The sequence below is a fragment of the Narcine bancroftii genome, chromosome 6 (genome assembly GCF_036971445.1).
Source record: "Narcine bancroftii isolate sNarBan1 chromosome 6, sNarBan1.hap1, whole genome shotgun sequence".
NCBI classification, from domain to species: Eukaryota; Metazoa; Chordata; class Chondrichthyes; order Torpediniformes; family Narcinidae; genus Narcine; species Narcine bancroftii.
The window spans coordinates 234997002-235126951 of NC_091474.1; the positions used below are offsets into that span (position 1 = coordinate 234997002).

Sequence of the window (129950 nt, forward strand, 5' to 3'; positions counted from 1 at the left end):
AAAACGGTCAACCAGTTTACCTATCTCGGCTGCACCATTTCATCAGATGCAAGGATCGACAATGAGATAGACAACAGACTCGCCAAGGCAAATAGCGCCTTTGGAAGACTACACAAAAGAGTCTGGAAAAACAACCAACTGAAAAACCTCACAAAGATAAGCGTATACAGAGCCGTTGTCATACCCACACTCCTGTTCGGCTCCGAATCATGGGTCCTCTACCGGCATCACCTACGGCTCCTAGAACGCTTCCACCAGCGTTGTCTCCGCTCAATCCTCAACATCCATTGGAGCGCTTTCATCCCTAATGTCGAATTACTCGAGATGACAGAGGTCGACAGCATCGAGTCCACGCTGCTGAAGATCCAGCTGCGCTGGGTGGGTCACGTCTCCAGAATGGAGGACCATCGCCTTCCCAAGATCGTGTTATATGGCGAGCTCTCCACTGGCCACCGTGACAGAGGTGCACCAAAGAAAAGGTACAAGGACTGCCTAAAGAAATCTCTTGGTGCCTGCCACATTGACCACCGCCAGTGGGCTGATATCGCCTCAAACCGTACATCTTGGCGCCTCACAGTTTGGCGGGCAGCAACCTCCTTTGAAGAAGACTGCAGAGCCCACCTCACTGACAAAAGGCAAAGGAGGAAAAACCCAACACCCAACCCCAACCAACCAATTTTCCCCTGCAGCCGCTGCAACCGTGTCTGCCTGTCCCGCATCGGACTTGTCAGCCACAAACGAGCCTGCAGCTGACGTGGACTTTTACCCCCTCCATAAATCTTCGTCCGCGAAGCCAAGCCAAAGATAGAAGGACAAGACCCTCTTCGTTTCTTTAAAGACTGGATTCCGCAAATATTAGGGCAAGAATTTTTCTCTGGGAGATTGGCACTGGAAAGAGCCCATAGAGCTTTAAGAAGAATACCCTCAGCTGGTCAACCCCCGAGACCAGTAATAATTCGATGTCTGAGTTATTTGGATAGAGAAGTAATACTACGACTTGCAGTACAAAATGTGAGACAATGACAAACCCTATTATTGATTCAGAATAGTCGAGTCTTTTTTTAAATCCTGATCTGAGTCAAGAGGTCACTCAACATCGACGTCGATTTAATCCAGTTAAAGAAGTTTTGTGGTGTAAAGGTTATAAGTCTACTTTTCGTTACCCTGCAGTGTTGAAGGTGTTTTATGGAGACTATCAATTTCGGTTTTTTGAAACTGATCGTGAAGCAATGATTTTTGCTGATTCATTGCCAGATATGAGGACAAAGACGTAGTCCACCATTATCTCCTAAAGAAAAATTTGGTAGTTCTGGAAACGGAAGAAATGTGAAAAATGGGAATGGAAAGAGTCCACCTCCTTCTGAAATGGGATCTTCGAGACTGGAGTCCTTTGGATGAAAAGAAGAATTTTCTTATTTTATTTTTTCTTTTGTTATTATGATACTTGGATGTTACTGATTGTTTGGCTGGGGAGGGGGAGATTTGCACTAAGTTCTTTACTAGTGTTAGGTCTGCTTTGTTCATGAATGAGTGAGACAAACACCAGACTGAGTCGAAATCAGGGTTCTTTGTTCTTTATTACCGGATTGTAACACTTGCGACTAACGATGTTAGTCGGAGAATGCATTCTGCCGTTATCAGCAAAATGGTGATTTTTTATACCCTTGGATACGTGCTTAGAACATCATCATATCATTACTTGTCCAATGACTAAAACTGTTGCTATCCTTTCCCTGCTAGCTTCCTGCCTCTCAATCCATCAATGTCTCTCTTATCTTTTAAGTACAAGGATGCATTCACATCTTGTTACAGCCCTGTACAGGGTAACTCCTTACACATTCCCATCTCATGATGTTTTACCTTACACTAGTCATCAGCCACTGGTGGGTGATCCACACCCAATTTTTGTTTAGGGGATTACTACTTTTTGGTAGTTTTTTTGGGGGGGTGAGATTTTTTAATTGTTTTTTTTTACTTTTTTTCTTAGTTTTTAATTTGTGATTTTTTTTATTGGAGGGCCTATATACATTGATTTGAGTTTTTATATAACGATATTATTGGTATTTAGTAATAATAGTAGATATGTCAAAGTTGAGGTTTGCTACTTTTAATGTTCGAGGATTAAATAGTACGATTAAACGTAAGCGAGTCTTGGCGTATATTAAGAAAATGAAAATTGATATTGCCTTTTTACAAGAAACACATTTGAATGTGAAGGAAAGTGTGAAATTAAAAAGGGACTGGGTTAGACATGTATATTTTTCTTCATTTAATTCTAGAGCTAAAGGTGTAGCAATTTTGATACATAAAAATTTATCTTTTGAATTACAATCAATGGAGGAAAAAGCAGGATGTATTCTTAAATTGAATTGTAAGATTTTTAGTGAATTTTGGACTTTACTTAATATTTATGCTCCAAATGCAGATGATGAAGTATTTATTTTGGATGCATTTTTATGTTTGGGTCAGGCTAATGATAATGTTTTAATTGGTGGTGATTTTTATTGTGTTTTGGAACCTTTATTAGATAAATCTCTGAAGAAAGTTAAAAAATCCAAGATGGCAGTTCAGGTTCAAGTGTTGATGAAAGATCTTAATTTAGTAGATATTTAGAGACATCTTAATCTGACAGAGAAAGATGTTTTCCTTTTATTCATTTAGACATGAATCGTTTTCAAGGATTGATTTCTTTTTAGTATTGGCACATTTACAAGGGAAAATACTACAAGTGGAATATAAAAGTAGGATGATTTCAGATCATTCTCTGTTATATTTTACATACGAAACTTCTGAGAAAATTTAATTAGCTTATTTTAACAATGTTGTTAAAAAATATGGAATTTATTGATTTTTTGAAAAAACAAAAGAAAATTCTAATTCTGTTCAAAGTAAGTTTGTATTATGGGATACTATGAAAGCCTATATGAGAGGACAAATAATTAGTTATACTTCTAAAATAAAAAAGAATCGATTAAATCAGAATCTTGAATTAGAGAAACAGATCGATGAGTTAGAAAAGGAATTTCAGAAAGATGCTACAGAAGATCAGAAAATAAAATTATCTAGGTTGAAATTGAAATATAATACCTTTCAATCTTATCAATTTGAATGTGTGATTAATAGGACTAAACAACGGTATTACAAATGGGGAGAGAAAGCACACAATGTATTGGTGTGGCAATTAAAGAAAGAACAAATATCGAGGACTATTAATGCTGTTAGACAGAATTCTCTTATTACTTATAAGCCTCATGAGATTAATGATGAATTTTATTCATTTTATAAAAAGTTATAAACATCTGAAGGAAAACAGGAAACTGGATCGATTGATTTTTTTTATCACAGTTGAATTTACCGATATTAGAGGATGGAGATATACAGGAGTTAGAAGAACCATTTAATGATTTGTAAATTAAAATGGCTATGCTGGAAATGCCGAACGGTAAATCTCCTGGTGATGATGGATTTTCGGTTGAATTTTATAAAATTTTTTATGATGATTTATCTACAATGTTTGGGGATGTATTACATCAAGTTGGAGAATATTATGATTTACCTGAGTCTTGTTCTAGTACTTTAATTACAGTAATTCCTAAAAAAGATAGAGATCCTTTGAAGGTATCTTCAGATAGACCAATTTCGTTGTTAAATGTAGATTATAAAATAATAGCTAAAGTATTAGCGAATAGATTGGCTAAATTTTTACCAAAGTTGATTCATATTGATCAAACAGGTTTTATAAAGAATAGATATACTTCAGATAATATTTTGTGAGTGATTAGTTTGATTAATAGATTTCAACAATCTTTAGATCATCCGATGGTGATATCTTTGGATGCAAAAAAAGCATTTGATAGAGTTGAATGGAATTTTTTGTTTATATTTTTGGAGAAATTTAAATTTGGTCCTTATTTTATTGGTTGGATTAGGGCTCTATATAGTAAACCGGTAGCTAGAGTATTGACGAATGGTTTGATTTCGGAATCTTTTAAGTTAACTCGATCAACTCATCAAGATTGTCCTTTATCACCAGTTTTGTTTGTGTTAGTGATTGAACCATTAGCACAGTTGATAAGACAAAATACACAGATACAAGGTATGAAAGTTTTAGATGAGGAATATAAAATTAATTTATTTGCTGATTACGTATTGGTGTATTTAACAAATCCAGCTCAGTCACTTTTGCATTTGAAGGAATGTTTAATACAATATGGATGTCTTTCTGGATATAAAGTTAATTGGGAAAAAAGTGAAATATTACCGGTAAATGAAGGAGATTATTCAGTTTATAAGAATATTATTAATTTAAAGTGGACTGATCGAATTAAATATCTGGGTATAATTTTGAATGTTAATTATCAATCTTTATATAAATTAAATTATGTTCTGTTAATGAAAAAAATTAAAACTGATTTGATTAAATGGAAAGATTTACCTATTAATTTAAAGGGTAGGATAAATACAATTAAGATGAATATCTTTTTTTGAAACTTTATTTATTAATTTTAACATATGAAGAAAGTAAGTAATTCACATACAGAAAAAATACAAAATAAAGTAATACAAGTACAAAGTAACATAGTTAATACAATACCAATCTCGGCATCTCCCCCTAACAACTAAAAACTAAGACTAAAAAAAAACTATTTTTAACCCCTAAACCCCCCCCTCCCCACCCCCACGATAAAAAGTGAAGAATTAATACTATTAGTATAATTTTTTAAAATTAAAAATATATATCTTAAAAAAAAGATCGATATATATAAAAAAATTTAAAAAATATTAATTAAGTATTAATTATTAATCCAAAAAATTTTTATTATATAAGAATATATATGAAAAATAACTAAAAAAAAGAAAACATATATAGAAAAAATATATAATAAAAAAGTTTTTTTTAAAGAAAAAAATGATTAATTCAAACTTATTTAAATTGTATATAATCAATAAATGGGGTCCACTTTAACTCACAAAAAGACATCTGATCTTGTATAGAAAAAGATATTAAGATGAATATTTTTCCACGTATACAATATTTGTTTCAATCTATTCTGTATTTACTTGATAAAATTTTTTTTCGAGATTTAAATAAAATGGTTAGGGAGTTTTTATGGAGGGGTAAATTTTCGAGAGTAGCTTTGAATAAATTAACTTGGAAATATGAGTTAGGGGGAATTACGTTTACCACATTTTCAAAATTATTATGAGGCAGCCCAACTTAAATTTATTAGTTCATTGATGGATTTGGTATGGCCTTCTAGTTGGGCTAAAATTGAGATGGCAAATATTTCTTAATACTTGAAAATTCAATCATTTTTAGAGTATCTGTATAAGATTAATGTAGTTTTAGATCCGACAGTATTTTTATTGGGTAGTTTGCAACCTCTGAAAGGCTTGGGATTAGATAAGTTTCAGCTTGCTTTTGTATATTTAGCGGAAAAATGTATTGCTAATACATGGAAAGATACAAATATGATTGATATTAATAGATGGCATAATGAGATGAAATATTGTTTAATAATGGAAAAAATTATGTATGTTTCACGTAATAATTATAATTTTTTTATTAATAAGTGGTTGTTATACTCAGAATATTTACATTTCAATTTATATTGATTAAATTTTAATATGTATATTTAACTTTTTTTAAATATTTTGTTTTTTTCTTTTTTATGGCTCTCCTTAGGAGAGTTGGCTGAAGGAGGGAGGGATCTTTTCTTTTCTTTTTTATATATATAAAAAAAATGTTCATGTTCATGTTTAATTGCTGTATATGTCATATATTATTTGTTTTTTGAACGAATAAATAAAATTTTAAAAAAAAGAAATTTTCCAGTGTTTCTGAGCAACACTGAGCAAATTAGTGTGTCAGGTCCAGAAAGATCCTCCGAAATAGTGAATCCCAAAAACTTAAATTTGCTCTCCACCTCTGATCCCCCACTGATCGTTCCCCTGTTTTTCCCTTCCCGAAGTCAACAATCAGCTCCTTGGCTTCGGTGACATTGAACGTGAGGTTATTGATGGTGTATTATTCAGCCAAGTTTTCAATCTGCCTCCTGTAGCTGACATCACTCCTTTTTATACAACCCACTACCGTGCTATCATCAGTGAAGTCGTAGACGGTGTTATTGTCGTGCTGTGCCACAAAGTCATAGGTGTAAAGTGAGTAGAGCAGGCGGCTAAGAACACTGACGTGAGGTGAGATGCAAACCAGAAAGCATTGGTTATGGATGAAAGGGGAGAGGAGTAGGGGAAATTTCTTCACACAGAGAGCAGTGGGAGTATGGAATGAGCTGCCAGCTGAAGTGATGAATGCGGGCTCAATTTGATATTGATGAGAAATTTGTACACGTACATGGATTGGATATAGAATAGGTGCAGGCCAGTGGGATTAGGCTGAGTAGTTGTTCGGCACAGACTAGACAGGCTGAAGGGCCTGTTTTCTGTGTTGTAATGTTCTGTAGTTCTGTGGTTCATCCTTGCTTAATCCTTTAGACTCTCTGTCCCGATTTCCATACTGTAAAGGTTTACCCATGGACCCAGTCTGGAATATATATTATGAAGGGTTAAAAATGGCTGGAGTCCAAAGGATTAATCCCGCCCTTCTTAAATAAAGTATCACATTCAAGTGTATTGTCAGATGTAGCAAGATGCAGTGATGGAGGTGGTTTTGTGAGCAGACCATACCTAACATAATATAATAAGTAAGAAAGTTACTGAGAAAGATCGGGTGGTGCAGAGCAAAGGCAGCAAGGCTTTACTTTTTGAGGTTCATTCAGGAATCTGATAATAGCAGGAAAGGAACTATCCTTGAACTTGTGAACCTTCTTCCTGACTGGAGTGAGATGAAGAGTGTGTGGCTGGGATGGGACGCATCCTTTAATGTGCAGGGTGCTTCTCTGAGACAACAGGAATTTTAAGTGGAGTCGATGGAGGGGGAGGAGTGAGAGAGAGAGTGTGTGTGTGTGTGTGTGTGTGTGTGTGTGTGTGTGTGAGAGAGAGAGAGAGAGAGAGAGAGAGATGGTCTAAGCCATGTCCACAACCTTCTGCAGTTTCTTACAGTCTTGTGCAGAACCGTTACCGTACCACACTGTGATGCACCATGACAGGATGTTTTCAATGGCAGCCTATTGAGATGTTGATGTTAACCCTGATCTACTGTCCATAATTACTGCCTAAACTGCTGAGTGCTTCCTGCACTCACTATTTTGTCTTAGTCTTCCAGCATCTGCATTATTTGTTTGATTTACACAATCTATTGGTCCTTTTCTTTACACTTTCAGCACCCTCACATTCACAGATTTCTGCTGCCCTTTGGTAGGGAAAAGCATCGACTCATTCCCCCCCCCCCCCCCACCCCCCCTCCCCACCACTTTATGCTCTCTTCTCGATTTCTCCAACACATTAATCCTGCTACAGCCTGCGCCAAACAGAGAAGCTCATTCACAGGACCAACCGAAATGTGTGTCATTTGGGGAAGGATTTCAGTGCAAAATCACCAGGGGGCACCAATGCATCACTGACGTGAACCAAAGTGAGCTGGAATTGGCGGCAGCCCATGTTCCAGCCAATATAGCCCAGCCCATGTTCCGGCCAATATAGCCAGCCCATGTTCCAGCCAATATAGCCCAGCCCATGTTCTGGCCAATATAGCCAGCCCATGTTCCGGCCAATATAGCCCAGCCCATGTTCCAGCCAATGTAGCCAGAGTAAGTGCAGTCATGCTATCCAAAGATAGGCATTGAATGCAGGTAGTCATGGCAAAAGCGTACAACAAGGAAAACTGGAGCCCCAGTTGGAACAACCTGCAGTTTTGGGGAGTAACCAGGGAGGTTCAATGGTAACCAATGAGTAACCAGTGGTAACTAATAAACTTCACTGTATTACCGATGATGGACAATGAGCTGTCACAGAGTAATCAGTGAGGTTACAATGGTAACCAATGGAGTGGTACATAGTGACCAGTGAGGTGCTGGAAAATGGCCAATGAGGGATGGCTGTGATTAAAGAGGTACGTTGACCAATAGGATGCTACTGGAAGGGCTAGTGAAGAACTGAAGGGCGAACCAACCGCTAAAAAGACTGTAGGTCCTGGAAATACAGAAAATGTTAACAGGGGCAGAGAGATGGCAGATGCTGATCCATTGGCGAAGGGAGCCGGGCCTGAAACGTTGATTAGCCTTTACTCCCTCTGGCTGCTGCATGACCTGCTGAGTTTCTCCAACATGTTTGTCTGTTGAGCCCAATCCACTGTGTTCCTCCAGCAGTTTGCTCTCTTTTGCAAAAAGGGTTGATATTTCAGGCTCGTGACCAGACATTCCTGATTTATATTTTATGTCGAAGCTATGGAGAAGGGGCCAGAGGACATTTATCAGGATTGGAGAATGTGTCTTAGGAGGCAAGGTTAGCAGAACTGGGGCTTTTCTCCTGAGCACAAAGAAGGATGAGAGGTGACTTAATAGAGCTCTACAAGATTCTCAGAGGTGTGGATAAGGTAAATGGCCAGCACCTTTTTCCCAGGCGGGAATAGCAAACACCAGAGGACATCTGCATGAAGTGAAGGGAGGAAGGTTTAGGGGAGACATCAGGGGTAAGTCTTTTTACACAGAGTAGTGGGTGCCTGGAATGCAAGGTGGACATGGTGGTGGACGCTGAAACATTAACGGCATTTAAGAGACTCAGACAGGCACTTGGACCAAAAAAATGGTTGAGGTAGAGAGGGTTTCGTTTTTTTAGTAGGTATATCGGAGATAAATGAACGGGTTAATTTATGACGTACGATTGTCAGCTTTTGGTCTGTACTTTTGGAGTATAGAAGGATGAGGGGGACTTCATAGAGGCATTTTAAATACTTAAAGGCATGGACAGAGTACGTGTGGCAAGGATGTTTCCCATGATAGGGATTATAGGACAAGAGGGCATCCTTTCAGGATAAAATGGCATTAATTTAAAACAGAGATGTAGAAAATTTTCTTTAGGATCGGGAGTCTGTGGAACTTGTTGCCATGGAAGCAAGGTTGTTGGGTGTATTCAAGGCAGAGATTGACAGGCATTTGATTACTCAGGGCATCGAAGGTTGCGGGGAGAAAGCTGGCAGGTGGGACTGAGTGGGTGGATGGATCAGCTCATCATTTGAATGGAGGAGCAGCCTCGATTGGTCAATGGACCTACTACTGCTCCTCTACCTTGCAATATTGAGGTCAACACCACATCGTGGGCTGAAGGATCTCTGCTGTGCTGTAGTGTTCTATGTTCTACCAATGAAAATGATTGAGAAACAGCAGTGAAAAATGGGAGGGATGTTGGTCCTCCTCAGCACTTCAGCTACGGCATCCCTGGGAAAGGAGAAAGGCCTCCCCCAAGAGGTGGTGAAGGGAAAGGGAGAGAGATGTTTACACCGTGCATTTGGGTGACATTGATGGAACACATTCCACGTGAGTGAAGAAACATTGCTGGGCAGTGGCAGGGGGTGGGGGTGGGGGGGGGGGGGCGAGAGATAATCCTTGGCAGATGTTTGAAAGCTGCTGCCTCTGGAATTTCTCGTCTGCTGGTCCAGACCCTTCTCCAGACACCGCGATCAGCAAATTCCTGATGCAATATTGTCAAGACACTTGGTGATGAGGACGGCACAGGAGCCACCCACAAGGCTCTCAGACAGCTTCCCAGTCAAATGGCTTGAGATTTTGGGTTGTTTTCTTCTCGCCCCTAACAAAGATTGTCATAGCCTGATTGTAAATCCTTTCCGATTTAATCTTGAGTCATAACATCTCCAAAATATCACAGAGAGACATGCCCTGGGGCTTGGTGGACTATGCTCTTAGTTGATCTCACCAGGATTTGAGAGCTGTGGTATGCAGCTGCACACTTGCTTAGAGGAGGGCTTGGATTTCCCACCCGTTCCCCAAATATCTGACACTTCTACTCCCTTGCATTCCCTTCCCCCTCCAAAACCCTGCCCTAATCCCCACACTCCTCCCCAATACCACAAACACTGAAGAGGAATGGAAAAGGGTGTGGATGTGGGAGTGCGTGTGTGCTGACTGGGGGGCTACTGGGCTGTTATTTGTCTAATGGGTCTAATCACTGTTTGGACAAGATATAAAATAGCAGGACACTTGAACAGAGAGCATTCTTTAAGAGTAAAGAAGGAAGAGGGAGGATCGCAACAGGAGACAAACAGGGATCAGAAAAGGTTAGCATCTGATGAGAGTTAAACAAGAACGTCTGCAGATGCTGGGGTTGAGTGCAATACACACACATGCTGGAGAAATTCAGCAGGTCATGCAGCATCTAGAGAAAAGGCCCAGGCCTGAAAAGTTGGTTACCGCATCATGATAAACCACTATTATGCTGTGATTAGCTGATGCCGGCTGGACACGCCTCCTGAGACCTATCCTACCCATTGTCTTTTGCATGCTCCCCGTTCCTCTCTGCCTCGATCAGTCAATGAGGTTGATGGCTTTTCCAGTCTATAGTTAATAAAAGCCTGTCAGTTTCATCAGTCATTTATGATTATTGATGGTGCATCAATTTTATTAACTATAATTTTTCAAAAAAAAAAGCATGGAACAGTACCTGAAACCTGAAAAGCTCAACATCGACCCTCGATCGCCTGACACCCCAAACACGTTTGAACTCTGGTGTGCTGTTTTGAAGACTTCCTGGTGGTGGTCGCAGACGTTATCACCACAGGTACTAACCAACTGAGATTACTCTTCTCACGAGTAGGACCCAATTCCCAATGATCAGTGATGCTAGATCGTACCTGGCAGCCATGGAGACACTGAAGGCCCAATATCGCAAGAAAGTAAATGAGGTCTTTGCAGGCACCTCCTGGCCACCAGAAAGCAGTGACCAGGTGAGTCAAGCACCAAGTACCTGCAGGCCCTCTGGAACCCATACAGAGCATGTGACTGCTGCCCAGAATGCTGAGGACCTCATCTGGAATGAGTACGTGGCCAGTACCCACTCCAGGTACGTAAGACAGAAACTCCTAGAACAAAAGGTATTTGATCTACAGAGGGCGATTGAGCTGACAGAGACACTGGAGATGGCCCTCCAAAATTCGGATGATAATTCAGCCGCCTCTTGGTCACTGGGGGTGCCATTATCTTGGGACGGGGGATCGTCCCATGCCGTGAGCGACTGGTTGCTCACACCGTCCCACTCCTCTTGTGACCTGACCTCGACTGCCATTGCAGGTGATTTCCCCAATTGCTACTTTTGCAGGCAACGTAAGCACCCGAGGAAACGCTGCCCTTCCAAGGAGGCGGTATGCACTAGGTGCAAGAAAAAGGGGCATTTATGCCAAAATTTGCCATTCCAAACCATCTGCAAAGCCTAGCAGTGTTGCGTGGACAGTCGGCATGCCAGACAGCGTGATCAGCACCATCTCCTCTACAAACCATTAACCTATGTGTGAGTCATGAGGGCTCCCATCTTGGACTGTGCGGCAAAAGCCATCTTCTCGGGCATAAGACACCACAGTGAGGATGGCCATGGATCATGAGCACCCATCGGAGTCAGACAGCAAATCTATACTGGCCTCCATCACCCTGAACTGAGAGGCATCATACAAACTTGCCAGGTCCATGATGGACATCCAGGTAAATGGGCGCGTTACCTTAACTGTTTATTCGATAGCAGGAGTACAGAAAAGTTTATTCACCTCGATATGGCTAAGCACCTATCCCTTGATAGGTGCCTGCCAAAAACATGATACCACTCGGCAGCCTTCTATGGGTCCTGCGTAATGACCCTGACCATTGGAGGTATGTTTACAAACATTTCAGGCTACTCGTCATGCCACAACTCTGTGCCCCCTTGCTACTGGGGCTGGACTTCCAGGGAGTGCTCCATTCCCCCCCACCTCCCCCACCTCACCGTTTGCAATGAACAATTCATAGACAGCCCTCTGTGTGCAACCTGTTGCCTCTTGACCCTTAAGGTTAACCACCACCTCCCCCCCCAATTCACCAACCTCACTCCCGACTGCAAGTCAGTGGCCACCAGGAGTAGATGGTACTGTGCAGCAGACAAGGCGTTCATTAAGTCGGAGGTTCAGTGCTTATTGGGCGAGGGCATCATCAAGGCCAACAATAGCCCTTGGAGGACCCAGGTGGTTGTGGTAAATAACAGGCAAAAGAATAAGATGGTCATAGATTACAGCTAGACCAACTGCTCCTCGCAGCTCGATGCGTAATCCTTTCCCCGCATATCCAATATGGTCAACCAGATCGCATACTATCGGGTATTCTCCACGAATGACCTGAAGTTGATGCATCACCAGCTCCTGATCCACCCAGAGGACTCTCAGTATACTGCATTTGAGGCGGATGGCTGTCTCTACCACTTCCTATGGGTCCCTTTCTGAGTCACCAACGGGATCTCCGTCTTCTAGCGGGAGATGGACCATATAGTGGAACACTATAATCTGCAGGCCACCTTCCAATACCTTGTTAACGTGACCATTTGCAGCCACAACCTGCAAGATCACAATGCAAATCTCTGCAAGTTCATCCGCGCAGCAAAATGCCTGAACCTTACTTATAACAAGGACAAATTTGTGTTCCAGGCATCACGACTAGCTATCCTCGGCTGTGTGGTCAAGAATGGTGTCGTTGGCTCCGACCCCGACCGCATGTGTCCGTTTCTGGAGCTACCTCTCCCACGTATCCTCAAAGCATTGAAAAGATGCCTCGGGTTTTTCTCATATTACGCTCAATGGGTCCCCAACTATGTGGACAAGATTCCCCAATAATCAAAGCCACCATGTTTCCTCTGCCAGCAGAGGCCCAAGTTACATTCAACTGTTTCAAGGAAGACATTGCCAAGGCAACCATGCATGCCGTAGACAAGTCCACACCATTCCAAATGGAGAGAGATGCATCGACTTTACACTGGCTGCCACACTCAACCAAGCGGGCAGACCCATCACCTTTTTTCTCATGCATCCTCTAGGGCCCTGAAATTTGCCACTCCTCCGTCAAAAAGGAGGCCCAGGCCACTGGAGGCACTACCTTGCCAGAAAACTATTCCCTCTCCTCACGGATCAGTGAGCAGTTGCATTCATGTTTAATAACAAGCAAAGGGGCAAAATCAAGAACGACAAGATCCTCAAGAAGAGAATTGAACCATTCCACTTACAACTACGACATCCTCTACCAGTATGGAACACTTAATGAGCCCCCAGACACTCTATCCTGTGGGACTTGTGCCAGTGTCCAAATGGACACAGACCCTCCATAATAATCTTTGTCAACCTGGAGTAACTAGGTTTTTCCATTTCATCAAAGCTTGAAACCTACATAATCTGTTGAGGAAGTCCAGACAATGACTAAAAACTGCCAGGTCTGCGCCGAATGCAAACCGCAATTCTACTGACCGGACAAGGTGCACCTGATCAAAGCCACCCACTCCTTTGAGTGCCTAAGCATTGATTTCAAGGGACCCCTCCCCTCCTTCATCCGGAATCTCTACTTCCTTACAATCATCGATGAATACTCCCATTTCCCTATCGTCTTCCCCTGCCCAGACATGACCACGACCACAGTTGTCAAGGCCCTCTGCAATATCCACGCTCTTTGGGTACCCCAGCTTCATCCACAGCAACTGGGGGACCTCATTCATGAGTGATGAGCTGCAGCGGTACTTGTTGGCCAGGGGCATCACCAGGAGCAGGACCACCAGCTACAACCCTAGAGGAAACAGGCAAGTGGAGAGAGAGAATACCACAGTCTGGAAAACCATCCTCTCGGCACTGAATTCACGGGGTCTCCCTGTCTCTCAATGGCAAGAAGTCCTCCCAGATGCACTCTACTCCGTATGTATGGCCACTAACCACATGCAAGATGAACGGATGTTTGCTTTCCCTAGGAAGTCTGTGTCAAAGACTTCACTCCCCACCTGGCTTACCTGGTTTACCTCCCCTGGACCGGTCCTCCACACTATGCCTACATTATCTTCCCTGATGGGCATGAGGACACAGTCTTGATCTGGGACCATCAAGCACCCCACTGGCCCCTACTGACTACCAACAGACACTCCCACCCCCCACCCACCGCCTCTGCTACCTTATGGATCCATGAGCCTGCGGCTGACCACTCTCCACATCCCCTTACCCCCTCACCTGCCTCCCCCCCGATGAACTGTAACCAACGATGACAGGCCAACTCTACAAGCTACTCAGGATGCTATGGCAGTGCCCCAACCATTACCACATTGTTCGCTACAGCAGAAGAGACCCCCTGACAGACTTAATCTGTAAAATGTATATTTGTACAGTTGCTTCATCTTTTTTTTCTCACCCCCCAGGATTCTTCTTAAAAAGGAGGGGTGAATGTGGTAAACCACTGTTAGGCTATTATTGACTGCTGCCGGCTAGACGCACCTCCAGAGACTGATCCTACCCATTGCCCTTTGCATGCCCCCCCACTCTGCCTCAATTAGTCAATGAGGTTGACAACTGTTCCAGTCTATAGTTAATAAAAGCCTGTTAGAATGGTTCTCAACCTTTTTCTTTCCACTCACATACCATTTAAGTATTCTCTATGCCACCTCACTGACAAAAGGCAAAGGAGGAAAAACCCAACACCCAACCCCAACCAACCAATTTTCCCTTGCAACCGCTGCAATCGTGTCTGCCTGTCCCGCATCGGACTGGTCAGCCACAAACGAGCCTGCAGCTGACGTGGACTTTTTACCCCCTCCATAAATCTTCGTCCGCGAAGCCAAGCCAAAGAAAGAAAGATGCCATCGGTACTCTGTGATTAGTAAGGCATTGTTTAAGATGGTAGGTGAGTGGAAAGGGAAGGTTGAGAATCACTGTTCTAGACCCAATTGTTACTGAAATATTTTGCTTGAGAAAAATGGTAATTGCCCTATTTCCTTTGGAGTTCTGAAACCGTGCACATTATAAGTCACTTAGGGACGATTAAAACAGTGGTTTTAAACATTTTCTTTCCACGCACATATACCCTGAAGCAATCCCTTACTAATCACAAAGCACCTATTACATAGGGAATACTTAAAGTGTTATGTGAGTGGAAAGAAAAAGGTTGAGAACCACTGGCCTATCAGTTTCACAACTTTAGTCTTTTGTGATTATTGATGGCACATCACGCTTATTTCCAATAGGCGCTGTGTGTCCTGCTGAGTTTCTCCAGCACATTTGTGTATTTGAACATATGATTGAAATAGCTTTTCTTCTCTGGCTACCTTCCTGCAGAAGTCCAGCAGTTCTAGGTTCAAGAACAAAGTTTTTTACCAATAGCTTTTATGTCTAAAGATCTATCTGCGAAGAAGTCCATCTTTTTTCCCTGATTGCAACTGTAAATATTTGCCAATTTCATATCTATTATCTTTTCCCCTTCCCATTAATCGCCCCCTCTGTGACTGCAACCACATCTACACCTCCTCCTTCACCACCATTTGGGGCCTAAAAAGTTCTTCCAAGTGAGGTAGTGCTTCATTAATTTTGAGAGGGATAGAATATAAAAGCCGGGAAGTGATGTTGAGACTTTATAAGTCAGACACAGTTGGAATATTGTGAGCAGATTTTGCCTCATATCCAAGGAAGGATGTGTTGGAATTGGAGAGGGTCCAGAGGAGACTTACATGGATGATCCCCGGAGTGAGAAGGTTTTCATATGAGGAGCGTTTGAACACTCTGGGTCTGTACTCGTTGGACTTTAGAGGAATGAGGGGTGATCTGATTGAAACCTATTGAATACTGAGAGGTCTGGAGGATGTTTCCTGTGGAGTGGGAATCTGGGATCAGAGGTCACATCCTCAGATGACAAAAATGTCTCACTGGACAGAGATGAGGAGGAATTTCTTTACCAGAGGGTGGTGAGCACCCAATCTCCCACTTTTATCATCTTTCCTTCCCACCATGACTGTAGCTTTCCCCATCTCTCAGTCATTTGTCAATAAAGAATCAAGAAGGCAAAGAGTGAGGCAATGCACAAACGTCTTGGAGAAACTCAGCAGATCACGCAGGATCGAGAGGAAGTAAAAGGGTAAGCTACACTTTGGGACTGGGCCCTTCATCAGGTATAATCAGAAATGAGGAGGCACCTGACGAACAAGGTGGGGCAGGCCGAAGGAGGTGAGTAGAGGAGGGAGGAAGGGGGAAGAGGGAGTAGCGGAGACTAACAGGTAAGAGGTGGATGTGGGTGGGTGGGTAGAAGAGAAGAAAAGCTGAGATAATTGGGGAGAAGGTAGCTTTCTGATCGAAGAGGGAAGGAAAGGGAGCAGGGAGCAGGAGGAAAGCACATCGAGGGATGAGGGAAAGAAATAAGGACCTCAAGTACTTGACTGTTGGTCTCTGAGTCTCTCCTGCTCTTGCTTCTTCCTTCCTCCCACCTCTCCTCCCCTCCTCATTGGTTAACTGAACATAATACTCCAGGTGGGGTCTAACCAGAGTGTTGCATCATTACCTCACCTTTGATCCTTGGTCTGTCCTTCCACTCTTTCATCATTGCTTTTTCTTCAACTGTATCATAGATAGGAAAGGCTAACACCAGCGGATCTCAACCTTTCTCATTCTATTCTCATCCCACTTCAAGTATTCTCTATGCCATAGGTGCTCTGTGATTAGTAAGGGATTGCTTAAAGTGGTATGTGGGTAGGAATAAAACGATTGAAAACCACTATTTTAATCATCCCTAATTGGTTTCAGAACTCCGAAGAAAATGGGCCAATGGCAATTTTTCTCAAGCAAAATATTTCAGTAACAATTGGGTCTGGAGCAGTGGTTCTCAGCCTTCCCTTCCCACTCACATACCTCCTTAGGCAATCCCTTACCAATCACAGAGCCCCGATGGAATATTTAAAGTGGTATGTGAGTGGAAAGAAAAAGATTGAGAACCACTGGCTTAGAGCATCGTGGGACTAGCTGAGGAAGACAACTTGGTCAACATGAACAAATTGGGGCTAAGGGCCTGTTTCTGGGCCAATAAAACTCTGACTGGTCAGTTCTGATCAGTTCTGGTTGTCTCATGACAGAAAGGATGTAGAAGCTGTGGAGAATGTGCAGAGATTTACTAGGATGACGTCTAGATTAGAGAATGCCTCTTGTGAGGCAAGGTTGACAGTCTTGGGGTTTTTTACTTTGCAATGAAGAAGGATGAGAGGTGACTTAATAGAAGTCAACGAGATTATGAGATGCTTCGATTGGGTGATCGGCCAGCACCTTTTTCCCAGGGCAACTATCAAATACCAGAGGACATCTGTATAAGGTGAGGGAAGGAAAGTTTAAGGGAGACATCAGGGGTAAGTTTTTTTTTTAACACAGAAATTGATGGGTACCTGGAATGTATTGCCATGGATGGTGGTGGAGGCTGGTACAATAGAGACATCCAAATTCAAGCTATTACAGTCATTCGTAAGAAGTAAAATTTTGCAGTCACTGAGGGTGAAGTAAGAACATAATGCTGGAGGAACTTAGCTGATCAAAGTGTACTAACATTTCAGGCTTAAACCCTTGGTTATGTTTCTTTATCTCTGCTACAAAAAGTACACTGTCAAACCAGCTGAGTTTTCCAGTATTGTGTTTTTCAAGCTATCAATTCACAGTTATCCAATGCCTCAGCACCCATCTGCATCAAAGAAGTGAGATCAGATGGAAAGTTTGGCAGGGTATGGGCAGGTGGAACCTAATCCTGATGAAATTAGATGATTCATTTTTGGAAATCACAATGGGATAGGACATCTAGTAGGTTGCCAAGGATTGTTGATATTTCCCTGAGAGTGGCAAGGCGGGTTGCTGAAGAAGAATATGGCCAAGCTTACCTTCATAGGTCAGGGTATGAAATATGAAAGGTGAGATGTCTTGGTGTATCTTTACAGAACACTGGCTAGACAGCACTTGGAGTATTGTCAGTAGGTCTGGTCGCCACACCATAGAAACAATATGTTTGTGCTAGAGAGAGTTCAGAGGGGATTCATCGGCATTCACTGGGGAAGTTTAGTTGTGGTTGGGTTTGTTTTCCCTGGAGTGAAGGAAACTGATGGGTGACAAAAAGGCATACATAAATAAACTAAATAATCATAACCTTTTATCTCCATGGTAGGTGTATAGATTAGGGACAAGGCAGGCATACTGTTAGTATAATGATTGGAACAACGCTGTTACAGGACCAATGACCCAGGTTTGAATCCGGCACAGTCTGTAAGGAGTTCATACTTTCTCCCCGTGTCTGCGGGTGCTCCAGTTTCCTCCCACCCTTCAAAAAACGCACAGGATTTGTAGGTTCATTGGTGTAATTGGGCGGCATGGGCTCGTGGGCCGGAAGGGCCTGTTACCGTGCTGTACGTCTGAAAAAACAAGACTGAAGTAAGTTTTAAAGATGATCTGAGCTGAAATTTTACACAGAGAGTGGCTGATTTCTGGAACTCGGTGCCAGAGGAGGTGGCAGTTTCATAAACAATCATTACCTTTACAGGCATTTACACAGACACTTAAATCTGCTAAGCATATGATACAGGGTTAATGCAGGCAAATGGGATTAGTGTAGATGGGCCTAAAGGTCAACATGGATGAACTGTTTCATTGGTTTACAAATCTATGCTGCTATGAACAGATCAGCATGTTCCATAACTATTGCAATTATAACAGGCGTTTACAGCAAATTAAATGCACTGGGTGTTTCCACAATCGGCTATAACAACTTTTGTGATTGTGAAACAGCCCAGGGCATTTCACAGCACCAGAAATCAAATAAATCAAAGTGGTGACCAAACATTTGTTAAAGCAGGCAAGTTCAAGCAACAGCGCAACATCTTAAAAAGCAAGGAAGATGGGGGGAAGGGAGGGAAGGAGGGAACTCTTTGTTGAAGTTATGAGCAGCAAATGTCCTGCAAAACTGTTGCTTCCTCTCCCATGAAGGACTGGAGAGAAAGGTTTAAGGGTGAAAGGGGGAACGTTTAAAGGGAACATGAGGGAGAACTTCTTCAAGCTGGGAGTGGTGAGAGTGTAGAACGAGCTGCCAGCTGAGGTGATGAAAGTGGGCTCCATTTAAACATTTAAGGGGTATGGAGAGATATGGACTGGGTGCAGGTCAGTGGAACCAGGCAGCATAACAGACCAGAAGGGCATGCTTCCTGTGCTGTCATGTTCTATGGTTCCATCAATTCTTATAAGGTCTCTGCCTTATAATATAAGCAGGATTTTTCCATTGAGGTTGGGTGACATAAGAACTGGAGGACATGGGTTAAGGGAGAAAGGTGAAAATGCCAAGATGACATCACTGCCGGAGCTGCTGTGGACCTGGAGAGAGCAGAGACACAGTGCTCCTGCGGGGTCCATCCATCTGGCCAGTCCGATTACCGTCAGCTCCATACAGCCTTTAAGTTGCCTGTAAAAATACTGTGACCGCAGAGTCCAGCCCCAAGATGGCGGCATCCCTGATCGGCAGCAGCCACGAGGGGTTGCAGAATCCAGGGAAGCCGAGAACAGGTACAGGGCACCAGAAAATGGGGAGTCCACCTCCCGTTTGAGAAGGAGAAGAAGAGGAGACAGCCCATGGACCACGGCAATGGATCAGAGAGAGGTTCTGCGATTAAAGAAGCCACAGAAGCAGCGGGCGGGCTGTTGGCGCCTCGAGGCGAGGAACCCATGCGGGCTGTGGGCTGTGGGAGACTGCGGCCTGGGGATTCAAACTAGGCGGCAAGCTGCTGGAGACTGGCTCAAGACTAGCTGAAGGGGCACCAGGTATCAGAACTGGGATGTGAGAGGGTGCCAATGGGGCATCTATTTGTCACTCATGGTTGCCAATTGCAGGGGAGAATGTTAATTTTCAAAACTGAACAGGATTAAAAATGAACTAAGGAGCACCATAGATCTAAACAGATTGAACAACCTCACTCTAATGAGCATTGAACGTGAACTTCTGGGTGAAATAGACTGTGGTGATATGTAATGACACCACTAGGTCACCAGGGGTCATCCCAGTGACCTTGTATATAAAGCAGTCCAGAGCTACAGTCTAGCCTTCCAGGTTCATCTTGCAGAGAGACAAGACCTCTTAGTGTACATATTAGTTTATTAAAGCTGTCTTATACTTGCACTGCTGGTGTCATTATTATCAATACAATTTAATAAACTAATATCATAGCTATAAGGATGGAAGCTGCTTCTACTCCAATGTGCATTCCCGACCACCTGGAGACTCTTCCTGAGGAATGGAATCCAGGGATGACCAGCACGCATGTGCATCCAAGGACAGAGACGAGGAGGGACTGCTGTACTGGAATTGTGGTGGAATGTGAGGAAGACCACAGAAGTACAATAGGGCAGGTAAGAAATGGCCAAGAGCCCTGCCTGCCTGTGGGTTTGCCGGTACAGGAGCCGCTGACCCTAAACCCCGGTCCGATCAGAAAGAGGCCACTACAAGCGCAGGTGGAAGGATCTCCACAAGCCGTGCTCCCGATCGCCACGTATGCGCAGAATTCCCAACCTCCAGAGGCAGGGAAAGCAGAAACCGCTACCGTCACTCCCCCAGCAGCAGTTTCCCCAGTACCATAGAGACCTGACGCTACCGCTGAGATCCTCCCTAAGCCCGCTGCAAACGTCCCAAAGCCAGAGACTCAGCCAACAGCCCCAAGCACCCAGATTACTCCTCCAGCAGACACAAGCCCCACAGAGGCTCTACCAGCAGCTCCCAGTACCCCAGAGTCTACCCTTGTTACACGTAGACCCAGAGATCACGTGGAGACTGGGAATGACCCCCAGGGTGCCCCCACATTACCTAAAGGATCAGAGACTGTGGCTTAGCCATGTGCTGCGACCAGACAGGCTCAACCCCAGAAATCCCGGAGTCGGCACGCACTTCGGCCGCTGTTAGAGATTCTTTCTGAATTAAATGGAGGGTGCTGAGGCATTGGATAAAGAGATATTAATGCTGCTGTTAGTCCAGCTGGGAGACCACCCTTACTCCCTTATACAGGATGCCAGGTCCTACCAAGAGGCAATGAGCACTTTGCAGAGGCATTACAGTGAGGGGCATCGGGAACTCCACTCCCGGTACAGGCTCATGACCAGGTCACAACAAGGAGGGAAGTCTGCCAGAGACTTTATACTCTCTCTGAAAGACCCGGCAAGAGGCTGCAACTTCAAAGCAGTATCAGCTCAAGAGTATGCGGAGGACCTTATTAGGGGCAGAATTGTTGCGGGCCACTGAGATGAGACATCGATTGCCAGAGAAAGGAATGGTGGGACTAGATGAGGCAGAGACTATTGCAGAAGTTTTAGAAAGCACCAGGAAAGAATTGGAGGAGTACTCACAGGAGCCTGGGGCTGGGACAAATGTCACACTGCTGGACTTTCTAGCCCCACGAAAAAAAAAGTATGCTGCCTCACAGGAATTCACAGCAGTAGCAGCACCTTGAGGGTCCCCAGTGCTTTTTCTGTGAACAAAGAAAGCATCCCAGAGCCCTCTGTCCTGCCAGAGAAAATGTCTGTTCCAACTGTGGAAAACGTGGGCATTATGCAAAAGTCTTCAGAAGCCCCAAGGCCACAGCCAAGACCCATTCTCATGCTAATGAGAGGGGGGAAAGCTCTTGTTTCTCCACAGACATGTGCAGCCAGTCATCTTAGACAAATGCTACAGAGCAGAGGACACAGTCTTCAGGAGATGAATATGACGCCAAGTGCTATCGGATGGAAGGACTTTATCTGATGCCACCTTGTGCATCAAAATTAATGATGTGAGGGTAAATTGCTTAATAGATAGTGGAAGCACTGAAAGTTTTATTGACCAGGGGTTAGTCAACCTTGCCCTCCCCACATGCCCGAGTGAGCACCAGATCCTGTTAGCAGCCAGCAGTCTTGCGGCTGAGGTAAAACAGTTTTGCAGGGTTACTCTAGAAATCCAGGGCACAAAATACGAAGGGTTCAAATTACTAGTACTCCCTCACCTCTGTGCCCCGGTACTATTGGGGTTAGATTTTCAGTGCCAGTTAGAAAGCATTACAATAGTGCACAACGGGCCTCACCACCCACTACGCCTGACAAAGAAACAACACTGCAGCCTGTCTGTCCTGAACATAGAACCCCCTCCGCTGTTCACACACCTGACCCCAGATTTCACACCAATAGCGACAAAGAGCAGGAGGTACAGCCCGAGGGACAGAGCCTTCATTAGGACAGAGGTCCGCAGGCTACTACAGGAGGGCATCAGAGAACAGAGCACCAGGCCCTGGAGAGCCCAGGTGGTTGTAGTAAAGTCAGGAGAAAAACTGTTCATAGTAGTGGATTACAGCCAGACAATCAACAAATTTACACAACTAGATGCCTACCCCCTGCCACGCATTGCAGACATGGTCAACAACATTGCACAGTATAAGGTGTTCTCCACCATAGACCTGAAGGCAGCATACCACCAACTGCCCATTAGAAACAGCGATCACATTTACACGGCATTTGAGGCAGACGGCAGGCTGTATCTATTTCTGCAAATCCCCTTCAGTGTCACCAATGGAGTCTCCCTGTTTCAGAGAGAAATGGACCGAATAGTAGATGAGTTCCAACTGAAAGCTGTGTTCCCCTACTTAGACAACGTGACAATCTGTGGCCACACTCAGGAGGATCATGACACGAATTTAAAATGCTTCTTCCAGGCAGCCAAGGAAAGGAACCTAACATACAACAGGGACAAATGCGTCTTTAGCGCCAGGAAGTTGCCAATCCTGAGCTACATAGTGCGGGACGGGGAAATCAGCCCAGACCCAGCCCGTATGTGCCCTCTCCTAGATCTCCCAGTACCACACACGCTGAAAGCACTAAAAAGGTGTTTGGGGCTGTTCGATTACTATGCCCAATGGGTCCCCAACTACGCTGACAGGGCCCACCCACTTATAAAAGCCTCAGTTTTCCCACTGTGCCCATCAGCCACCAGAGCATTCAGGGACATCAGGGACCATATCGTTAAAGCTACCATGGGGTCCATAGATGAGCGAATCCCGTTTCATGTAGAAACAGATGCATCCGATGTGGCTCTGGCAGCCACCCTAAGCCAAGACAGACTTCTTCTCACGAACCCTACAGGGTCAGAGGTAAGACACTCAGCTGTAGAGAAGGAGGCCCTAGCCATTGTGGAAGCAGTAAGGCACGGCGACATTATCTGGTGTGCAAACACTTCACCCTCATCACGTACCAACGGTCTGTGGCTTTTATGTTCAATAACCAGAACAGGGGGAGAATTAAGAATGACAAAATCCTGTGCTGGCAGATAAAATTGTCTACATTTAACTACGACATTCTATACCGCCCCAGGAGACTCAATGAGCCCCCGGACGCGCTGTCCAGAGGCACTTGTGCCATCCTTAACCACACATCCCAGTTGCAGAACTTGCACAATGAACTGGGCCACCCGGGGGTCGCTAGACTGTTTCACTTCATTAAAACCCAAAACCTCCCATTTTTGATAGAGGAAGTGAGGTCAGTGAACAAGTGCTGCCCTATCTGTGCGGAAAGCAACTGGCCAGACAAAGCCACCCTGATAAAAGCTACCAAAACTTTTGAACACCTCAGCCTCGATTTTAAGGCCCACTCCCGTCCAATAATAGAAATGTCTATTTCCTAAACGTAATAAATGAATATTCCCGTTTCCCCTTCACAATCCCGTGTTCTGATGTATCAGTAGCCACTGTTATAAAATGCCTCCAACCCATCTTCAGCATATTTGGGTACCCGAACTACATACACACAGACAGGGGGGCTGCATTCATGAGCGCAGAAGTACAGCAGTACCTGCACGAGAGAGGGATTGCTACCAGCCGCACTACAAGTTACAATCCCAGGGGGAATGGACAAGTCGATAGGGAAAATTCCACTTTCTGGAAAATAGTCCTCTCGAGTTGAAAAGCAAAAGACCTGCCTGTTACTAGATGGCAAGAAGTGTTGCCAGAAGCCCTACACTCTATACGTTCTTTGTTGTGTACTGCCACTAACATGACCCTACATGACCGTATCTTTTCTTTCACAAGGAAAGCCATGACAGGCACAATGCTGTCTAAATGGCTGATGACAACGTGACTTGTTCTCCTCTGGAAGCACTGCAGACCCCACAAAGTGGACCCGCTGGTGGATCAAGTGGAGTTGAGGCATGCGAACCCTCAGTACACCTTCGTCACATTCCCAGATGGAAGAGAAGACTCGATGGCCACCAGGGATCTCGTGCCGGCCGGATGTGTGAACAACGCGGAGGAAACACAGATGTCTATGGATCAACAAGGAGCGCAGCGGCAGTCACTTGAACAGTCGTCCATCGAGTCACCCCAGAGGACTAGACCACCCACCCCGGAAATCAGGACCCTGGGTACATCCACCCCACAAAATATCATCACCCTAGACTTGATGGCAGGACCTAATCCCATACAAGAGGATCCCCAGCCCACACGGCCACATGACCATCTAGTACTTCCCACTCTAACACCTCCACCAAGAAAGGCCGAAAGGCAGACCGCACTCCCCACCCTATACCCCTACTGAGGAGGTCCAGAAGGCAACGGAAGCCACGAAAAATTTTGGACTTATGAACTTACAAACAAGGGAAGGAGGATGGGTGGGGGGAGGGGTGGGCAGGGAATAATTTTTTATGGGGGGTTGAATGTGGTGATATGTAATTACACCACTAGGTCACCAGGAGACATCCCGGTGACCTTGTCTATAAAGCAGTCCAGAGCTACAGTCTAGCCTTCCAGGTTCGTCTTGCAGAGAGACAAGACCTCTTAGTCGACATATTAGTTTATTAAAGCTGTCTTATACTAAATTTGGTCTTAGTAAGTTGGATTCTTGTTTTTGATGTGATCAGATGGCCAATACATTTTTGCATACTGTTTGGCTTTGTGATCGATTGCAACAGTTTTGGAAAGGTATTCAATCTATTTTTAACAGTTTATATAATATCCATCTTGTATTAGATCCCGATATATTTTTATTAGGGAACATGCAATCTTTAATTGATTTAGGTTTAGAGGATTATCAGATTTCCTTTATCTATTTAGCTTTAGTCGTGGCTAAGAAATGTATAGCACTTACTTGGAAAGATAAAAATATACTAACTTTAGTTAAGTGGTATTTGGAGATGAAATTTTGTTTGACAATGGAAAGGATATCTTTTTCAATTCAGGATAAGATGTCTTTTTATAAGTTAAAGTGGACTCTGTTTGCTAATTATATGCATTTAAGTTTGATTTAAATATATGTTTAAGCGTGATATTTTAGTATTGATAAAAAAAAAAATTTTGTTGTTAGAATTTTTTTTTAGGTTAAGTTTTATCTCTTTTTTTGTAAGTGGGTATTTTTTTTTCCATATATAATATTGTTAATTTTATTAACTCTTCACTCTTTATTTTTTGGGGGGGAGGGTTGGACTAATTTTAAGTTAGATTACTAATATTGTGTTACAATTAACAGGGGGGGGGGTTATTTTGTGTAGTTTTCCGATGTAATATTGTAATCATACCATTTTAATTTTAAAAAATTTTTCTTTAAATGTAATTCTCTATTGTATTCATGTTATAAAATTTTAAATAAAGTCTTCAAAAAAAAAGCTGTCTTATACTCGCACCGCTGGTGTGGTTATTGTCAGTATATAGACATCTCCAGTATCATCAAAAAATGCACTTATGCTAAATCTAGAAAATGTATCTTTTAAATTGTAGTTTTGATACTTTATACATGAAATTGATACTTGGATGTAAGTAATACTATTACTGAAATGTCAGACATATTTTTCACATTACTGGCTGTATAGCAAATGAAAAAAATTAATGAATTTACTATGCAAGTTTAAAAAAAGATGTTTTAATATTTATGTGTATTTTTCAAAAATTTAGGTCCCCGAATCAGCTTAATCCAGCCCTGCGCAGGGCGCTGAAGGGTTCCTAACTGTATTGGAGGTTTGGATCTAGAGCTCAGGCTGGTGATGGTTCGCCTGGACTCTGTGCAGCTGCGGGAACGCTGGAGGCAAATCCACGGATGCTTGGTGACTCCGAGGGGACTCTCTTTTGTTTCTCTTTCTCTGACTGCAAGAGGCACTTTAGGCAGTTCCTGCCGGTGGCAGATCAGCCTGTCTTACGGCAGACTAATGCGAATTTTGTGTAATATTGCAATATTTTTATTACATGGCAATAAATTGAATCTTGAAAAGTTTAAAGGGATCATCAGAGGGGACCACACAGAGAGTGGGGGGGTGGGGGGGGGGCTGGAACGAGCTGCCAGCCAAAGTGGTCAATTTAGACCTTTAAGAAAAATTTGGACAGGTTCATGGATGGGATGGATATGAAGGGCCGATGTGACTGAGCAGAATATTAGTTTGGCACAGATGAGCAGAAGGGCCTTAATCTGTGCCATTGAGTTCTATGAAGATTTTGATCATCTCTAGAAGGGAATTAGAACAGGAGTCCACACCCCCCCACCGCCCCCCAATAAAATAAAACTGCTGGAAGTCTGAAATAAATAAGGTCAGAAACAGTCAGCAAGCCTGGCAGGATCTGTGGAGAGAGGAGCAGAGTTACCATTTCATTAAATCTGCTGCCTGATCTGCTGGCTGCTTCCAGCTTTCTTTGTTTGCAATCACATGTTGTGGTGAGTCGGGGAGTTGTCTTATGTGAGAGCTTGGAAGTGAACAAGTTGAACCTGTTTCAGCTGGATTGCTGGAAATAAGTGTCTTTTGTCTAATCTGGGGCCAAAAGAGACTGTAGCTTCATGCATGGGTTTACCCAGATTGGTGTTCATTTCATTAACCCTTTCTTTCAAACCCAACAGCAAATTTAGACAAACAGCATGGTAACAGACCCTTCAACCCACGAATCCGAGCCACTTAAATACACTGGATTAACCTACTAACCCCTACATCTTTGGAACATGGGAGGAAACCAAAGCAGACATGGGGAGAATATGCAAACATCTTACAGAGAGTGCCAGATTTGAACTAACAGGAACCTAAGGGGTCATTTTTTTTAGACAGTGAGTGGAATGGGCTGCCAGAGGTGGTTGAGGCAGGTACTATTGCAATGTTCAAGAAAAAATGGATTAAGAGGGTTATGGGCTAAACTTTGGCAGGTGGGAATAGTGTGGGTGGAACATTTTGATTGGCATGGGCAAGTCAGACGAAGGGCCACCTATATCTACCAACAGGACTTGAACCCACAACCTGACTCAAGAAGCATGATAGCTACACACTGAACAAGGGCTGGCCTGGGCACCACTGTGGAAAAGGTTTCCTAATCCTGGTGGACACAGAAGGCAGTGTTCTTACACTTCTTGCTATTCTTTCCTATTTCTATTTCAAAGTATCTGTGTTCATTCACAAGCATCAAAACCATATAACACAGCACATTGAAGTCTGCAGATGCTGTGGTTGAGAAGAGGGAGGAAGGGGCATGAGGAGGAGGCTAACAGGTTAGAGACAATAGGTGGCCCTTCATCTGACTTGCCCATGCCAATCAAAATGTTCCACCCACACTATTCCCACCTGCCAAAGTTTAGCCCATAACCCTCTTAATCCATTTTTTCTTGAACATTGCAATAGTGCCTGCCTCAACCACCTCTGGCAGCTCATTCCACTCACTGTCTAAAAAAAATGACCCCTTAGGTTCCTGTTAGTTCAAATCTGGCACTCTCTGTAAGATGTTTGAATATTCTCCCCATGTCTGCTTTGGTTTCCTCCCATGTTCCAAAGATGTAGGGGTTAGTAGGTTAATCCAGTGTATTTAATTGGCGGACTAGTAGGGACAAACTGGCCAGTTCTGTGCTGTAAGTGGTTATATGGATTCGTGGGTTGAAGGGTCTGTTACCATGCTGTATGTCTAAATTAAAAAGAAAATAAATTAAATCTCCCCCCCTTCACCTTAAACCTATGTCCTCTGGTTGGTGATTTCTGTTCTCCGGAAAAAAAGACTCTCTGCGCTCACCCGATCTGTTCCTCTCAACGGAAGTACTTTGAAATGTTCAGGGATGTCACTCCTGGCTGACATTTCTGGCACCCTTTCCTGCCTTTCCAAAAAACAGCAGGTGACTGAGCAGGACAACTCGTTAATCTTGGCTGCCTTCCACCTCGGGGCGTTGAATCCAAGCTTGGCCAGATGGAAGATCCACCAGCTGACAAGAGAGACTGCAGATGTTGGAATCCTGGAGCCACGCACAAAAGGCTGGAGGAACTGGGACGCGTCGATGTGGAGAAGATGGGATCCAAGGGATGGGAGGAACTGGTGTTCAAAGAAAATGGGCCAGAATCAATCCTGTCAGGAGCAGGAGTTTAAGCCAATGGATTCAATGGAAAAGTTAGGAAATTTCAGTGTTTTCAAACAAGAACAGTGTTTGGCACATTTTTTGACTTCAGGACGTGCTAATCTTAAATAACATTTTGTAAAAATGTTTACTTCAATGTGCTGTGTAATGCTATTATAATTTTTGCATGAATGCAGTATTGTTTTGAAATAGGAAAAAGAATACATAACCTATGGGGAAGAGTGATAACACCAACTTTTGCTTTTCTGTGCAGGTCAGGGTTAGGAAGCATTTTCAAAGTGCTTTATAGCCACTTTCGATTGTCATGTTACATGTGCTGGTTGGTCATTTGGCCACAATTAATTCCCACTTAGTACAGTTTAATGACAAAGGAATAAAAGGAGAGTGGACAGGCATGTGTTGCATGGGGAAAGGGTAATGAGAAGGGAAAAATGGACTCCTCCTCTGGAAGCTAGCATGGATCTGATGGACTGAAGAGCCTGCTATTACTGTATAATACTGCAAAAGCTCATTGGCACTCAATAACCACAAACAGCGGCACAGTTTGCGTAAGGTTTAGTGCAAAGCTATTGCAGCCCCAGCGACCCGGGGTTCGAATCCTACACTGTCTGTCAAGAGTTTGTACGTTCTCCTCGTGACCTGCATGGGTTTTCTCCGAGTGCTCCGGTTTCCTCCCACTTCCAAAGACTTATGGGGTTAGTAGGTAAATCGGTTCACATGGGTTCATTTGGGTAGCACGGGCTCGTGGGCTGGAAGGGTGGCATCTCTGTGTTTAAAAATAAAAGCACCATGAGATTTCATTCTGACCAGCTGGAAATCCAGACTCTGCGTACGAGGATCAGGAGCTTGGAGTTGTGGCACTGAAGCAAGTCCCTGCCTTTTGTATGCAAGTCCTTGGTCTCTAAGCTTCCTGGCGCCAGGTCAGGCCAAGTCACCAAGTGAGCCTCTCCAAACGCCACAGGAGTTGCCCGCCACCAAATATTCAGTAAGGTTCAAAAGCTCAAGTGTTTTCTGTTGGATCCCTCTTCTCGGTAAGAGCTGAGACCTTAAGAGTGGCAAAATGGTAGGAATGGAGTTGTAGTAAGATGATTCCTTAATGGTGTCAGGAACTTCCTCGGTCTTGCTCCTTCCCTTTTACAACAATAGTCTCGAGTCACTTTGGGTGCATTAACCAGAATAAACAAATCCTGGGTGGCTGAGTAAAGAACACCTGCAGAACTTGGGAACAAATGTGTTGACCGCTAATCACGCAAACGGGCTGGAGCTTCAGATTTTTATTGCCTTTGACAGGGTGTTAATCAGTCTCGGAGCAAACATCTGCAGGATAGTTCCTTATGCTTTGCACCGCAATCACATCCTGTGCTCGTCTGGGTCTATGCCAAGAAGCACAGTGTTGATTCACCACTCCCATATCTCCAGGCATTTCAACAAAAGACATTGAAACACGTTAATCTGTTCAGAGCCATGAGAATGAAGAGCAGGAACCCAGGAAAATGGTTGAGATGCAATTCCAATCCTTCCACTGCTACTTAATAGCAAACTGCACCACCCCCACACCTCTGACCCTCGGAGTCAGAGGGAGATACAACAAGGAAACAGGCCCTTCGCCCCATCGAGCACCACTGACCCGGTGCTAATTTTTACACTATCTCACAGTGACCCATCTCCAGAGCTCCCAGGGCCAGTGAGAATGCTGAATGACCAAAGGAACTGCTCGCACTAACCATCTGAGACTCTCATATTCATGAAACAAAATATTTGTTTATTTATTTCTACCCATGAATACTTCTTTACGCGTTTTGAGACGAAAAATGACATTGTGGCAAAGAAGACCACCCCTCCTCCAAACGATCAGGTGCTGACACAAGGAGTGAGCTGAGGTCAACCCGCAGAAAGCTGCTGGACCGGATAACATCCCCGGAATGAGCAGTTCAGCTAGCAGATGTTATCAACGGCATCTTGAACATCTCCCTGAGAAGCGCCATGGTCCCAATGTGCCTCAAAGCCGTCACCATTGTCCCCATGCCGAAGAAGTTGTCTGTGTCCTGCCTCAATGACGACTGCCCTGTCGCATTCATGTCTACCGTTATGATGTGCTTCGAGAGTCTCGTCGTGAGCCACATCAAACTCCTGCTCCCCATGGCACTAGACCTCCTGCAGTTTGCATACAGACCCAACCACTCCATGGGCGATGCCATTTGCCACCTCCCTCCATCTAGCCCTCACCCACCTGAAAAACAAAGACTCGTATGTTCGAATGCTGTTTATTGACTTCAGTTCAGCATTCAATACAATCATTCCATAGTACCTGATAAGGAAGTTCAACCTACTGGGTCTAAACACTTCCCTCTGCCATTGGATTCTTGACTTCCTGTCAGGGAGACCTCAGGCAGTCCGGATTGGAAACTGCACCTCCAAGACCATCACATTGACCATGGAGGCTCCCTAGGGCTGCGTGCACAGTCCACTGTGGTTCACTCTGCTGATCCACGACTGTGAAGCTAAATACAGCTCGAATCACATCATCAAGTTTACTGACAACAATACCTAGTAAGAAAGACACCAGTGTACAGAGATGAGGTGCAGACTTCTTCTATTACAATAAAGAAGCTTGGGTTCTTTTTAAAACAATTAGATGTATTAACTAAGCAAACAGCCCTAAGGTCAGAACATGCCAGACCTCATGTGAAGACATCCATCTTGAACCTACCCAAGATGCAGCAGCATTCTCAAGATGCGACATTCCCCAGATGCTACACACTCCGTCTCCAACTTGGATTTATTTCTCCCAGAACAGTAGCCTTTTTGTCCCAAGTGTTCGAATCTCTGGCTCTCACTGTGTCACGTTGTGTCAGTAGCCCTAAGCTTCTCACTGACTTGTCATAGTTTGCCTTTTATCTCCCTTGCATACACTTTTGTTTCCGTTTGACATCTCTGTTCTTGTTTGGGTCTGCAGAGTAGGGAAGTGTGGTGCGTAATCTATATCCCATCAGAACCTCAGCGGGTGACATGCCATGTTCAAGTGGCGAAGATCTGTAACTCAGTAGAGCTAGATATGGATCTGAGCCACTATCTAGTGCTTTCATGAACAACTGTTTAACTATGTTAACTCCTTTCTCTGCTTTGACGTTTGACAGTGGATGCAGAGGACTTGGTCACATGCCAGAAATCTCCTCTTCTGCAAAGTTCTGGAATTCTCTACAACTGTAGCATGGTCCATTGCCATTGTAGACAATTTGAGGAATTCTGTGCCTTGCAAAGATCGATTTCATATATTGGATTACACAAGCAGTAGTTAAGAAGCAGCACAATCTCCAGATAGTTTGATAGATAATTGATAACCAGCAAGTATTTCTTTCCATCCATGTGGAGCAGATCATTCCCAGCTTTCTGGCATGGTTCTGCTGGTGCATCAGTTATGATCATGGGTTCCTTTGCCTGCTTTGTGTGATGTTTCAAAGAGGTCTCACAGCGGGAAACCAGCCTGTCAATGTTAGCATTAATCCCTGGCCAATAAACAGCAGTTCTTGCCCTCTTCTTGCATTTTTCCATTTCAAGGTGCCCCTCATACACCCTTTTCAGCATCTCTTGTCACAGTCATTGAGAAATGATAATTCTGCTCTGTCTGAGTTGAATCCCATTGACAACACTCAGCTCTGCTCTGATGTTACAGCATGGCTGACATTCACTTCTAGCCCAGCCTTCATTCAGATTCTTGATGACCTTCTGTAGAACTGTGTCCTTTTCTGTTTCAGCTGTGATCTGCTTGGATTTCATGTCAGGAAGAGATTCAGTGATCAGATTCACATTTTCTCTGTGGAACTCTCATTGTGTGCTGAACTCTGCGTCGTTGCCCTGGATAACGCATCAGCCAACACAATAAGTTTCCCTTGCATATTCAAAGTCATAATGTTGTCGCTTCATCATCAATCTTTAGATTCCTGGCGACATTTCACTGAGATTTTTCTTGATTATTGCTATTAATGGCTTGTGGTCTGTCTCTGCCACATTTATTGGTGGATAATACACATAACTGTGGAATTTCTCGAGTCCATAGACCAGACCCGGACACTCTTTCTCGATCTGTGCATATCGACATTCAGATGTGGTCATTGTCCTTGATGTGTATTCGACTGGCCTCCGATCTTCTCCCACAGCCTGAAGTAGGACGGCACCTATTCCATCTTTTGAAGAGTCTGTAGTTATTTCTGTCCTTCTGGATGCATCAAAGAACGTCAAAAGTACTGGTTCTGTAGTTAGAGTGGTCTTCAGTCGTCCACATTCTTCCTTGTGATTGGCTGTCCACTTGAATTCACATTTGTCCTGTAACAACTTCCTTACATACATTGTTTTGGAAGACAGATTTGGAATGAATTTACCAATAAAATAGGCCATTCCCAGCACTTTCAATATGCCTTTTATGTCAGTGGGTCTGGGCATCGCTAGAATTGCTTTCACCTTGCTCTTGTCTGGCTCCACACCTTTCACTGACAGTTTATCTCCTAGAAGGTGTTTTCCTTCACACCAAACTGACATTTTTCTCTTTATAACTTTAATCCATACTTCTGGATGTGTTGTAGCACTTTGCTGAGCCTCTTGTGTTGTTCCTGTTGTGGATCCCCAGAGGATCATGTCATCCATGTAGACACGTATCCCATTTAAGCCTTCTATTATGTGCTCCATAGTCCTGTGGAACACATATGGAGCTGAGGAAATTCTAAAAGGCATCCTCAGACAGGAACATCGGCCAAATGGTGTATTAAATGTCCAGTATTTTGTGCTATCTTCATGCAGTTTTATTTGCCAGAAGCCCAGGGATGTCTCCAATTTAGTGAAAAACTTTGCACCGGCCATCTCACTTGCAATTTCATCCCTGGTTGGAATCTGATAATATTCCCTCTTTATATTGGCATTCACGTCTTTTGGATCCATGCACATGCGTTCTTCTTTCTGACCATTGAATTCACCCATTCTGTGGGCTCCTCCACTTTCTTTATGACCCTTAGTGCCATCACTCAGTCGAGTTCCTGCTTGAGCTTGTCTTTTGTGGTGCTGGAGCCCGCCTCGGGCCATGCACTACTGCTGTGCATCCTCCTTTAACTGTATCTTATAGGTGAATGGTAGAACCCCAAACCCCTTGAAGATGTCAGGAAATTGATCCAGTATTTCCTCTACGCTGTTCTGTGCATTGGTGCTGTTAATGTGTATCACATTAATACACCCTCATGACTAGGCTTGTTTTCACATGCTTTGTCACCAAGCAGTGAATAATCTTCATCTGGGACGACTGTGAACCTGAGGTGGTGATCTTTATCTTTAACTTTCACGTTGAGTTTACATGTACCTTTCTTGTCGATGCGCTTGTAGTGGGCTGAGCGACCACATGGTTAGATAGGCCAAATCACCACCTCAGACATCTGACACAAGATGGCGTAGGTCCCCCTTCCCTTCCAAGGAGAAGCCCACGGTTGGCGAAACACGTTGCCCGGGGGACAGCATCGCTTTCGTGTTAGGTGCTGCTGGATGCGGAGTGACACCTTGTGCTGGCGTCACTTCTTAAAGTCAGCGCGACTCTCACAGGAAGTGGGCGGTGTCCTTGAAGAGCCCAAGGAATTCAAAAATAAAGTTCAGTTACTGGTTCGCCTGGTGCTGTGTGGACGTCTCTCATTTCGATAGCACTGCCATTAGCAGACGCTACAGCGGTGACCCCGATGATTCCAACATCTTTGGAACTCACCTCGAACGTGTCAAAATGTAGGATGCTGCTACCACTATAGTTGCAACGGCTGCGACCAACGTGGTGGGCATGCATTTGCCGTCCTTCTGGGCAAATCAGCCCAGGAATTGGTTACATCTGGCCAAGTCACAGTTCCACATCAGAGGTATTGTGTCAGAGGGCACCAAGTTCTGGCACGTCGTCAGTGCTCTGGACGCCACCATTGCAGCCAAATTAAGCTCATTCGTGGAAAATCCTCCTATGGAGTGCAAGTATGAGCAATTCCGGCGTTTCCTCCTCGATTCCTTGGAACTCAGCTGGCACGAGCGTGCTGTCCGCATTCTGAATATGAAAGGCCTGGGTGATAGGAGCCCCTCCAAGCTCATGCTCGAAATGGTGGCCTTAGCGGATGGACACATGAACTGTTCTTGTTCGAGGCCCTGTTCCTCTCCAAGCTACCGGTGCATGTTTCCTCGGAAGTTTCTGACATGGATTTCCGTCCCCCACACCTGGTAGCCAAAGAAGTAGACAGACTTTTCCACACCCCACATGTAAAATTGACCTATGCCGTCGGTGCCGCGGGTTCAACCCCCTGCTGGACCCCCCAGAAGTAGCCGCAGCCCAATCTCAACATAACGAGCACTCAGAGAGAGCGATTAATGTTTCTACCACCGCAGATGGGGCCTTAACACCTGAGGGGTGCGTCCCTCCATGCTCGTACCCTCAACGCCAAGTTAAGCATGGCAGTGGGCAAACAGACAGGCTGGTTGCCGATAGTTGCCTTGGAAGTGTACAATCGCGTTAATGGGACAAGCCCTACACAAAGCAGATTTCCTCCAGATTTCCTCCAGGCACAAGAGCTCCTGGTGGACATGAACAGATGTCATTTGGTCAATGCGACCACGTTCTAGTCATACCCCCTCACTCTACAGCAACGTTCCTTTCTGCCATTAGGAATCACGTTTTTGACCACAATGAATATACCCTCCTATTGGCCAAGTACCCATCTTTGTTGGCACCCAACTTCCACGATACTAAACCAGCAAATGACGTGGAGCACCACATCGAGACCACCGGGCCCCCGGTGTACGCTCAGGCATGGCGCCTCCCGCATGACAAACTCCTTCAAGCCAAGACCAAGTTCGCTGCCATTGGAGGAGTTGGGTATTATTCGCCACTCAAACAGCCCCTGGGTTTCCCCGCTGCACATGGTCGAGAAGAACTCCAGCGGTTGGTGCCTGTGTGGCGACTACAGACGACTCAACGATGCCGCCATCCCAGATAGGTATCCCATCCCACTTGTCAAGGATTTCGTTATGAGGCTCCAGGGGTGCCGGATCTTTTCCAAGGTGGGCCTTGTCAAAGAGTACCATCAGATTCTGGTGCATCCTAACGACGTCCCCAAAATGGCCATTATTACACCTTTCGGCATTTTTTTGAGTTTCTTTGGATGTCTTTTGGTCTAAAGAATGCAGCCCAGACATTTCAGCGTCTCATGGACGTGGTTAGGAGGGACCTCAATTTCATCTTCGTCTACCTGGATGACATTCTCACCGCCAGCCCTGACGGCGGCACACAAAAGGTGCACCTGACTCACCTTTTTGTCAGGTTGCAAGAGTTCAGACTGACGGTGAACCCGGCTAAGTGCCAGTTGACCTGGAAATTATTAATTTCCTGGGACACCGTATTACCCGAGAGGGTAAGGTGGAAGATATCCAATGTTTCCCAGGTAAAGCACAATCAAAGGCCTACAAGAATTCCTAGGGATGGTGAACTTCTGTTATCATCTCCTCCCGGGAGCAGCTACCCTCATGCAACCTCTATTCAACCTCATGAAACTCGACGACAAGGCCCTCTATTGGACACACCAAACCATTGAAGCATTATAGGCAACCAAAGTGGCACTGGTGGAGGGCGCATCTTTGGCCCATCCAGACTCTTTCTCCCCCCCGGCCCTTACAACAGATGCATCAGACAGAGTGGTCGGTGCAGTGCTGGAGCAGTGAGTTGATGAAGAGTGGGGCCCCCTGGCTTTCTTCAGCAAACAACTCCGGACACCAGAACTCAAGTACAGCGCGTTTGACCACGAACTGTTGGGCCTATACCTGGCAATATGAGATTTCCGGTACATGTTAGAAGGAAGGGTTTTCGTTGCCTACACTGACCACAAACCACTCACCCATGCACTCATCAAGGTCTCGGACCCATAGTCGGCGAGGCAACAACGACACTTCTCCTACGTTTCCGAGTATACAACGGATATTTGCCACATTGTAGGCAAATCCGACGTGGTGGTCGATGCGCTGTCCAGACCGGCCATTGCCATTACCTCAGGAGGGCTCGATGATGCTCATTTAGCGAAAGACCAAGCAAAGGATGCGGACGTCCATGCCTACTGGACTGTCATAACCAGCCTGAAGGTTAGCGATTTCTGTCCTTCACTGGGGAGCCCGAATTTACTGTGCGACATGTCCACAGTTTCCCCAGAACCATCCTACCCGCGACCTGGCGACAGTGGGTGTTTGACCAAATACACGGTCTGTCACATCCTTCCATAAGATCCATGGTCCACCTGCTGTCTGACAAGTTCATGTGGCATGGTCTCCACCATGATGTAACACTTGTTTGGACTGCCAATGCACCAAAGTGCACAGACACACTAAGGACCCACTCTAGAGTTTTGACCTGGTGCAGCACCATTTTGACCATGTACACGTGGACATCATCGACCCGCTCCCCATGATTATGCAGTATTTATTCACAGTAATCTATCATTTTACCCGCTGGCCAGAAGCGATACCCCTGCCCACATGCATCACAGAGACTTGCGCCAGAGCCTTCTTGTCCATTTGGGTCACCCTAACTACAAGGCCCTAATTGGATGGACGAACTCTCAAGGGTGCTGTTAGGAATTCACACAACATCAAAAGAAGACCTGCCAGCATTGTCAGCCGAGATGGTGTACAACTTCCTGCTTACCATCCCAGGGGACATTCACTTCAATCCTCTCAGCCCAGTGCTCTAGACATCCTCCAGCAATTAAGGGAACAAACGGGTAGACAGAAACCCCTGCAACCTTCCCGACATGGCTCTCCACCCTGCCACATCCCGGCAAACTTGCAGTCCACCGAATTCATTTTCGGGTTGAGAGGACAGCAAGGGACACCCCTATAATGCCCCTATGAAGGCCCATTCAAGGTGTTGCTCCACGACGGTATCGTTTTCACCTTGGACATTGTGGACGCAGGACAGGTTTACCATTGATCACCTCAAGGCAGCACATCTGGACTCAAACCAGTCCGCCCCGGATCCCCAGGTCAGGCACAGAGGCCGCCCGCTCAATGACAGTATGGGTAACTTGCTTAAAGGGTGGCAGCGATTCTGGGGGGGCTGATATAGCGGGCCGAGCGACCACGCGGTTGGACGAACCGAATTGCCGCCCCAGTCATCCAACACAAGATGGTGTGGGCCCCCCTTCCCTTCCGAGGAGAAACCACGGTTGGCGACACACATTGCCTGGGGAACAGCGCCGCTTCCGTGCTATATGCCACTGGATGAGGAGTGATGCCGCAACGCACTGACATCACTTCCTAATGCCAGCGCGACCCTCACAGGAAGTGGACAGTCTCCTCGAGGTGCGCGAGGAATTCAAAATAAAGTTCAGTAACGGGTTCACCTCATGCTGTTTGGACGTCACACATTTCGGTAGCGCTGCGCCAAAGTAACGTCCAGCTTATGGAAAAGTCTAAGAAGACGCTCATTGCCCTGATGTTGCACTCAGAGATCAAATTGCGCCTGTGTCTCACTTGAAAGGATGATTTGTTCCATTTGTATGCAGTGACACAGTCCATTTATCCTGCTCAACACTGTTCACTTCCTGCTCCACCATGCCCACAAAAACTGTATCACTGAGGGCAGTTTCTTCAATAGTGTGTACATTTTTACTTTTGTTTAGGTTCCCTTTGGAAAAACATTACTTTGTACAGTGATTCTGGCGTTTGCACTTGTTAGACTTCTCCATAAGCTGGACATTACTTTCGCGCATGTTTAGTGCTGCATCATTTGCAATTGAAAGTCTCTCCATCTTTTTGTTGGTCCCTGAATCTCATTTTTTTGTTTATGTGTGCATCCAGACCCTGTGCCTTCATTTTCCTCTATTTCCAAATGGTTTTATCAATTTGTTTTGCTCCTCTTCTTGCAATTTTGGTAGTTCAATTTTAGCTAAAAACTCATCTATTTTGTCTTCTTTCCCCTCGTTCTCAGTTCAGAATAATTGTTCATAGAATTCCTTAAAGTTTTCATTGATCTCTGTTGGGTTATATGTAATTTGTTGTCTTTCCCTGATGCTAATACAATTCTTTTAGCTTGTTCTGTTTTAAGTGGCCAGGCTAGTATTTTGTGCGTTTTTTCTCCTAGCTCGTAATACTTCTGCTTTATTTTCATTATGTTCTTCTCCACCTTATATGTTTGTAATGTTTCGTATTTTATTTTTTTGTCCGCCAATTCTCTTCTTTTTGTTGTATCTTCCCTTGTTGTGAGTTTTTTTTCTGTATTTACTATCTCCCTTTCCAGCTGTTCTATTTCCCAATTGTAGTCCTTTTTCATCTTAGTCACATAACTTATTATCTGCCCTCTAATGAAGGCTTTCATTGCATCCCATAATATAAATTTGTCTTTCACTGATTCTGTATTTATTTCAAAGTGCATTTTAATTTGGCGTTCAATAAATTCTCTAAAATCCTGTCTTTTAAGTAGCATGGAGTTTAACCTCCATCTATATGTTCTTGGTGGGATGTCCTCCAGGTCTATTGCTAATAACAGGGGTGAATGATCAGATAGCAATCTAGCTTTATATTCCATTTTCCTAACTCTCCCTTGGATATGGGCCGACAACAGGAACAAATAAATCCTTGAGTATGTTTTATGTCTGCTCGAATAATATGAGTATTCCTTCTCCTTTGGGTGTTGCCTCCTTCATATATCCAAAAGTTGCATTTCCTGCATTGATTTAACCATAAATTTGGCCACTTTATTCTTTTTGCTAGTCTTTTGTGCAGTTTTATCCACTTTTGGGTCCAAATTAATCCTCTCCTATCACTATATTCCCCTGTGTATCTACAAAAAAAACATGTATAAACTTTTGATCCTCTTCATTAGGTGCCTATATATTGACCAAATTCCAGAATTCTGAATATATCTGACACTTTATCATTACATACCTCCCTGCTGAATCTATTATTTCCTCCTCTATTTTGATTCGTACAATTTTATTGATTAATATAGCTACACCTCTGGCTTTTGAGTTATATGATGCTGCCATTACGTGCCCTACCCAGTCTCTCCTCAATTTATTATGTTCCACTTCAGTTAGATGCGTTTCCTGCACGAATGCTATATCAAATTTTTTTCTTTTTTCAGTAAATTTAATAGCCTCTTCCTTTTGATTTGGTTATGTATTCCATTAATATTTATAGTCATATAGTTCAACATGGCCATCTCATACTCTGTAATGGCAGAAAGGAACGTTGCTGTAGGGTGAGGGGATATGACTAGAACGTGGTCCCATTGACCAAATGACCTCATTTCCGCTTCCTCACCACCACCTTTCCCCTTTTCCCCATTTTCATGACTGTTATTCTCTCCCACCCAACCCCCTCCAGAAAAGACTTTTATCTTCACATTTAACAACACTCACCCTCTTTTCTTTTTTTCCTCTCCTTGTTTTTTTCCCTGTGCCTTTATTTTCACTGACTTAAGTTTTCGCTGAATTTTTTCACATGCTGCAGAGTTAATTCACTGGCATGGCATATCTTCACAGCTCTGCCTAAGTAAGCGTTGTCTCTCACAGCAACCTCTCTCTCATTTTCTTATCAATAATCGCAAACACAATTTGATCACGGATCATTGAATCTTGCAGCAATCCAAAATTTCATGTTCTTGCTTTCAATTTTAAGTCTGTTTAAAAAGTATCAAAGTGTGCGAGTGAAGGTTTCATTTTGTTTTGATGAACAGTGTTCATCAAACATGTTGATAGCCTTGTCAAATTTGCTCTGGTCTTCTGCTTCGGCAAAAATAAATGTGTTGAAAACCTCTAGTGTTCGAGGTCCCAGCACGGTAAGTAGCAGTGCAATCTTCTGTGTATCTGGTTCACTATCGATTCCAATGGGTTGCAGGTACAGCAGAAAGCTTTTTTTTTAAACAGCCTCCATTCATGGTTAACATTTCCAGTCCATTTTACAGCATTAGGAATTTTTAAACTCTCCATATTTTCACTGCTGATATTGATTGTTACTCACTATGCACTTTTTTTCTTGTTTTTCTTTCACAGCAGAACTTGACTGTTTCTTCCACTTCTGGTACCATGTGATGTTTCTTCTTTTACCACAAAGAAACTTGGGTTATTTTTAAAACAACTAGATTTATGAACTAAGCAAACAGCCCTAAGGCCAGAACATACACATGCCAGACCTCATGTGGAGGCATCCATCTTGAATATACCCAAGATACAAGAGCATTCCCAAGATCCAACCTTCTCCAGACTCTACACACTCCATCTCTGACTCCTCCTGTTGGTAGCACTCTATCACTACACATACACTAACAGACTGGTACAGAGCCAACAACCTGAATCTGAATGTTAAAAAAAGCTAAAGAGATGGACATCAATTTCAGGAGTGCCCAGAGGGACCTCGCTCTGCTGACCATCGACGGTCATCAAGAGTATCAAGGAGTGCATGGCAGAGAATCTCACCTGGACCCTTAACACAAGCTCCAGAGCCAAGAAAGCCCAGCAGCACCTCTACTTCCTGCAAAGGCTGAGGAAAGTTCATCTATCACCCTCCATCCTCACTACATTCTACAGAGGATGCATCGAGAGCATCCTGTACAACTGCATCACCGCCTGGTTTGGAAGCTGTGTCTCCTCAGACTGCAAGACCCTACAAAGAATAGTGAAGTCAGCGGAAAAGATCATTGGGGGGTTCTCTTCCTACGATGATGGACATCTGCAACACTCGATGAAGGTAAAAGGCAATAAACATTGCGAAAGACTCCACACACCCCTCATGCAAACCGTTCTCCCTTCTGCCATCTAGAAGAAAGTGTGATGTAACACTATTGGTGGGATATCGAGCAGGCCGATGATGTCACGGGGCAGGGTTTCCTCATCTGGGAAAGAGAGGCTCTGGACTAGCAGGGAAAGCCTGTGCATGTAGATGTTCACTAAGAGTATGGTAAAATAAAGCAAGCTAGGTATGGGCCTCCAGGCTTAAGGTTGTTTTTATTATGAGCATGTTTGAACCCAACACGACATAGTGTCCTCACTAACTTTACAGAGAGAAGGTCAGGCTGAAGAAGAGTAAAAGTAAAAGAGATGAGCTCAGTGTTTAAAAATTTGGCCCACGTATCTCCTTTGAACTTCCCCCCTCTCACCTTAAATTGTAGGTACTCTAGTATTTGGGGAAAGAATCCATTCAATGCTTCTCATAATTTAAAAATAAATTCTATCGAATCTCTTCTCAGCCTCCGAAACTCTAGAGAAAACTACCCAGGTCTGTCCAATTCCTCCTTATAGTTTGTACCCTCTAATCCAGGCAGCATCCTGGTAAATCTCTTCTGTACCCTTTCAAAAGCTTCCACCTCCTTCCTGCAATGGAGCAACCAGAGTTGTACACAGTATCGGTAAAAGATCTCCACTTGCTTGAGCCTGGTATCAGTGAAACAATTTTGTTAATAGTTTATAATGCGTCAACTGGCAATGTGCGTGTATCGTACATCCCATCTTGTCTCCCAGCTGTGGGTTTGAGATACTGCATTAGCAGAGCTGGAACTCTCATTGCCAGTCCAGTTAAGAATAGTGGTGACACGGAAGATAGCAGATGCTGGATTCTGGAGCAATGGACACTCTGCCGGGGGAACTCAGTGGGTTGAGCAGCCTGAGAGTGCAGAGAGAAGATGTCCAGTAGAATGAGGACAGGGTGGGTGAAGATGGACAGGGACCACTGGGAAATGGCGATGGTGAATTGGAGAATGGCAGATTGTTTGCTCTGGATAAACCAGATCGTTTTATTTATTACCATCTGGCAGTTTTGGTAGAGAATCATGAACATGTGATGAACACGTCACGGAATCCATTGTTTTCAGCAATTTCACAATGAAAATTTTATATCAACCACCTTACCAAATAAAATTAGTTCAAGCTCCTGTACCTTTTTCCCCCGATGGTAGCAAAGTGAAGAGGCTATGGCCTGGGTGGTGGGGGTCCTTGAGGATAGAGGCTGCCTTCTTAAGGCACCACCCCTTGAAAATGTCCTCGTTGGAGTGAAGACGGGCGCCCTTGATGTCGCAGGCCGAGTTAATGACCCTCTGGAGTTCATTCTTGTCCTGAGCATTGGCACCTCCGTGCCAGGCAGTGATGTAACCAGCCAGAATGCTCTCCACAGTCCACCTGTAGAGGTTTTTCAGTGGCATTCCGAATCTTGTCAAACACCTCACAAAGTATAGCCGCTGGTGAGCTTCCTGAGATCAGCTTTTCTCTGATAAATAATCTCTGAATGGATTTAATTTAAATTACCCAGCACTATAGAAGAATTGAATTAATACATAGAATTTGGATCAATAGTCCAGCTCATCTGAAACGTCAGACACAAACCCACATTAAAGGTCAACGGTCTCATCCATCCTCTCTTGATGACCAGACTATGCCTTCATATGTCTTCAGGCACCCACTTTGCATGAACCCTATCCAACAGGCTGTTTGGCATCAACCGGTTCAATCCAATAAAGTCAAACCTACTTCTCTCTGGGTTCTGAAACATTCCAAATTAAACCTTCCCTGAGCAGATTGACTGCATAAGCAGAAATGAAGGGGAAGAATTGTGACTGCTTATCTCAGTTTGCATCCTCAGGATATCCTGCACAGGGTTTTTTTTTTTGTTTTCACACCACTTTTTAAAAAAAGCACACATATTTGAGTCCTTCAATAGACAATAGACACTAGATGCAGGAGTAGGCCATTCGGCCATTTCGAGCCAGGACCACCATTCACTGCGATCCAGGCTGATCATCTGAAGCGATTACGCATCTGCCACAGATTTGGACCAGAGTGGAGGAGACACTGCAGGGCAGGATCTAGTTGCAACACACAGACGGCCGGAGAAACTCAGCAGGTCCCGCAGTATCCATAGGAAGTAAAGGGTGGCCAAAGCTTCAGGCCTGGGCCCTTCGTCGGATATCATCAAAGAAGCAGACAGGTGTCTGAATAAAATGGTGCGGGGAGGAGAAGCGGAGAGAGGAAGGGGCGGGGGAGTGGAGCACAGGCTAACAAGTAAGAGGTCATAGGTGGATACAAAGGGAGGGTAGAAGAGAAAATAGCTGAGAAGAGATGGGTATGAGGGTAGCTTTCTGATAGGGAAAACAGTGCTGGAGAAACTCAGCTGGTCAAACAAGGTACTTTATACAGCAAAGATAAAGACACATAACCAACGTTTTAGGCTTGAGTTCTTCATCAAGGTATGAAAATTTATAGGCAAGCAGACTCCTTTGTCAGAATCCTCACTGCCCCCATCAACCAGAACTTAGCCACAGAGCGAACCCAGATCATGTCCTACCACAGCTATTTCCTTTGTTCTAAGCATGACTCCCAGGTCTTCTTTGCAACTTTAAACCAAATTATATTTCTCTCGTTGACTGTTATGAAAGTCCCAGGTCTGAAAAGTTTTTTTTTTCTCTGTCTCCACAGCTACTGCCTAATCCTGCTGAGTATTTCCATTTTTTTTAAATTTCCAATTTCCAGCATCTGTGGTATTATTTTTAAATTTCCAAATTGTTTAGCTACCAAACTGTCCACTCCCATGAACAGCAATGAGATGATGAAAACTTTGCTGCTGACATGCCTCTCAATTCAATTAGATCAATTAGTCTTGTGATGTGTTATATTATATGTTATATAAATATGTTTTTAGAGGAGATAGATTCTGGGGGCAATGTAGGTCACCACAAACACAAAGCAGATCTCATTCAAAATGCAAGAGTTTTTCTCAAAAAGCAGACACTCCGGGGCCTGGTTCCTTTGTAAAGACAATAAAAACTCCTTTGCTAGAGGTTTTCACAATGAGGTGCAAATAGAAGAGCCTGGGCTCAAAAGACTTCACAAGTAGGTGTTAATTGGACATGCTGTGGAGTAAGTTTCTTACTCCAAGTTTCTTCGGCAAGACACTGATTGGAGGGAATCAGTTTGAGTGTGTCCAATGAGCAACAAATCCCTCTCTGAAAACAACATGAACCTTCCTGAGCGGTAACCAATTCCCTTTATGCACCAGAGCTTGGTGAAGATTCATAAAAGTTAAATTCTGTGCACAGTATAAGAGTTACCTGATTCCAGTGAACTTGGAGGAGTGAGAAGTGAGATTGGACTGTGACTCAAAGAACTTTCCTGAACTTATACACATTACATATACATGCTCTTAGAATTAGAAGGGGGCTAAGTTAAGTTAATAGTAGTAAGTTAAAGTTTGATCCTGTTTTCATGTTTAAAGAAAATTAAAAATAACCTTCGTTTCAGTAACCATTTGTCTTGATGAATTTCTATTGCTGATGGGTTTTGGGGTCCTCTGGGCCCATAGCAGTCTTGATGATGGCATCTGACCTGAAACTTTGACCATTTTTTCTCTCCCACTGATGCTGCTTGACCTATTGAATGGGTCCAGGAGATGCTGCTCTGCTGAAGGCTTTGCTGTGGCTGCTTGAGGTACAATGAGGTATGCTTCATTTTTCTATGGCTACCCAGCACCACCACTTAGAGAACCAGAGAACATTACAGCACAGAAAACAGGCCCTTCCTGTCTGTGGAAAACTATTATACTGCCTCGTCCCTCTGACCTGCACCCAGTCCATCGTCCTCCATACCCCTACCATCATGGACCTGTCCAAATTTTTCTCAAATGTGAACATTGAGCCTGGCACTTCAGCTGGCAGGGAAACTTAATTAAGCTCAATCCTACATTCCTCTCTACCCTTCAAGGGTGCATCTGGGGAACTAATTTTAACGTGAATGAATACACTCAGAGACAAGTCAGAAGTACATACACACTTTTAATAGTTTACAATCAATGGCCGATAGATACAATAGTCCTCGGGTGAATCTGAGGTAAGGTGGGAAAGCCAGGGTTTATATTGGGGTAAGTGAGGGTGGAGCCAGGGGAGGAGCCGGCCATCTGAACAACACATAGACAGTGAATTCCAGTTCATTGCACTAATCATGAAAAATAGAGACACCATGGTGATTTAGAATATAGAACATTACAGCACAGTACAGGCCCTTCAGCTCACCACAATCTAAACCTCCTTCAAAACAATCTGAAACTACTCCACAACAATCATATCCTTCCCCACCTCACACCCATAACCTTCTATCATCATTACATCTGGGAGTCTTTTGAATGTCCCTATTTTCTTTTGGAATACTTCATTTACATTTTTTAAAGCCAAACGTACAATCAACGAGAAAAAAAAAGAAAATACTTCAAATACAGAAAAGAGCTAGTGATCTATGATACATGATGACCGTAATCGCTCATCTCACCCACCCCAACACTCCCAAAAAAGGAAAAGAGAGAATTAGTAAAGAAAGAAATCCCAATGAAAATAAAAAAGAAAGAAAGAGGAATTGTCGGGGATCTGTCATCTTCTCCACAGGCTTCAAACTTACATAGATCTCGAGGGGACGTTGACGTAGGTCTCGAGGGCATGGGGGGCAACACAGCGAATGATTCCCCGTCCTCTCCCTCATAGATCCACCAATCCTTTTTTCCTCTGGGGAAAAACGCACGGTCTCCAACAATCCCAATTAAAGAAAGAAAAGAAGAAGCAAGGTGGAAATCCCCCATTATAGCGTCGATAATAGAATTTGCCTCCATTTTACACATGATGTGAAGAAATCAGGTCTCCACCATCCCTAACCCCACCCCGGAGTATTCCCAAAATAAAAATAATTCATTCTTTATATACAAGAGAAAAAAAAAATTCTTAAAGTAAATACTTTAATGTTAGTAAGTCTGTTGCATGTTGAAGATCCACCCCCCCCCAAAAAAAAATCTTTTTTCACCACTCTGTATTGTGATCTTCAAAGTTCAGCATGAAGTTATATCCTTTCTGCCAAAGGGACTTTTTTGATGGATTGGATCCCCGTCTGCCTTTTAGAAATGCCGCACTTACATCTGGGTAAAACAGTACTTTGCCTCCCTCGGCTTCAAGCGGTCCTCCTCTTGCATTTTGCTCCCTTCACTGCCTCATTCAGTATTTTTTCCCCTCTCTTGGTATCTTAAACATTTAATCAATGCAGAAAGCTGAAAGACAGGAACGCTAGGGTGGTGATCTCGGGATTACTACCTGTTCCAAATGCCAGTGATGAAAAGAATGTAAGGATAAGGAAAATGAACGTGTGGCTGAGGTGCTGGTGTACAAGGCAAGGATTTGGCTCCTTGGATCATTGGGATCTCTTTTGGGGAAGGCATGATCTTTACAAGAGGGACGGGTTGCACCAAAATCCAAAAGGTGTCAACATTTTGGCAAGTATGTTTGGTACAGCAGTGGGGCAAGGTTTAAACTAATTTGGCAGGGGTATGGGAACCAGAGTGATAGGGAAAAGGGTAGGGACGATAAAGTAATGGCCAGGAAAAGTAAAATAGGAAAAGTAATGTTGGGAGGAGAAAGTAAAAAATCAGATGGTGCAGTGAGTTTTCGGGTCAATGATGGTGTTAAGAAAATTACAAAGAAAAATAGTGGGCAGAAAAATCAAAAGAAAAGGTAACAGAAGTCACTAGATATTAAAAGGACAAAGAGCATAAGGGCACTTTATCTGAATGCCCACAGTATTAGAAATAAGGTTAGTGAACTTGAGGAGGAAATCGGTACCCATGCCTATCATTGGGTCACCATCACGGAAACATGGCTACAAGGTGACCCTAAATGGAAATTAAACTTTCAAGGGTTTCAGGTGGTGCAAAGAGATAGACAGGATGGTAAGGGAGGTGGAGTTGCACTCTTAATCAAAGAGGAGCTCCAGGCAGTAGTGAGGGATGATATAAGATCTAAAGAGCATAATGTTGAGTCCATTTGGGTAGAGATAAAGAATAACAAAGGGAAAAAAATTATTGGTGGGTGTTATCTATCGTCCACCAAATAACAATAGTTTAGTGGCACAGGAAATAAATAGAGAGATAAGTGAGGCATATAATAATGATACCGCAGTCGTCATGGGGGACTTTAACTTCCACATAGATTGGGAAAATCAAGTTGGTCGTGGGAGTCTGGAAGAGGACTTCATAGAATGCATTCGCGATAGCTTTCTTGAGCAGCACGTTAAGGAACCCACAAGAGAAAATGCTCTCCTGGATCTAGTGTTGTACAATGAGATAGGTAGAGTAAATGATGTAATAGTCAGAGACCATCTGGGAAATAGCGATCACAGTACGATTGAATTTCTCATTCAGATGGAAGGGGAAATAGATCTAAAACTCATATATTATGCTTAAACAGGGGTGACTACCATAGGATGAGGGAGGAATTGGGCAGAGTGGGCTGGGAGCACAGGCTCATTGATGAAACAGTTGAGGAACAGTGGAAGATTTTCAAATAAATATTTTGTAATGCTCAACAAAAATATATTCCGGTCAGGAAAAAGGGCAGCAAGGGAGGGAAAAATCAACCGTGGTTAACAAAGGAAATAAAGGAGAGTATAAAATTGAAGGCGCAGGTGTACAAAGCTGCAAAGAGCAGTGGGAAACTGGAAAATTGGGAAAACTTTAAGAGACAACAAGGGGTTACAAAGCGGGTAATAAGAAATGGGAAAAAGGATTATGAAAGTAAATTGGCACAAAATATAAAAACAGAAAGCAAAAAATTTTATAAATATATCAAATGGAAGAGGGTGGCCAGAGTTAACATAGGACCCTTGGAGGATGAGAAAGGAAAACTGGTAGCAAAAATGAGGAAATGGCCGAGGCATTAAACAAATATTTGGTGTCAGTCTTCACAGTGAAAGACATGTCCAGCATGCCCAAGTGCGGAGTGAAGGATGCGAATGTTGGGGAGGGCCTTGATAAAATAGTTGTTACAAAGGAAGTAGTGATAGAGAAACTAATGGGACTAAAGCCAGACAAATCACCTGGTCCTGATGATATGCATCCAAGGGTTCTGAAGGAAATGGCAGAAGTTATAGTTGATGCATTGGTGGTCATAGACCAAAATTCCTTGGATTCTGGGCAGGTCCCGGCAAACTGGAAGACAGCAAATGTCACGCCACTTTTTAAGAAGGGATGTAGGCAGAAGACTGGAAATTATCGGCCAATTAGCTTGACGTCTGTGGTTGGAAAAATGCTTGAAGCCATCATTAAAGATGAAATAGTGAAACTTTTGGAACGTAAGAGTTCAATCAGGCAGACGCAGCATGGTTTTAGAAAGGGAAGATCTTGTTTGACAAACTTGTTAGGATTCTTTGAGGATATAATGGGTGCGGTGGATAGAGGGGAACAGGTTGATGTTGTCTATTTGGATTTCCAGAAAGCGTTTGATAAGGTGCCGCACAAGAGACTTCTCAGTTAGTTACAGGAAAGTGGAGTCTGGGGAAGTCTATTGGCCTGGATTGAAAATTGGTTGTCTGACAGGAGGCAGAGAGTTGGGATAAATGGGAGTTTTTCAGGTTGGCAGAGTGTGGTAAGTGGGGTGCCACAGGGGTCAGTGTTAGGCCCACAACTGTTCATCATTTACATTGATGACTTGGAGGAAGGGACAAAATGTGGTGTAGCCAAGTTTGCGGATGACACCAAATTGAGTGGAAGAGCAAATTGTAATGAGGATGTGGAGAGTCTGCAGAGGGATATAGTTAAGCTGGATGAGTGGGCAAAGGTCTGGCAGATGGAGTACAATGTTAGTAAGTGTGAGGTTATCCACTTTGGCAAGAAAAAAAAGAGCTGAATATTATTTAAAGGGTGAAAAACTACAACATGATGTTGTGCAGAGGGACTTGGGAGGGCTTGTGCATGAATCGCAAAAAGTTAGGTTGCAGGTGCAGCAGGTTATTAAGAAGGCAAATGGAATGTTGGCCTTCATCGCTAGAGGAATTGAATTCAGGAGTAGGGAGGTAATGTTGCAACTGTATAAGGTACTGGTGAGACCGCACCTGGAGTACTGTGTCCAGTTCTGGTCTCCATATTTGAGAAAGGATATACTGGCTTTGGAGACGGTCCAGAGGACGTTTACTAGGTTGATCCCTGGGATGAAGGGGTTGATTTATAATGAAAGATTAAATCATCTAGGATTGTATTTGCTCAAGTTCAGAAGAATGAGAGGAGATCTTATAGAAACATATAGGATTATGAAGGGTATGGATGGGAGAGATGTAGGAAGATTTTTTGAGCTGGCCGGGGAAACTAAAACCAGAGGACACAGTCTCAAGATTCGGGGGAGTAGATCTAGGACAGAGATGAGGAAAAATAGTTTTTCCCAGAGAGTAGTGAATGTTTGGAATTCTCTAATCAGGGAAGTGGTTGAGGCTGCCTCATTATACATATTTAAAATTCGGTTAAATAAATTTTTACATGATAGAGGAATTAGGGGATATGGGGAGAAGGCAGGTAGGTGGAGTTAGGTCATAAATTAGATCAGCCATGATCGTATTGAATGGCGGAGCAGGCTCGATGGGCCATTTTTGGCCTACTTCCTATGATCCTATGTTCCTATGTACCGCGGCTTTTGGTCCGATGTAGAGCTAGGTATGTGCCTTCTCAATTTCACTATGTGCTCCAGCATTCTCCTCGCCCAAAATTGTGGGTAACCATTCCTGGAAGAAGCGAATAGGCTTCACTCCTTCCACTTTTTAACACCAACAATTTTAATATTATTCCTTCTGCTGAAGTTTTCTAATATATGCAGTTTTTCTCAGATTTTGTTTCTTTCTGCAGAGCATCCATCTATTTCGTTCTTTAATTTTTCCACTCCATCCATTACATCCTCCATTTTCTCCTTCACACCCTTTACTCTTTCGTTCAGGCTTCCAATAATTCCTTTCAGCTTGGTCATGACAGTTAAAATATTATTAAGTCTTTTATTTGTATGCTTTTCTTTATTATCCAAAGCCTTCAGCGCATCCTCAGTGGCATATTTAACTTGCTTTTGTCTTTTCACCCTTACCAGACACTGGAACAGTCTCTTGTTCATCTTCTTCGTCCATGCTGGTGTCGTTCACTTCACTGTTGGTGTTCCCATTATCGGATTCCTCTTCTTCCTCCTCTGGGTAGAGTCGCTGCCACTGCTCTCCTCTAGTAATGCTGGCAGTGCCGGCAACATCGGCACCTTCGGCCGAATTGCACATGCGCATGCATTCAAACTCTTTTTTGGCAGTGTCTCCTCATCCCAGCAACAGAGATGTGCCACCGCTCACTCCAATGGGCAAGCCAGTTGTGTGAGGGGTGGGGGGGGGGGGGGCGGGCTGAGCCTCAGCCCCAGGCTTCTTCATCCAAGCAGGCCTTTGCTTCCGACTGCCGTCTCCAGCTCATTGGAACCCGGAGGTTGTCGCTGCAGGTTTATTTTCCTTTGGTGACATTCTGATAGATTTTAAGTATAATTTTTTTTCTTCCAAAATAGGTTATTCAATGTTGTTTTTCTTTCTCCTTTTTATTGATTCTCCAGGAGAGTCAGGACTCTGCTTCCTGTCTCTACCACATCACGTGACACCCCTTGAATTTCCCTATTGTATCAGCCTCCACCACCACTCCCGGAAATGCATTCCAGGCACCCACCACTCTCTGTGTAAATATAACTTGCCTCTAATGTCTCCACTACACTTTCCTCCACTCACCTTAAACAGGTGCCCTCTGGTATTTGCTATTGTTTCCCCAGGAAAAAAGGAGCTGGCTGTCCACCCTAATCGAAGCCCCTCATAATCTTATTAAGTAGCTTTGCTTCTTTATTCCAGGCAACCTCCTCTGCACCGTCTCCAAAACTTCCACGTCCTTCTTGTAATGAGATGACCAAAACTGAAAGCACTACTCTAAGTGTGGTCTAACCAGAGTTTTATAGAGTTGTAACATCATCTCACGGCTCTTGAATTCAATTCTCTGACTAATGAAGGCCAGCACAACATATGCCTTCTTAACCATCCTATCAACTTAGGCGGCAACCTTGAGAGATCCATGGACCTGGACCCCAAGATCTCCCTGTTCTCCCATACTGTTAAGAATCCTGCCATTGCCCATGTACTCTCTTTCAAGTTCAACCTCCCAAAATGCATCGCTTCACACTTAGGCAGATTGAACTCCATCCGTGCCCAACTCTTCATCCTGTCAAGACCTTGTTGTAACCTACAATTTTCTACACTATCCACGACACCTCCAATCTTTGTGTCATCTGCAAACTAATTATCTTGATTGGTTTTCACAGGATGGGACAATAGTTAGAACAACCCAAGTTTGAATCTATAAGAAATTTGTACATCTCCCCGTATTCCTCCATGTGGTCCATTTTCCTCCCACATTCCAAAGACGCACAGGGTTAAAAACTTAAATGGTCACATGTTTTGTACAGCATGGGCTCATGGGCCAGAAGGGCCTGTTACTGTGCTGTTTCTCTAAATTTAAATCAGATTGGATTATACAAAAAAAATCCCAAAATAATAGCAGTTAAGGCTTGTGTGGAGAAAGGAATTCAAAGCAATCCTGTTCACCAAATAAAAATATTAGGTAAACCTATTGGGATAATGTTCCCTGAATCTGATCACCCGCTTCCCAGGTCCTCAAAGGATATAGCTACAGAAAGAGTGGGAGAGGGGGGTCTCCCTCCCCCCCCCCCACCCACCCCCACTGATGTGATCTACCGGGATCATTGTCTGAAAAGTGTGCACAAAATCATTGAAGAGACCTCCCACCCCGTACACGGCATCGTTCAGCTGCTCCCGTCGGGGAACAGATACAGAAGGATCAGAGCCAGCACCTCCAGGCTGAGGAACAGCTTCTTCCCACGGGCAGTGAAATTGCTGAACTGCTCACACGAACCATCCGAGACTCTACTATATACTGAAGTATATTTATTTATGCATATTTGTCCAGCATTTGTACTATTTCTCTGTATGTGTGTTACATCAGGTTGTGTGTCTGCATGTTTTGCACCGAGGACTGGAGAACACTGTTTCGTCGGGTTGTTCCTGTGTAATCGGATGGCAATGAACTTGAACTTGGATTCTGGAGTGGTGACAAAGACCAGCAGTCAAGAAAGCAGGGAATTGTCAGCCATCTGTCATTGGAAAAATGCTGGAATCCATGAATAAGGAGGGAAGAGCAGCACATTGAAGGGGTAGGGCAGAGAAGGTTGATCTCTTGGATGAAGGGGTTGATTGAAGGGGCAGAATGAGCCTCTCACTGCTAAAATAATATCGCCCTTTCCCTATTCTACACTGATCTTTCTCTCCAACTCTGTCATTTCAGATGCACAGTGGTTGATGAGCTGGGCTGCCCACAAAACAAAATTTCTCACTATCTCAGTGCACTTTACAATAAACTTGAACTTGATTTTAATGTGAAGAGGAGGAATCTCTTTTCTGATGATTGTGAACATTTGGAGAATGGTGGACTTTCTTATTTGGAGACTTTGAATATTTTCAAGTCAGAGACGGACAAAAACGTAAACTACAATGGAATCCAGGGGTACAGGAGAGACCGGGAATGAGGTACTGAGGCTATGAGTGGGTCAACAAGGATACTCCATGACAGTAGCTCAGGAGGCCGAGAGACCCACTCCTGCTCCTGTTTTTTGCATTCTTTTAAGGAAAATAAATTCGTCATAGAGTTCTGCAGCACGGAATCAGACCTTTCGGCCCAGCTGATCAAACTAATCCCATTTGCCTACTTTTGGCCCATATCCCTCTAAATCCTTCCTGTTCATGTACCCACCTAAACATCTCTTTAATGCTGTGATTGTACTCGCCTCTAATCCATCCTCTGGCAGCTCGTTCCTTACACCCACCACCCTCTGTGTGAAGAAGGGGATCCTCAGGTCCTTTTTAAATTTCTCCCCCCTCAATTTAAATCTATGCCCTCCCTGGTGGGGGGGGGGAGGGGGAAAAAACACGATGACTTCACAAGATACAGGAGCAGGAGTAGACCCACTGGCCCATTGAGTCTGCTCTGCCATTCCAATCATGGGTTGATCCATCTCTGCATTCAGCCCTGCTCCCCGGCCTTCTCCCCGTAGCCCTCACTTACACAGCCGCCTGTGGCAACAAGTTCCATAGATTCACGACTCTCTGACTAAATGAACTTTTCAAGATCAAGATCAAGATTCAATCTATTGTCATAGTAATAAAACAGTGTCAAATTACATGAAATTCCCTTTTGCCTGCTGCAAGGCAGACAGTTTCGCCACTGGCACAAATTGCCGAAGCTCCTCTTAGAGTTAGACGTACAGTCAGAGAGAGAGAAGCAAAGGAGAGTCCCCCCAGAGTCACCGAGTGTCCTCAGATTCTCCTCCAGCGCTTCCGCAGCCCCTGCAACCTCACAGAGTCCAGTCCAAACCATTGGCAACCCAAGCTCCAGATCCGAACCCCCAACACAGGAACCCTTCAGTGACCTCGGCACCTCCTTGCATCCTGGTTCTTATACCTGGCACCCCCTCCAGCAAGTTCGAGCCAGTTTTCAGCATTCTCCTAAAGTTGTGCCCTCTTGCCCTAGACTCCCCTGCCATGAGAAACATCCGTGGTGGGCCTGATCAGTAAGACTGAGGAGGCAGCGTACGGAGATGAGGTGCAGTCGCTAACATGCTGGTGCAGAGCCAACAACCTGGATCTGAACGTTAATAAAACAAAAAAGATGGTGGTCGACTTCAGGAGGGCCTGCGGGGACCACGCTCCACTCTCCATTGGTGCCTCCACCATTGAGGCTATCAAGAGCATCAAGTTCCTTGGTGTGCACTTGGTGGAAAATTTCACTTGGCCCCTTAACACCAGCTCCATAGCTAAGACATCTCAGCAGCGCCTCTACTTCCTGCGAAGGCACAGGAAAGTTCATCTCTCACCCACCCCCCACCCCCCCCCCCCCCTCCATCCTCACTCCATTCTATAGAGGATGTATTGAGAGCATCCTGTGCAAATGCATCACCATCTGGTTTGGAAGCTGGACCACCTCGGAACGCAAAACCCTGCAGAGGATAATGAAGTCAGCAGAAAAGATCACTGGGGGCTCTCTTGCTCTCTTCCTACCATGAAGGACATCTATAACACTCAATGCAGGCGAAAGGCAATAAACATTGTGAAGGACTCCACACACCCCTCAAGTAAACTGTTCTCCCATCTGGTAGGAGGGAGATGCAGCACTCAGGTCCTTACGTCCAGATTGGGCAACAATTTTTACCCCCAAGCCATCAGGCTCTTGAATTTCCAGAACATATGTGGGCATTTACTGTATACGTCTTAATATTTAAAAACTTCAATATGTTTAACTTCTATTTTAACTTCTATTTATGTAAATATGCTCCGTGGCGCTGGAGAAATGTTATCTCGTCTTTACTGTGCGGGCATGCTATGAACGCTAAATAAAGGCGACTTGACTAATATATTTCTGTTTTATCACATGACAATAGATAGTATCTGATCTGATCATCCACAAACTTGTTCACCATGCTTACTAAATTCTCATCCAAGTTGTTGATAGAGATGTCAAATGAAAAACAAATCCTGAGAGAGTGAAATAGGAAAGTCTGCAGACACTGTGATTGTATTAAATGCACAAACATGCAGGAGAAACTCAGCAGGTCCCGCAGCGTCCAGAGGAGGCAAAGATATACCTTGACGAAGGCCTCAGACCCAATACATTGGTGTGTTGATATGACCACCTGCCTACTGCAGGGTTTCAACCTCTGAATCTGCAGGAAGACCACCTAAGGGGGCTGATTCCACCTGGCCAGCTGTCAATCAACTGACCTGGATATAAACCTGAACCAGGCCCTCCTGAGCCAGTCACTTGTGGAGTCATCAGGACAGAAACTGGTGTACAAACTTTCAATGGATAGTCTTTGCTGAGTTTTGTGCTTGCTTTCTACACCACAGTTGGTTATAGCTCTTTACCTCCAATGGAAGCTACAGGGCCTGCTGAGTTCCTTCAGCACCTTTGTGTATTTATTAAAAAAGACCCTGACTTATCTTTTCTACCCTTTCACCTGTAATCCATCAATACTTACCTGTAAACCTATGCTCCTCTCCCTGCCCCTTCCCCCTCCCGCCACCTGCTCGCTTTTTACTCATACCTTGGCAAAGGCCTCAGGCCTGACCTGATGCAGCGTGACCTTCTGAGCTTCTCCAGCACCTTTGCATACTGTGCTGGTCTATTAGATGGAAGTCCGTGAGGTGACTTTACACCTGAATGGTGTAAAGCTGAGACCCCAGGCTGGAGAGTGTGTGGTCCCTTAGCTCATCAAATGCTCTGTTCCAGCGAAGCAAGACATCTGACATGGTCTCCACTTGAATGCACACTCCCATCCTCTACAGATTCCAAGGGCCAGAAATCAACCAATCCAACCATGTGCTTCAGCTCAATGGCCTTCCATCAGACCTAGTAGTTTTGATGAATGTCCACTCTGCAGCAAGCTACATCATCCCAAAATGTCAATCATGGTCAGAGACACCCAGCATAAAACAGACCCTTTGGTACAACTTGTCCATGCTGACCAAGTTGGCATTCTGGGCCAAGCCTATTTGATCTACATCCTTCTAAATGCAGATGTAGGTCCAAATATAGGTGGCATACTTAGTGTAGCAGTCAATATGCGCCATTACAGTGCCAAAGACCCGGGTTCGAATCTGGCACTATCCATAAGGAGTTTGTATGTTCTCCCCGTGTCTGCGTGGGTTTCCTCAAGGGGCTCTGGTTTTCTTCCACCCTCCAAAAACATGCAAGATTTTTAAGTTTCTTGGTCTATTAGGGTGGCTCGGGCTCATGGGCTGAAAGGGCATTCAACCGGGTTGCGTCTCTAAAATAAAATTAGATCTGGACTGACTGCGATCTGGAGCCGATCCTGAACTCCACTGCCGTCTGTGTGGACCTTTCACCTTCTCCTTGTGATCTCGTCAGACTCTAGGATATTAACTGTAGATTGACAACCACTGTAAATGGACCCCAGTGTGAGGGAGAGTTGCGGAATTGGGTGAGTGAGGAATTGGGTGAGTGAGGAATTGGGTAATTGTGGATGATAGAGAAAGTAGAATTAAAGCTTTTGCCATCTTGGCCTTCATAAATCAAAGTATCGAGTTGAGTATAGGAGTTGAGAAGTTATGGCAAAGTTGTATAAGATATTGGTGAGGCCAGATTTGGAATATTGTGTGCATTTCTGGTTACCTAACTACAGGAAGGATATCAACAAGATTGAAAGAGTGCGGAGAAGATTTACTAGGATGTGGCCGGGTCTTCAGGAGTTGAATTACAGGAAAAGATTAAACAGGTTAGGACTTTATTCTTTGGAGCGTAGAAGAATGAGGTATGATAGAGGTTTACAAATGTATGAGGGGTATAGACAGAGTAAATGCAAGTAGACTCTTTCCACAGATTAGGAGATAACTACGAGGAGACATGGCTTGAACGTGAAAGGGGAAAGCTTTAGACTAGCAGAATGATGTTTCAGCACAGACTAGAGGGGCCAAACAGCCTGTTTTCCTGTGTTGTAGTGTTCTATGGCTCTATGTAGTTAGTGTAAGTGGGTGCTTTGTGTCAGCATGGACTCAGTGGGATGAAGGGTCCACTCTTGCGTCGTATGACTTTGTGACTTTCAGAACACTGAGTCAAAATTTCTGTTCTAAAGTTTTGAATCATTGGAATTTTCTGCCCCTGAGGAGGGTAGAGGACAAACTATGAAATATAGTTTCCTTTTGTGACACGTAATAATACATAAAAATGTAATATACGTGATCTAATTCAAGTTTTGTCTGCCGCAAGGCAAACAAAGAGTCACCATGAGTGTTGGCTGGCCAACAAAGAGAGGCAAAAGTGAGTCACTTCAGAGACGCTGAGTGTCTGTGGATTTGACTCTTGCATTCTCACAGTTCTATAGACCCCTATTTGGTCCATCGGCAACCTCAGCTCCAGGTCTAAGCTTCCAATCTGATCAGGTAGCCTTCAGGGTCCAAGGCCCTTCAGGGAGCCCTCCTTGCCCTCGTAAATCCCAGTTCTGATACCTGGTTACCCCGAGCCACTTCCCAGCAGCCCATAGCCTGTGTGAGTCCTTCAACCGCAAGTCACCAACTGCTTACATCCTGTGTAGGTTCTTCAGCTGCTGAGCCCCTTGCCGGACGGCTGCTGTGGTCACCTTCCCTGTAGGGTCATCTCCTATGCCACTCCTTCACAATGGGAGGACATTTCTCCCAATTTCTGGCTCCTCCCCCAGAATCTACAATGGTTCTTGGAACATTACCCAGCATGGGGCATCCCCATCTTGGAGACAGATCCACGTGGTTGCAGAATTTAAAAAAAACACCACCGGGCTCCTTCAACAGACTCTTTAAAGCCTGTACGGAGCTATCGGCATCAGGACCGGGCAGCAGGACCCTGCAGAGCAGTGCTTTGTCTCTGGTGCCCTCTCTCCCAGTTCTGTACCAGTGGCAGCACCACTGTTACACAGCAGCTCCACCAGTGATGCCATTCTTCATATCCTTAGGCAGACGTGGAAAAATGTTCCAAGGAACTGGAGCAATGGGAGGAGCTGAAGTCTGTGTCTGTCGGCCACGATCCCACTGAAAGGCAGGGAAGACGAGGGGCCGAGAGGCCTACTGCTGTTCCTGGAGACACAAGAGACTGTAGTTACGGGAATCTGGAGCAAGAAACCAAGTGCTGAAGGAATGTAGCAGGTCAAACAGCATCTGAGTGAAAGGAATAGTTGTAGGTGCTCAACCCACTGCATCACCAGCTCCTTTTCCACCACAGATTCTGCTCAACCGTTCCTGCAGCAGTTTGCTTCCTCACTCTTGCACCTACTCGGTCATATTTTCTGTTCTAGTTCATTTGTCCGGCATCTGGCTTAGCTACTGAACTTTCCGTTACTTACCATCACTGGGAGGGCATTCCAGTTCAGCCATTCTCAACAGGGGCCCTTTGGTACAACTTGACAATGCTGACCAACTTGGCATTCTGGGCCAGGCCCATTTGATCCACACCCATCCAAAAGTAGATGTCCATCCAAATCTAGGCGGCACGGCTGGCTTAGTGGTTAGCGCCACGACACACTTAAATTTTCTTTTCATTTCATGTTAACATTTTTTTTTACCTAGTCGATATAAGTACAGAAGAAACCAAAATTTGGCCGCTTCAAGGTGAAGGGGGCCCATATGAGCAGACATATGGGGCGGGGGGGGGGGGAGGGAGAGCCCTCCGTAGCGATCTGGCGTCTCGCCCAGTGTTTAGGATCCTCCGAGTTGAAACAATGGAGGGGAAATCTGCAAATGCCCGAGCGAATTCACCGTCGGCAGTACTCACCGAGTGGAGGTGGGGGTCAGTAAGTTCAATGCCCTTGAGCGAGAGGGTTTGAAAGGTCCGGGTGTGTACCAGCTGACGCCCCTTAATGTCCACCAGTAATGAGAAAAGGTTGAGAATGGCTATGATAAAGCATGAGTTTGGTCCCAGGCTGAGTTCTGGTCAACATTGGGGGAGGTGATTGAAGTGGAGCAGTTGCTCCACATGCTTCTGACTTGTCAGGAAGGTGCAACAGTGACTGCTCTTCCTGAGAAGACTGAAGCGGGTGGTCACATCAACCTCCTGTAGGAGCTCTATCAGAATCAAAATTTATTGTCATGAACAAGTCACGAAATTCAGTGTTTTGCGGCAGGATCGTAGTGCAAACATTCATATTATAACCATCTTACATTACTATTAAAAAAATTTAAATTATAGTGCACAAGAAGTCAGGCAGTGCCTTTGGTTCATTGATTATTCAGGAATCTGAAGGCAGTGGGGAAGAAGTTGTCCTTGTGCCGCTGAGTGCCTGTCTTTAGGCTCCATACCTTTTCCTGATGGTAGCAGAGTGAAGAGGGCATGGCCTGGATGGTGGGGGTCTTTGAGGATAGAATCTGCTTTTTTTGAAATACACTCCCTCATGTAGATGTCCTCGATGGAGTGAAGTCTGGTGCCTGTGATATCACAGGCCCAGTTAACAACCCTCTGGAGTTTATTCCTGTCCTGAGAGTTGGTGCTTCCAGTGATGCAACCAGCGATACACACGTACACGTTTACGAGATTCTTCGGTGACATACCAAATCGCCTCAGACATCTCACAAAGTATAACTGCTGGCGAGCCTTCTTTGTGCGGTACGGTTGCTGCAGAGAAATGGATTAGAGGTCAATCCACAGGACCAAAAGAGTGGCAGAGAGGATCAATGGAGTCTCCCTCCACCCCCCTCCCCCCCACCGCCTATTGACGTGATCTACCTGGATCGTTGTCTGAAGAGAGGACTCCCTTCCACCCTGCACACAGCATCTTTCAGCTGCTCCCATCAGGGAAGAGATACAGGAGGATCAGAGCCAGCACCTCCAGGCTGAGGAACAGCTTCATCCCACAGGCCGTGAGAATGGTGAACGACCAAAGGAACTGCTCACACTGACCATCTGAGACTCTCGTATTCATGAAACAATATTTATCCTTAAATTTGTATTTAGGAATATTTATCCTGCATTTGTAGTTTGTCCGTCAGTGTATTATGAAGTAAATCATGAAAATCTGTAGATACCGGATGTGGATGAAGTAAAAACACCAAATGCTGGAGAAACTCAGCTGTTCAAACAATGTCCTTTACGTAGCAAAGGTAAAGATCCATAACCGACGTTTCGGGCTTGAGCCCTTCATCAAGGTACAGAAAAATGTCAGCAGACATCCGAGCAAAAGCCTGGGGGGAGGGAGGGGTGGTTGCAAAGCCAGGAGGTGATAGGTAGAGAAAGGAGGGGACAGCAGTAATCAAGGGGAGGAGGGATGGCTGGGTGAGTGTCCCAGCTAGATGGCATTGACTTCTCTGGTTTCTGCTAACCTGTTCACCCTTTTCCCCCTCCACTCACCCAGCCATTCCTTCTCCCCCTGATCACTGCTGTCCACTCCCTCATCTCCTGCCTTTGCCCTCCCCTTCCTTCCTGCACCCTTTTGTTTGAACACCTGTCGACATTGAAGGGCTTGATGAAGGGCTCAAGTCCAAAACATCAGCTACTTATTTTTTACCATTGCTACAAAAAGGACATTATTTGACCAGCTGAGTTTCTCCAGCATTTCGTTGTTTTACTGTCAGTGTATTATGTCTGGTTGTTCGTCTGTGTGTTTTGCACCAAGAACCGAAGAATCCTGTTTCATCAGGTTGAACTTGTCCAATCAGATGACAATTAACTTGACTTGCTCAGATTTACCGAGAAGACTGGAGATATGTAACCTTGAAGAGATATTGGGAACAAAAGAGACTGAAAAGAGATGCAATTAGGTGAATAAAATAGACTTTGACAATGTTAACAACACAAATCTATCTTTCTTTGCAGGGAGATTGGTAACAAAAGTTTGTGAATAGGTAGGAGTGCAGGAATGTGGAGGGAAGTACTATTTTACTACGGTCTGAAAGAGTAAGGACAGATACCTCACCTTATTCAACATGACATGACTTCAAGAGCTGTAACCTGTCAACTGTGATCCAAGAGTCGGGAGGTGGGAATTATCTACAGATAATCTTTAGTGGGTGTGAACATTTGGTCTCTGTGGAGTTTACATGTGCTCTTATGGGCTTCATCCGGGAGCTCTGATTTCCTCTCACATCCTGAAGATGTGCAGGTTGGTGGGTAAATCAACCACTGAGATGTTCCTGATGTACAAATGAATCCGGGGGAGTCGATAATACTCTGGGGATCAATGTAGGATAATACATTTCTAAACAAAATTATAAATTTATTTCCAACATGGTAGTACTCAACTCCAGCCATTAAAACCCACTCTGCCCAATTAACCTTCCAACATTTTGGAGGGTGGGAGGAAATCGGATCCCCCCAGGGGAAAACCTACACAGGTCACAGGGAGAATGTCCAGACAGCTTCAAACCCGGGCAGCTGGAACTGAACTATGCGCTATGTGAACCGTGCCACCCTGAATTGGGGTAAATGGGCAGTTGATGGCAGTCATGAACTCAGTGGGCTGTGGGGCCCATTTCTGTGCTGTCTCTTCCTCCGTCTGCGTTGGAAACCTGATTCTCCAGCTCTACACCCCGTGCTCTACCAAAACATACTCTCTGCCTCTTTAAGCTGCATTTGCAGATCTCAATAGCTTTCAGAAGACATGGCTCCAGTTGACGGTCTCTTGTGGAAATGTTACCTGAAGTGAGCCAATGAATGGATGAGTGGATGGTACTGTGAATAGCGGGTTGTGTGAGTGGTGTTCTCCCAAGTCATACTAGCCCATGAGTATGATGGTCAAATTAAGTCTCTGCTTTTTGTTCACTTCCATGATATGGTGATTAACCAGGGAATACCTCCCCCAGCCCTGGCTCTGATGGAACCTAGTTATGTGGGTGTGTGCAAAACTGAAACTGTAGCACAAAACCCACTTCCTGCACACAGGAGAAAGGCTTGGTGCTACCTCACAATGAACTACAAAAGAAATATTTTAACAGGGTGAGATCAGTATGATTGAAAAGGCGCCAATCGTGTAAAATATCAATTTGGTGTTTAATAAATACGAACACATACAATTTTGTAAAGGAAAAGACCCGACTTACTTTTCTTTCAATAATTCTTCTCATATTTTCTTTTTAAAAAAAACACAACAGTTTATTTTTACAGATTTACAACTCCTTCTCAAGGTTCCTGTGAGATGTCGTCACAATGCTTTTGATCCATTCATCAGAATACCTCTTGAACGTCCGTCCCAACAGGACAAGGAGGGAAGTCGTTTAGTTCGGGCTTCAGGCTTAATTATGGTCTCTTTCCTTTATCTGCTAATGTTGTACACCCATCCTCTCTCTCCACCTCCCGCCCCCCCCCCACACCAACCCTAACACCCTCCTCTCATGAAGATTATTGAGTCCCGTGGAGTTAACCAATATGAAGATCAAAAATCCCCCCTGCAGCACACTTGCCACCTCAAGATATCAAATCCGAAAAAGTTCCCTTTCTTCAACCCGTGAACTTTCACATCCTCAAACACCATCTGAATTCCAACCCCTTACAGGCTTGGTGGTGTCCTGCGCTGGAGTAATTTTCCGTGCAACCTGGTTGAATACTCCAAAAAGTGGTCCAGACAACCCAGATAAGGAAAAGAGCATTTCCGTGAAATCCCAAAACCCACGCTGAAGTCGGATGCTTCCCGACTGAAATACTACAAATGATACTGCGGTTCTGAAGTCCACTGACATTTGGCATTCCTTTGGCACAGTTCATGCTTTGACCACTCAGAGATGTCCAGGGCTCCCTCCTCACTCTTTCAAACTACAAGTACTAAATTAACCCTGCTAACGAATCCCAAGATCAGGCAGAACGGAGTTATGCTGCCGATTCCATTTGCACGCTTACTGATGATACAAGTTTTGAGATGGCACGACTATCTTTCTGAGGTTCTGAGCAACAGTCCTTCAAACCAGGTTAATATATATATATTTATATCTTGATGAAGGACCCGGGCTTGAAACATTGGTTACCATTTCCTCCCTATGGATGCCGCGTGACCTGCTGAGTTTCTTCAGCACATTTGTGCATGGCCCTTGACCAGGATACCTCCATACCTTCTTGTTTGTCTCTCTGCCCAGTAATGATGGGGGGGGGGGGGGGGGGTGGGGGGTGCTGTCGATCTCAGAATCCATCCACACCCTTCTTCATCTTCACCTTCATCCACTTGCTTCTTCATCTTCTCCTCTCTCCTGAAGCCACGCTCCGTGCATATATTCAAGGGCGGGGTGGTGGTGGGTGGGGTTGAGTTGACCCATAAAAGCCCGACAGGCTGGAGGTCAGGGAAGGTGAATAGGATTGTTCGGTTTGGAAAGCCGAACGGGGGAGGCCTCCATTGGGTTTAGGTACCTGCAAGGGTGAATTCAACACGCCGCCCTGTGTAACTTCCTCCAGTAGATTTCAAAATGACTCAGTTTCTAACAGATGCAAGCTCTGCCAAAGCCTCTGCCCAGATGTACAAGAGGAGCAGACTCTGATCTCCCTCTCTCACTTCCTTCTCCATTTTGTTCCATGCTATTACGGCCCTTGTTCCTGTGCATTCTTCTTGCTTACAGAACATCTCCTGCTGCGGATCCACCCCCTTGTCCCACAAATCCCTGCAAAGTACTTCCTCCTCCTTTTCGCTGAGTCATTTCGGCTGAAACCAAGGCTTCTTGCATCATCTCTTAGCTTAGCCTCCCTCAAGGTCACAAAAAGGAACAATGCTTCTTTTTTTTTTACTCTTTCTTCTTCCAAATGTAAGCATGAAGTCACCCAGTGGCCAATATCCTGACATCCCCTTCCTATCTACTTCTGCCCATGTCAGTGGTGAATTCTACCAAAGACCCTGGCTCATTATCTCAAGGACAAAAATATATTAAAAACTTAAACTTAGAAAGCTGGATGGAGGAAATAACGCTATCATAACAACCTGGATAAATTTGAGCCTCTTTTCCTGAGGCCCGAAACATTGGCTACCCTTTACTTCCTATGGATGGTATGTGATCTTCTGCCCCACGAGTCCGTACCATCCAATTCCACCCAATGAATCTAAACCCAAGCAAACACAGGGAGAACATAGAAATTCTTCGCAGACAACGCTGGATCCGAACCCAGGTAGCTGGCACTGTGTAACAGCGTTGCACTGACCACTACTCTAACCATGCCACCCAGCACATTTGTGCATTGCCTTTTCTCCAAACTCAGTTCTTTCCTGCTGGAAATGGTGTCAGAGAATGGCTGTGACATCGTACTCCCACCAGAGAGACCGCAGCAGTTCAAGATAATGTTTCAACTACCCTTTGTCATGGTGCCATTAAAACTGGCCTTGAACTGAGATGTCCTTAGCCCCACATCCAAATCAAAAGAAACGCAGGTGAAGGAGTTTTAAACTGTAGACCAGTGGTTCTCAACCTTTTTCTTTCCACTCACATCCCACTTAAAGTAATCCCTATACCAGTGGTGCTCTATGATTAGCAAGGGATTACTTAAGGTGGTAGGTGAGTGGGAAGGGAAGATCGAGAATCATTGCTTTAGACCCAATTGTTACTGAAATATTTTGCTTGAGTAAAATTGTCATTGGGCCCATTTCCATTGGAGTTATGAAACTGTCTGCATAAGGAGTCAATTAGGTATGATTAAAACAGTGGTTTTCAAACTTTTTCTTTCCACCCACATCCCACCTTAAGCAATCCCTTACTAATCACAGAGCACCAATGGCATATGGATTGCTTAAGGTGGGATGTGAGTGGAAAGAAAAAGGTCGAGAACCACAGCCATCGGTGTTCTGTGATTACTAAGGGATTACTTAAGGTGGAATAGGAGTGGGAAAAAGGTTGAGAACCTCTGCTGTTGACCATCTTCGCCTGGGAACATGTAAAAGCAGACCCGACAATCAGGAACCATTCATACCCGATGACTTTGGCCTGGGAAATCTTGGTCGAGTTCGACCTCTCGTCCCACCGCCCACTCACTTTGTGCCGCCTTCGCCAAGAGATCCCTGACCTCTCCTCCCGATTGCTGGGAGGCCACATCAAAGGGAGCACAAATCGAGAAAAACTCGGCCTGGTGCCTTTGGTCAAAATTAGCAATTCATTGGAGACCTGCTCTAACAATAAACATTTATATCCATGTTATTTTAATTAAGAAAGCTATAAATATAATTGCACAAGAGGTGGAAAGGACCTGTTCTGGTTCTTGCTGGTGTCTGCAGTGGGTTTAGTTGAGTTTCCATGTGCAGGGTGAGGGCAAACCCAGGACTTTCCTGTCCCTCTTTTGCCCCTTCATTTCTTCCCAGCAGCAAGGTATAAAGCAAAATAAAACATCAAACTTGTTTTCCACCACTTGCTCACACAAGGAAAAACATTTGTACCTTTGTAAAAAATTACCTCCCTTATCTTGCATTACTTTGCCCTGGTTCTGAAGACCAGGAAGGAAACACAATGGTCTATTTACTTCCTTGTTCAACCCAAGTACTTGGGTGGGGGATGGAAAAGATAATGCCAGACCAGAAAACAGAAATTCTCGCCTGCCTATCCATCCAGGCAGTGAGGGAGAGGACATGAAATGGGAGCTCAATAGATGAAGCAGAGCTTATTCTTTACTGTCAGGCAGCGTGGAGCCCTGGCTGGTTTTGTATATCATACTTTGAAAGATCAAGCAGACAAAAGGAAGCCTAACAATACATCCATTTCAGAAATAGGTTCTCAGGATGTTGAGTGACCTCAACAAATTGATCCTGTGGTGGAATGGGTGGGATGGAAGTTTTTTTAATTGTCTCCATGACACTTCTGATAGGCTATTCCACACCATTGATGAATTTGAAGACGCCCTGTGGAATATCCTGCCTGCTTGGTCTGTGTTACATCTGAATAAAGTTTAGATGCACGCACATGTACACTTGCAAAGGTTCACATACATGCATGCACACAAAGATGTCAACACTCACAAGAGTATACATATAAGTAGACACACAGACACACCACACACATATGTATACACATGCACAGACACGCCACACACAGACATACTCACACGTATGCATACACATACACACACACTCACGAAAGTATCAACACTCACACATCCACTCACAAGAGTGCACACACACACACACACCACACACATATACATACAGAGACAATCACACACATTCACAAAAGTACGCATGCATATACACACACATATCAACACACACTCACCAAGATATCAACACTCACTCATCCACTCACACACACAGACACACCACATACATGTATGCGTACACACACACATTCACAAAAGTATATGAACACACGCACACACAGATGCACATGCACACCCATTTAATATTCAAAGATAGTTGATGCACCAGTCTTGCTGGAGTCAGCAGGTAAGGAAATTTAAAAAACCCACAGCCCCATCTCCAGTCTAAAATTGATCTGTCCAACAACTAATTATCTGCCCCCCCCCCCCCAATTACAGTACATTTTCATTAACCTTTTGATTTTTTTTGTAAAAAAACTTTATAAATACTAAAATTAAGGTCAGAAGGCTAAAGGCAGAGGGTGCTTGTTTTATGACGTAGGAGAGGTCCAATACAAGCATCCTACAATGTGATACAAATCCCTCCTGCTCTAATAAATGCTGAAATCAAATGGCCATTCCAGTCTTGCAGCAATACTCATTAAATTACCAAGTCATACAATAAACATCAAAAAAATGAGTTGCTTTAAACAGTACGTTAGTGAGATTTCCCAGCCTACAGTTCTTTGGAAATGAAAGAATTTGCAGATATGGAGTTAGGGAAATCATAAAACTAAAATTACTCGATGGTCCATAAAAAGAAAATTATACATCACATGGGTCAGCAGAATGTTCGAGTGGAGTAAATATTCAAGGAAAATAAAACAAGAAACAAAAATGTTTTAAAATCGAGTTCAAAATGCAGGGTTGGTGTTGGCAGCCTTTAAACTGTCCACTGTTGAGAACAAGGTGCTTTAGCTCCTGAGGGTGACCACCAGCTCTGGAGACATTACTTCCTTCTTGCCTCTGTTTACTTGACTCTAGTGCAAAAAAAACACCAGCCACTCTGCATGATCACGTTCCTCGAGTGTCTTCACCCCCACCTCCCCCTCTCCCCAACCCACCCCCCCTGCCCGACCCTTCCCTGTCTCATGAGTGTGAAATGTTTGGATGTAACACAACCCCGTGAGCTCCAGTCGATGACAGGTGCCCCAGTTCCATTGAGAAGCTGACCTTCCCCCTCCCTGTCTCCCCCTTGCTGCCACCCACCCTCCGCCCACCTCCGAGGGTTTTTGGTGGGAGGGGGGGAGTGCCTCAGAGGGCCAGCAAGGTAGGGGAGTTCAAAGAGTCTGAGGACTGGTCCCCACTGCTGCTGCTCCTGCGGTGAGCGCTGGAGCAGGATTCTGACGCCGACTCCTGTTCCAGGCTGGGCACACTTGGGTAGGTGAAGACCAAGCTGGGGGCGCAGGGAGTGACATTGGGTGCCGGGGTGGAGGTGGCCACCACAGGCGTGTTGAGAGGCTCGGCCTCTGAGAAGAAGGCGTTGGCAATGCTGATCTCGGTGACCGGCTTGATGACGGACCTCTGCGACTTGCTCGGGTCCAACCCACCCAGCTTGGTCTCCTCCTCTGGCTCCTGCTTCACCACCACCGCGTTCGCTGTCGGCTCGGGTGGCACTGACCGCCTCCGTGACTCGCCCACGGCCGCCATTTTGCAGATGGGCTTGTGGGCGACGAGCATGAATTCCAGCTTCTCTTTCTCCTTCTGCAACACCGCAATCTCCTTCTGCAGCCCAGACTTCTGCTCCTCCAGTTCCTCTGTTTCCTGAGAGAAAGAAAAGATGGAGATCAGTTTCCCATTTCCACACAAGTAAACAGAGCCTCGTCGACACGTTTATCCATGGCCTCGTGCACTGCCAAACCCAGGCCACCAGCAAATTGGAGAAAAAACACCTAATATTCAGTACAAGCACCCTCCAACCAGAGATCATTAACATTGGCCTGTTAAACCCCACCCCCGTCCCTCCCTTTCTCTATCCTTTTGTCTTATTTCCTCCAGCTCCTCACGCCTTTCCCTTCCCTCTCCTCTCAGTGAGCTACGGCCTTCCCATCATTTTTTTTTTCTCTTCCACCCTCCAACTTCTGTCTGCCTATGACCTCTTGCCTATTAGCCTGCGCTCCTCACCCTGTCATTTCCTCCCTCCCCTCCACCCCACCCCCGATCTTTCCACTCAGGCATCGGTTTTGATCATGCTTTGACAAAGAGCTTAGGCCCAAAACAGTGGATATCCTTTACTTCTGACCTGCTGAGATCCTCCGGGACATTTGTGTATTTGAAAGCAATCAAAGTTAGGCTGTAGTTCATCAAGAAGGCAAAGTTCACTGGGATGATCTCATAAACATGTACAAAATCACAAGAGGAAGAGATCGGATGAACGCACGGAGCCATTTGCCCAGAATAGGTGAAGTTGCCTCCCAGAGGACATAGGTTTAAGGTGAGGGAGGTGGGGGGCAGGGGGAGAAATTTCCTCTTTTGTTATGAGTACACTCATAACAAGAATCTATATCCAACAAAGTAAACGTATAGTAACAAATAGCTGTAAACAACCTATGAAAGAGACAATAAAAAACCCAAAATAACAAAACAAAAACTACTCTATTAATCTAACCCTTCCCTTGGAAAGTTATAATTAAACATGTATGTTCCATTGAAGAAAGGGCAACCAAACCATAAAATGGGATCCAATAATCATTTCTTTTAAAATTACTTTTCTTGAGTTTTATCATACATAATTTCCATAGAAATTAAATATAACATATATTTGGATTGGTATCATATATAGATATAATAATACCTGGACTTATATTCTAATCCACACATATAATGAAAAGTAAAAAGAGAAAAAGAGAAAAAAAGAGTAAAAAGGTTGATTATAACGATCTAACCCCGTCCACCAAACAAGGTTGAAATTGGTTTTTCAAGCGGACTTGAAATCGAGAAACGGCCTCCAGAGATCTGACGAAACGACCATTTACCGATCCTCGCACCTTGATCATTTCAATTATGAAAGTAAGCTCTAAGTCTTAGCGATAGAGATCTTAATCTTCCTAACATTATTTCTGATTTTTTTCCATACTCACAAAGGACATAATATCCAGTAACCATTGCCTATGGGTGGGTGGAAAGTCCTCTTTCCATTTCAGCAATATTCTTCTTCTAGCCAGTAATGCAGAAAATGCTAAGACCCGTTTTTGATTGGACAATAAATGTGCGTTTACATCACTGGAGAAGCCAAACATTGCAATCAATGGACCTGGTTCTAGATCGATCCCAAAAATGGCCGAAAATGTTCTGAAAATAGCTGTCCAATATTCTGCTAAATTGGAACAAAACCAAAACGTATGCATCAAAGAGGCTTCAAAGCTTTTACATTTGTCACACTATGACTTGATATCTGGGTAGATTAGAGAGAGCTTAACTTTCAAAAAGTCCCCTCTAAGCACCACTTTAAATTGAATCAAACTGTTCCAAGCACATAGAGGTGAGTTATGGATAAGAGCCAAAACTGAAATCCAATCTTCTTCTGAAATAGACATATTAAGGTCATTCTCCAATTCCGTTTTGATCCTATTTAAAGAGACAGTTTTTAAATTCAATATTTTAAAAGTGGATATTGTACCTTTATTTGTAATTCAGAAAATTACAATATTGGATCCAATAATCTTATAAATTCTGAAAATAATTAAGAACGGTACACCATAAATTTAGAAAATTAAAGTTCGTTACATTAGTAGAGCATCTAACTTTTTCCAGAGTCGAGCATGCCATCACATCAGATAAGCATTGAGTGTGTTGGAGGGACAGCATCCGTCCATCCCATCAGTACAGCTCTTCTGGCAATAAGAAGAGCAAAGGCAGCTACATGGGATTGTAGCCCAGACACATTTAAATTCAGCAGACTTACTTACTCCAAACTGGGCAAGAAATGGATTAGGAGCCAAATTAACATTAAGAGCTAACATTATTCTCTAAGGAACATGAGGGGATAACATTTTTACATAGAGGCTGGCGGGTATATGGAACCGGCTGCCGGAGGAGCTAGTTGAGACAGGTACTATTGTAATATTTAAGAAAAATGGATAGAATTGGTTTAAAGTGGTTCTCAAACCTTTTTCAGTCTGTGGCCCACCCGGCTTCTGGCCTAACATGCCATGGCTCACTAGTGGCAATGACTGAGCAGCGTTTTCAAGTCAAAGGCAGCTCTGTAAGAAACATATCTTTATCTCGTTTAAAGTATTTTATTTAACATTTTTAAAGACCCACATGAAAACATGTTGTGGCCCATCAGTGGCCACTGGATGAGAAACAACGGTTTCGAGGGATATGGGCCAAACACTTGGAGGTGGGACATTTTGGATGGTGTGAGCAAGTTGGGCCAAAGGGCCTGTTTCTATGCTGTATGAATCTATGACCAGACAGGTTGAATTCAAGAGGAGGTAGGTTCTGCTGCAACCATACAGGATACTGGTAAGGCCACTCCTGGAGTACTGCATTAATCCTGGTCTCCTTACTTGTGAAAGGACAGAGGAGGCGCAGAGGAGATTCACCAGACTGATTTTGGACATGGGAGGTGGGTGTCAGCTGTTGAGGAGAGATTTAGCAGCTTCTCTACTCATTTGGAGTTTAGAAGGATGAGGGGCATATAAAGTTCTGAAAGGAATAAATAAAATAGAAGCAGTGAGGTTGATTCCACTCACAGCTGAGACCAGAACTAGGGGACATCACTTCAAGATTGTAGTTATAAGAGAGAGAGATGAGGAGGAACAGCTTCTCCCAGAGAGCAGTGAATCTGTGGAATTCTCTGCCCAATGATCCAATGGAGGCTGCCTCTTTAAATATATTTAAGACGGATAGATTTTTGAAGAATAGGTACTTAAGGGTTAATGGGGGACAGGCGGGTAAGTGGAGCTGAACCCGTAAACCTGATCAGCCATGATCTTATTAAATGACAGAGCAGGCTCCTGTTTATATCCTTATGTTCAAGAGAATTATTCTTGGTACAGCATTTCCTATCCACGAAACAAGAACAGAGCATGCTGGAAATACTCAGCTGGTCGGACAGCATCAGTGGGGAGAGAAACAGTTACTTTTTCAGATCGTCGACCCGGGACATGGGCAGACCTAGGAGTGCTGCTGCCCCAGTTCCAGCGACCTACGTTCAGACCGCACCTCTGCCTCTGTCTGCGGGAAGTTTGCACCTTCTCCCCGTGTCTACATTTCTCCTGCATCCTGAAGATGTGCGGGTTGGCAGGTTAATGGGTCACTGAAAGTTGGCCCTTGCTTGTAGACGAGTGGCGGAATCTGTGGGGGGGGGAGGGGGTTGCTGTGAATGTGGTGCAAATTGAGTCAAGTGGACACCAGGTGGTCAAGTGAGGACTCAGTTGGCTGAAGGATGTGAATAGAGTAAAATTCCTGCTATTCAGAATTCAAGCAACCAGCAAAAAAAATCATGGAAAGTAAATAGGTAAAAAATACTAACGTTTAAAATTGGTGCTCCCTAGCAGCTAGTTCACCTATCACGCAACGTGCAATCTCAAGCAACCAGAAAATTCACTTATCCGGCAGCTACTAATCCCTATAGCTGGTGCATACCAGGGGCTTTACTGTACGTTTCATTTTATTTCTGATGCGAGGTCGTTGAACTGAAACGTTAACTCTATCTTTCTCTCCCCACCCACACATGCTGCCTAGCCTGCCGAACGTTTTCTGGATACTGTACCACCAGTACTTTTTATCGATTTTGCATTGCCAGCAGCTGCAGGATTTTGCTTCTCAACCCTGCAGCGAGGAGCCTCCCAGTCGACTGGTTCAACTCACAGACAATAAGAAAAAAAACCAACACGTTGGGTTGGCAGGGAATCGTATGACATCACCCTCATGCAGGAAGACTAGATGAACTAGATTAGTTACTAAGGAGTGAAGTCTCCAGATGCTGTTATTGTAGTAAAAGCACTCAGAAATGTTGGAAGAACTCAGCCAATCTTGCAGCGCCCATACTTGTCTCCTTTCCTCTACTTCCCGGTCTCTCTCTCTCTCTCTCTCTCTCTCTCTCTCTCTGTCTCTTCACAGAGCCAAAATCAATTCTCACCTCATCATATCCAATTGAAACTTTTCTCTGTTAGCCTGGACTTCTCCCCTTCCCATTCTTCTCCCTTTCTCTCCCTGTCTTTATTCAGAGGCCTGCCTCCTGTGGACGCTGCAAGACCAGTGAGTTCCTCCAACATTTCTGAGTTCCAGCTGTGTGGTTTTATTAGGTTCGTTACTAATGCCCGCTCCCCATTCTCCTGAAGCTAGCTCCTTATCCTGCCCTGCCTTCTAAAAGGGCTGTTCTATTCCGCCAGAGAGAAACGCGAATGTCTGCAGGTGCTGTGATCGCAGTAAAAACACCAAAATGCTGGAGGTACCACTGCTGAGCTCCCCAGCATTTCTGTGTTCTTATTCTGCCAGGTCCCTTGTCACCGTCATACGTGCCTCGATGATGGAATAAGACGCGAGATCAGAGTTTATTGTCAGCTACACAAGAAGAACGTGCAGATACACCAAATTTCTTACTTGCTGCAGCCATGCACCAATAGTTTAAATTATCACAATATGTCAAGGCACTAAAAGAGATAATAAATATAAAAGAATAGGTCAATAAATATTCACATTTACAGTTAGTATCAGAGAAGAGAGGCATTTTGTGTTGACTCCTGTTCCAATCCAGACAGGCACACATTATCAATGAAGACATAATTTGAATGGTCATCGAAAGTCTTGGGATAATGATCCATCTCTGACCACTGCATTCATTGGGCAGAGAATTCCACAGATTCACTGCTCTCTGGGAGAAGCAGTTCCTCCTCATCTCTGTCTTATACCTACAATCTTGAAGCGATGTCCCCTAGTTCTGGTCTCAGCTGCGAGTGGAAACAACCTCTTTGCTTCTATTTTATTTATTCCTTTCAGAATTTTATATGTGTCTATAAGATATGCGCCTCATCCTTCTAAACTCCAAATAAGTAGAGAAGCTACTAAATCTCTCCTCATCGGCTGATAAAGCTCGGAATAACAAACTGCAAACTTGACGTATTTGGAATACCATAATTCTTCTCACATTTGTTCATGAGGCTGGTCACCGTTACATGGCCTGACCTGTGATGAGGTTCACTGCCCTGAGCTTTGAACCTTTCCAATCAGCTGTGCCAGAATATAAACTGGAGAGTTTGGGGTCAAGTATCTGCACCTGGTGAAAGGCGCAGGCCTGAAATGTTGGTTATCCTTTACTCTCTCTAGATGCTGCGTGACCTGTTGAGTTTCACCAGCACATTTATGTTTTGCAGCTGTACCCAGAAGATTGTTCTCCAGTGCAATTTGGAATTGGAGAGTAAATGATGGCCACACCCTCACAGGACAAACATGAAGCATAAATCTCTAGTTCTTGTCCTCACTGTGGTCACAGTCTACAGGATAATCATATTCATGTCTACTTCCTCCACACCTTTCTTTCCCATACTTCACATTCCATCCGTGTACCAGGCTCCAGTCCTTCAAACCACATTCCATGTGTAATACAGTCCACACCATCACACGCCATCCATGTAACGAGCACCACAAACCCTCTGTGAAACACATGCCACACACTGTCTGTGTAACGCCCACCACATGGCCACCACGCAAGATGCCCCATATCTCCACATTCCATCCACGCGACACACTCTAGTCCTCTGTGCAAAGCCCTACAGCCCTGCACACCCTCCGTGTAACCATAGAACACTACATCACAGAAACAGGCCCTTTGGCCCTTCTAGACTGTGCCAAACCATTTTTTTTGTCTAGACCCACTGACCTGCACCCACTCCGTAGGGCGTCATACCTCTCCCATCCATGTACCTGCATAACCCCCACATTTTAAAATTAATAAAACAAAATATTGCCTGTCATTTGATGGCTGAGGTACTAGGTGTGGTGACGTTCTTTTTTTAAAATTGGCCCATGGATCTTAGAGGTGAGAGACTCAGACAGTTTGAGGCTGCTGGCAAGGATAAGAAATGGATTGCTCAACTGTTGACAAGCTTCCGCTTGTTAGTTCCAGACAATAAAGGCATCTGTTTCTCAACACTCTTCATTGCAAGCTGACCTGTTGCCAGTACAGAGTGTCTCAATGCAAGACCTTACATGTTACCTTTCAAGGTATGATAAATACTTTTTCATTTTCTCATTGCATGCACCCATTGATCCCTATCTCAGCCAGACCTGCTTTCACAGATATATTCCGAACTCACTGCCTGGTATAGGCAGGGGAACATCCATTCTGGGGCTTGATGTGAACAGGTAATCACCTATTCCTAACAGGAGCAGGACAATCCGTTGCAACCTGATTTTTCCATTCATAAGTTCTCAAACAGATCAGTACACCTGGTCAAGGACACCCACTGCACAATATTCCCAACTGGATCGTACACTTTAGATAGCAAATCCCCATTGCATCAGTATAGGATCAGTACACCTGTACAGAACATTCCCAATTGGATCTGAGATAAGAACATAAGAAATAGGAGCAGGAGTACACCATTCTGCCCATCAAGCCTGCTCTTCCATTCAATAAGGTGATGGCTGATTTGATGATAGGCTCTTCTTCCAGTACCTGTCTTTTCCCCATATCCCTCAATTCCCCTGCTATGCAATCTATCCAACCTTGTCTTAAATATATTTACTGAGGTCATCTCCATTGCTTCAATGGGCAGAAAATTCCACAGATTCACCACACTCTGAGGAAAAACATTTCCTCTCCATCCTCATCCTAAATTTACTACAGGAATCTTGAGGCCTCCTAATTTTTATCTCACCTACCAGTGTGAAAAAAACATACCTACCTCTATTCCTTTCATAATTCTATCCCCTCTCATTCTTCTGAATTCCAGTCTCAGATGATTCAATCTTTCCTCATAGGCTAAACACCTACCCTTTCTGGAGTTAATCTAGTGAACAGCCTCTGCAATGCATCCAGTATTTCCTTCCTCAGGTAAGGAGTCCAGAACTGCACACAGCACTCCAAATACGGCCTCGCCAGTACCTTGCACAGTTGCAGCATTACCTCCTTGCTCCTGAAGTCAATCCCTCGAACAATGAAGGCCATCATTCCATTTGCCTTCCTGGTGCACCTGCAAACCAATCTTTTGTGATTCATGCACCCACACTCCCAAGTACTTCAGCACATCAACATACTGCAATTACTTGCCATTTAAGTAATAATCTGATCTTCCATTTTTTTCTTCCTCACTGAGGAATCTCACATTTATCAACATTATATTCCATTTGCCAGACCTTTTCCCCCTCAATTTAGTACGATCAGCAAACTTAAATATACTGCACAGTCCCCTCTTCCAGATCATTAATGTATATTGAGAATAGTTGCAGGCCCAGTACTGACCGCTGTGGCACACAACTCACTACTAATCCCCAACTGGATCAGAATACCCAGATAGAACATTCCCAAATAGATCGGAACACCCAGAAATTCCATCCTCAACTGGATCGGAACACCCAGATAGTCCATTCCCAAGTGGATCGGTACATCCAGAAATTCCATCCTCAACTGGATCGGTACACCCAGATAGTTCATTCCCAACTGGATCGGTACACCCAGATAGTTCATTCCCAACTGGATCGGTACACCCAGATAATCCGTTCCAACAGGATCGGTACACCCAGATAGTCCGTTCCCAAGTGGATCGGTACATCCAGATAGTCCGTTCCCAACTGGATCGGTACATCCAGATAATCCGTTCCAACTGGATCGGTACACCCAGATAGTTCATTCCCAACTGCATCGGTACACCCAGATAATCCGTTCCAACTGGATCGGTACACCCAGATAATCCGTTCCCAACTGGATCAGTACATCCAGATAGTCCGTTCCCAACTGGATCAGTACATCCAGATAATCTGTTCCAACTGGATCGGTACACCCAGATAGTTCATTCCCAACTGGATCGGTACACCCAGATTAATGCATTTCCAATTACATCAGGACATCTAGCATTGCACATTCTCGCAAAGATCAAGATGCCCAGAATCGCATCCAGAGATAACCACATTCCCAAATGGATCAACATGTCTGGTTTTTTAAAATTTTCCCCTATCAGTATACATTATCCATCGGATCAATACACCTGCATTAAAATTTTCCCCTATCAATACACATTATCAATCGGATCAGCATTCTTACAGTCCTAAATTAGTCCGTACACCTCGATTATAGGTCCCAGTGGTGTCCTCAAGCCCCCAGCTCTACACTCCAGACAGGGTACATTCCTAGCCAGATCATTATTCCTGGTTTTGTACATTCCCAACCTGGACATGTTTTTTTTTTCAATCTTTTTATTATTATTATAATTTATAAACACATACAGTTCAAAGAGATATAAAAAAAATACATAGTAAATAATGAATTAATACAGAGATATTAAACAATAATATTACAGAATAAAAATATATCATAAAAAATTTTTTTGATCAGTTTAGGGTATGAACTATCTCTAAAAAAAAGATATAATTAATAACAATATATGAAAAAAGAGAAAAAAAAACCCAAAAAAGAAGAAAAAACAAATTTGAATTAAAAAAAACTTAAAAAAAACTTTAAAAAACCTGGACATGTTAATTCTCAACTACATGTGCATATTCCCATTAGAATTAATATGCACAGATTAATGTATTTCCAACTTTGTTAACACCTGCAGAGCACTTGCAGCAAAACCTGTACATCAGGATTCACACTACCCCAACCAATTCAGAATAGCGCATCCCAAACAATTTAATTTGCCAATTTATAACCTAGTCCAGTGATTCTCAACCTTTTTCATTCAACTCACATACCAATTTAAGTAATCCCTTACTAACCACAGGTACTCTGTGGCTAGTAAGGGATTTCTTCAGGTGGTATGTGAGTGGGTTAAAAAAAAAGGATGAGAATCACTGCCCGAACATAAATTATTGGATCAATCAGAATCTGAATTTATTGTCACGAACAAGTCATGAAATTCGGTGTTTTGCGGCAGCGTCACAGTGTAAACATTCATATTATGACCATCTTGCAACATGACTATATTTAAAAATTAAAGTAATAGCACCCGAAAAGTAAGGCCGTGTCTTTGGTTCATTGATCATTCAGGAATCTGATGGCAGCGGGAAGAAGCTGTCCTTGTGCCACTGAGGGCTCGTCTTTAGGCTCGTGTACCTTTTCCCCTGATGGTACCAGAGTGAAGAGGGCATGGCCTGGGTGTTGAGGTTCTTTGAGGGTAGAGGCTGCTTTTTTAAGGCACCCCCTCATATAGATGTCCTCGATGGAGTGAAAGTTAGAGAGGCTTCCCACCTCAATCAGAACACTCCCAACCAGATCATTCAACTTGGATCTACATTCTGTAAATCTAGATTAGTATATCCCATCAGCATTACCCATCTCCAAATTTTGATGATTGACAGCACATGCTCCAGCGGAGACTTGCAGGACTGATTATTTGTTGGACTGCTTTGAAGAAATCTCCAACAACTTGCTAATTTAGATTTATTCATATCTATGTTCGTGTGTTTGTTTCAAGTGCATGTGGGTATAGGTGTATATATTTTTTTTACTGTATATATTGTCTTGGGCACATGCAGAGTTGCTTTTGACTAATTTTGACAGTGGTGGCTGAGCCTAGGGGAGCACAGGTTAACCAGATCTCAGGTTTTTCTTTCACGAGCTGAGGGGCTGGCTCCCCTCGGACTCTTTGCTTGAAGTGCCAGTCCTCCGACAGAACTGTCCCAGTGGGTTTCCTCAAGAACCTAGCTCGACACAATGGCTTTACCGCTATTCTACCAACCTTTACCCGACCCTAGGTCCTAAAGAACAGGCCTGCACAGTTAATGCATCACAGTCCCAGCAACCAGGTTCAATCCTGGCCTTGGGTGCTCCCTGTGTGGAGTTTGAACGTTCTCTCTGGAAGTGGATGGGGTATTCTCTGGGTGCCAGACTTTCCTCCTGCAACCAGAAATCATACCCCTGGTGTGTAGATGAGTGGTGGAACGTGGGGGGGGGGGGGGGGAGTTGGTGAGAATATGGGACTATTAAGAAAAAAATGGCATTAACCTAGTTAAACAATAAAGTCTGCAGATGCTGGGGTCACCTGCAACACACAAAAGTCCTGGGGAAAGTATCACACAGGGAAATAAAAATTAACCAACGTTTTAGTCTGTCCCCTTCATCAGGTATATTAACGTCAGATCAGTGTAAATGGATGGTTGAAGGTCAACCTCCTGGTCTCTTTCCATTCCTTTTGTGACGAATCTCGGCAGCATTGCATACAGCCCTGATTTATTCCGACTTAAGCAAACCCCACTGTACTTACACCTTGAAGCCTCTCCGTTAGCTCCCGACGTCTGTTCCGGCATTTAGCAGCAGCCAGTTTGTTTCTTTCTCGCCGTATTCTCCTCTTCTCCTCTTCCTCTGGAGTTAGCTGTCGAGGAATCAGAAAACACAGCATCAGTAAAAGAGCAGCATTTCTGAATGGGCATGGAAACGAGGGGAGCACAAGGGGAAAACAAGCTCAATGTCAAAGGCAATGCACATCCTTGCACTGATCAGAATTAGAAGCAGGGGTAAAACCAATGGTCCCTCAAACCTGTTCCACCATTCCATAAGATCCCTGGCTGATGCACTAGAATATCCACTTTCTCTCCGAAATAAAAAAATACCGCAGACACCAAAAGCCCGAAACGAAAACTGAAACTTCTAGATGAACGGCCTGGAAGAACAGAGGGACCATGGGGGTCCAGATCCATAGCTCTCTCAAGGTCGCTGTGCAGGTTGATAGGGTAGTTAAGAAGATTTATGGGATGCTGGCCTTCATTAGTCAGGGGATTGAGTTCAAGAGCTGGAAGTAATGCTGCAGCTCTATAAACCTCTGGTTCGACCACACGTGGAATATTGCGTTTAGTTCTGGTCGCACCATTGCACGAAGAACGTGGAAGCCTTGGAGAGGGTACAGAGGAGATTTACCAGGATGTTGCCTAGATTGGAGAGTGTGTCTTGTGAGGCAAGATTAACAGAGTTAGGGCTTTTCTCTTTGGATCGAAGGAGGCTGAGAGGTAACTTAATAAAGGTCTACAAGATTATGAGGCAGAGATAAGGTGGACAACCAGCACTCTTTTCCTGGGGTGACAGCAGCAAATACAAAAGGACATCAGTACATGGTGAGTGGAGGAAAGTTTAGAGGAGATGTCAGAGGTAAGTGTTTTACACAGAGAGTGGTGGATGTCTGGATTGCATTGGCAGGGTGGTGGTGGAACAATAGGGGAATTTAAAAGAAACACGAAAAATAGAGGGTTATGGGTGTGAGGTAAAGAAGGTTTAGATTGTTGGGTAGCTTTTTGTAGGTTGGCACAACTTTGGTGGCTCTAGGGCCTGTGATGTGTTGCATTGTTCTCTGAACACTCGGTAGGTCAGTATCCGCAGACAAGAGAAACAAAGTGAACATTTTAGGTAGAACTCAAATTCTCTTTTCATGATAATGGCCAACCTGCAGAGGATCTGCTACTTTTTTCCCCTTTACCACAGATACCTTTATTCCAGAAACATGAAAAAAATCTATGAAATTTATCGATGGCAATTGGAATAGCATTCTGCTTTGAGCTAACCCCTTATTCTTGTCTTGGCTCTCAAGCCAAGGGGAAGAGGTGTCCTTGGCATTCACCTTGCCAATCCATCTCCGAATCTCTCATCCTTCAAAATTCCAGTGGATTTTTTTTTTTTTTTTTTATAAATCGGAGTCAAACCTCCCCATTCGGGAATTAATCTAGTCATTTAAATTTAAACCCTGAAGGAAATATAGAGGTACAGATACTGTACACCTGCACAATTCATCCATGCTGGCCAAGTTGGCATTCTGGGCTAGTTCCATTTTGCCTGAATTCTAAACCTACCCATACAGTATATCATAAGACCATAGGAGTGGATTGAGGTCACTTGGCTCCTCGAGTCCATCCCACCATTCCAACATGGCTGTTTTACTATCCTTTTCAATCCCATTCTCCTGCCTTCTCCCTTTCTAATCAAGAATCTATCTATCTCATCTTAAATACAGCCATGCAAAGGTCCTTAGAATATCATAATTGTAACCACCTCCATCGTTACCATTGAAGAGGTTGCTCCTCAACTCCTTCTTACATCTTTTCGCTTTTACCTTAAACCTGCTTTAAGGTAAAAGGGAAAAGATTAAATGAGGTCACTCCTCAAGACTCCTTTTCTCCAGCCTCTAGTCTACAACCTCTCCTTGTAACTCAGGACCTGCAGTCCCAGCCACATCCTGGTGAATCTCCTCTCCAATTTATTGAAGGCCTTCCTCTCACTGGAGGACCAGAACTGCATACTGTACTCACCAAGGTGTGGTCTCGCCAACGCCTTGCACAGCTGAATGATGAGCTTCTGGATTTGGTTCTCAATGCCCTGCCCAATGACGGCCAGCGTGCCAAATGCCTTCTTTGCCACTTTGTCCACCAGAGATGGCATTTTAAGAAAATTATGTGCCTGTGCGCCGATGTCTCTCTGCTCTACAACATTTTGCAGGGCCCTACCATTCACCGTGCAAGACCTATCCCAGTTTGTCACATACCTGTCAGAGTTAAATTTAAGGGTGATATGATCAGCGCAGCAGTTAGCTATTTTAGCACCGGTGACCCGGGTTGCAATCCAGCACTGTCTGTAAAGAGCATGTCTACGTGGGTTTCCTCCGTACACTCCCGTTTCTTCCCACCCTTTAAAACGTGGGTCAACTGGAGTATTTGGCGCTCGTGGGCTGGAAGAGCCTGACACCAAGCTGTATGTCTATATATTTTTTTTAATTTAATTCCATTTACCACTCTTTGCCCCCCCCCCCCTCCCCCTTTCCCAATTGATCAAGTTGTAGGCTTAGATATTGTGAAGATACTTTGGCACGGTTAAATTCTTCCACATAATTCAAGATCTGATCTTGATTCCATTGTCCTTCCTCGCTGTCCACTCTAATTTTGGGGTCATTTGCAAATCTTCTAACTATATATTGTCATCCAAGCCATTAACAAGGGATAACAATCAAGAGAGGACCCAGCTCTGACCCACACAGCACATCAGTGGTCACAGGCCTCCACTACGACCCTCTGCTTTCTAGTTTCTCTACAGGTTTTACCGCCTGTACCCCAAGTACAGTAAAATATCAATTATCCTGAATTCAAGCAACCGCTCCCCTCAAGCAATCAGCAAAAAAAATTGCAAAAAAAATCCGGGTTTAAAATTGATGCACCTTTCCATTCACGCAACACAGTCTGAGGCAACCAGAAAATTCACTTATCCAGCATCTACCAATCCCCTTAGGTGCTAGATTCTGGGGGTTTTACTGTATTTACGTCTCTCTTTCACTTCAATGGATGTTGAGTGTTTAATCGCATTTTCTGCTTTTATCCTGTACATGCATAAAAGAATCGTTTACATGACAAACCCAGGATCACAACTTGATCTCCATGGAAATTTGAAAGACTCACAAGGAAGAAGAAGCCAAGGGGTGTCAGGTAAACATCCAGAGTTTGATATGCTTGCATTGCATTTCCAAACACTTGTGTTTTTTCTGTCACCTGCATGACCCACATACAAAAAACAGATGAAATCCTTGGGCCTCTGTGACCCTCCTTTGCAACAGCTGGCCCTCTACCCAAGACTCAGCAAGGAGAGAGAGAGAGAGAGAGAGAGAGAGAGAGAGGGAGAGGGAGAGAGAGAGAGAGAGAGAGAGAGAATGAAAAAAGAAATCAGCATTTGTCATAGAAAGAGCATTTTAGATATGGCAGACAAACAACATGAAAATGAGGCAGTCAGAACATACAGCATGGAAACAGGCTCTTCAGCCCATCTAGTCTGTGCTGAATATCCCATCCCTTTTCCTTTATTTTCCCCACATTCACATTCCCAGATTCTGCCACTCATCTAGACATTGAGGGTAATTTACAGCATCCAATTCATCTTCCCACCTGCAGGTTTTCTGAAGCATTGGAGGGATTTTTAACTTTAGACCTACCAGGCTGAATATCTCAATTTTTTTTAATTTAAAAAAATATTAAACATACAGCACAGTAACAGGCCCTTTTGGCCCACAAGGCTGTGCTGTCCAATTACACCCAATTAACCTACAATCCCTGGTGCATTTTTTTTGAATGATGGGAGGAAACTGGAGCACCCAAAGGAAACCCACTCAGACTCGGAAAGAACGTACAAACTCCTTACAGAGGGCGTGGGATCTGTATGCTGTAGGTCAATTGGGTGTAATCGGCCAGCACAGGTTTGTGGGCTGGAAAGGCCTGTCACAGTGCTGTATGTCTATAAATTTAAATATCAAAGTAGTGGATGAAGCCTGGGCGATCATAGAAGGAATGAGCAAACTCCTCACACTTCGCAACCCAAGTTTAGGGTTCCACAACTTGGGTCTTTGGCCTTGTCAGGTAGCAGCTCTACTGGGTGAGCCCTGCCCTCTTTCAGGGAGGACTGTTGCCCAGAACACAAGGTCACTCTTTAGACCTCAACTTAATCCACAAAACTAGCCCAAAATATCAAAACTTGGGCTTGCAGGACATGCAGCGACTGGCATCTCCTATATCGTGGAGCTCCCTCCTTACTGCACTAGGACATGTGCATACCAGACAAAGGGACCAGGCCCAAAATGGTCACTGCGTGACCTGCTCGTATCTTCAGCACATTTATGTCCCGCACTAGAGTGCCCTTTCCATTTACACGTACTCAATCTTTGTTTTTAATATTTTATTTAAGTTTGAAGAAAATACAGAATAAAGAACTCGATTAATATCACAATACGTTAAATATGAAAATCATAGGAAAACATTTGTAAGGTCCAAAAAAAAAAGGAGAGTCCCTCTTCTCCCAGCGACCCCTCCCCAGATTGGAAAGTAAAGGGGACAGACGGTAGGGAATAGAGGGAGATAAAAAGAAAGAAAATAGAAAGGAAAAAGTAACAGGAACAAGGTTCAACATCTCACAGTCCCATCATTTAAAAAGTATTAAATGACGGTAGGGAATAGAGGGAGATAAAAAGAAAGAAAATAGAAAGGAAAAATCAACAGGAACAAGGTTTGACATCTTAGAGTCCCATCATTTAAAAAGTATTAAATTTCTAATAAGGACTATGCTAATTAATGAATAACAAAATAAAATATAAAATCTGGGCATTTAAGTCATCTAAATACGGTTGCCAAATTTCGACGAACAAACTTTTCCTAAAACTATAAGTCACCTTCTCAAGGGCAATACAGCTTTACACTTCCATGTTCCAATGATCAATGTGAAGTAGGGAATTGGATTTCCATGTTACTGCTATACAGTTCCTGGCTATTGACAAGGCAATTTTAATAAATTTAGATTTACTTCTGGTGAAGTTAACTTTTATAACTGCCAAATTGACCAGAGGAAACAATTTTAAGTCTGGAGGGAAGTTCGCCCCCACAATTTCCATGTACTCAATCTAACAATCTACTCCCTCACTGATGCAAATGAATAGTCAAAAGAACAAATGGTGGGGAATCTGAAGGGGTTCTTTCATGAGGATATGCTTGTTGGAGTTTAGAAGGATGAGGGGGAGCTTATAGACATGTAAAATGATGAAAGAAAAAGATAAGATAGAAGGAGGGCAGTGAGACTAGAACTGGGGACACAGCCTCAAGATTCGGGGGATTCAAGATGGCGAGGAGAAGGAACTGCTTCCCTCAGAGAAGTGTAGTGTGGAATTCTCACAAGATCTAGGAGCAGAGGTAGGCTAATCGCCCCATTGAGTCTGTTCCACCATTCTATCATGAGCTGGCCAACTTAGCCCCACTCCCCGGTCTTCTCCCTGTAACCCTTGATACCTGTCAATCTCTGCCTTAATGGTCTCGCTTCCACAGGCGCCTGCCTGCCTGTGGCAACAATTTCCACAGGTCCTCTGGCTAAAGAAATATTTCCGCATCGCTGCTTTAAATCAACTCTTGTTTTAAAATGAGTTCTCTGCCCAAGGAAGCAGCAGACGCTTCCTCATTAATTGTATTGAAGGCATGAATAGATGGATTTTTGAAGAGTCATTGAGGGTTGGGGCGGGGGGGGGGGGGGATCAGTCGAGTAAGTGGAGCAGATTCCAGGGCCAGAGCAGCCATGAGGGCAGTCGACTCGGCGAACCAGATGGCCGACTCTGACTCCAATTTCTTAGCTTCTTACGAAACAGAAATAGGTGATCAGAAATGCTTGAAAACTCGTTCAAGAACTGGCCTCAGTGATAATAGTCAGTGGTTATAAAGAAATAAGCAGTACTCTCCTCACCACACCCTACAATTACACAATGTGTCTTATCTGCATAGTACGGTGGATTCCAGCCTGGAGATTTCACCATATTTCCTTGGGAAATCTTTCCAGACCTCTTCACTGCAGAATGACGTGGGTGTGAAGAACTACTCCAACCTTCCAATGTAGCAGAGCTCCAAGAATGGCTTGGCTGAGCTTTTCCAATTGAGTTGATCCAGTGACTGGCTTTCTCCCAATGAACTAGGAATTGCCGGAGGAACTCAGCAGGTCGGTCAGGCAGCATATCGATGGGTAGAAATGGCCAGTCAGTCTGCCGGGTTGGGAAAGGCCACAGACCCGAAACATTGACTGGCCATTTCAGCCCAGGCCCGTCTGACCTGCTGAGTTCCTCCAGCAATTTTTTTGTCTGCTCGACACGTCAAAATCTGCAGTCATTCCATTTTTTAATTACCACTCCCAGTTTTTAACCTTTGCACTGACTGCAGCAGGTACCACCATGGGTTTTTTTTTAAACAGTGCCCCACCCACACATATTGTCCTTTCCAGTGAATCCCATTGGCCTACTGAACCGTGGTGGTAAGATGCCCCAACCCAACATCCACCTTGTCTTTCTGACAGGAACCATTGAAGGTTCACCCTTTAAAAACGTACAGGGGTTGTAGGTGTATTTGGGAAGCATGGGCTCGTGGGCTGCAAGAGCCTGTTACCGTGCTGTATATCAAAATTTAAAATTTAAGATTGAGTGGCGGACATGAGAGATTGCAGATGCTAGAATCTGAACCAAAAAAAAAAGCAATCTACTGGAGGCAGATCGGTGGGGGAAAGAATTCCCAGCATTTCATTTCAAAACATCTCATCAGAACTGATCGTGGACAGGAGGAAGTTTTCATTATTAATGAAGCAGCAGATTGGTGAATGAGCAATAACCCGGCTTAAGAGTACATTTATTAAATTTAGACAAACAGCACGGTAACAGGCCCTTCTGTCCCACGAGCCCATGCTACCCAAATGCCCCCAATTAACCTACAACCCCAGTATGTTTATGAAGGGTGGGAAGAAACGAGAGAATCTGGAGGAAACCCACGCACGTCATGGGGAGAATGAACAAGCTCCTTATAGACAGTGCCAGATTCGAACCCTGGTCATTGGCGCTGTAATATCACTGCACTAACCACTTCGCTAACCATAACACAGCCCCAGTGATCCAGGCATGATCTCCACCTTGGTGCACAACTCTCCCTGCAAGGACTTACCCCAGGTTCCTCCCATATGTGCAGGTTGGTAAGTGAACTGGTTATTCTAAGTCAGTGGTTTTCATAGTTTCTTTCCACTCATGTCCCACCTTAAGCCATCCCTATGACCTTGGTGCTCTGTGATTAGTAAGGGATGGCTTAAGGTGGTATGGTAGTGGGAAGGGAAGGTTTTTTTAAATATTTTATTTAATCAATATACAGAGCAACAGGCCGTAACTATAATATAATGTTAACCAATATACGCTGAAAATATAGAAAAAGACTAAAAAAACCCCTAAAATCCCTCCCTGCTCCTCCTCCCCCCGCACCTATTCTAATCCCATAACTAAAATACGTAATATCATTATTACATAGCAATTAATTCGGATTGCATCAGATAACACTCAAGGACCCCAGGAATATCATAAAATTATTTATTTCAGGGAAAAACTTAGCTTGACAGGAACATTTTCTTAAAAAAACAAATAAATTATAATTCTAGCGTTCGGGCTCCAAATTTGTAAGAATAAAGAATATTCACACCTCAAATTATAAGTTTTTTTCTTCTAAAGGAATACAACTTTGAATCTCGACGTGCCATCTATCTAATGTTAATGAAACGTTACAGCGATAGATTTCCTTGCTATTACTAAAACTCATTTGAACTGAGAATCTGACAACAATAATTTAAGACTAACACGCTCAAAATTTCGTAACAACAATAATTCAGGATTTAATGGAAAAATCACTCTAGTGATTCAATGAAAAATTTGCTAACAGAAACCCAAAATGAATTAACCTTCGAACAAAACCATGTGGAACGAAAAAAAAGTTCCAATTTCAGTTCCACATCTAAAATATTGCTTCAATAAATTCAATCTCCATCTATTCAATTTCTGAGGTGTGGATATACAATTGATGTAAAACATTATAATGAAGGAATCTACAAATTTTGCCAATCCTGCCGATCTATTATCGTGTCTAAATCTTGTTCCCACCTTTCTTTTGAATTTATGTGTTTGTTATTGTAACAGTATTGAAATAAATTTTTTAGTCACTCCATCAACTACAATTTGAAAGACCTTTTAAAACCATTTCTGATCCAAATTTCTCCCTTAAAGAGGCCCTCAACTGAAAATAACTCAGAATAACATATTATGAGGAATATCATATTTAATTACTAAATGATCAAAAGACATCAATCATTATCATAGGACTTTCCCAGTTTTAAAATTCCTTTATTATTCCATACATTTTTTAAGTTACCTTTTGAAAAAAGATTAATTAATAGCATTTTTAACAAAAGAAAATTACCATCGATTTCTAACTTAACTTTATTCAAAATATTAAACAGATATTTTAATGTCTATTGTTATAGATTTTGGCTCCCATTTATAAATAAACTCTTCTGGTACAATTTCTTCTTTAACATATATATAACAATTACAGCACATAAACAGGCCATTAGGCCCTTCTAGTCTGCACCGAACCAAACACTCCTCTCTAGTCCCACCTACCTGCACAATGACCATAACCCTCTACCTTCTTCTCATCCATATACCTGTCCAACTTTTTCTTAAATAATAAAATTGACTCTGCCGCCACTATTTCTCCCGGAAGCTCATTCCACACCGCTACCACTCTCTGAGTAAAGAAGTTCCCCCTCATGTTACCTCTAAACCTCTGCCCCTTAACTCTTAACTCATGTCCTCTTGTTTCAATCTCTCCTACTCTTAACGGAAATAGTCTATCCACATCCACTCTGTCTATCCCTTTCATAATCTTAAATACCTCTATCAAATCCCCTCTCAACCTTCTACGCTCCAAAGAATAAAGACCTAATCTGTCCAATCTCTCCCTATACTCTAGATGCTTAAACCCAGGTAACATTCTGGTAAGTCTTCTCTGCACTCTCTCCACTCTGTTTATATCCTTCCTATAATTAGGCGACCAGAACTGCACACAGAACTCTAAATTAGGCCGCACCAACGCCTTATACAATCTCAACATCACTTCCCAACTCCTATATTCCATGCAATGATTGATAAAGGCCAGCATACTAAAAGCCTTCTTCACCACCCTATTCACGTGAGTTTCTACCTTCAGGGAACGATGTACCGTTACTCCTAAATCTTTCTGCTCTTCTGTATTCCTCAATGCTCTCCCATTTACCACGTATGTCCTATTCTGATTCTTCTTACCAAAATGAAGCACCTCACACTTATCAGCATTAAATTCCATCAGCCCACTTTTCTAAGCAGCCCAAATCCCTCTGCAATCCTTGAAAACCTTCTTCATTATCCACTATTCCACCTATCTTAGTATCGTCTGCATATTTACTAATCCAATTCACCACCCCATCATCTAGATCATTAATGTATATAACGAACAACAATGGGCCCAATACAGATCCCTGAGGCACACCACTGGTCCCCTCCAACCTGACACACAATTATCCACTACCACTCTCTGGCCTCTCTCCTTCAGCCAATGCTCAATCCATTTGACTATCTCAAAATTTATACCTAAAGACTGCACCTTCCTAACTAACCTTCCATGTGGTACTTTATCGAAGGCCTTACTGAAGTCCATATAGACAACATCCACCACGCTACCCTCATCCACATTCCTAGTCACCTCTTCAAAAAATTCAATCAGATTTGTCAAACAGGACCTTCCGCCCACAAATCCGTGTTGAGTGCTCCTGATCAGACCCTGTCTATCCAGATATTTATAAGTACTATCTCTAAGAACTTTTTCCATTAATTTACCTACCACAGACGTCAAATTTACAGGCCGATAATTGCCAGGCTTCCTCCTTGAACCCTTTTTAAATAACGGAACCACATGTGCAATACACCAATCCTCCGGCACTATCCCCATCTCTAATGACATCTGCTATTTCCTCCTTTACTTCTCTCAATGTCCTGGGGAAGATCCCGTCTGGTCCCGGAGATTTATCCACCTTTATATTCCTCAAAAGCCCTAACACTACATCTTTCGTAATCACTCTTCTTTCTTCTTTGGCTTGGCTTCGCGGACGAAGATTTATGGAGGGGGTAAAAAGTCCACGTCAGCTGCAGACTCGTTTGTGGCTGACAAGTCCGATGCGGGACAGGCAGACACGATTGCAGCGGTTGCAGGGGAAAATTGGTTGGTTGGGGATGGGTGTTGGGTTTTTCCTCCTTTGCCTTTTGTCAGTGAGGTGGGCTCTGCGGTCTTCTTCAAAGGAGGTTGCTGCCCGCCAAACTGTGAGGCGCCAAGATGCACGGTTTGAGGCGATATCAGCCCACTGGCGGTGGTCAATGTGGCAGGCACCAAGAGATTTCTTTAGGCAGTCCTTGTACCTTTTCTTTGGTGCACCTCTGTCACGGTGGCCAGTGGAGAGCTCGCCATATAACACGATCTTGGGAAGGCGATGGTCCTCCATTCTGGAGACGTGACCCATCCAGCGCAGCTGGATCTTCAGCAGCGTGGACTCGATGCTGTCGACCTCTGCCATCTCGAGTACTTCGACGTTAGGGATGAAAGCGCTCCAATGGATGCTGAGGATGGAGCGGAGACAACGCTGGTGGAAGCGTTCTAGGAGCCGTAGGTGGTGCCGGTAGAGGACCCATGATTCGGAGCCGAACAGGAGTGTGGGTATGACAACGGCTCTGTATATGCTTATCTTTGTGAGGTTTTTCAGTTGGTTGTTTTTCCAGACTCTTTTGTGTAGTCTTCCAAAGGCGCTATTTGCCTTGGCGAGTCTGTTGTCTATCTCATTGTCGATCCTTGCATCTGATGAAATGGTGCAGCCGAGATAGGTAAACTGGTTGACCGTTTTGAGTTTGGTAGTCATGGTGGGGAGCTGGCTGATGGAGGACCTCAGTTTTCTTCAGGCTGACTTCCAGGCCAAACATTTTGGCAGTTTCCGCAAAGCAGGACGTCAAGCGCTGAAGAGCTGGCTCTGAATGGGCAACTAAAGCGGCATCGTCTGCAAAGAGTAGTTCACGGACAAGTTTCTCTTGTGTCTTGGTGTGAGCTTGCAGGCGCCTCAGATTGAAGAGACTGCCATCCGTGCGGTACCGGATGTAAACAGCGTCTTCATTGTTGGGGTCTTTCGTAATCACTATATTCTCCATATTTACCCAATTTACTTTTTTTTATCTCACATATCCCAATATCCTTCTCCTTGGTGAATACCGAAGAAAAGAAACTGTTCAATATCTCCCCCATTTCTCTAGGCTCCACACACAGTTTTCCGCTCTGATTCTCTAAGGGACCAGTTTTGTCTCTCGCTTTCCTTTTACCATTAACATATTTGTAGAACACTTTTGGATTAATTTTCACCCTGCTTGCTATAGTCTCTTCGTACCTTCTTTTAGCTTTCCTAATTCCTCTCTTAAGATTCCTCTTACATTCAATGTATTTTTCAAACATCTCCTTAATTCCATGCTTCTGATACCTAATGTACGCCTCCCTTTTTCTTCGAACCAAGTTTCCAATATTCCTTGAAAACTACGGCTCTCTCAAACCTTTTGCCCCTCCTTTTAACCTAACAGGAACATAAAGCTTTTGCACTCTCAAAATCTGATCTTTAAAAGACTTCCATCTCTCTACTACATGCTGCCTATAAAACAAATTGTCCCAATGCACACCCTGTAAGTCCTTTCGCATCTCCTCAAATCTAGCTTTTCCCCAATCAAAAACCCCAACCCTTGGCCCTGACTTATCTCTTTCCATAATGACATTGAAGCTAATGGCATTATGATCACTGGACCCGAAGTGCTCGCCAACACTAACCTCCGTCACTTGACCCATCCCATTTGCCAACAGTAGATCTAACACTGCTCCTTCTCTGGTCGGCACCTCTACATATTGTTGTAAAAAACTATCTTGCACACATTTCACAAACTCTAACCCATCCAGCCCTTTCACAGAATGTGTTTCCCAATCTATATGTGGAAAATTAAAATCTCCCATAATTACAACCCTGTGCTTATCACAAATATCCACTATCTCCCTACAGATTTGCTCCTCTAGGTCTCGGTCCCCTCCGGGTGGTTTATAATACACCCCTACAAGTGTAACCTCTCCTTTCCCACTCCTCAGTTCCACCCAAATAGCCTCCGTGGACGAGCCCTCTAATCTATCCTGCCTAAGCACCGCTGTAATATTCTCCCTGACAAGCAATCCAACACCACCTCCTCTTGCCCCTCCGACTCTATCACACCTAAAGCAACGAAACCCAGGGATATTCAGCTGCCAATCACATCCCTCCTGCAACCATGTCTCACTAATCACTACCACATCATACTTCCAAGTATCAATCCACACCTTCAGCTCATCCACCTTTTTTACAATACTCCTGGGATTAAAATATATGAATTTCAGAGATTTCCCAATTCTTAATCCCTGTTTTCCCTCATCTTTAATAACAACATTATTTACTTTTCCTGCCAATTGCCCTTCATCTTCTTCCAGAGCATTTCCTTTCTCTATCACCTGCCCATCCATATTCAAATACTTACTACAAACTTTCTTTGTTTGCATTCTAACCTTCTCCTTACTGCTCTGTACTATTTTGCTCCCTCCCCCCAAACATTCTAGTTTCTTATTTATTAATTCAATATCCACCCAAGATGGATTCATTTTAACAAAACAGAAGCTAAAAATCTTAATTGTGCTGCCTTATAATAATATTTAAAATAAAGAAGTTGTAGTCCCCCTGTTCATAGTTCCATGTTAATTTTTCTAATGACTTTCTTACCATTTTCACCTTCCAAAGAAATTTCCTAATTTGTTTATTCAGATCTTGAAAAATTTTGGATGTATATTTATTGGTAAGGTTTAAAATAAATATTGAATGTTTGGATAAATATTCATTTTAATACAATTAACTCTTTCAATTAATGTAATAAGTACATTTACCCATTTCTTTAAGTCTTCATCTATCTTTTTAACTATTGGAATATAATTTAATTTATATAACTTTTTGCAAATTGTTATCAATGCGTTTACCTAGATATTTAAACTCGTCTGTCCATTTAAATTGAACTTCTTCTCAACATTGTGAATAGTCTCCTTTTACCAATTCCATTTCTTCACTTTTATCCCAATCTATTTTATACCTTGAAATTTCCCCATATTATCCCCAATTGTCTATAAAATCTTGGTAATGATAATTGCGGTTGAGTTAAATAAACTAATACATTGACAGCAAATAAACTGATTTTATATTCTGTCTGATTTATCTCAAACCCTTTCAACTGTCAGTCATCTTGAACGTTTTGTGCAAGAGACTAAAGCAAACAAAGGTGGTGACAAAGGACATCCCTATCTACTAGATCTAGTATCTAGATCCATATCTTTCGATTTGGTATTACCTTAGCTTTAGGATTCCTATATAAAACCTTAATCCAATTAATAAAATTTACTCTAAAGCCAAATTTAATTAGAACCTAAAATAAAAAATCCCATTCTAACCTGTCAAAAGCTTTTTCTGCATCTAAAGCTACTATAATACTCAAATCTTCTTCCTTCTGCGCTAATTGAATTATACTTAATAACTTAACAAAACTCACATTTATCAATTCAGGAAGATACTCATTAATCCATTCACTAATACCTTTGCTATAATTTTACAATCAACATTCAGTAAAGATATAGGTCTATGTGAAGCTGGTTTTAATGGCTCTCTTTTTTTAGGAATAACCATAATTATCACCATGGAAAAGGTTTCTGGAAGACAATGTTGTTCAAATGCTTGTTCTATTACTTTCATGAATAACGGAATCAATAAATCTTTCAATTCTTTATAATATTCAACTGGAGATTTGTTATTTTGTAGACTACTAAGTGCATCATGAACCTCGTTCAATAAAAGGACTAACTAAATCATCTTCACCTTCTTGTTAATAACAATTGTGATAAATATTCATCTACAGCCTCCTCATCGTGTAATGATTCAGATATATTCCTTAAAAACATCATTGATTCTTTGCGGTTTATATGTCACTTCATTGTTATTCTGTTGTATTGCATAATTGTTCTAGAAGATTGCTCCACTTTTAATTGCCATTCTTTCCCCCTAATTCATAATATTTCTGGTTAGACCACAATATAATTTTCTCTGTTCTATATGTTAACATTCTACTATATTGCAATTCGTTATTAACTAAACTTCTATATTTATCCTCAGAAGATGATTTTTGAATTTCCTTTTCCAATAATGTTACTTGCTTTTCCAATTTATCTATATTCTTCATATATTCCTTTTTTCAGTTTTGAAGAGTAGCTTATACATTGTCCCCTTTAAATAAACTTCCAACGCATCCCAAACTATAAACATAAGTTCTATTGAATGTAAATTAGTTTCACAAAACAATTTTGTATATGTTGTCTTATATAAAAAAAATTTGGCCTTTGCAAAAATAAAGACTTTAATCTCCACCTGAGTGTTGTTTTTCAACAAATTCCAATTCAATCAAACAGCAGAGAATGATCAGATAATATTCTTGTTTTAAAATCAATGTTCAGAACTCTTGATTGATTTTGAGACCCACTGCTCTAGACCCAAATGTTACTGAAATATTTTGCTTAAGAAAAATTGTCATTGACCCATTTCCTTTTGAGTTCTGAAACGGTGCACATAACGAGTCAATTAGGGATGATTAAAACAGTGTTTTTTTCTTTCCACCCACATCCCACCTTGAGCAATCCCTTACTAATCGCAGAGCACCGATGGCAGAGGGAATACTTAAAGTGGGATGTGAGTGGAAAGAAAAAGGTCGAGAACCACTGCTCTATGACATTGGCAGGTGCTGAGTGACACATAGCTCGGAATAGGCAAAGATGGCATCTTCTTTCCCGGGGGTGGGGGGTGCGGCATGAACCAGGTGTGTTTTGGTGCCAATCTTGCAGTTTAGTGCTTAAACGTTATTTTTGATAGACACTTATCAACATTTACTGTCACGTACACAAGTATAATGCCCAGGTACTCCGAAATTCCTACTCACTGCAGCCACAGAGGTATGCAAGGTTCAACAGCAGCATAAATTAAATTGCCATGAGACAGAAAGAGATAATAAAAATAAAAATATAATAAATAAATATTCAAAACATTTCACCAGAATTCAAACATTGTATTATTTGAATTTAAGTTAGCCAGGCAGTGATTGAACTTCATGCCTATGGTTGAATGGTCTGACTCTTGGTTCACCATGATGCTACCGTAACCTGCCCTGGGAGAGTACAGGGAAGGAGAAAGTAACCTCAACAGAACAAGTGGAGACCAGTAGTTTTTATTCTCCTTATTTTTATTTATTTCCTGATCAGATCTGGGTGACATTAACAAATCCAGAATTGATTGCCCATCCCAACTGCTCCTGCCAACCGCAGATGGAGTGGGACGAGTTGCAAATGAGAGGCCAGAGGCCCGTGAGATGAGAGGCCAGAGGCCTGCGAGGTGACCATGACACTCAGGAGGGTGTGGAGGCGAGGAAACAGAAAAACAACATGGCTGGGTGGGGGTTAACTCCCATTGTCCACACTACCAGGATGTTTTAATTAGAATTGTTTATTGTAATCTGTACCAAGGTACCAACTTCGCCTTGCATGCTATCCAGGCAAGTCAACCCATATTTAGGTACACCAGGTAGTGCTTTAATAAAACAAAGAGTTCAGGGTATCATGTTACAGTAAGTTAATGAGTGCTGGATATAGTGTTACAGCAAGTCACTGTGTGCAGGGTATAAAGTTACAAAGTGCAGGGTATAGTGTTTCAGTGAATCACAGAGGGAAGAGTGTCGTGTTCCAGTAAGTCAGAGTGTAGAGTTTACTGTTCCAGCGAGTAAGTGTAGGGTGTAGTGCTACAGTGAGTCACAGCAGAGTAAAGAGTGTAGCTTTCCAGTGAGAGACACAGAGAGTAGGGGGTAGTGTTCCAGTGAGTCACAGAGTGTAGGGTGCAGTGTTTTAAAGACACAGTGCAGGTCACCTTTAGAAAAGTGTATGTGCATCTTTTTTTTTCCATTTAGGAGCCTAATAACAGCAGGGGAGAAACTACTTGAACATGTTTCCAAGCTCATGCATCATCTGTCTGGCATGGGTGGGGGGAGCCGTGGAAGAGTGAAGAGTGCGTGAGTGGAGGTTGGTCCTTTAATATGTTGGCAGCTTTCCTGAGGCAGTGGGGGTTGAAGATAGAGTTGAAGGAGGGGAGGTTGGTTAGTGTGACTGTCTAAGCTGCATCTTGTGACGATCTGTAAAATTGCAATTTTGGGGGCACTTTATTGTACAGGCTTGTAATCCTGAGCTCCGAGTCAATGGGCAGAATGTGACGGACAGAGTGGGCTCTCACTGCTTCCAGATAAAGGAGGGCATTCAGCTCATTATGATCACAGTGAGCAGTCCTATTAGCCCATGGCCCTCTGCCTTCTGTAACAGACAGCCCTATCCAGTCCTCTTTCGAATCTGCCTCACCACCAAACATGGCAGTGAACTGCTCCAACCACTCATGTGCGCAAAACCATTCTCAGAACAATGTTGGCCCTTTTCCAGTACTGTCATGCCCCTTCTCCACACCACCCCCCACCCCCTGCCCTCCCTCCCCCCCCCCCGCCCCGCCCGCAACATCTCCTTCACCGAGTGAAGCACTTTCTTTCTGCTCTATTGGGACTTCAATCCATCTGCCAGGTCCACTCTCAATCTCATTAGTCGATGAAAAACAATCTCTGGCGCTTTGCCAAGTCTCTCCAAAGCCGTCACGGTGCCCCCCCTCAATAGGCCCTCAACCCCAACCGTGCCGACCATCACAAGAGATGCAACTTCCAGGGGCAATAGACCAAGTAATTGGTCTACAAGCTCATGCCACCCAATATAACCTGTACATCCCATGCATTTCAGAACGGTGGAAACCAGAGCAGCCAGAGGAAACTCACTCAGACACAGAGAGACCGTACCAGCTCCTTGTGGTGGATTGAGTTGAGTTTTTTTAAATCAACGTGGATATAATGGACTGAGTGGGGAAGACTAGGAACAGAGGGCACAACTTTAGAATTAAAGGACATCCCCTTAGAAAGGAGGTGAGGATAAATCTCTTCAGCCAGAGGGTGGTGAAGCTGTGAAATTTGCTTGCACAGAATGCTGTGGAGGCCAAGCATTTAAAACAGAGGTTGATAGGTTCTTTATTAGCAAGGGTATCAAAGGTTACAGGGAGAAGGGAGGATTCAAATGGTAGAGCCAACTCAATGGGCAGAATTGTCTAATTCTGCTTCTCTGTGCTGCGGCCTCTTTCCACATGTAGTTCCTTGTACTCGATTCCTATATTTTTTCTAAACATTTTCTCAACCCCGCCCAGACATTTTCAACAACTATTCCCCCCCCCCCCCCCCCAAAACTATCCGTCACTGGTTAATTCATTATAATTTTTTTTTGCACCAATTATACTCAATGCATCAGAAATTAAAGAAATATAATTTTAGTTCTTTAGATTTATGTTTTAGATGTTGTAAAGAAGTGGGCTCTTTTTTACATCTGGTTATGTGATAAGGTAAAACGTTTTTGGAGACTGCTTAAGGAATTTTTAGAGAGTTTTAAAGATTCAATTACTAGCGTTGTTTTTATTAGGTAATGTTAAAAGGTTGAGTTTGATTGTGAGGTCGACTAAGTATCAAATTAGGTTGGCAAAGGCAGTAGCAAGGAAATGTATAGCTATTACTTGGAAAAGCGAGATTGATTTGGGTTTGCAGAGATGGCAAACGGAACTGTGGTCATGAATTCCTTTGGAAAAAAAATAATGTATAAATTACGTGATAATTAATTTTTTCTAAAATTGTGGAGCCCCTATTTGGATTCTATGGGTTCAAAATGTTAAATTCCCCGAAGCTCTTCGTGGAAGTGTGGCTTTGATCTATGGAGGTTTACTGTATTTTTGATGTTAAGTCTCCATTTTCTTTCTCTGGGGGCTTTGGGAAAGGGATGTGGATGGGTATAGTGGTTGAGGGGAGGGGGGGTTATACATTGTACATTAAAAAATTTAAATAAAGTATTAAAAAAACTATCCATCACTGTGCTCCTTTCGAGTTCTACCCTCTAGTAAATACACCGCTCCTCATGAAGACCCTTCAGCAGTGTTTTGATAGTCCAGTTCGAACGAAGGGTGTCCGAAGTGAAATACCAACTGTTTGTCTATCGACTGGAGTCACCCAATTTTGCTTAATTTTCCCCCACATTTTATGGTTTTATTTCAGATTTCCACCATCCACGGTTTTTAAATTTTAAATTTAGACATACAGCCCGGTAACAGGCCCTTTTGGCCCCCGAGCCCATGTCACCCAATTAACCTACAAGCCAGAATGCTTTGAAGGGTGGGAGGAAGCTGGAGCACCCTGAGGTGCAGCCAAGGGGAGGACGTGCAAACTCCTTCCAGTCAGCGCTGGATTTGAACTGTGCTATCCGCTTCGCTAACTGTGCTGCCCTTTTCCTTTTATGGAAACAAAAATCAACTTGAATTTGTGCGCTAAAACTACAGGCCGCTCACGCCCGAGGAGTTAGTCGTAGCGGTAAAAACACTATACTGGAGAAACTCAGCAGGTCAAATAGTGTCCTTTATGTAACCCTTCAAGGTATGGGCTTGTTGATGAAGGGCTCAAGCCTGAAACATTGGTTATGTATCTTTATCTTTGCCACCTAAAGGATACTGTTTGACCTGCCAAGTTTCTCCAATGTGGTGTTTGTCCTTCAACCACGGTCTCTGCAGATTTTTGCAATTTCCCTCAGGAGTTGGTGGTCGCACTAATCTCAGTGGATGGGGCAGAGGGTTTGGGAGGGGGGGTGGGATGGGGTGTGGGGAAAAGTTCACCGGCAGATGTTATAGACAAATGCTTCCTCCTCCAGCCCACCAGATGGAGCAGTCCCATCTTTTGGCTTGAGAAAGTGGCGCGACCAGACCTACCCTGCAGAAGCACGTCTGCTCTTGGTCGCTCCCGGGGCAGCACTGATGGTGGTCATTGGGAAGTCCACAACTCAGGCCATGGTGCCCTGCCTGATAGAGAAAGGGCAGTGGCAGATGGCACTGGAAAATCTAGACAGGTACAGGGTGGAGGGATGGGGAGTAAACAATTAAAAAAAGAGGAGAAACAAAAGGAGAGATTAAAAATATTGAATGGTGTGAATAACGTAAATTAACCCACCCCTCCTGAAAGATGGAGTCCTTCATCACTTCATCATATCCCAGTCCACAAAATATTCTTGGAATGGAGCTACACAGTCAAGTTGGGCATTTACATGGGATTATTATCTTGGGACACCAGAGATGACCCACCCCAGAGATGAACACAAGATATAGGAGCAGATGTAGGTCATTCAACACATCGAGTCCACTCCACCATTCCACCATGAGCCGATCCATTCCTCCACTCCATGACCTTTGATTCTCTGACTATTCTGATAGCTAACAATCTCCGCCTTAAATACGCCCAATGACCTGGCCTCTGCAGCTGCCCATAGCAGCAAATCCCAGAGATTCACCGGTCTCTGGCTAAAGAAATTCCTCAGCATCTCTGTTTTAAATGGCCGCCATTCAATCCTGAGGTTGTGCCCTCTTGTCCTAGACTCCCCTACCATGGGAAACAGCTACCCTGACCACGCCTTATGAAAACAGGTTGAGCGAACTCGGCCTTTTCTCCTTGGAGTGGCAGAGGGAGGAGAGGTGACCTGATAGAGTTGTTTAAGTCTATGAGAGGCATTGATCGTGTAGATAGCCAGAGGCTGAAATGGTTGCCACAAGAGGACATGGGTTTAGGGTGCTGGGAGTAGGTACAAAGGATGTCAGGAGTAAGTTTTTTTTTATATATAGAGTGGTGGGTGCATGGAATGGGCTGCCGGCAACGGTAGTGGAGACGGATACGATAGGGTCCTTTAAGAGACTTTTGGATGGATACGTAGAGCTTAGGAAAATAGAGGGCTGTGGGAAAGCCCAGTAATTTCGGCACAACTTTGTGGGCAAGGGCCTGTATTGTGCTATAAGTTTTCTATGGCCTCCCCACTGTCCTTCCAAAGTATGGAGGGAATTTTACAGAAGGCAGTTGGTTTGATGTCCCATCCAAACGACACCATTTCTGACAGTGCAGCACAAGACATAGGAGCAGAATTTAGGTTATTTGGCCCCATTGAGTCTGCTCCACCATTTCGAAACAGGGCTTTTTTTTTTAAAAAACATTTTATTTTACACATGGCTTGCACCATGTTCAACCCTCCACCAGACTTTTGCAATAACAAAACAACTTTGTTTTGAAATGCCTAATAGTAAAACTGACCTTTAGAACATTCCCAGTCTCCTTGAAGCATTTTTATGCCTCAGGCAAGCACAAGATTATCAGTAATTACTTTGTCACTTAGAAATAGGCCTTACACCCTTCCCCAAATAAACATCCAATCTCTAATTAGAATAATTCTCTTGTTAATATTTCTTTTGCAATTGGCTGGGAAACACCGGCAGTGGTCGAGTTACCTGACATATAAAATCGAAGTCTGATCTACATGCGGCAAAGAGTTCAACAGGTTTGAGTCCAAGTGTAGCATCCCTTCCTTCCTCATTGACGCTGCTCGGCCTACTGAGATCCTCCAGCATTTGGAGCTGTGCTCAACAATTTCAAGATACCATAAATCCACAGTAGGCCATTTGGCCCTTCATGCTGAGTCAATCTATTCCCTCAGTAATTTTACCCTTTATCTCCACTCTCCTCAATCCTATTTGGAGTGATTTACAGTGGCTTTGAATACCCCATCCGGTTACTCTACCGAATCCGGATGTTGAAGTAATTGGAACACCCAGAGCAAATATTCATCGCAGGGAAAAGTTACTAATGCCACACAGTCACAACACCAGATGTCAGGATTGAACCCAGATCTCTGGAGCTCTGAAACAGCTCCTCTGTCCGCTCCACCAGTGTGCCATCCCGAAATGATCAATCATTCCAGTGTTACATGGATCGCACAAACGTAACACGGTTTTGTGCTTCTGATAGCGCCAGAGTTTATTCATTTTCTCCCGTTCACACCTCCTCCAAACTGACCAATTGCTCCTCTGGTATTCAAGCTCTCCAGTTCCAGCCTACAATTAGTACAACACCTTTACAGCGCAAGCGTTGATCAGGACCGCGGTTCAAATCCCGCGCTATCAGTAAGGAGTTTTATACATTCTTCCCGCGTCTGCGTGGGTATTGCCCAGGGGCTCCGGCTTCATCTCACCGTTCGAAACTTACCAGGGGTGTAGGTTAATTGGTTGTAAATTAGGTGGCATGGACTCGTGGGCCAAAATGACCTGTTACCGTGCTGGATGACTTAGAGATATCTCCTGATGTTTACTATTCCTGGCTGGGAAACAGGTGCTGGCTGTCCACCCTATCTATGCCTCTCAGAATTTTGTCGACGTCCATTAAGTCTCCTCTCATCCTTTTACGCTCCAAAGAGAAAACAGATAGAAGATGAACTACAATGCCAAAAGGGAAGTTGGCCAAATTCATTACATCAGGGTTACTGGGGACTATCATCCATGTAGTTTACTGTAGTAATGTAGTTTACATTACTAAAAATCTGCAGAGGCTGGAATTCTGAAACAAAAACAGAAAAATGCAGGAAACGTTCAGCAGGACAGGCAGCATCTGGGGGAAGAGAAACAGAGCGAATGGTTTTGGTTGTAGATCCTTGATCAGAAGTGGAAAACATAAAACAAGTTAGTTTTAAATTTCACAAAGGCCAAGAAAATGTCTCAGACATGATAAGGCTATGGCTGCCATGGTGTTTCTCCGCAGAGTTTTCTGTTTGGTGGATAAAAGAGGGAGAGAAAAGAAGCAAAGGGAAAAAAATATATATTAATGCTATGAAAGTCAGAGATATTCGAAAACTGTAAGAAAACGGCAGGAAATACCCAAAAGATCAAATGGAATCTGCGGAGAGGTGAAAACTGAGTTAACATTATACCCTGTAATTCTGTTTTATTTTGTACTACCTGTCGTGCTTAAGTATGGTTTGACTTGCCTGGATAGCGAATTTTAAACCATACCTCAGTACATGTGAAAATGAAAAAAACTCAATTGTATTACAGATAGACAACCTTGCAGTAGGTCTGACCTGCTCCAACACAAACAGGTTTAAGGAAGATATTGAGCTCAGAGCCCTGAAACATGCCCCAGTTGGAAAAATGCCATTCCTCGTGATTACATTGGGCTCCAGGGGAGAGTGCAGCAGGCCATAGAGTGGAAAGAGTGCAGGGAATTTTGCGGCTTCTGAAATGGCCCATGGGAGTACAGGTTGTACCTCTCTTATCTGGTGCTCTGTGGTCCGGAGCATTTAAATCTGTCGCCGTTTGTAAAAACACCTTACAGACAGCGCGGGACTCGAACCCCAGTTGCGATCGCTGGCGTTGTAAAGGTGTGGCGCTAACTACTACGCCAACTGTACTGCCCCACAGTATTATTTCCTACTTTAAGCTTTGTTCTATTTTTGACATGTTTACATAGGGGGATTCCCTTAGTGGTCAATTTATGTTTTACTGCATTTTCTGTGGTCCAGCAATGGCCAGGTCCCATCGTTGTCGACTTAAAGAGGAACAAACTGTACCATCTCCCCGAGGATTCGCAACGACGTTGTTGGGACTTGAGGAGCTAAATTCCAGGGAAAGGTTATGCAGGATAGGACTTTGTTCTCTGGAGCATTGGAGAATGAGGGGAGATTTTACAGAGGTACACAAAATTACGAAGGTATACCTCCATAAATCTTCGTCCGCGAAGCCAAGCCAAAGACATCGAGTAAGTGTAAGGCAGGCTTTTTCCACTGAGGTTAGGTTGAGCCCAGAACTACAGGACATGAGGTAAAGGGTGAAAGATTAAATATTTAAAGGGAACATTTGGAGGAAACTTCTTCATGCGGTCAGTGGTGAGAGTGTGTGTCTGCTAAAATGGTAAATGCTGGCAGTTTCGACATTCAAAAATAATTTGAGTTGGTACATGGATGGGAAGGTTATGGGGGCGGATTATGGTCCGGGCGCAGGTCAATGAGAATAACAGTTCAGTACAGACTAGATGGGGTGAAGGGCCTGTATCTGTGCTGTAGTGTTCAATGGTTCGATGATTGCAAGAGTCCAGGAAGAAATCACACACCACCTCCTCAGGATTGAGCAGCAAATGCTGACCTTGCTAACCACACCCCAGCCTACAATGAGGAAATAGTTACAAATGCTACAAAGCACAGGTAGTGGTTGAGGCCAGAAGGATTAGGAAAGGTTTATGTCACTGATCAACACCAGTAAAGTCCCTTATTAATTGAATATATGCCTGTTAATTACCAGGCAAGTTAAATGTTGAGGTATTCACTGACAAATAATCACATCTCAACCACAAATTGTCCCATGGACCATGCTTTCAACAGGTTTAGGGGACGGTACCTGTACTTATTCAGTACTTGCACAGACATATAGATGCTTTTGCTCCTGTACTTCCCTGCCATAATATACATGGTGTCAAGTGTTAAAACATTCGGGGTTTGGCGTTAATTCTGTTGGCACATGCATGGTGGGATTGCATATTGGGAGTTTGGTTGGCGCACGCACATATATTGGAATTCGGTTGGTGCACGTGCAGCGGGATCGCATACTGGAGTTCGGTTGATGCATGCGCTGTGGGATCGCATATTGGACTTCGGTTGGCATATGTGTGGTGGGTTCATGTATTGGAGTTCGGTTGGCCCATGCGCGGTGGGCTTGCGTATTGGAGTTCAGTTGGCCTATGCGTGCAAATTCAATATTGTCAGGGCATTCAACTCTCGCACATGGGCCAACTGAACTCCAATACGCAAACCCACCGCACACGCACCAACTGAACTCCAATACGCAAGCCCATTGCACGTGTCAACCAAAGACTCGTGTATGCAGACAGGAATTAAGATGGCCACGCCCAGCCTACGAACCCCAGAGTGCCGACTGACAAGGTAAGCATGCACATTTTGGCTCTTCTGTGCCCTGTTTCCCTGTTATAGTTTGTCAAATATGACATAAACCACGTAAAAACAAATTTGGTCGTATGTGCGAATGGGTGTAAGTCGAATAGGTCGCAAGTCGGGGTGTACCTGTATATATTGTAATCGCACATTTGCATACACACATGTACTTTCAAAGTCTCCTTAATGAACACACGATGTCAGTCACCAGTGCTCATAGGTAGTTAGTAATTATAACAGTATACAAAGCAGTACTATATTGCTGTACCATACTGTAAAGAGAGTAAATTGTGCATGCTATCGCTCAACAGATACAAGCAGCATTCTCTGCAATATAGTTATTCTTAATCTCATAATGAGGTTAACTATTTTTGCATAAACATCTTGGAACATGGAACATTTCTGCACAGTACAGGCTCTTCGGCCTACAATGTTGTGCCAACCAAGATAAACCAACTCAACAGACTAAACCTTCCTGCCTCACACAACCTTCCTGTAATGAGGCGACCAGAACTGAATACAATATTCCAAGTAAAAATGCAATGCGAGAGAAGCTCAGCAGGTCAAACAGTGTTCTTTATATAGCAACGGTAAACATACATAACTGACGTTTCAGGCTTGAGCCCTTCATCAAAGTATGGAAGAATGTCGGCAGGCATCCAAACAAAAAAGTTGGGGGGCGGGGGAGGAAGGTGTGGTCGCAAAGGCAGGAGGTGATGGTGGAGAAGGGAGGGAGGGGGGACAGCAGCGATCAAGAGGAGGAGGGCTGGCTTGGGTGAAGGGAGGGAAGGAGAACTGGAGAGGGGAAGGGAAGGTGGAAGGGGAAAGACAAGAGCAGGTTAGCAGAAACTGGAAGAGTCGGTGTTAATGCCATCTTGCTGGAGAGGGCCTAAATGGAAAATCAAGTGTTGTTTCTCCAATTTACAGGTAGTCTTGGTGGAACAGTACACAAGGCCATGGACAGACATGTGAGTGTGACACAGAACTGAAATGGTTGGCTACTGGGAGGTTTCTGTTGCTACAGTGGACAGAGCAAAGGTGCTGAGCAAAGTGATCTCCCAAACTGCGCCCAGTCGTGGTCTAACCAGAGTTTTATAGAGCTGCATCATTACCCGACTCCTGAACTCAATCCCCAGACTAATGAAGGCCAGCACACCACGACCTCTTAACTAGCCTATCAACCTGTGCAGCAACTTTCAGAGATTTATATTTATACCTGCCCCTCCCATTCCTCCTGACTTACACCCCTCCCCTGTTTTACACCCATTTCTCTGTACTACACCTCTCCCTCTCTCTCCCCCTGTATTACACCCCTCCCTTTCTCTCCCCCATATTACACCCCTCCCTCTCTCTCCCCCCTGTATTACACCCTTCCCTCTCTCTCCCCTGCATTACCACCTCCCTTTCTCTCCCCCCTGTATTACACCCTTCCTTCCTTCCTTTATTTCTCTGCACAAGAGCCAACAAATGTCAGTAACCTCACATTAGACACTGGGTTCCATTGCTGGGGTCTCCTCATTCTTAGCAACTTGGTACAACACAGAAGCCTGTCATCCAGCTCAATGAATCCATGCTGGTTTTAAACAACCCCATCAGTCCCTGCCTACCTAGTTACTGACAGTGACTAGAGACCGCTTTGACCAGTCCCCAATTCCCTCATCAGCCCAGTCCCCATTCCCAAACCGCCAGGAGGCCAACTTTTCTCGCACAGCTGCTTCATCCAAACATCCATTTCCATTATTCCAGCATCACTACACCTTCAACTGACAGGCAGCTGTCCCAGATCTGGAACGCACTTGCTAAATCTGTCGGTACCTCCATTTCCTTGGCCAAGATCCTACCGCTTTGGGGCAAGCCATTCCCTACACCAGGTCACGTGGCACACGCTCAACACAGCCTGTGTTGTATTTGCTATGCTTCGTGAAATGGTTAATATTGATGGGATGGCGATTTCAATGGCAAACCCAGCTTTTACTACCCTTAAAAGCCCCAGAAAAAGCAGCCATGAGTCTTAATCTCCAACATTTGGTGGGAATGCAGCAAGAATAAAATGAAATCAGTGGAAGTGGGTGGTTGACGGTCAGTCAGGAGTCAGGGGGCCGAAAGGCCTCTTTCCAAGTCATGTGGTCCATGGGTGGGTGTAGCGGTTAGCACAATGCCTTTACTGCACCAGTGATCGGGACTGGACCAGGTTCGAATCCCGCGCTATCTGTAAGGAGTTTGTACGCTCACCCAGTGTTTTTTCCAGGGGCTCCCGTTTCCTCCCACCCTTCAAAAAAGTACCGGGGTGTAGGTTAATGGGATATAAATGAGGACGGCACAGACTCGCAGGGCCAGATTGCCCATTTACTGCGCCGTAGGTCTAAATTTAAATTTTTTAAAAATCCACATGGCAAGAATAGATTGGGTACAAGACAGCATGGGGAGAGGTAATTTAACCGTATGTATTTAACCGTGCAATTACACCCAAGTAGCCTACCAACCCCGTCCATTTTGAAGGGTAAAAGGAAACTGGAGTACCCAGGGGAAACCTACGCAGGTCAGAAGGAGCACATACACATTGACGGATAAGAACGTGGATCACTGGCTCTGTGACATTAACCGCTGCACTGCGTCACCCCATGAACGAAGATCAGATCATAAAACCTCCAAGCTGATGGCCATTTCAATGGGGAAAAAAAAATGCATTCTCACCTGTTCATCCCTTTTCCTTCGTCCTCCTGTCTCTCCGATGGTTTTGATTACTCCGGGTCGGTGTAAGGTGGTTGAGGACGGCGAGGAGATGCTGGTCCCTGGTAGGTTATAGGGGTGCGATCTGGGGTAGGGGCTGGACATGGAGGTGATGACGGTGGGCTGCACCATCCACTGCAGGTCTTGGCTGGTGGTGATGGCGGTGATCGTCGGGACAAAGGCACTGCTGGATCCCGGCATGTCTGCTTGATACTTCTGTAGGGAGTGGAAGGGAGAAGTGTGGCAATTAAAGAACAAAACCATATCAGGAAAGCTCATTGCTACAGCCCCATTACAGTACAATTTAGACATACAGCACGGTCACAGGCCATTTCAGCCCACAAGCCCGTGCTGCCCCAATTACACCCAAATGACCTATAACAGTGGGAGGAAACCAGAGCCCCTGGAGAAAACCCTCGCAGACACAGGGAGAACGTACAAACTCCTTACAGACAGCACAGAATTCAAACCCCTGTCCTGGTGAAAAATAAACAAAAAAAAACTCAACAGGTCAGGTGGCATCTGTGGAAAGAGAACCAATCAACATTTCCAGTCATCCGTAGAACTGTGCACTGTTTCTCTCTTCACACTTGCTGCCTGGCTTGCTGAGTTTTTTTTCCATTACCCTGTTTCAGACTTCCAAAATATGCAGGATTCTTTTTAATGTTCAGAGTACAGTCATATTTACCCCTGGCAAATGTCACTGAGAGATTTGACTAATAGCAAGCAAGTCACTTCAGAATGGAAGAAGCAGAGGAAACTGTCAGCCCTTCCAACCTTCTCTGACCCTCTTTCACATTGCTAACTTCTGCTCACCTGTCCATTCCCAATAACCCAGTCCAAAATATTCAGTGACCAACTTATTCCTGAATTATTTCAGGACAATGCAAATCAAAAGGCTGCAGGTGGTGTAAATTGGAAGCAAAAAATACTGGACTCATTCAGCAAGTGGGGCGGGATCCAGGGAGAGTGGGGGACCCCCAAATCAGGGTGTTTTGCGACAAGAACACAAGACAGAGGAGCAGAAATAGGCTATTCAGCCCATCGAGTCTGCCCCTCCATTCAGACATGAGCTGATCCATTTTCCCACTCAGCCCCATTGCCTGGCCTTCTCCCCATAACCTTTGATGCCCTGGCTAATCAAGAACCTATCAATCTCTGCCTTAAAAACACCCAATAATTTGGCTTCCCCACAACTGCTTGCGGCAACAAATTCCACAGGTCCACCAGCCTCTTCCGTCCTGAAGTTGTGCCTTCTTGTCCTAGATTCTCCCTCCATGGGGAAACAAGCTACTCTGTCCATGCCTTTCAACATTCCAAATGTTTCAATGCGATCCCCCCCCCCTTCGTTCTCCTGAATTCCAAAGAGTACAAGCCAAGAACCATCAAACATTCCTCATATGATAACCCTTTCATTCCCAGAATCATCTTCGTGAAGGTCCTTTGAATCCTCTGTAACGTCGGCACATGAAATGAGGACCCCAAAACTGCTCGCAATATTCCAAGTGAGGCCTCACCATTGCCTTATAAATTTTCAAAATCACATGCCAGCTCTTATATTCTAAGAGTAGACATAATTCTCACAAAAATGGAACAGGTTTTAACCTATCTTTCAAACTGAAAATCATGCAACTGTTTGTGACATTCAAAAATTAATGAACAGCTCCAAAAATGTTAAACCAGGTTACAATTTCAACCATCAGAGGAATGTATTCTTGTGTGCTTGGCTGTTTCAAATTTTTGGTGGTGTTTAGGTATGTGGACCTTACATGCAAAACATGCAGACACCAAGACACAGTCTGAATTTTCAATTGTATCCTGATTGCCAAGATAATTTCCAGAAATTATCCCAATGTAGAGCAACTTCAGTGGTGTGGATTGACTGTAGAACAGAAATGCTCGCAGGGGATGTGGATGGGGAATCTGATAGAGCAGCCATTTTTAACGGGGGGGGGGGAGCATTCAGCCCTCACTGGGGCTAAAATACATTTGAGGGGGGGGGGGCTGGACTGAAATCATAAAACTTTTTTTATGTAAGTCAGAAGAAGAAACCAACTAAACGACTGCTTCACAGGGATCATGAGGGGGTGGGGGGGGCATAACCTTCGAGCAGAATCCTTAGGGGACCATAGCCAAATAAAAAAAGTTGAGAATGTGTTAGAGGAATTTTAAATCATGGACATAGACTACAGAGAGAAAAACTGTTCCTATGGATGAAGGGGTCAAGACTGGGGGATGGGACATTGAAAGGTGACAACCGAACCAAGAGTGACATATGAACGGCCCAGGCCCAAAACATTGGTAACCCTTCACTTCCTACGAATCCTGCATGACCTGCTGAGTTTCTCCAGTACATTTGTTTATTGCACCCGATCCCAACATCAACTCCAGTGACTTATGAAAACTTGTTGCACAGAAAGAAGCTGGAAGACCCAAGCTGGGTAGTATTGACGATACTTGTTTTGTTTAAAGGGGAGATGGATAAGTATCTGATGGGAAGGAATTTGCAGGGCCAGGGGAGTGGGTCAGGTAGATTGCTTTTACATTGAGCCAATGGGTTCAATCACCTCCTTCTGTGCCTCAACCATCCTGGATACTGTGAACTCAATAGAGACTCGGGAGGTATAATATATTTCTCTGTGCTCTTGAAATCTTGATTATATATTTGTTTCCTACCTCTATGGGACATTCTGGCTGTTCTCACTCAACTACAAATGCAGGGCGACGAGAGGCAAATGTTTATGGTGATGGGATAGAAAAATTTGTATGTTTTCTGGAAAACTTACAATTATAAGAGCTGTCCACCAAGAGAAAAAAGATTTGTGGAAGGACGTGAGCAGAGGAAAATTTAGGGGAGATGTCAAAGGCAAGGTTTTTTTTTTACAGAGTGGTGGGCGCCTAGAATGCATTGACAGGGGTAGTGGTGGAGGCTGGTACAGCAGGGATGTTCAAAAGATTTTTCAATAGGCACATGGATGCAAGAAAAATAAAGAGTTATGGGGGTGAGGTCAGGAAAAGTTAGATTGTTTTGGGCCAGCAGAACATTGTGAAGGGCCTGAGCTGTTCTAATATCCAGTGTGATTGAACAATTTCTGTCTGTACATTGGTGCGCACACATATAAATGTGACTTTGACATGCACGGCCATGTTCATGAGCATTTCAACATTGATTTTGCCTGGATTAATTTGATGCTGTTATGACTGGGTGTAATCCAAGGCTTCACAGGTTGAAGGCCACTGCTAACGTATCTTATATTTATGGCTATGTTAAGAGGGTATCTCATGACACACAAGATGCAAACTACAGTTCAATTCTGTGTCTCATTACTACACATACAGAACATGACAATCTTGCAATTAAAATCACTTATCAAGTTTATCTCCCATTTACAGATCATGATTCCAACCAGACAACTGGAGTATAGGACATAAATACAATGCAGATCTTAAATCAAGGACCAAATTGTAGTAAAGCAATAAAATTGGTCATTTGCCATGGGCTTCAAGTGGTCCATTTTAAATTGATAGGTATCCAAAAGGGAGACTTTGAGAAGAGAATGAGACTGTCTGGATTGCCCTGACATAGAGGTGGTACAGACTCGAACAGTCTGAATGCCCTTGATTTATGGGATCTGGAGAGAAGACCAGGTGCAAAGAGGAACTCGGCTCCTCTGCTCCCACAATCTCCTTCGCCATAAATGCAATAAAAACAAACACGCTCGGAGGTGGCATTTTGCATTCTCATTCAGCAACAGGACTCAAGCCTGTCTCCGTTTGCCTTGGGGAGGGGGCCCCAAGGTGGAACCCAGCCTAATGCTGTGATGAGATGTGAAAATGAGCCTATCCAGTCCCTCTAAATGATGCAAAGCAGAGCTCCACAGTGTTACATTCTGTGGGACTAGACAGGAAGGCCATATTACCCAACACCACCCACTACGCAGAGAAATACACAAAAGTCTGAGAGACATTTTCCAAACCTTGATGAAAGGCTCAAGCCTGAAATGCTGATTATGTATCTTTATCTTTGCTACATAAAGGACACTGGTTGACCGACTGAGTTTCTTCAGCATTGTGTTTTTATATCAACCACGGTGTCTGCAGACTTTCATGTTTTACTTCCCAAAGTGTGGGGAAAAACTCAGCCAGGACATCTAATGGGAAGGAAGGGGTAAACAACATTTCAGGCCCAAGCCCTTCACCAAAGTATATTTCCCATAGATGCTGTGGAGTATTGCACTGCAATCTCACTGTCTGCAGACTTTCCTGTTTAACTCCATGTCTCTGGGCACAGAAATAAATAGGTACTTATCTTGCCTACCTTATTGTTATGTACATCAATACACATAATATGTTTACTAGTAAAGGTGCACTCAGAGGGGCAAATAGAGCACTCCAATCAATCACATCACTGAAACACACTGTGATTCCTCTTTCCTTCCCATGTAACCTGCTGAGTTTCTCCAGCACGCTTCCGTATTGTACACTCTAACGTGGAAGCTTGCCGTGTATTTCCTACACCAGCTTCAGGGCCAGTCTTCTCCTTTCATTTCCATGCATGGAGAGGTGGAGATGGTGCAGTGGAGGTTTAATCAGGTTGATTCCTGAGATGAGGTGGGGGTGGGGTTAGCCTATGAGGAGAGATCGAGTTGTCTGGGACTGTACTCGCTGGAATGAGAGTGGATCTTATAGAAATGTTTAAAATTATGAATCAGAATTTATCGTCATGAACAAGTCATGAAATTCACTGTTTGCGGCAGCGACACAGAGCAAACATTCATATTATCACCATCTTACAACATCATTATAAAAAAATTAAATAATTGTGCACAGAAAGTAAAGCAGTGTCTATAGTTCACTATTTATTCATGGCAGCAGGAAAGAAGCTGACCTTGTGCCATTAAATTTTTGAGTGTTCGTCTTGAAGCTCCTGTCTCTTTTTGCCCCGATGGTAGCAGAGTGAAGAGGGCATGAATTGGGTGGTGGGGGTCTTTGAGGTGAGGCTGCTTTTGTAAGACCCTGCCTGAAAAGGCATAGATAAGATAGAGGTCAGTTGTTTCCATTAGTGGGGGAGACTAGAACTAGCCTGAAGTTTCAGGGGAGTAGATTTAGGACAGGGATGAGGAGGAACTGCTTTTCCCAGATAGTGGTGAATCGACAGAATTCGCTGCCCATTGAAGCAGTGGAGGTTACCTCAGAAAATGGATTGGAAACAAGGTTGGATTGAATTTTTACATAGTAAGGGAATTAAGGGTTATGGGAAAAGGCCAGTAGGTGGAGATGAGGCCGTCATTGAATGGGGAGCAGACTTGGTGGGCAGGATGGGCCTGCTCCTATTTCTTATGTTCTTACACTCTCTCCGATGGATGATATTTGGTGAACTCAGTGTCTCCTCAGCCCCATAGAGTTGTCAACTCAAAGAGCAAGGGCACAGGCCTTTCGGCCCATCCATTCTCTGCCCCCAAACTCCGCTCTGTTTCCAGGACACACGCAAAGAACCTGCAGAGGCCAACCAGCCGACCCATCAGCTGGGAACAAGAGTCGAGAGACACATGGTGAACGGACCTCACCCCCCCCCCCCCCCCACCTCCCGGGCAGTGCCACACGAGAGGGGAAGAACAACACACCCAAAGTGCACCTCTGGCAGTCGATGGGTGGCGGGTTATGTTCCCAATAAAAAAAAAGTGCCTTAAAAGCTGAAGCTATTCCAACCGAGAATGATTTCAAACCACAAGAGCCAACAAAACGCCCACTGTGTGACAGGGAGAGTTGGGGTGTCGCCAACAGTTGCCCATGGAGCAATGTCTTTACAGTAATTCAACACACAGAAGCGAAGTGCGAGAGCGGGAGGGAAGGAGGAGGGGGCTGATCTCAACCTACGGGCTCTCGAGGGTCCCGCGAACTGCTTCACAGTGAAGACCCGAAAGAACCGAGGAGGAAGGGTTGGTTTTAAACGGCATGTATCAGAACCAGCAGGAAGACGCAACTTCAACTGAAGGACAATCCCACCCTCGTTTTCTCTCCAGATTTCGCCTCGAAAAGCTGAAGCAGCAAATCCCGGAGTCCACCCCTCTCTTTTTTTTTTGAGAGCCGAAATCTGTTTTGTAAAATCCCAGCCAAGTCTGGCCTTGCGCAATATTCCCTCCAACTCGCCCCATTTCTTCACCGACCTTCACAGCAACAAGGCGTGGAGGGCTGCGTTCAATAAAGTTCCTGCAGACGCGGGCTACGGTTAAAGTGACACACTCCTCGAATATTCCCACCCACCCACCGAAATGGGAATAAACCCCCATCTTTTAAAATTAAGGATTCGGACAGAAAATGATTCCCTTTCAAGGGGGGGGGGGGCGAGTTTTGCCACTTTACAGCCAACTTTAGGCTGGATTATTTGAGGAGAGGGTGGAGATGTGTGGCCTCTGGTCTCGGTGGAAAGAGTGACTGCATCTGAATTTTATTCCCGACTCTTCTGTTCGGCCGCTTTGATGTAATTTTGTTTTTGAAAAGCCGAGAAGGAAATTTGAGGGAAAAGAGAGAGAAAATCTATTAGAGAGAGAGAGAATCTATTAGAGAGAGAGAGAGAATCTATTAGAGAGAGAGAGAGAATCTATTAGAGAGAGAGAATCTATTAGAGAGAGAGAGAGAATCTATTAGAGAGAGAGAGAATCTATTAGAGAGAGAGAATCTATTAGAGAGAGAGAGAGAATCTGTTAGAGAGAGAATCTGTTAGAGAGAGAATCTATTAGAGAGAGAGAGAGAATCAGACTATTAAAGGCAGCGAGAGATTTGTACAGAGATTGTGAGAAACCAGAAATAACTACAAATCTTCGCACGGATTCACAAATAGTCAGGAGAGATAGAAGAGAGAACTATGTAAAGATCCGTCAAGGTAATGAACTGCAAGAGTGTGACAAATCCCTTGATTACGGGGGCCCGGGATCGTGTTGCTACCGGGAGAGCCCGATCCAAGACCAGTTCACATCACGTTAGAACCCATTAAAGCGAGGAGAACGATCTTCCCCAACGGATCATTAAAATAACGCGAACCCCGGCGACGCGGAAATAACGCAGGATGGTTTCAATGTTACCCCGTCCTTCTGAAAGCCCACCTGGGGACACGGAGACCGTCTGACGCCGCTCAGACTTGGTGATTCAACACTCGCGCAAGTGTTTCCAGGAACCTTTCTCAGACCCTGAACAGCCTCAAGCTGTTCCGAGCCAGGGCGACGGACAACAACCCTCCGAAAGCAGCGCAGAGCCCTGCACTGGCTCTAGAAGGGAGGCGCTCTCTCTCTCTCTCATACACACACACTCTCTCTCTCTCTCCAGCCATCCTCAATCTACAAGTCGAGAGAGAGAAAAAAAACACACTGATAAAAAGAAAATAGACGGAGAATCGGCTCAAACAACTTGGAAACATTCAATGGAGTAAAACACGAAAGACAACAGACCCCGTGGTCGAAGTCAGCTGGGAGAAACCCAGCAGGTCAAACTTACTAGATGGAGCAAAGGAAAAGATACATGACCAGCGCTTCGGGCATCAATGAAGTAAATTGATTTGGGGAGTGGTCTCGGGGTGGGGCGTCACGAGCACCCCAGCCTTCCCCCCCCCCCCCACCCCCACCCCCGGCAAGGTCCCAATCCTTACCTGGACACCGCCGATCGGACCGCTGCCACCAAACACGTTGTCCGCGCCGGCCGGGGACGTGTTGCTGCGAGAGGGCGTATCGTATTTCCCGGGATATTCCTGGTACATTGTCTCTCTCTCTTCTTCCCCCCCCCCCACCCCTTCACCAATAAATCAAGTGGGGAGGGGGTCTTTTCAGTGTTGTTGTTAAAGCGTAGCCGACCGTATTCCTGCTGAGTAGATTCGCTCTCAGTGTTGGTGCATCTGTTGACAAATCCCCCCTCCCCTGCTTCAACAAACCCCTCGCTTTGGACAAGGTGTGTGTTGGACCCCCCCCCCTCTCTAATGCCCCCGTTTGTTCCTCTGGGGACTAGGAAAATCCATGCATTTCCTGCAATCGCTCCCGCCCACCCCCAACTTTCCAGATGAAAACTTTAATAACTTTTTTTTGAAGTCGTCCTCTGTGTTTTTTTTTGGTGGCGGGTCCGTTCAGGTTGGCCGATGACTAACGCGTTGCGCCGCCTCCCGCTCTCCCTCCCTCGGCGAGTGTTCGCTGCCGCTTCGCCTCTCGAGGTTGGATGACTCAATCCTCTGGTATTAAATACGTCTGCTCGCTTTATTTCTAACCCTTTCCCGCAGCCTTGGGATTCACGTCAACGCTGCTGGATCCGCCCAAACTCATCGGAGCCCACTTTCCGCGGCGGGCTTCCAGAGCGGCGGCCACTCCGCCCCAACCTCACCTTGACTCTATTTCTTCCTGCATTTCTCTATTAACTTGTTTGACAGAAGGGGGGGGGGGGGGGCGATTTGCAAACGTCCGGCCGTCACATCGGGGCTGTGTCAGATTCATCGTGTACCATGGTTTCGTCCATTGACGCAGGGAGATACCTAAAAATGGGTATTTGCGTCAAATGATGCGGGTTGTGGGTTTCCTTGGTTAACGTGACGTCTGTACGGAGGGATTCCCTTTACGCGAAAGAGACAGCGCTGAACGCCCCCTTTCGCGCCGGTCCCCACCACGCTCCACACACTCCTTCCCCTTCCCTCTGTCGCCTCCCCGCACTCCTCTTCCCCCTTTTCACCCACCCCCTTCCTCTTTCCCCCTCCCCTTCCCCCGTCCTCTTCCCTTTCCCCGTCCCCTTCTCCCTCCTCTTTCCCCCTCCCCTTCCCCGTTCTCTTCCCTTTCCCCCTCCCTTCTCCCTCCTCTTTCCCCCTCCCTTCTCCTCCTCTTTCCCCCTCCCTTCTCCCTCCTCTTTCCCCCTTCCCTTCCCCCGTCCTCTTCCCTTTCCCCGTCCCCTTCTCCCTCCTCTTTCCCCTCCCCGTTCTCTTCACTTTTCCCCGTCCTCTTCTCCCTCCTCTTTCCCCCTCCCCTTCCCCGTTCTCTTCCCTTTTCCCCGTCCTCTTCTCCCTCCTCTATCCCCCTCCCTTCTCCCTCCTCTTTCCCCCTCCTCTTTCCCCTCCCCTTCCTCGTCCTCTTCCCTTTTCCCCGTCCCCTTCTCCCTCCTCTATCCCTTCTCCCTCCTCTATCCCTTCTCCCTCCTCTTTCCCCCTCCCTTCTCCCTCCTCTTTCCCCCTCCCCTTCCTCGTCCACTTCCCTTTTCCCCGTCCCCTTCGCCCTCCTCTATCCCCCTCCCTTCTCCCTCCTCTTTCCCCCTCCCTTCTCCCTCCTCTTTCCCCCTCCCTTCTCCCTCCTCTATCCCCCTCCCTTCTCCCTCCTCTATCCCCCTCCCTTCTCCCTCCTCTATCCCCCTCCCTTCTCCCTCCTCTATCCCCCTCCCTTCTCCCTCCTCTTTCCCCCTCCCTTCTCCCTCCTCTTTCCCCCTCCCCTTCCTCGTCCTCTTCCCTTTTCCCCGTCCCCCTTCTCCCTCCTCTATCCCCCTCCCTTCTCCCTCCTCTTTCCCCCTCCCTTCTCCCTCCTCTATCCCCCTCCCTTCTCCCTCCTCTTTCCCCCCCTTCTCCCTCCTCTTTCCCCCCCCCTTCTCCCTCCTCTTTCCCCCTCCCTTCTCCCTCCTCTTTCCCCTCCCCTTCCCCGTTCTCTTCCCTTTTCCCCGTCCCCTTCTCCCTCCTCTATCCCCCTCCCTTCTCCCTCCTCTTTCCCCCTCCCTTCTCCCTCCTCTTTCCCCCTCCCCTTCCTCGTCCTCTTCCCTTTTCCCCGTCCCCTTCTCCCTCCTCTATCCCCCTCCCTTCTCCCTCCTCTATCCCCCTCCCTTCTCCCTCCTCTTTCCCCCTCCCTTCTCCCTCCTCTTTCCCCCTCCCCTTCCTCGTCCTCTTCCCTTTCCCCGTCCCCTTCTCCCTCCCCTTTCCGCCTCCCCTTTTCCCCGTCCTCTTCCTCTTTCCCCGTCCCCTTCCCCCCTTCCAGTTCACACACGTTCCGGGCTACTTTTGAGACCAATTCCGCCGCTTCGATCCGTTTCCAGCACTCGGGCCGCCCACCGAGTCCCGCACAGTTGGGAGAGGTGCCCCGAAGCCGGGTGACAACGGAAAGTGCACAGCCCAAGAGGTGAAATCGTCCTTGGTCTTATTGAAATAGAATTAACCTGAAAGCGTGGAAGGAGGAAAGGTGTCCTGGGTTCAAATGTAAATCGTGCAGGTGTGCGGTTGGGGAAAAGGACGGGGGAATTATAGATCTGCCCTGGATTAAAATGTGAAATCCCATCCCTTCCCCCCCCCCCCCACCCCCACCCCCAGATTAAAGCGAGCACAGACCCCTCCCTATTTAATATTGAGCGTTGAAGAATGAGGGAGGTATTTAACATTATGAGGGGGATAGAAAGAGGCTTTTTCCACTGAGGGTCGGTGAGATACAACCAGAGGGCACGGTTTAAGGGTGAAAGGGGAAAGGTTTAGGAGAACAGGAGGAGGAATGTCTTCACACACAGAGTGGTGCGGGTGTGGAACAAGCTGCCAGCTGAGGTGGTGAATGCTGGCTCAATTTTAATATTTCTTTTTCAATATTTTGATTGGCCTTTACAGAAATAATCCATAAATAGAAGCCATTAATCACGGGTAATGTAGGAAAAAGAATATACACAAAACCGTTTTAAAAAAAAATAAAATTATTATATATAATATTGTAACAGAGAGAATAAAAAGTAGCAATTATAACATAGGCTAATTGAAAAAGTAAATATTATTCTATTCTACAAATTCCACCCCATTCCCTTCTGAAGTTATCTGGTAAGTACTCATAGTTTCACTCCCACAAACTCACAAAATAAGATCTAAGTGATCTTATAAATTACGAAAATAATTAATAAAAGGATCCCCTTTTTAACATTAATGAGGAATTTAGACAGGCTCATGGATGAGTAGGATATGGACTGGGTGCTGGTCAGTGGGACTGGGCCAGATGAACAGTCCCGCCACAGACTGGAAGGGCCGGTTTCTGTACTGTAATGTTCTATTTGTTGGGTGGTGGCAATGGTGTGAGGTCGGGAGTGCTGTGATGGGGGGGCGGTGTGGATAAGACCCAAGAGACATGGAAAAGTTTTTTTATGCAAATAATTTATTGTGAATAAAGGGTATTTCTGAAAGATGCACTTTGTGGTGAATAGGTGTTTCCCCCCCCCCCCCTGCCCCCCACCACCCAAGTCGTCTTCAATATAATTGGCGGCAGCAAATGTGCCCGGGGTGACAGTGAGAACCCCCAACTCTTTATCCCCCCCATGCGCCGCCGTTCACACCACGGCCAACAGCGACCGGCTCACTGCGTGATACGCGGCACCCGGACAGCCATGCGTGGAGAGAAGGTTCAAGCCCCCGGACTCGTTTCCACGTGGACAATGGTTCTCCCGCGCTGGAAACCCAACATTTTACGCAATGCTGCATAAATGAACTTTTTTTTAACCCCTTCACTTCGTGGTTATTGTTGCAGTGAGTTGGATTTTCCATTCCCAGAAAGTACAACTCAAACAGTCGTCGTGGGGGTGGGGTGGGGGGGGGGGGGGGGGGGGGTGGGGGTGGGGTGATCACGCAGTACAGAACCGACTGCTTGGCCCAACATCAGATTTATTGTCAGAGCACATTGCAACCCTGAGATTCTTTTTCCTGCAGTCAAGGCAGAATGCAAAAAAACCTGTACATAACTTACAAATAAAGAAATGTAAACAAACTGACTGCAATATAGAGAGAATACTTTTAAAAAAAATCAATTAAGTGCAGAAGTAATGAGTCTCTGATTGAGTTTGTTGTTGAGGAGTCTGGTAGTGAAGGGGTCATTCCTGAACCTGGTTGTGGGAATCTTCTGGCGCCTCTATCTCTTTTCTGATGGTAGCAGCCACTGGATCCTTGATGATTGCATGCTGCACTCGGAGGGCAGTGTTCCCTGTACATGTTCTCGATGATGGGGAGCGAAGTCCTGGGCTGTGTTCACTACCTTTTGGAGGGCTTTGCACTCAGGGGTATGGGTGTCCCCATACCAGACTGTGATGCAGCGGCTCAGGACACTCTGTAGAAATTTGCCAGTGTTTCCGATGAGATACCAAACCCCCCCAAACTCTGATCAACCTGTCCAAAGGATGGATTCTTCCCCGCTGACATCAGATTTTTGAATGGACCTTCTCATTAATAACACAAGACTAACCTTGCCTGGTTTTCTCTGCAATTTTGCTGTACTTTATACCTGTTGTACTCAAGGATACCACAAGCATCTGAGGAAAGGTATAAAGATCAATGTTCTCAATATAATGTGTTCTGCAAAAGTCAATAAAAAGATTGAAAGACAAAGATCAGTGTGTACAGAGCCATTGTACAGAGCATCCTCCTGTACAGTTCCGAGTCGTGGGTCACCTACCATCACCACCTACAACTCCTTGAGCTTTTCCAACAGCGCTGCCTTCGCACCATCCTCAACATCCACTGGAGTAACTTTGTCACCCACGTTGAAGTCCTCGAACAGGTGGAGGTTACCAGCATCGAGACCATGCCATTGAAGACATTGGGCAGGGCACTCCAGGATAGAGGATATCACCTGCCCAGGATGAACTCTCCACTGGTCAATGTGACAGAGGAGCTCTGAAAAAGAGGTACAAGGAATCTCTGAAGAAATCCCTTGCTGCCTGTCATTTTGACCATTGCCAGTGGTCTGCTCTAGCCTCCGGTCGCATGACCTGGCGACTCACCATTCACCGGTCTGTCTCCTCCTTTGAGAATACATGCAGGACTGACCTTGAGGGCAAAAGGAGGTGGAGGAAGAACCATAACACAGCAGCACCAAACCCAGAACAGAATTTCCCTGTTGCCGGGCATGCCTGACCCGCGTTGGCCTCGTCAGCCACCAACGAGCCTGCAGCAGATGTGGGCAGCCCCCTTCCTAAATCTTCACTCACCAAGCCAAGCCATGATGATGACTCAAGATGGATTGACAACTGGATAACACTCAAAAAAGAGCCTTTCACAGGTGACAATAAATAATGCAATTCAGCCACCAATGTACTCTGTACTCATCCTTTTCCCCTGCACTACCTTTCTATAAATGTTGTGAGAACATCAACCACCCTCCCGGCGGGCAGTGCGTCCCATCTTCCAATTCCTGGGTGGAAACAAAAGCCTGCAAGTCCTGTCTAAACTTTCAACCTCCCACCCACATTTACTCTAACCATATGGGACTCTAATATTTTGGATAAGACCATAAGACATAGAAGCAGAAATGGGTTATTCAGCCCATCGAGTCTGCCCCTCCCCCATTTAATCATGAGATGATCCATTTTCCCGCAGCCTCACTGCCTGGCCTTCTCCCCATAAGTGATTCCCTGGCTAATCAAGGACTCTGCCTTAAATATGCCAAATGACCTGGCCTCCACAACAAAAGCCACAGATTCACCACTCTCTGGCTGAAGAAATTTCGACCAACCTCTATTCCAAATAGATGCCCTTCTATCATGAAATTGTGCCCAATTGTCCTAGACTCCCCCCCAACTACTCTGTCCACACATTTTAGCAGAGACCCCCATTCATTCTCCTAAATTCCAACGAGTACAAGCCAAGACCCTGTCAAATGCTCCTCATCTGATAACCCTTTCATTCCCAGAAGCATCCTTGTGAAGCTCCTCTGGACCCTCTCCAACGTCAGCACACCCTCTCTTAAATGACGAACCCAAAACTGCTCACAATCCTCCATGTGAGGTCCCACCAGTGCCTTATAAGGTCTTAACATCACATCCCTGCTCTTATATGCTATTCCTCTTGGAATGAATTAACAACAGCCGCACCTCCTCGTCCAGTCACACCTCCTGCCCTAGCCCCAACACCACCCCAGTGCAATGACATCACCTTGTAGCCTTCATTTGGTTCACTATGATTTCCGGACGTACCTGCAGGATATTTATCTATCTATCTATTTATTTAGCGTTTTTTATATATATTTGTCTTGCCTATCTATTGTTTGTCTGTATGTGTGTTATGTCTGGTTGTGTGTCTGTGTGCTTTGCACTGAGAACCAGAGAATGCTGTTTCATCGGGTCAGATGTCCATAAACTTGAACTTGAATGGGGCGACATGGTGCTTAGCACATCGCCTTTACAGCGCCAGTGATCAGGACAGGGGTTTGAAACCTGCACTGTCTGTAAGGAGTTGATCTGTTCTCCCCGTAGCTGTATGGGTTTCCTCTCACCGTTCGAAACACATGGGGGGGGGGGGTGGGTTAATTGGGTGTAAATTGGGCAACACGGACTCAGGGGCCGAAATGGCCTGTCACCATGCAGTACGTCTAAATTTCAAATAAAAAATATTTCAACTCCCACCAAGGGCAAAAGATTCTTACAACCATCCCTCTGCCTCCCTCATATTTTGTTTATCTACACCAGATCGTCACAGTCTGATGAAATGCAGCAAGCCTGGCCCATCCAGCCTTGAGGTCAGAATTCAGATTGATTCCCAGACATGACATACGTGACATTGCATACAACCCTGAGATTCTTTTTCCTACGGTCCAGGCAGAATTCAACTTATTGGTAGAGCAAACAAAAACCGTACACAGTGCATACATGTAAACAAATAAAGAACTGTAAAAAGATAACGAATCTAAACAAACTGGCTGTAATAAAAGAAAATCAGTGAGGTGCACAAGTCAGAGTCCTCAAGTGAGTCTCTCCTTATAACTCTGTGCACCAGCCTCACCTTTCCTTTGCAGATTACTGTTGTCTTTTCAACATGTCCAATGGACTAAAGGGATGATGGGTTACAATATTGGCCACAGCAATTTGCCTTTATTTTTGATGCACTTTTAACGGTGTAAATGAAATCCTGGTCAAAGGTACTAAAGAGTGGCTGGTTGTCTGGCATGAGGCCCAAGTTTGGGTAACCCATCATTTAATCCAAAGACCCAGAGCAATGGCGATTTTACAAATCACAGAACATAGACTATTACAGCCCACGATGTCCCGGCAACAGATATAAACCTAAACTAAACTTTCCATGCCTCACAGCTATAACCCTATATTTTTCTTACATCCATGTGCCTGTCTCAGAGTCTTTTTAAAGTCCCCATTGTGCCACCCTCCACCATCCCTGGAGATGCATTCCAGGGACCCATCACTTCCTTGTGTAAAAAGAATCTACCCCTGGCGTATCCCCTAAACCTGTCGTTTTCGAACTTTCTTTCTGCTCACATTCCACCTTAAGTAATCCCTATGCCATGGGTGCTCTGTGGTTAGTAAGGGGTTGCTTAAGGTGGGAGGTGAAATTTATTATTGTCACAGTGAAAGGCTTTCTTTCGCCTACTGTTGAAGGAGCTAGCAGAGACACCATCCTCCAGCGCCATCTTGGGAAAATATTAACAATCAATTATCATTATTAATTATCTCATGAGGAAATTGTGATTTTAATAACAGACAGGCAATGGTTTCCCAGTGCATTCTAACAGTTAACCAGATATCATCATCTGGTTTGAAGCAGCCATTCTCAACTTTTTCTTTTCAGCCATGGCCCACCCTGGCCTCTGCTTTTAAAGCTTAGGGCTCCCCTTCCCTGTGAAGCAGCCAAGCTTTGGTTTTCTTCCGTACTTCTACCGACTACATTAAAAAAAAATATTTACATTACGTGAGATTAAAAGAAAACAGGGCTTTTACTCCAATGTGCTATGGGTGGGGGGGGGGGGGGGGGGAACGACCACACAGGGCCCCCGTTGAGACTGGCTGGACTTTAAACTCCGATTAACAAGGGCTGATGCAAAATTTTTACAAAAACAGAAAGATGAAATTCCAACAGTGTCATTGAACTCTATTTATAAGTTGTATCCTGTGTCGAACTGTCTTGCATTCTCATTGCCAGGCTGCTTGTTCTGTTCCCACTCTTACTTGGAACAGTTATTATTTTACTTGTTACAAACACTGGGTGAAACGCTAGCATTCTATTTCCAGCTGTATCTTGCTGTTTTTGTAATTTTGACCTTCCTCACGCTCGCCATCTTTCACTTTGGTTTATATTCCATTCTTTCTACAATTGCCTGCAGCTGGGTATACATCTTCCATTTTGGCCACTCGCACAAAGATCTCACTAATTTTTTTATTGCCTTATAAGGAAGGTTCTCATATCCAGGACCACATCCAGCAGTAAGATTTCCCCTCTGTAAATTTTACGACCCTGACACTCCCAAACACTTTCCCAACCCAGAGTGAACCCCATTCCTCCTTGGAGTTTCACTCAGCATTTTGGAATGCAGCCACTGGAGACTCCTTCTTGACGGGAGATCCTCTGACCTGGCTGTGAGATGAGTGGGTCGCTGGAAAAATCAGTGGCTTTATGATGCAGCTGCTTCTTGAATGCAACGCAGTCCAACAAGAACAACCTCATGGGTGACCCAACAGGGAAGGTGACCACGGTAGCGAGGGCTCAGCGGCTGAAAGTCCCACACAGTCAGGGGACTGTTGCTGATGTCTTGCCCTCGAGGACTCACACCAACCAGGCTGCTGGCCACTTGCGGTAAAGGAACACACACCAGGCTGCTGGCCACTTGCGGTAAAGGAACACACACCAGGCTGCGGGCTGCTGGAGACTGGCTCATGGGAACCAGGTATCGGAACCAGGATTCGCAAGGGTGCTGAGGGCAGGAAGGGCTCCTGAAGAGCCACCAGAAGGCTTCCTGATCGGAGGTTTAAATCTGCAGCTTAGGTGGCCAATTCATCAAACACAGATTTGTCAGACTGCGGGCGCACTGGAGGTCAAACCACGGATGCTCAATGTCTCTGAAGGGACTCTCTTTTGCTTTTCTTCCTCTTATTGTTGGGGTGCTGGACAATGAGCCTCTTTATGTGGCTTGGTGACAGGCAACAGTTGATGTATTTCATGTATTATTACATTTTAATAAAGGAATCTTGAATCGCATCTTACAATTCTTGGTCCATTGGTTTCTGTTCCTCATTTTGTCCTCCAATTCACAATAAACTATTTGTTCTCTATCATGGTGGTCTTGAACAACAGCAACTAGGTAAGTCTGAACCAGCCAATTACCCTGGAAGCTGACAGACTCCATCGGTTCCTTCAGGTCAAGTAAAACTCCAGGAAGTGATGGCTTTCTGGCTGAGTTGTGCATGGCTCGGTGGGACTGGGTGAGTCCACATCTGTTGGAAGTGTACAGCGCTATGCTCCTGGCATTCAGCATATCAGACTCCATGAGGAAGGGCGCCATCACCCTCAGAAGGGGGGGGGGGAGAAGGAGGATATCAGGAATCAGAGACCCATTTCACTGTTAAACGTCGGCTACAAAACCCTGTCCACAGCTATCGCCAATTTAATCAAGTCTTACCTTGGGGAAGCAAATTCACCCAGTCCAAACCTGACCGGTTGCAGGAAGATTTCTGACAGCCTCACGCTGCTCAGGGATGCCATTGCCTACATGCAGGTCTGTGGGGGGGGGGGGTGGGTGGTAGACACCTGCCTGGTCAGTTTAGATGAGGAGAAGGCCTTTGATCGGATATCACGCGTGTACATGATGGACGGGCTCTCTAAAATGGGTTTGGGGGAGGGAATCGGGAATTGAATTAAACTGCTCTTCACAGACATCGGTAGTGCCATCCAAATCAATGGGTGGGAAGCATATAGTTTCCCCATCAGGTTTGGAGTTAGGCAAGGTTGCAGTTCCTCAGATTTCAGAGTTATTGTCTGTAGAGCGCGTCGAAAGAATCAAAGGCTTGTTGATCCAAACCAAGACTTTTATTAACTAGAAGACTGGAGCATATCACATGTAGGTTGACCAGTCCAGAATGACCTGGTCTGGCAATCCTTTAAGACTTGCCAGTAGGTGTGGCTACACTCTCAGCCAATCACAGTCATCCTACACTACCATCTATACATATGCACATATACACATTGGTGATCGAATCTGTACTATCACATTGTCGGAGTACATACATGACATCACACACAACCCTGAGATTCCTTTTCCTGCGGGCGAGATAGAATTACCACTCGTTGGGAGTGCAAAAACAAAAACTGACTCAACGGACGCATGCAAACCAACTAACTGCACAATATAGAGAGAGAGAGAAAAATCAATAAAGTGAGCAAGTCAGAATCTTTAAGTGAGTCCTGGATTGAGTTTGTCATTGAGGAGTCTGATGCTGGAGGGGGTAGCAGCTGTTCCTGAACCTGGTAATGTGAGGTTTGCCCCCATCGTCATGTCAGCAGATGAGTCTCTCTGGGTCAAAATATTTCTCTTCAAATCTTTTCTGATCTAATGCATGACCGAAGTTTTCCTTATGATATCTGCCACTGTGAATATTTATTTATCTGTTCTTTGATCTTTATGTATCTCGTGGCATATTATGGTCATTTAGTTTACGCTATTGTTGGTGTATTTTACGTACCTGTGAGGTCACAGCAAGTAAAAATTTCATTGGGGTCCCGTGGAGTCCAACTGCCGTCAGCTCCATGCAGGCCTGTTAATGGAGCCGATGGTGGTTTTCTTTAAAAGTCCTGCAGCCGAGGGGGCCTGCGCCCAAGATGGCGGTGCCCAGTTTGAGAAGGAGAAGCAGAGGAGATGACCCACTGGATGGTGACCACGGCAGCAAACCAGTGAGGGGTTCTGCACCTGAAAAACACACAGGCGGTCAAGGTGAGGAACTGATGCAGGCTGCGGGCTGCTGGAGACTGGCTGAAGGGTGGTGGGGGAGGGGGGGGTGGGGTACCAGGTATTGGAACCAGGATGTGAGAGGGAACTGAAGGTTCCCTGATTGTGTCGGAGGCTCGGGTCTGGAACTCCTGTTGCTGATGGTTTGTTCTGGACTCTGGCTGCAGCAGAGCTGGAGGCAAATCCATGGAAACTCGGTGATTCTGAGGGGGGACTCGCTTTTGCTTTCCTTTCTCTGACTGTAAGAGGCGCTTCAGGCAATTTTTGCCGATGGCAGATGAAAGAAAATTCCGTGTAATATTGCACTGTTTACATGACAGTAAAGGAATCTTGAATCATTGTGTGGTGACATTAAAATGTATATAACAATAAACTCTCATCATTATGAAGTTATTAGCCTCTCTGCCCAGGGAGATGTTTACTTCCTCCTTCAGGCTTCCAATAATTAACTACAGGGATACTTTGTACAACATGGTTAATACGTTCCAAACAGGTTCAGTGCTCTAACCACACTGTTCGAAGCATTATTACAATGTACTTTAATATAATACATTCCAATCCTATAATTATTAATTTTTTACCTAGAACTCTTATGCAAACATGAGTATAAAATATTTAGAAGGGATATATAAAACAGAAAAATGACAAGGATCTTTATTGACAATAAGTGAACATTGTTTATTTAAGAAAATATTTGTCTAATATAGTTTGAACTTCTTTAGTCTTTTTTGCATAATTCTTATCTTTATAACATCAAAATAGCATTTTGCAATTCTTGCCTAACTCTTAATGCTTCCCTGGGTGTTTGGTTCAACATCCATAAGGTAATCGCAAGTATTGTTGATTTTTCCAGTAAGCATTGATAACCATATAACAATTACAGCATGGAAACAGGCCATTTCTAGTCCGCACCGAACTGTACCCTCCTCTAGCCCCACCTACCTGCACCCTGCCCATAACCCTCCCTTCCCTCCCATCCATATACCTATCCAATTTTTCCTTAAATTACAAAATAGACCCTGCCGCCACTACTTCTCCCAGAAGCTCATTCCACACGGCCACCACTCTCTGAGTGAAGAAGATCCCCCCTCATGTTACTTCTAAACTTTTGCCCCTTAACTTAACTCATGACCTCTTGTTTCAATCTCTTCTACCCTCAAGGGAAAAAACCTGCCCACATCAACTCTATCTATCCCTCTCATAATCTTAAATACCTCTATCAAATCCCCCCTCAACCTTCTACGCTCCAAAGAATAAAGACCTAATCGGCTCAATGTTTCTTTGTAATCTAGATTCTGAAACCCAGGTAACATTTTCGTAAATCTTCTCTGCACCCTCTCTACCTTGTTGATAATTCCTCAAAGGTGGATTTCTTCGTTGGCCCTTCATCAACATCTCCATTTTGCAGCTGATCTTCATATAAACATTGTTGATGCATTTCGATAGGAGTTTCATCACCAAGGTCACATTGTCACATTCCAAAGTTCCAAAACCCAGATCGGCAAGCACTGTTAAATTATTGCACCACCGTCGGTAACACAATATTAATAAAATGTAACCATTTTTGATTATTACTATCTCAAAATTATAAACTGTGTTATATCAAAACTGTATTGTACAGGTTATACCTGGTACACAGTTAAACTTCTGTACTTCCTTAAGAGAGTAGTGGGGTGAAGCCAAAGATCAAATGTGTAGCAGCGCTATGGCGGCACTAAAACTCCCAAGTGGCATCGAACCGGCCATGTGACGTCAGTGCGTGATGACGTCAGTGTGTGTCGAGCGCACGATTCGGGCTTTTAAAAGATTGAGCGGATGATGAAGAGTAAATCCGTTTGATTCACTTTAGAAATGCCTTGTGTGGTTATTTCGTCATGTCCCACTGCAATTCCAGTGGCCACAATAGGATGAAAAATTAAATATAATGAGACGAGATAGGACGTATCAGTTGTGTAAACTTATTACAGGGTTAGATTCAAATTCAAGGTTCCTTTTATTGTCATGTTTCTTCTTTGGCTTGGCTTCGCGGACGAAGATTTATGGAGGGGGTAAAAAGTCCACGTCAGCTGCAGGCTCGTTTGTGGCTGACCAGTCCGATGCGGGACAGGCAGACACGATTGCAGCGGTTGCAAGGGAAAATTGGTTGGTTGGGGTTGGGTGTTGGGTTTTTCCTCCTTTGCCTTTTGTCAGTGAGGTGGGCTCTGCGGTCTTCTTCAAAGGAGGCTGCTGCCCGCCAAACTGTGAGGCGCCAAGATGCACGGTTTGAGGCGTTATCAGCCCACTGGCGGTGGTCAATGTGGCAGGCACCAAGAGATTTCTTTAGGCAGTCCTTGTACCTTTTCTTTGGTGTACCTCTGTCACGGTGGCCAGTGGAGAGCTCGCCATATAATACGTATTGTCATGTAATAATACATAAAAATGTAATACGTATGATAAACTTCAACTTTTACCTGCTGTAGGGCAAACAACGAGACACCTTGAGCAATGCCCGGTTCCCCTCACCATAGGGGGAAGAGAAGCAAAAGAGTGTCCCTTCAGAAACACCAAGTGTCCTTGGATTCACCTCTAGAACTCCCTCAACCTCTGTAGACTCCTGTTCAAACCACTGGCAGCCCGAGCTCCAGATCCAAACCTCCCATACGATTAGGAAGCTTTCAGAATCTGAGGCCCTTCAAGAGCCCTTCTTGGTTTCAGCACCCTCTCAAATCCTGGTTCTGATACCTGGTTTGCACCTTGGCTCTGTCCGCCGCAATAGCAGGGATCTCCTAGTGGGCACCCTCTTCAATTCCCTTGCTGGCGTGTCCGTCCATGGCCTAATGGACTGCCGGACTGAGACCACCTGTAAATTGGAGGTGCAACACACCTCATCTTCCATCTGGGCACCCTCTAACTGGATGGGATGAACATCGACTTTTCCGGTTTCCACCTCCATCTTCTTCTCTCGGTCTCCTTTCCTCTACCTCTTTCTATCTCTCTCTTCCCTCTTCCCTTAGTCATCTTTCACAGAGCCATAATCAATTCTCACCTTTCCTCTTTTCATATCCAAGTAACATCTTTTGTCTGTTGGTCTGCACTCCTCCCTCTCCCATTCTTCTACTTTCTTTCCCCAAATGTTAATTCCTGCCTTTATTCACTCATATCTTGAGGAAAGGCTCAGGCCCAAACATTGGTAATATATCTTCCTATGGGTGGTGCAAGACCGGCTGAATTCTTCCAGCGTAGTAGAGGGCCCTTTTAGCATTGCAACTCACACTGCCCAATAACAACCAATTAGCCAACAAAAATCCATATGTGAAAACCAGAGCACCAAGGGTAAATCCTAGGTCACGGAGAAAAAGTACAAGCTCCTCAGAGACAACAGAGGACTCAAACTCGGGTCTCTGGCACTGTATTAGTGTTGAATTAACCGCAACACCAACCATGCCACCCAAGTCCCTCCAAGGAAGGAGTTTACCGAGGAGTGGGAGGGCAGCAGAATGGTTGCACTGGGCTCACATTGAACCAGGATGAATGACCCTCTGCGAACGTCAGACATAGAAGAAAAACACATGCAATCTGTCGCTGAGATAGCAAAAGTGTTCTGTTCAAACCACTCGAAACGCTGAGGATTCAAGCAAGAACCAACTTGTTGTAACAGCAGTGAAATAGAATGTGCGTAAAGCAGGATTTGTTCAGAAAGTCAGGCGTTGCTCCCCACCCTTGGAGCACAGACCAGGCTTGTTCTCAGCTTCATGGTGAATTATCTTTTTGAATTCTTTACGTATCAGGAGGCTCAATCCAGTTTCTCGATGCACATCTTTATCTGCCAGATGTACAATGTTTGGCGAACAAGGTCTTTTTGCTTGTACCATTGATGTGTGTCCACAGAACTCTGGTCTCAAGATTCAAGATTCAATTTATTGTCATGCAACAAAACAGTGTCATATTACATTCAAATGCTCTTACCTGCTGTAAGGTAGACAGATTCACCATCGGCAGAAATTGGCTGAAACGTCTCTTACAGGTAGAGAGAGAGAAGCAAAAGAGGACACCCCCCCCCCCCCCCCACCATCCTCAGGGTCTCCAAGTGTCCATAAATTCGCCTCCAGCACTTCCGCAGCCTCCGCAGCCACAGAGAGTCCAGTCCAAGCCATTGGCAACCCGAGCTCCGGATCCGAACCTCTGACACGGTAGGGAACACTGCAAGGGGACGGTTTGGACCTACATACATTTGTGTAGTGTCCTTTTCTCCCGCAGCTGGAACATGTCGTGCTTCAAGCAGGGCAGTTCTTCCGCGGGTGCTTTGCTTGGCTGCACTAATAGCAGTTCGATGATAGCAGCTGCAGTTTGGGACCCCGCATCCCACGATGGCGGCGCCTGAACTCCCAACGTGGTGGCCACGCTGCTGGTGGAGTAAACCTCTTCATTCTGCTGGACCATCTCTAGTGCCTTTGTGAGATTGGCTACATCCTGCAAGGTCCGATCACCCTTCTCCAGGAGCCTTTGTCTGATAATGATCAGACCTGAAACCAGTCACATGGACGTCCCTGATCAGCTCCTCCTCCTAGACGACTGCCATAAAGTCAGTGCAGCCACAAGCTCTCCCCAGCTCCCACAAGGCCAGAGTGAATTCGTCAATGGACTCACCAGATGCTTGTTGGCGGCTGCCCAGGAAGTATCTGGCATTGATTACATTCTCTGGGGCCAGGTACTGCTTCTTCAGGAGCCCCAGAGCAGCTGAGTAGGTCCCACTGTCTCTAATCATCTGGAAGACACAGTGGCCGACCTGTGCAAACAGGAGATCTCTTTTATCATCCTTGTCCTAGATGTCGTGTCGCCTTATGGAGGTGTTCAGGTAGTGCAGCCACTGATTGAATTTCACAGTGGCCAATGGATCCTTGGGGTCAGTGTCTAGCTTCTCCACTTGAATAACCTTGTCCATGGCATGTAGGTATAGCGATTAAATTGTAGCACTATCAATTGGACTCATCACGCCAGAAGTTGAGATTAATAGGCTTTAATCACTATAAATCTACAGGCATATCTTACATGTTGTTGGCCCAGTTCCAAGGCAGTACTGAGGGGAGAAATTGGGCGATACTGCCTTTATTAGGGATCCTGGAGGGGGAGGAGTTACAGTATCAGAGGTGGGCCAACCTGTACATTGACTGCAAAACAGCGTTCCACCACAGAACCAGTCCGCATCGAGGTTTAAACACACAATGCTGGAAAGACTCAGCAGGTCAAACAGTGTCCTTTATGTAGCAAAGGCAGAGATACAGAACCGATGTTTTGGGCTTGATCCCTTCATCAAAATATGAGAAAATGCTGGTGAGCGTCAGAAAAAAAGAGTGCGAGGGGGAAGGAGGGTGGCAGGGCAGGAGATGATAGGTGGAGAAGGGAGGGAGGGGACCGCAGCACTTGGGGGGGAGGGGGGTGGAAAGGCAGGGGTTTTGCTTAGGTGAAAGAACTGGGAAGGCAGGAAATGTGGGAGGGGGAAGAAGGTTTAATAGAAAGCAGTGAAGTCAATGTTCATGCCATGTAGCTGGAGGGTGCCCAGACAGAAAATGAGGTGCTGTTCCTCCAATCCGTAGGTGGTCAGGGTGGGACAGTACATAAGGTCATGGACAGACATGTGAGCGAGGGAGTGTGACCCAGAATTGAAGTGGTTGGCCATTGGGAGGTCACTATGGTTGTGGACAGAGAGGTGGTGTTGAGCGAGGTGATCTCCCAGTCTGCGTCCGGTTTCTCTGATGTAGAGAATGCCACAGAGGGTGCACCGGATGCAGTAAGTAAGTCCTCTAGATGTCAAAGTAAACTGTTGCTAAACATGGAAGGCCTGCTTGGGGCCCCAGACCGTGGTGAGGGAGGAGGAGTGGGCGTAGGTGTTGCACCTCCTGAGGGCACAGGGGAAAGTGCCAGAGATGCGACGAGTGGGGAGAGATGAATGCCCGAGGGAATTACAGAGGGAGTGGTCCCTGCAGAAGGCTGAGAGAGGAGGAGTGGGAAAGATGTGTCTAGTGGTGGGATCCTGAAGCAAGAGCCGGCAGATGATGTGTTGGATGCGGAAGCTGATGGGGTGTCAGCAATGGAAAGGGTTAAGAGCTTCAAGTTCCTGGGCGACAACATCTCTGATGATCAGTCCTGGGCCTCCATGTCAATGCAATCACAAAGAAGGTTTGCCAGTGGGTATACTTCGTGAGGAGATTTGATATGTCACCAAAGATTCTTGGAAATTTCTACAGCTGTACTGTGGAGAGCATTCTCTCTGGTTGCATCACTGTCTGGTATGGAGGTGC

General features: G+C 44.6%; 1 protein-coding gene across 6 annotated transcripts; it reads right to left on the reverse strand.

Annotated features, from left to right (window-relative positions):
• Window positions 1-61665: 61665 nt before the first annotated feature.
• fosl2 (FOS like 2, AP-1 transcription factor subunit) lies at window positions 61666-113391 on the reverse strand. 6 transcript variants are annotated; one of them, XM_069887720.1, is made up of 6 exons: window positions 112090-112169; window positions 109875-110006; window positions 104951-105202; window positions 97215-97343; window positions 78094-78201; window positions 61666-67486 (listed from the first exon to the last, which is right to left on the reverse strand). In XM_069887720.1, exons 3-6 carry the CDS (start codon window positions 105185-105187, stop codon window positions 66977-66979), a joined length of 984 nt encoding a protein of 327 aa, XP_069743821.1. In that variant the 5' UTR covers window positions 105188-105202; window positions 109875-110006; window positions 112090-112169; the 3' UTR covers window positions 61666-66976. The 6 variants fall into 6 exon arrangements, with proteins under 6 accessions (XP_069743821.1, XP_069743822.1, XP_069743820.1 ...); XM_069887721.1 differs by lacking the exons at window positions 109875-110006; window positions 112090-112169 and adding an exon at window positions 113050-113391; XM_069887719.1 differs by lacking the exons at window positions 109875-110006; window positions 112090-112169 and adding an exon at window positions 112629-112928.
• Between the last annotated feature and the right edge of the window lie 16559 nt (window positions 113392-129950).

Coding starts and splice junctions, on each gene's coding strand:
- fosl2 (XM_069887719.1), bottom strand. CDS start 112,736: ATGTACCAGGAATATCCCGGGAAATACGATACGCCCTCTCGCAGCAAC. Junction 105,203..112,628: donor GTCCGATCGGCGGTGTCCAG/GTAAGGATTGGG, acceptor CACTCCCTACAG/AAGTATCAAGCAGACATGCC. Junction 97,344..104,950: donor GAAGGAAAAGGGATGAACAG/GTGAGAATGCAT, acceptor GTACCTGTCTAG/ATTTTCCAGTGCCATCTGCC.